The 144,179-nt window shown below is 37.4% G+C and overlaps 1 protein-coding gene across 3 annotated transcripts; it reads right to left on the minus strand.

Moving 5' to 3' along the window:
- Positions 1 to 24,399: 24,399 nt before the first annotated feature.
- On the minus strand, positions 24,400 to 63,233 carry LOC108030944 (uncharacterized). 3 transcript variants are annotated; one of them, XM_017104142.3, is made up of 3 exons: positions 62,946 to 63,233; positions 37,870 to 38,335; positions 24,400 to 30,736 (listed from the first exon to the last, which is right to left on the minus strand). In XM_017104142.3, the coding sequence occupies exons 2-3, from the start codon at positions 38,169 to 38,171 to the stop codon at positions 24,793 to 24,795; spliced, it is 6,246 nt and encodes a 2,081-aa protein (XP_016959631.1). In that variant the 5' UTR covers positions 38,172 to 38,335; positions 62,946 to 63,233; the 3' UTR covers positions 24,400 to 24,792. The 3 variants fall into 3 exon arrangements, with proteins under 3 accessions (XP_016959631.1, XP_050743518.1, XP_050743519.1); XM_050887561.1 differs by lacking the exon at positions 62,946 to 63,233 and adding an exon at positions 62,786 to 62,802; XM_050887562.1 differs by lacking the exon at positions 62,946 to 63,233 and adding an exon at positions 61,114 to 61,130.
- Positions 63,234 to 144,179: the final 80,946 nt, after the last annotated feature.

Here is a 144,179-nt window from a genome sequence, read left to right on the forward strand (position 1 = left end):
TTGATATGATTCGGTAAATTTCGAGTCCGAAGACGATTCTGACCAGTGCGTGACAAGAACTTTGGCTATGGATTCTGGGCTTATAATGATTGTGGGCTAAGTTGTGGGAAATGTTGAGCAGTGTATAACATGTATCTGATTTTTCTGCCACAGAAAGTGTTTATATTTGCCCAGATTTTTCAGGGGCTAAAGTTGGCGTTAATTTCTGCAGTGAACTTTTGCAGTGAGCGGCGTTTTGCTTATTTTTGCTCCCTTCCAAACAGTGCTTTGTTTTTCTTGAACTGTATGATGTTCTCGAATGTTATTGATTGATTTTTATTGGTTTTTAGTTGTTCTAAGGATCTGTTCCACCAAGGGACGGTTTTATTTTTATAAAATATTGGGTTTGATTAAATAGATTACTTTTATAATGTTAGCGGCTTTTTGGTTTGTTTGGCCTTTTCTTGTGAAAAGCTTCTGTGAAGTCAACAAGAACTGCAATATATACTAGTTTAAAACACTTTCTGACAATTTTGATTTTTTTATGCGTATCCATACTTAGTTTTAGAAATTATTTAAATTTATATAAACAGTTCTTTTCTTTATTCTTTATGGGGTCAGAAAAGCTTCCCTACAGTACCATTCAGCACTAAATGAGCACCGAATCACTACAAAGCGCTCAGCACTGAGCGCCTAATCAGTGCTCAATTTGTTTGAAAATGACTGGTTTTATTAACAGATTTGTAACATTATAGTACCTAATATTTTTTACTGACACTTTTTTCCGCCATTGTGTTTTTGGGAATGTTGTATTCCCCTTTATTTAATGTACATTAACTTGTTTTTACTTTCACTGTTTAAAAAAAAATTGGTCTGCTCGAGACTTACCTGGAAATCGTATATATATATTTTTTAAATTACTGGTTTTGTTTATTATTCAATGTTACCGTCGGTAACCCCATCTCCTTCACTACTTCTAGATAACTATAGTAACTTTAAAAGTAATTAAAATTTTCTTCTGATATTTTTGAGACACATTCTTAGATAGCTTTGGTACCCATTTTTGAAAAAAAAAAAAAAAAAGATTTTTTGAATGAGCCTGCCTTCATCTTGTTTAAAAATTATAATAAAGTTGGAATTGTCACGAAACGAATGCTTCGGTATATAACTTAGTGTTTGACATAAACAAGAAAAAATTGTAGTTTGCATCCTGAATATTTTATAAATTTTTTTTTGGCCCATTAAAGGCATCTTGAAATTTAGTGCACTTCATTACTGATTAAACATCAATAAAATGGGGAAAGGTTCTTACTATCGCTTTAGTCGTATTTTTCGTTGTAAACACGGTTGTGGTCTTGTCAATAAGGTAATCAATACATTACCGTTTGAAGCACATATTCCGGGACTCCATATTGATTAATAAAGTCTGGTCGCTTGTTAAGGCAATATATAGAAGACTTGGTAAAAAAGCAGCAGCTACTTTGTTACAAATATATTGAAAGCCAAGAAAAAATTTGGGATGCAATTAAAAAAACGGAAAAGAAGAGGAGGAAAACAATAAGGTAGAATAAAATGAAGAAGACAAATCTTTCAACTGTTATAACTGCCGCTACTGAGACATAAAAAAAAAATAAAAAACGTTAGACATTAGCAGTGAAAGTAATCATATAACGGATTTTGTACGGTGTACTCGCTACGAGACTCGTGCTGCTCGCTCAGTAGATTGTGTGTGTTGGTCCCACCAAATTTATATAAACGTGACCAGCCAGTAGATCAGTGAGAAAGCACAGAATTCTCGGGTTCGTAGTGGTTTTATTGCGGGTACAATTAAAGACGCCTTAGGAACTCGGATGGCCTTAATGTCGCCACTTGTGGCTCTTGGTGTCTCCGACGGTTCCGGTTGCTTCGATGTTCTCCAGCCTCGTTGACTTGGTGCTCTAGTCCTGTAGCTCCCTGCAGATCCTTGCTCGCTGCTCGTCCTTGACGCGATAACTACTGCTTGGCAACGACTCGAAATCGCGAGGGGTCAGCCGAGCGGGCTTAGGAAAGCGTCACCCTTCTCAGACTAGGGTGAAAAAAATGGCGTGCTCTCCATGATAAATCCTCTTGACACACAATCGCCTGGCCTTTGCTGTGTCCCGGATGGTCCGGGGCCTGATCTGTCATAACTGTCGCCATGTAGTGGTTTGCGTTCTGATGGCAATGTCCTGCATACTGCTTTTGGCTGCATAGCTGGACGTAGTGTGGCTTCTTTTACTACGGATCTCGAGCATATGCCGATCCGGGACTTCAAGAGTCAAAACTGTAGGCTCTCCTGGAAAACTCCACTCGAGACCCTACCGATCGACCGCTCTCCCCTCTGGCTTGTTATTCTTGGGGCTCAGACACGCCTCTCCGGGACTTCACAAGTCGGAACTCTAGGCTCTCCTGGAAAACTCCACTAAAGACGGGACTGATTGACCGCTCCCCCTTCTGGCTGACAACGGCAGGATCTGCTCAATTCCACTAGACGTACTGGGCTTACGCCGGGTTACGCCAAAGCGTGGGCTTAGACAGGCTTTTCCCCAAACTCACGATTTTTCGTTGCAACCTTTACTGCTCAAAAGATGACAAGTCTGTCTGTCTGTCTCCAGGCACAAGGATTTCGTTGACAAGAATAAACAGATTGCCTTGATCTAGCCGTGTGATTCCCTCTATACCTCTATCTCAACTCGGAAATTCCTGGTATCCCAATCCCGAATGTCTCGCCGTAGCGCTCTTCTTCCTTGTAGGCTCCCACGCCGCTGCTTCCGACGACTTGACTTTTTGTGACTCCATTGTAGTTTATTTGGTTGTTTGACTGTTCACTTTGATATCTTGACTGACTTGTGATCGAGTGATCCTCTTGCCAACGCCCTGCGGCTTTATAAAGGGCCTCCCTTTTTTCCCTTTTCGCACGGCCCCCCGAATCCGTCTACTCGGGGTTCAAAGTCCGTGGCTCCAGTTTGACTCACGTGTCTTTTTTGCGCAGCCTTCAACCGAAGTCCTACCCAATGATGCCGTCCCGCTGGTTACCGTGATGCATGTCGCACGCCATTGTGCCGCTCCGCTGCCAAGATATGGCACTTTTTCTCCTGGTCGAAAGTTCACGGCAGAGTCCAAAGTCCGGCCGAGTCCCGTTATTCCCTTTTGCACACGGCACTCTCGCGCTGCATTCTGCTATGCTGGGATTTGTGTGGAGTTATTCAATTCCTTATATTCCCCCCTTACTTGGAGCTACATTTAAAAAAAACCTCCCTCCTCTTCTGTGTTTCCTTGCATATCCTGGCCTTTGAGTCTTTGGGATGCTCCTTTATTCCCTCGTTTCTCCCTCGACGCTTTTAACTCCGTTGAGTCTCTTTAACGCTGGTCATCCTCCTTGAAGGAAGTTTAAGTCTCCTGCGCCGATCCTCCATTTGTTCTTGCTGGGCACCGATACCTATCGGCTATCGATAGCCCAGCAGGCCTCTCCCGATGTCGGTACTCAACAGCTACCGATACCGCTGGAGCGGCGTTGCCACTTGATCGCTGCGATTTTCACCATAACCGATATTTCTATTTGCGTGTGTCCATCGAATGCACTATCGTCCAGTGCCAACCGACCGCCTATCGACCCCTTCCCTGCTGCATGGTGATTTTACAAATCTTTCAATTTTCATGGATAATAAGTTTCCAAGTTTCCCAGATCCCTGGTCGATGTCCTTGAAGAGGCTTGGTTTTGCGAGTGTTGACTCTTCACGATCTTGTTGGTTTAATGGCCTTCGGTTGGGGATACGGGAAGGCTGTAAGCCATTTGCCTAGGAGATTTTACGCCCGCATTCCGGTTGGGGCGCGTTGAAGCGATCGCCGCCCATGATAAAGCGGGTGGCCAAGAAAATACCCATCCTCGTTGGATATTGTAGGCATTGTTCGTGCTGGGATCCGCCCCCTCCATCGCCGCGTATCCTTAGCGCTGCATTAGCACAGTTTTTTCTGCTGATGTCTGTTCTCCGATTAGTTCCAACCGAGTCTCTGGACGCCTTAGTTTGTTCCTCCCTAAGCTCTTGTCATTCACCTGTTATTGCCTCATAGTATCCTTGGATTTATCTTATTCGTTTTCTTGAAGCTCTTTTATAGTAGGGAAAATCCCGGGAGTTATCCCTGGAGTTTTTTTGCAGAACCTCTTGATATCCTTGGAGTTATCCTTGGACTCTTCCCGTAGGGCCCTTTGAGAAACTTTGTATTCTTGCACTTTTTCCGAGGTTCTCTGAGAATCCTTGAAACTATTCTCGGACTCTTCGTTCGCTTCGTGAATGATCAACTCTTTTCCCTGAGTTTTCTCCTCTGGGGTCTCAGTTGGTCAACTCCCAAGGCCTCTTTGTCGTATAGGACTGTGAGCTGTTGCTTGGCTCCCATCTTGGCCGGGAAACTCTTGAAGACTCTTCTGTTGAACTGTACACCGTTGTCCGCTATGACCGATTTCGGGACCCCATACCTTGCGATGATACGTTCCCTGAACGCTTTCTTCGCAATGGCACCAACTGAGTCCACTTGGAGACCCGGCTCAGTACCAGAAGCATTTGGTTGCCGTCCTTTAAAAGCGGCAGAGGTCCGACGAAGTCTGCACATATTGTAGCCCATGGGTCCTCTAGCACTTGCGTCAGCATTTTGCCAGCCGACTGCATCTGATTCGGCTTGAATCTCGTGGATGTCACGCACCAGACGTGCTATTGTCCTTCTGCTTCCTACAAGGCCATCTGCCGGTAAATCGTAGTTTTCTTTTAGCACCCGTAGAGCTTTCATGACGCATATCTTCCATGTTTCGACACCCCCGATGCCTGCTCTGTGTGGTATATTCCTATATAGGGTGCCATGTAGTGGCCACTACCGATTGCGGATTCGTTTCTATTCCGTCGCTTGTCACTCGATGACCAAGATACAAAAGCGCCTTCTTGAAAAATTGACATTTTACCGGGTTCAGCCTGAAACTGTCTTCCTTCAGCCGCCGCTTCCTTCACCTTGTGTTCCTCTAGCGTGCTCCCGATCACTATGATATCGTCCTGGTAAGCAAATGAGTGTGGTGACATTTCGGACCGATCACATTTCGGACCGATTAATTCACCCGCTGGAAGGTCCCAGACTCCGAATTAAATCTGAACGGCATTAAGTGTTAACTATAATAGATTTTTTCCCGGCACTGTAAACGCCGTATACTACCCGTTGATTTCTTTCAGCGGGATTTGCCAGTACCCATCCTTTAGTTCCAAGCTGCTTATGCCCGTCTTCTGCTTTATTGGTTTGTCGTCCTTCAATGTGATATGTTGCTCTGCCATGTTCCCGTCATTGTTTTGATAGCTCCGCCTCCAGGAACCTTGCCGTGTCGCCATCTTCGGTTTTCTGTTGTACGACTGCCACTGATAGCTTCTCCTCGAGCCATCTATTGTGTCGTTTCCTGGCTGGTATTATCACGTGTCCAAAACTCTCCGTTCCGACCTGTCTTAGATAGTTCCATCCTGACACCAATGAATCCACTACCTGTGGTAGTATCAGCAGGCTTATGGTCAGCGGCTGGTTCCCAAATGCAATTTCCACCTCCGCCTGTTCATCGATTCTTCTAACTTGCCGTCCTGTCCTCGTAATATTTCCGAGGGCAGCCAGGTTGGCCGCCAGTTCTTTGCTTATAAAGCCGGCTGTTGCCCCTCTCTGCGGCTGGGAACGCTGGGCACACCCAGCAGAACAACAGGCGTTGCTGTCGACATCTCTGCGTTCAGTGTCCATGGCCGCCGCACTTTTGGCAGGCCTCCCGGGTGTCTGAAATGTGTGTCTTTTCCCGTGGCCTCTGTGCTGTGCTTGGTGGTAGTTGTCTGCATCTGTTGCTGTTGTGGTGCTGTCCATTGTCCTCCTCGTGGTGCTCCTGGTACCTGCTGTCGTGGGACTCGTTGTGGCGGTGACCATTGATCATTTCCCCGTTTCTCCGGGTACCTCCTTCTTCGCATCTTCTAAATGCGTTATTCATGGTGACTTGGCATTCGAGAACTTGTGTTTCTGTTGGAACGCTTCCCGTTCCTTTTTTAGGTCTTCGTACTCATCGGCTAATAACATCAGCGTATCAAGGTCCGGCACTTTTTACTCCCTTAGGAAGATCATTAAGCTTGGGGTGTTGTTCTCCTAATATTTAAGGTGTCTTTCGAAGAATAATTGAGTGGCCTTACCATCGTCTGCATGACAATCATGTAATCATTAAACTACTCGCTGAAGCCCTGCTTCCGTTGTGAGACCTAATCCGACAGCCTGGTAAAAAAATCTCTCGGCAGAAAGTATAAATGGAAGCTCTCGGCAGAAAGTATAAATGGAAGCTGTCAAGAACTCTGCCCACGTTTTGCATAGCTTGTTGTTGGCGATGAACCATTTCAAAGCCCTTCCTAAAAGCAAAGACTGGTTCTCGAGGTCAGCGCTGTTGTTTGTCCTGTCTTGGCCTCCCTTTGCAAGTTGTCGACGGTTAGGCTTGCCACCAGGTTGTCCCCATCAGCGCTCATTAGCGTGATGCTTGGGCCGGGTCTGTCATTGTATGTAGCTTCCAGCTCGGTCCAGATGCCGACGAGTTGTGGGTCTTCTAATTTGACGTCCAGGGTGAAAATAAGCCTCTGTGGGACATGGACGAAGTCCTTCTTCTTAAGGCGGTTGATCCACTTCATTCCCATTCTGTTGCTTTCAGTGCTGGGACAATCACGTTTTGGGAGCCAGAAGTAACAAACTGATTTTGTAAGGACTTCTCTCTGCGATATATGTGCGGCTAGCTCAGTAGATTGTGTGTGTTCGTCCCACAAAATTCACATAAACGTGACCGCCCAGTAGATCAGTAAAAAGACACAGAATTCACGGGTTCGTAGAGGGTTAATTCTGTCCTTTTTGCGCAGCCTTCAACCGAAGTCCCAATGATGCCGTTCCTCTGGTTCCCGTGATGCATGCGGCACGCCTGAATGCCGCAGTGCTGCCGATATGTGGCACTTCCTCTCGTGGACCAAAGTTCACGGCAAAGTTCAAAATGCACTATCTCTGAACATCAAGTCTCCACTTTCTCTTTCTCCATCCTTGGTCTTCAACCTCTCGCATTCTCCATCAATTGTATCCAACCTTTCACGTTCTCTATCCTTGGTCTCCAAATTCTCTTCTCCCTTATGGTGTTCAAGCTCTCACGTACTCCATTCTTGCTGTAATTATAATGAAAATATGAGAGAACGCTGTAGTCGAGTGTCTCGACTATTAGATACCAGTTACACAACTTTTTATTGAAAATAATAGCACACGGGCCTAATAGGAGAGTAAATCATAGATTAATGTGAAAACTGCCCATCAATATTACGCGCACGATTTTTCTGTTTTTTTCTTTGCCTTCTAGTGCTGGGTAACCGATCTTCCGCCTCTTTTTTCCCATTAGAATTTTCTACAAGTAAGAATGTTGAGAAGGGTAATGCAAAAACCGAGAACCCCCACTCGCACACCAATCATTGTTTTTCAGCAATTATCAGCTTACGTTAACCTTATCGGAATTTGAATTATGAAATTGCTCTTGTGAAGTATTGGAGAGTTAGAGGGGTGACGAAACAGACAAATCCCTTAAACTATTTGCGGCACAGCTCGGCCTGCCAGTATTAGCACACATACACAGACATGCATAGTATAAATCCCTTTTTCATTGTCTGCAAAGAGTGGGCGTGGCAACCTTTTTTTAAAGCAATCTGTACGTATTGATGAGACAAATACATGTCAGTTAAAATTTTGTTTCTATCCTGAAAACTGTGGCGGATTGAGGGCGTTAAAATTAAAATTTTGTTTCAAACATAAAAATTGTAGGCACCCTGCTGACACAAACTTGCTCTACGCAAGAATTTGAAGAATCTACATGCAAAGTTCCAATTTTCTAGCTCCAAGATCTCAGTGTTCTTAGGACATCAGACGGACATAGCTGGATCGACTCACCTAGTGATCATGATGAAGAATATGTATACTTTAGGAGGTCGGAAGTGCTTCCCTGTACTTCTTATATACTTTTCGACGAATATAGTATACCCTTTTGCTCTTAAAAATGAATGGAATCTTTTTCATATGGAAATGGTATAGAAATGTAACTGGGGAGTGACTACATGAATTTCGAAAATTTTAAATCATTTCCCCAGAAAGGTTGCAAAATATATTAGATTCGCAATGATGGAAAATTAGATTAATTTACAATTAACGGAAACTTTTAAGCCCATTACTGAACCCTTCCGTTAGCTTGTTAAGGAAATGAAAAACAAAAGATATCTAATATTAAAGATATTAAAAAAGTGAAACGTGAATTGAAAAAATGATTATCGTTAAAACTATTAAATCATTATATTATTATTAGGTGGCACTACAACCCGATTCGGGTTTTTGCCGACCTCAGCGTCTCCCTCCACGCGCCTCTGCTCCTCGCGCGCCTTCTCCAATCGGAAATACATACCCAGTGCAGTCAGGTTTTCCTCCACTTAGTCCGACCCTCGCTTCAAACACCTTGTGAGCTGGAGATTCTTCATCCATACGCACAACGTGGCCGAGCCAGCGCAGACGTTGTGATGTGCCGAACTACGTCCACGTCGTCGTACAACTCGTACAGCTCGTGGTTCATCTCAATACGAAAGTCGTCCCCAATCCGAACGGGACCAAAGATGTTGCGAAAAATTTTTCTCTCGAACACTCCAAGCGAGAGAGGTCTCTATTGCACATTTGCTTACTCAGACCAAAGTAGCACCTATTGGCAAGTGTGATTCTTCGCTTGATCTCCAGGCTGACGTCATTTCCGGTGTTAATGGCAGTGCCAAGGTGCGTGAACTCTTTGACTACTTCAAAGGTATAGCCGTCCGCTACCACATGGGAGTCTAGGCGCCGCTCCCTTCTGCTTGTCGACAGCATATACTTCGTCTTGCCCTCGTTTACCGCCAAATTTACTTTTTCGATAGCCGAAAATGCGGCAGTGACATCATGCTTGCTGCAGTCAATGATGTCAATATCATCGGCGTACGCAAGGAGCTAGACACTTTTGTAAAAAATAGTGCTAGATCGATGTACACCGGCTTTCCGCAGAACCCCTTCCATCACGAAATTGAAGAGGTCGCACGACAGGGGGTCGCCTTGTCTAAAACCTCGAACGGTATTAAAAGGTTCGGAGAGGTTCGTTCCTACCTTGACAGAGCTAATGGTGCTGCTCAATGTCATTCTGCAAAGACGTATTAGCTTTGCAGGAATACCGAACTCAGACATGGTGGCATATAGGCGTTCCCTCGTCGGGCTATCGAACGCAGCTTTATAATCGACAAAGAGATGGTGTGTGTCAATGTTATTCTCGTGTGTTTTTTCCAGGATTTGGCGTAATGTGAAGAACTGGTCTATGGGCCGCGTTATAGCGACTCGGACCTCGTCATGGTTAGGTAGTGGTATATCCCCATTGTCGTCGATTGGTGGTATCGGTCTGCTTCCTCCAATGGCGGGATTGGTGCCGTCATCGCCTGCTAGCAGCTTGGAGAAATGCTCCCTCCATCACCTCAGCGTGCACTGCGTATCCGTAACCAGATTCCCATTTTCATCCCGACAGTTAGATGCTCCGGTCTTGAAACCTTGTGTCAGACGGTTGACTTGTTGGTTGAATTTTCGAACATCATTCCTTTCTTGTAACACCTCAAGTTCCTCGCACTCTCGCTTTTCTTGCTTCCGTTTTTCCGTCTGAAAAGTCGCCACTCTTCCTTCCTTTTCTCCCTGTAACGTTCAAATGTAGCTCGCGTTGCGCCAGACTGCAGCGTTTTTCTATGGGCGGCGTTTTTTGCTGCAGCTGCGACGCGACACTCCTCGTCATACCATTGGTTCCATGTGGGTGGGCGCTTGAACCCAATGGTTGTTTCAGCAGCAGCTCGCATGGAGTGGGATATGTGCGCCCAGAGTCCGCCGGCGTCAACAGGGAGAGCGATAGGTTGGTGGAGCAGTTCCGAGAGGTGAGTGGAGTATGCTATTGCTGTCCGTTGTGATCGCAGCCTAGTGACGTCAAGCTTTCGTTGCGTGATGGGGCGTATGTTTTTCGCTCGCCATAGCCGCATGCGATCACAACGTAATCAATCTGGTTGCGCGTGTTTTGATCAGGGGACAGCCTGTGGCCTTGTGGATGTCGAGGTACCGAAATCTGGTGCTACTCACTACCATGTTTCGCGCCGCGGCGAAGTCAATCAGCCTGAGACCGATGTTCGAGGTGGTCTCATGGAGGCTGAATCGACTGACGGTGGGGTCAAAAATGCGTTCGTGGCCGACCTTTGCGTTGAAGTCCCCGAGGATAAGCTTCACGTCGTGGTCTGGGCAGCGGTCGTGTGTGCCCTCGAGTCTCTCGTAGAATGCATCCTAAACAGCATCGTCCTTCTCCTCCGTCGGGGCGTGCGCGCAAATTATACTAAGATTGAAATACCTAGCTTTGACGCGGAATATAGCCAGCCGTTCACTCACTTGGAGACGTGGTGGCGATGTCTCCGGCTTGCTACAAATACGCATCCAAATTCGCTCCTCTCCGCATGGCAGCTGTAGTAGATATCGCAGTTTGCTCGCTTGTAGCAACCTTGTCCTGTCCATCTAATTTCCTGTATGGCGGTAATGTCAGCCCTTAATTTTTCGAGGGCATCTGCCAGTTGGATAGAGGCACCTTCCCAATTAAGGGTTCGGTCATTCCAGGTGCATATCCTTAAATCGTAGTCCTTTTTCGTTTTGCGTCGGTCGTCATCATAAGAGGGGATCCTTTCCGAGGCTTTCGCTTTGGTCTTCACTGGACCGGGTGACTCGCTGCACACATTAGTTCACTATCTAGCGGATGCTAAGATAGCTACCCAGGAGGTGACACGAGGAGGCTGTGTGTCAACTTGCAATCCTTCGAAAACAGGGATCGCACTGGCGGCCACCAAGTTGGCCGCGATCAGAAAACTTTACTCTGTACGAATGAAAGCCATCCCATCTCATTAAATCACTATAACTTATAACAAAAATTTTCAGTCTAATCGAAATATAAATTCATCAAGGTCTTCCGATGAATGTAACTCCTTTAACGATATATTTTCATAAGCAAAACAAGAGAAAAATGCAGAAAAAGAGAAAAAGGTGGCGGAAAAAGGTGAAGAAGAATAGGAAAGTCCGAAAAGAATTGATAGAAGATAAAAACACTAAATTTAATTACGATTTTAGCATCAGTAATTTGATCAGAGGAAATGTGTTGGATAAGAAGTATGGACCTAAAAAAAACTGCAAGCAATTAATTAACATTGGGCAACAAGAAAAAAAATTAAAGTTAAAAAAATATCATTTTCTAGTCTAATGAGTTGTGATCTGAATCTTAGTCTGACCTCTCCAATTAGTCATTTAAACACTGATCTCAGTCCTTCAACGTCTACTCTAATTCGCTCAAAAAAAGGTTTTGGAAATCAAACCCAAACTATGTATACTGGAGCAAGGTTAATAAGTTATTCGAACAATTGGAAATGTCGGTGGTATCAAAGGCAGCGGGTAACACCAGTCACAATAATAAAATTGTTTCCATATTAAAGTAGAAATTGTAATTAAGTTGCACGGACCATTTCGAAAAAACTTTCAACGATGACAAATTATTACAATGATCTGTGGCAAGCAGATTTGATTATAATGGGAGCCTTTTCAAATACTAATGATGGGTACAGGTACTTGTTGACTGTTGTAGACACATTTTCGAAATCATTGTTACATTACCCAACTATACAATTACTTAATCGAATTATCTCCAGCGATATGTTAATAATATACGACGAACATGTTGGTGCACTTTTAATAATTTGTAAGGCAAGAATCATGGCTTATTAAAAACATTAGTTTACTATTACTTTGTTGGTATGAAAAATTAACCAGCCATCGGTGTATTCAAATTCATTTTCAAGCAAATCAATTTTATAAGAGACCAACTACTATCTCTCTCTTGAAATTCAGGGAAAAAAACATTACAAATTATAATCTTTATTTATGATCGACATTTTGCTTTGAAAGCTTTTCATTTCAATCTGTTCAGATTCGTCTTGAAAAAGTATATACTCTGCAAACAGTTGAAAGTTTTCTTTTGCTAAGATGAGGTAGCAACGATAATTAAGATTCTCAAAGTTCTCAAGTAAGATCAAGTCCCAGCCATCATTTTCATACATGTAATGTAATATTCTTCACCTAAATCCTTCAGAAATGTTCTTGAAAAAACAGATTTTGTTACTTAACTTTACTTTTTTTAATTGAAACCACTTCAATACTATTTTCGGAAGATTTATTATTGTCATCGATTATTTAAAGTGTTTGAAGTGGGCTCGATATGATAATAATTAAGATGAAAGTTGTATATTTAATCTTTAATATATTTTTGTATACTCACGAACAATGTTGTAAATTCGGTTACATCGACTATTCATTGGTTGGAAGAGATTTATTATTTGGAAAAGTATTGATTTTGAAAAATATTATTCATTGTTTAAAAGAATTTTTTTGTTTGAAAAAGAATTGATTTTGTAAAATGTTTGAGTGCAATCAATGGGACAGCATATAATCGTTAAAGGAGACATGAAATCATAGAAGAAAGGAAAGTTTTAGTTAACAAATGAGATAACATATGTTCGCAATACCAAAATAAATTTATAAATGTTTTATTATGCCACAAAATAAGTTTCTGACTTTTTATTTGGAGCTAAAATTACAGGTACGGAGAATGGAAAATGGGACCGAGCTAGAGATTGACAGGACGTTGGTCGTGAGGTCATGTTCAATGAGCGTGCGCCTTCAGGCTTGTGCTGGACATACGCACATATGGTCAGGTAATGGAAAGGGGCCCATGTACGGGTAGCTCTAGCTAGAATGACATGTTTATGACTCTTTTTTGGAAAGGAAGCAATCTTTGATTTGCTGCAAATTGTGCCACAATCTGCCTTTTCATACTACTGGAGTGAATATCCACCTTCGCGAACCGTCTGGACTTATTCAAAACATTGCTTAGCCGTCATCTGTGTAAATAGTGCCTTTATTTCCAAGACCTTTTCTATTCGACCATGGTACTAACTTTCTATTTTTAAATCTTCTTCCATATTACATTGGTATTTAGAATTATTATTTTATGTAATCTTGTCTTATTTAGAATCTAGTATTTTGTAGTAATTTTAGTAGTAATTTTGCCGACCTGTTGGGGGTAATGTATTAGCGATGCCCGGCTGTGTTACGGCCCTGCTCGCAGTTTTTGATTGCCGGGCATCGCAAAGAACATAGAAAACAATAATAATACAGTGAAATGATCAAACAACAGATTTAACCTAAAAATGGACAAAATATAAATATATCGTATCATATATCTAAAATATAAAAAATTTTTGAAAACCCATATACCACAAAATGATACTGACCTTCAACAAAAGCAGTTTATAAGCATCACATGCACGCCTAGCTGTTTTCTAGTTTAAAACTTGCAAAGAAGAGATTTAACCAAGATCGTAAGGCTTCGCTTAGGACACACAAAACTGACCCACGAGTACCGATTCTCACAGTCAATAAACAGCGAATGCCAACTCTACACTTCAAATGTCATATCGATCTCACATATTCTTAACGACTGCACCACTTTCCAACCACATAGACCTAGTAATTCAAATATAAAACGATTTGATTTTTTAAATAACCCTCCATTTGAAAATCTTCAGTAAATCCTAAGCCTTATTTAAATTCTTAATCTCTGTCTCATCCTATTCATTTGTAAATATTAGTTATTAAGAAATTTGTAAATTATAATTTAGTGCGGCCGAAAGTCTTAGCAACTATGCCCGATTTCTCCCTGTTCCTTAAGTTTAAACTTTTGGCAAAAGTATACAGTAAAAAAATAAATATATCAAGGTGAAGTAGTAGCTTTAGAAGCGTACTCATGTTCTAAATGACATTTAAATATTAAAATTCTAGCTTTAGCAAAACTTCATTGGTGACTCGGATTATGTAGATAACATGTACAATATTCGACAGAGAGCATCGGATGTAATAACTTACATTTTTATTTTTAACCTGGCGCTGTATTTTGTTTTGGAGCATGAATTAAAAAATTGTGTTTAGTTATTATTAACTTTTTTGCATAATGTTCAGCCTTAGTCATTTTGTGAAAATTTTTTTATTTTTTTAAGAACGCTTAGGGTGTTTAAGAGACATTATTTTTAATTTAATTGAGTAGTTAATTTTTATACCCTTGCAGAGGGTGTGAAGGACCCGTTTCCGACACCATAAAGTATATATATTCTTGATCGGCGTCACTAGACGAGTTGATCTAGCCATGTCCGTCTCTCCGTCTGTCCGTCCGTCTGTCCGTCCATCCGTCCATCTGTCCGTCCGTTTCCACGCAAACTAGTTTCTCACTTGTAAAGCTATCGGGCTGAAACTTTCCCAAAAGCCTTCTTTCTATTGCAGGTAGTATATAAGTCGGAGAAAAAATTGAAAAAAAATTGTATCTTTGGTGTTTATACATTCGAAAAACCATTTTTTAGTAAGTTTTGAATTTCAATTTAAATTTTATCAAAATCGGACGACTATATCATATAGCTGCCCTAGGAACGATCGGAAAATTGGTGGGAATATAATATAAAAGAAATTATATCTTTGGGGCTTTTTGAGATATAATATTGTAATATATAATATTATATTATTGGGAATTATTATAATATTATACTATTGGGAATATAATTTTTTATAATTTTAAGAATTTCGAATTCAATTTAATAAAAATCGGACTATTCTAAGATTTAGATATAAAAAAAATGGTATAAAAAAAGAATGAAATAATTTTTTTAATATCACCTTTTAAGCTTGGAAATAACTTTTTAATTGTTCTGAATTTCAAATAAAATTTTATCAAAATCTGAAGACTATATAATATAGCTGACGTAGGAACGACCGGAAAATTGGTGGGAAAATAATATGAAACAACTATTGCTTTGGGGCTTTTCGACTTATAATCTTATAATATTGGGAATATAATTTTTTGTATTTTTAAGAATTTTGAATTCAATTTAATAAAAATCGGACTACTCTAACATATAGATGTTCTGAAAAAAGAATAAAATAAAATGAAAAATAATTTTCACTGAAGTCAGCAAAAATGTTTAAAAATTTCTAATGGTGTAACTAAAGTTTTTTACTTTTTATAACTGCAAGGGTGTACAAACTTCGCCTTGCCGAAGTTAACTTCCTTTCTTGTTTTAAAATTTGACACTCTCTTGGAAACTTATCGATGAAGCACTTCTCGAAAGGCCTGTGACAGCAAATTAACCTCCAAAAATGAGCGCACTATTGCATGCTCGATTTTGCTCTCCCGTATTGGCGGCTAGGACTTTGGGGAAGAGGAAACGAAACAAAAATTAAAGGAAGGAAATTTAACTTTCGCTTCGAAAAATTCACCCTTTTGAGTGCTATAGTCGAGTGCCTTGACCCTCAGCTTGAGGGAGAAAAATAAATATGGAGATATATAAGCAGCAAAGAAATATTTTAAAGGGCCACCTACCGATTATTATGGTACTCGCTGAAACAAACTTGCGCTGCGCAAAAACCCCAGGAATCTACATGCCAAATCAGACGGTTTTAGTATAGCTTTTATACTTTCCGAGATCTCAGAGTTCATACGGACAGACAGACAGACGGACATGTATAGATCGACTCGGCTAGTGATCCTGATCAAGAATATATATACTTATGGGGTCGGAAACGCTTCCTGTACTTGACGCAGATTAGTTTGTTTTCAATTTGTTCCCTGGTAAAATGAAATTTAATATCTATGTGCTTAGTTCTCTTGTGGCAAGTAGGGTCATTGGCAATACTAATACAACCTTGGTTGTCATCAAAAATATCTATTTGGCCATTTAATTTTAATTTCATTTCATTTATTAATGACTTTAGCCATAATGCTTCTCTAACACCTTCAACTAAGGCCATATATTCGGTTTCGGTAGATGAAGCCGCAACTGATTTTTGTTTCATAGTATTCCAGGAAATTGAACAACTTCCAAACATTTTAAATATATGTATATACTGTAGTACTTCTCCTATCAGTCTCATTTCCAGCCCAATCAGAATCGACATACCCTATATGAATATTATCCACTTTATGATTCCTTTTAATTTAATTGCATTTGTTAATGACTTTAGACATAACGCTTCTCTAACAACTTCAAATAAGGCCATATATTCTGCTTCGGTGGATGGAGCAGCAACTGATTTTTGTTTCATAGTATTCCAGGAAATTGAACAATTTCCAAACATTTGAAATATATATCCTGTAGTACTTCTTCTATCAGTCTTATTTCCAGCCCAATCAGAGTCGGCATACCCCATAAGAATATTATCCACTTTAGGATTTCTATTGAACGTTAATTTTAAGTCAACAGTTCCTTTTAGGTATCTTAAAACTCGTTTAAGACATTGCCATAATTCTTTGTTATTATTACTAGTATACCGGCTTTAGATACTTATTTGTGTACTCAAGTCCGGGCATGTACTCAGCATTATGTACATTAAACATACAATTAAATTCCTACGTGGTGCTTCATATGATTCTTCAGCTTGCCAGTCCTCATAATTTAGTTTGCTTACAAGAGGGGTACTAACTGGATTACAATCTTGCATATTGAATTTCTTTAAAACATTTTTAATATATGCAGATTGACTGAGACAAATTGGATCATCTTTTTGATAGACATACTTTCGGAAAAATGCTGTTTTTACATCCATATGATAAATCACTAAATTATATTGATTAGAAAATGCTAGAAGAAATCTGAAATTAGAAATTCGTGCAACAGATGCAAAGGTCTCATCATAATCCATCATATACTCGTATTCTTGGGTGAAGCCCCTCGCTACCAGTCTTGCCTTCTATTTTAGTAAATTACCATTTTCGTCTTGCTTTAAACTAAAAACCCACTTGCAGTCTACTATGGCTTTGTACTAAGCAACATGTATTATTTACAATATGCGAATTTATTTCACCTTGAATGGCTTCCTCCCACAAGGCTCTGTCATCGCTAAATTTAATTTCCTCATAAGTATTGGAAATATCACATAAACATATTTGGGTATTCATAACACATTTTTCTCAAAATCTATATGATTTTGGTTTATCTTCTTTTTCCTTACTGCATCTGAGTTTCATTTTCTTCTTTAAAAAATCATTATGTTTTACCACAGAGTCATTTTTATTTAAAGTCATAGGTTTTATGCCTTTTTCGTCCACCACTACATCTTTAGCTATCATAAATTTTCTTGATTCCTCATTCCAAAATTTATAGCCATTTGGCTCATACCCGACGAGTATAGTCTTGATAGATTTTCAATCAAATTTACGCACTTTATTTAGTTCGTATACAGTCCATGTAAATACTTTCAAATATTTTAATATTGGCTTCTTTTTAAGCCAGATCTCATATGGTATTTTTCTTATATTTTCCAAAACTCTACTTGGGGACCTAATGAGTAAATAAGTTGCTGTTAAATCAGCTTCACCCCAAAAACTTTTATTAAGTTTAGTACAGTTAATCATAAAGCTAGCTTTTTCGGTGATTGTTCCAATCATCCGCTCTGCAACACCATTCAATTTTGGGGTGAGGAACCGTTAAATGATAGCTGATACATTTTTCAACACAAAATTCACACATTTAGATTTACCATTTTTAAATAAAAATGATCCTCACTTTTCCCCACAAAGTCCTTAAATACAAAAAACACGTCTAATTTCTAAGTTATAAATATGTCACACAGCCAATAATGGGCGGTCAATATTTTCTTTGTTTTTAGATTGTTCAAAATTTTTTAGCCTAGATTGCTTTCCGTTAATACACGCCTCACATATTTCATTTTTATTAAGCTGTACGTTTTTTATAAGTTCAACATCTTCAAAGAAGCTATTTCTAAGAATATAAGAATAACCTTTCGTGCCACAAGCAATATTCTGCATCATTTAAACTTTTGGATGTATATACTTTACTATTTAAATAAAATTTCGGTACATTATACTTACATTTCCCTTTAAATGCCAAGTTCCCTTTTTTGATTACTTTTATACCTTCCTGATTAAGTTGAGTCTGTCTCTTTCTAACAGCTACGTTCGTCATGAATGCAAACGACCGTTCTGGCTGCGTTGCTGTTGCTAACTGAGCCTGTCTCTCTCTGACATTACTCTGGACATGAATATTCTGGTTGCTACCTGCCTGCCTTTTTAAAAAGAAACAGTCTTTCTTTATGTGGCCTAGTTTGCCGCAACGAAAACACTTCAGCTTAGGCTATAACTTATTCTGAAACTGTTTTTTTTTTGTTTTTGTATGTGCTATCCCTAGGTTCTCGATTGCCTATAGCCTGCAACACTTTTGCACTTTTGTCCTTGACAACTCCTTTTAGTTTGATTTCATGATCGAGAAGCCGAGTTTTTACAAAGGGTAATGTTAAATTGTGCTCAGAGATAGTTTCTATCGCTGTTATTACTGCATCATAGCTAGTTGGAAGTCTTAGAAGCAAATGAGACATTTTGTCCATCTATCTTCGCTCCCGCTGCAACTAACTCAGTAACCAAATCTAATGGAAAATACCCAATTTTATAGCCAATAGTTGTTTGCGTAATAAAAGATGAGATGCCAAGCTTTTACGCTCGTCAATAGTATCCAAATTCTCAAAAATCTCCTTAGCCGAGTTGGCAAACACTAGAAAAGAGTCCTCAAATATTCAATTACAAGACTCTTTGCATTTCTCTCTGCTCGCCTCACTTCCTCACTTTCATCATCACTTGGTATCTGATCAATTACTTTTTGCAACTCGTTTTCCTCTAACAAAGCACTGACTCTAAATTTCCATGTGGAATTCTTTTCTCTTTTCTTTTTCCATCTTCCGAGAATAACTGTTCTTCCTTTCGATTACTATGCGCTTTTCAGAATTTTCTGCTTTAACACTCGCACTGAAAATAAAAAAATGTGCGCCAATTTGGTGCGTCGTTATACATATGTATATGTAAATATATGTACGTTGTTCACTTATAAGCACAAATTGCAATAGTTATTATATTGTTTAGACTTCATTTAAGTTTTAATTGTTTCACTTTTTTTTTATTTTACTCATATTATTTGTTCACAATCAAAGCATTTTACTATAGCATTTAGCTGCAAATTGTGACTGGGTCCATAACCTATGAAATTTATATAATGACAGTTTATAAAAACTCCAGAAACACACCAGCCAGATTAGCCAAATAGTTAAAACACTTTAATTGTCGTTTTAATTAATTTTTATTTTCACAACCGCACGCTCTCGTTGTCTGCAGGCAAATAGTAAGGGTACGCAAAGGAAACAAAAACATTCTTCGGCAGAGATGGAGAGAACAAAGAGAGAGCTTTTCCTCTCTCTGAGATCTTCATTGTTCATCCCCTTCCCACACACACACGCAATGTATATGTGTGCAAGTGTGACTTTTGGTATTCTCAACAGTTTGATACTTTTCTCTAAAAAGTCGATAAGTTTTACGAACAAGCTTCTCTTATTTTTGATCACTAGCAATTTTGCAGTCAATATATTTTGAATATTCTTTCACAGATTTGTATTTATTGTCTTTTACTTAAAAAATTTATCTTTTTCACTGTTTTGTTTTCGACACTGTTGTTCTTGGGAAACATGTATTTTTATTAATTTTATTATAAATAAACTTGATGTTAGTTCCACTTTCATAAATAAATGGTGTGACAGACTTACCTGAAGTTGCTAAAAAGCAATTATTATTAATAAAAAATTACTTGTTCAATAAGTTTCGGGCTAACTCCTTCAACTAGGTAAACGCAAGTGAAAAAGACGATTTGGTTAAACCGTCCTTTTTGTGCGTTCTCTCCCGCAAAAGAGCTCGGCTCTCATTTGGCTCTGCCCGAGTCGCTGGCTGCTCTGCCTTCGTCGCAGTCGACTTTGTGCTGATTGAGCGCTTTAGTTGAATTATAGAACTGCAGGGTATTCACCACTTAGTGACATTTTCGCATTCTGACTCAATGGATTTATCATCATCCAAAACTCTTGACCAAAAACTGTTTAGCCAAAAGACAATCATTCAAACAGATTCTCCGCACGAAAATCTCACTAGGTCACCTATTGACAAAAGGGAGATAACGGCTTGTCTTATTGGCGCAAGTCTTTTGCGTGGTATTTGCCAATAATTTTTGTTAACCCATTTTTCCAAATCTTAAACTTTATAATCACCGGTGCTATTTTTGAGTTAAAGCCCTTTGCAAGGTTGTTTTGCTGAAAGTTCCGGCGAATGACCCTTGGTCTGGTCTGTAAGACACAATTCGGCTCCGTTAATCAAGAGCCCTTTCGTTCCTTTGCCTTTGGGCTTCCCTCGAATCATGGGCCGTACTCCTTATTATATCACGCGGGTCCTTACCAAACTGGACATTTTTATCTTCCAGCAATCCTAGTTCCCCAATGAATTTGAAGAACTTGCATCTACTATCTTTTGCTGACCAAAAGGCGTCCTGTACGGGGTTGTTTTTCTGGTTACAATAAATAACCCTATAAGCCCTTTCGAGCTACGTGGATATGGGCTTGTCAAGGGGGAAGAAGAAGAATGTGCAGTGAGTGAAGGTGCTGAATCCAGCACTCCGATGAAAAAAGTCCGCCAACAGCGTCCACCTGCAGCGGCTTCAAGCGGGCGGCCCAGTGACTCACCTGTCTCCGCACATAAAGGCAAATCCACTCTGAGCTCCAAAAGGCACCAGCACTGAAAATGAGATTTCTCGGAAAACAAGTGGCAAGTAAGTGTTTCTAGATGGCGGGTGAAGGTTTTTCTTTCACCTCCTTTTGAGACTCGCTTTGTGCCGCATTATGTTGTGTTTCACACAGTCAGCAAAATCAGGTGTCCTCATGCACGATGAAGTTCACGGGACGCTCCATATGGAAAATTATACGGGATGTCCTTTTTTCCGAGGGGAATATGCAAAGGAAATTTGTTCTAAGTCCACTCGGATTTCCCCTGTTCCTTATACTCAATTGTTGTATGGCCTGTCCCCTGCATGGGAAACGTCCCAGGAAAATCCCTTAGGTAGTTGATTGATTTTGATTTGATGGATTAATTGATTTTTCCATGGTTTTTCACCTGCAATGGACACGTCCCAGGGAAAACCCTTCGAAAATTCGCGATTTTTCCATGGATTGAAATTCCAAATATTGAATTTAAAATACATACATATTAAAGTTTATTTTACTGTATTCTATTTAAATTGTATAATTTAAATTTTCTGTAGAATTACAATTATTATTCGCAAGTCGGTTTTTTTGTTTTAATCCTTTTTTTTAAATAATCTATAACGCTTTTCTTATAGTTTGGTCCGTGTCCTCGGAATCCCTGTCCAACGCTCCTGAAAAAAGAGTATGTGCTTAAAAAATGTGTTTTACTTTTATACTTGTATATTTACTTTTCAAACTGTTAAAAACTCTTAGAGGGATTTTATCACGCCACTTTTGTGTAACTGAACCAGAATTTTCTGGGTTATGTTAGAAAATCTATAAAAAACTCAAAAAGGGACGTTTTTTAAACGTGGATCAATGCACAACAACTTTAACTTAAGAAAGCTCATACCTAATTTGATTTTTTTCAAAAAAATTTCCATTTTTTAAATATAAATTAAAATGTGCCGCAGCACAAAACCGGCCGAAGGTTGCTCTCTATGAGCCGCGGGCAAACAGATTATAAGACACAGAAAGAGAGGGTAATATCCGAAGATCTGCCTCTCTTTTTTGCCGAACTGCTTTCGTCGGAAGTCTTCTACACTGCTCAGAATTCGCTGTTGACTTCGACAGCAGCATACAGTTTTTGGCAAGTGCTAAAGCTTGCTCGAGAACGCAGACGGTGGCGATTAGCAGCCTGGATCCGCTAGTTGTGGGCTGCTCTGAAGGATCAATATGCCGTGAACGCCGAATCCGTTATACTGAGGAGTCTACGTCCATCATAGAGAGTCACACAGACGGCAGTTGTTTACTGCCCAGCAAAGATGGAGAAGCGGTTCTTGGTAAGGGCAAAATAAGGCTAGGATATTCCATCTGCAAAGTGAAGGAGAGGAACTCGCGGCCCAGGTGTTACAAGTGCCTAGTCATTAGGCACATTGCTACAAAGTGTCATAGCAAAGTGGACAGATTGCGGCATTGGACAGTGCGGCAAAACGGGGCACAAAATCGCTCAATATCCCAACGAGAGCGTATGCTTTTTATGCATGCAAAATGAACCGTAGCCAAACCCCGAGAATAGAATTGATCCAGGTAAAACTGAACTACTAACGTGCTGCGGAGAACCTACTCCTGCAGGCTGTCATCAGCGAACCTTACACAGTCAAAGACGACGGTGACTGCGTAATGGACTGGGGAATCTTACTCAGTGCGTTTGCCACACTAGACATTGCGCTGCTTAATGAAGGGACACATCATGCTGGAGCTGGGTGTATCATAGACCTCACAGGGCTTTTGCCAGGAGACGCTGAACGCCGAGGAGTTGAGCAGGTGCATCGCCGACATTCACTTCTTTAGGGCAGGGATGCTGCATCGCACAACGTTCAAATAAGACCACCATCCGATAATCGGTGGAACTCCGAAATAGCGACCCTTAGAGGGACATGCTTCAGAGCCAGAAGAGCTCTTCAACGGTCAAGAAGGACGGACAGGCCGCACACGCCGCCTTCAAGTAAGCCAAAGGGTCCGTGAAGCACGCCGTTCTGAACAGCATACAGGAATGTTTCCTGAAACTATGCGACGCAGCCGAACTGGATCCGTGGGGTGGCGCCAAAGACTCGTGGTAAAGCAAGTTACGGTAGGCAGCCGTTCTCTAACGAACCCTTAAACCCTTAGTGAGATCGCTCGCAAATTTTTTCCTTCGGGTAGCGTTAAGGAGAGTACACAGTAAGAAACGCGGCTACGTGGGAGATCAAGGAAATAGCGGAGGCCGGGGTTGTTAAAGCATGACGCAGCTCGCAGAACAATAAAGCCCCAGGACCCGACACAGTGCCCAACAGAGCAATAATGTTAGCGATTGCGCGAGAGAACATTCCCCCTGGGAAAGGGAAGCCGCCTGGTGAAGCTTTTTCTTCTACAGGCCGATTTGCCTGATTGACACAGTTGGCAAAGGGTTCAAGAAGCTCATCTTGAAACGGCTAATGAGGCCGTGGACGCGACTGGTTGCCTATCCCCCACCCAGTTTGGTTTCCGGAAAGGAATTTCGACAATAGACGCGATCCAAACGGTCACCGGGATAGCTGCGAAAGCCATACGCGGGAAGCGATGGAAAAGCTGTACAAAGATATACTGTCATCTTGTCACGCTCGACATCAAGAATGCGTTCAACATGGCGCACTGGACAATGATTATGCAGGCGCTAAGGCAGCAACGGATCCCAGAGTACCTCATCAAAATAGTCGACAGCTACCTTGGCGAGTGCTGCTATTCGAAAAAAGCGTCGGCCTAAAAGAGTACAACGTTACTTCTGAGGTGCCAAAACGATCGGTCCTGGGCCCCCTCTTGTTCAACGGACTGGTTTCGCGGACGACGTCGCCATTACGACCGTGGCCAACACCACAGCCGAAGTGGAGGACGTGGCCAACACTGCGGTAAGGAAGGCAGAGTTATGGCTGTCACTTGCTGGGCACAAACTCGCGGCACATAAGACAGAAGCTGTTCCTCTAATCAGCCGTCCAAGTTGACGGTTGTAGGGGTCGACATAGTCCGACAGAGCGAGAGAAATTGACACAAGGCGTCCTCCAGATTGCTCCCGCGGATCCTTTTGAAAACGAGGGGCCCAAAGCAGGAACGGAGAAATATCATAGCGAGCATCGTTACGTCCTAAGCGGCGCTAGTCATCGCTGGGTTAGTTTCACTACAAGAGCTAATAAGAGAGGCAGCAGAAGTGGACCCACACTCTCATTCCTGTCTTGAGTCCATGGCTAGAAAGAATGCATGGGCAGGGAGACTTTAACCTGATCTAATAGTTGAGACACTCGACTATAGCGCTCTCTTTTTTTTTTAGCAATGCTGTCAAGTGTCAAAAGTGAATTATAGCGAAAATATTATTTATAAATATAAATGAAATTGTCATCAATCATTGGTATTTTCCATTCGTTCCTATAACGCGAAACCTGTAGACGATTGGAAAACGGATTGCTTAAGACTTTATCTCAAGAGCGCCAAAATATCATTGAAAACTAAATAAATAAATAAATAAATTTTGAGTTTCTGTCTAATTTATAGCTTACTGAAATTTGAAAGCAAAGCATTATGAATAAAAAATGTTGTCTTTATTTTGCATAGGGCAATAATAATAGATCGCACATTTGTTTAGAAGCATGTATTTATTTTTATTTGATTACACTTAAATTTCTTCCAAGCTTACATATTAGCGTATAAAACTTTTATTTTGCCTTTTCAAAATTACATTTCCAAGACAGCATATTTGTTTAACATTTGTTTGCATAACGGTTCATTTCTAGGGATCAAAAAAGTAAATATATTAAAAAAAAACCAATTTAAAACAAATTTTTTATGTGTATAGAATAGTTGCCGATGCCTCTGGCGAATGAAATTTTTTGCTGCGCATCAATTTCGTATCGGCGTAAGGATGCGGAATTAAGGCACAGCAAGCAGCGTTTATTAAGAATTAAGTAAGCATTACAAGTACAAATTCACTAAGATACATTCCAAGAATTAACAAGAAAACAACCCATATTTGCTAGTTTTGCTTCTGCTTCACGGCAGCAGGCGCGGTTGAAAGCGCCCCATGAACAGAATAATGCCGGTTGGGTTGTGGCGCACGAAGTACAGAAAGGGCTTATCGAATCGAAGCCGTGGTGCATCTGGGACGCGGGCCTGCCGTGGGCGGAGTGGCAGCGGCAGTTCCAAGTATTTGGGATCCAGCAGGTCGTCGTAGAAGCCCCGTCCCAGCGTCGACTCCTGCATTGATGAGCCGAAGTCTACGACCGCTTCCGAGGAGTCGAAGGCGTCGTTAATAGCGTCCACATCCTTGTTCTGCTTGCGCAAAGGGGGCGCTGGGTACATTTCTACATGGTGGTGATCAGAAACCTTTTCTTCACCGCAGGTGCTGAACGTGTTGATCTGGATCATGTCGGATAAGAAGATATCGCGGCTTCCTCCAGTCAGACCACGTAGGTCAGCCAAGTCCGACTTGAAGAGGCCGCGCAGGCCCATCTTCTGCAGACCCGCAGATGAGTTAACAAACGAACGGTGTGAGAAACGCGGCAGCTGTACCTCCATTCCCGGCCGATCAATTAAAGAGGTAAGTAGACGGCTCCAGGCCCGCGACTCGCCGAAAGCCTTTTCCACCAGGCTGCGCTCCAGCCGTTCCAGGTTATCCATCGGCGATATAGAGTTCTGATAGCCAGGCATCACGTAGATTGTACTGACCGTATCTTGGATTCGGCCTAATGCAACAACGGTAGCGTCCAGATTATGTTCGTAGCCCGCCAAGAAACCAGATCGATAAAGCACGGCCGGAATGCGAACGAGTCGGCGCTGGCGCACAGTGGGATGCACTTGGAAAAACATCTCTCCGTCGCGATCTGCTGTGGAGCCGTGCACGCAGTCTGTCTGAAAGAGATTGGCTGAGACCGTGGCTATTGGCCCGTTCACCCAGACGCTGTTGGTGCGCAAGTACTCAAGAACCTTCCCCATCGTGTGGCGCTTTATCAACAGGTTAGTGCGTCGTCGCACGATGTCGTTAACCACATGAAAGTTAACTTCCTCGACGTGACCGGCGTATAGCTGCTGAATTTTTTCCCTAAAGAATGGCAGTATTTTCCCGTTGGAACGATCGCTAAAAATCTCGCGTACGAAAGCAGCAGTCGCAATATTGCTGTCCGTAGCCTGTTCCACTGAGTTGGTTATATTCCTTAAGATCAAATGTGGGTTGAAGGTAACCATGTCGTCCAGCTTCAGGATCTCGTTCATCTCCCCGGACGTACTTCCGCGTGCCCCCAGAAAGACCATTGAAAGCATAGAAGTGAGGGCGAACGGGGACATGACCAGACTTCTGGCTGAGCTTATTTTTTCAGAGGTAATGGCGCGCCAGTAGCTGAAAGCCAACTCGTTGCAGAGTTTGGCAAAAGATTGCAGATCCTCATCCAATAACGCGGTTGAGGCCTCAAGACCCTGGGAAGATTCGGAATTAGGAGCAAGTTTAACTGGTGGTCGTGTCGATTGCGTGGAGCTTGCCATAAGGTTGGTCAGCAAAAGGGGTCGCTGGGTTGGCCGTTGATGAGTCATAGTAGATTGAACTTGGCTATGGGCTGGGTCCACCTTGCTGGCATTGTTTGAGAGCTTCTTTAGCGGCTCTAAGTCCTGCTCATTGTATCCAACCAGTAGCGAGGGCTGAACGTAGTATGAAACCGGCTTTAGCGTGTTTATTCTCTTTGTTGTTGGTGGGGAAGTACTGGTAGCCGCAAAAGAAGTTGTCGAAGTTGGTGCTTCCGTAGTGGGCTTTGTAGTAGTAGTTTTTCTTGTTCTGCTGGGCAGAGAGAAAGGAACCTGGGAAATTACTTGATCCTCGTCGTCTTCTTCATCCGCCTGATCTCCTGCCTGCTGGCCGTAGCTAGGTAATGGTAACATGTAGTTATCCTCTTCGGGTTTAGTCACGTTTTTATCCTCACCAACCTCTTCTGAGTTAGTTGTCAGCGGCCTCACCACATTGGCTGTCGTTTCCCCTAGCTTCACGTAGGGGTCTTCATCATCCGGCCGTATTTTTTGAGCACTTGTTACCGCCTCCTCCTCATCAGCGTCATTTTCTTCGGAAATGATGGCAGTCAGCTCGTCGGAAATGTCTTCAATAGACTCGTCGCTCAATTGCAGCGACTTGACTGTGCTCAATTCGATTTTCTTTGTTACCTGTTCGGAGCTCAACGACATGTCCAAATGCGAAGAAGTCAAAAACCTATCATCTGAATTTTCTGTGACGCTCACTTCAAGCTTCTCCGGATCTTCGCTGGTCGACGACATATATTGTGGTAGCACTTGGGCGGCGTTAGTAAAGCTGTCCTCCATAGCGGCTATTTGGCCTTGCTTCACCTTTGTTAAAGATTGATCTTGCTTTTGTGCGTTCAGGTAAACATTTGTCACTAATGTTGTCCCTTTGCTTTCAGGCAGTTGCGCGGTCGATGCTGACTCTTCCAGCGTGATACTTATGGGCTCTGGCTCTTTTTCCGTCATTTGGTGTTCGCTATACCCATTTGTCAGTAACTCCGTCATTTCTTCTTCACTATCGCTGTGGGTGTATCTTTCAGGGATGTTGCTTATGGTTGTTGTTGGCTTCTCGCTGTTGGAACCCTCTTCTTTAGAAGTTGTTACTTCATGGCTGTTTTCTTCCGCCTGCTGTCGCTCGGTGGTGATTACTGGTTTAACGTTATCAGTCTCGGTGGCATCTACAGTGGGTATTGTAGTGAAAGCATTCTCTATGGCCAAACCAGTGCCATATCTAAAGGGTTCTGAAGATGGCTGCTTTTTTAGTTTTTCATTGAAAAAATCTTGATGCTCTTTATCTTCATCTTGCTGTTGCTGCGCATAAATCTGGGAAAGCGATAGGATTGGAATCAGAGAGCTCGTCTCTACAGCAGAGAAAGATTCAGAGTAGGTTGATTCCGTTTTGGAATAGTCTGCGGCGTATGTACTGTGCTGAGACTCTTGCTTGTATGATTCATTGGGCTCTGGTTTTGACTGAAGCAAGAAGGAAGTATTCAGTTTGCCGAAATTATTCAGACGGTGTAAGTCGTACATCGGCAGGTCCTTAAATGTGGAGTTGTTTTGACTTTCCTGAGAAATCAGCTGGATAACATCAGACATTAGGAATTCTAGTTCGTCCTTAGTCTCGCTTAAATTTATAGGGACATCCGAGACTACGGAATTACTGCCATCCACTAATGTGGAGGCGACAGTGGCCGCCTGCGTCTGAAAGTTGGCCATGTATATTCGGTCCGTCGGCCTAAGCATTTCCAAATTGAGTTGGTGGACCAGGTCAGCGATCTTGGGGGTAACTTCAGTACTGTCAAAATCACTAACTGTGCTGCTCTCGGAGACTGGAAGCCTCAGCGTCTCTCCAATGGTTGTTATCGTCAAATTCGCCACCTTCTCAGCCTCCACGGACTGTGGGTTATCATCGCCAATAAGGTTAGGCTCGTTAGCCTGAGCATTGACTGATTCGACTACAGGCTTATCCGTAATAGTATCCAGTTCTTCCAACGGTGACATTGGAGTTGTTACTGTAAATTGTGTCTGTCTGGGCAACTCGGTGGTCTCTAGCTCTTCTGGGGTCTGATTGGTTTTAATGGTCTGCATTGGCTCCGGCTTTCTTGTAAAGTACTGTGGTCTAGCGGTGATTACCACAAAGGGATTTTGCTGCTCGTTATTGTCCTCAAGGCTGCTTAGCGTGGTCTCTGCTATTTGCTGATAGACCTTAGTAGAGTCATTCGATTCGGTTGAATCCTCTACTTCCTCAGAGAGATTCGTGGCCAAAGTGCTGACTCCATACTGGAAAATAAGAGGTTTGCTGCTTGTCAAAATTGTGATGGGTTTGGAGGAGGTAGTTAATACTTCAGTTGCAGTAGCCGTAGTTTTTTCTGGGGTGGTGGAGGCCATCATTGCTACCTTCTCATTACTGAGCATGGCTTCCATCTGCAGTTTGCTCTCCGCACTTTCATGTCTCTGAGGACTTTCAGCAGCATTTTTACCCCCCTTGTCTGTGGTGGAATGGTCCTGGGTCAGCGTCTGCATTATTTTTTCCATTGAGACGATTTGTGCGGGTGAGAGCTGTGGGGCAGAAGACAGTGATCCTGAGTGCAACTGATGTTGTAGCTGTGCCAGTGACGGCAGTGGAGTCTTCTTCAAAGGCGAAAAAAGACCCGTAGCGGCAGAGAACATACTAGTCACATTTTGAGCGACGTTAGAATTGTAATTAGGCAGGGGATAGTATGGCTTATGTGTGGTGCTAGATGAAGAAATTACATTAACCAATCCATAGGAATCGGCTTGTACTCCCCAAGCAATATTACTCAATTCTGTTGTTGTAATATGCGCTGGTTTTGCGTGGTTTTGGTTGTGGTGCTGAGTTAATGGACGGCTATCGGGCCTGTTGTGCAATTTTTGGTGGTGCAACATAGGAGAAATTGTAGTATTTTTAACAGAAGCTATTGTAGTAGCAGTGGTTGTTGTTATTATAGCCTCAATGGGTGTTGTCTGTGCCTCTGTTGATGTAATTGTAGAAGCTTCTGCTGTTATGGGGATTGTTGTTGGGTGTTGTGTTTCTGGTGTAGGTGTGATTGGACTCTCTGCTGTCGGTTCTGTAGTTGGGGCCTCTGGAGAGATGGTCACTGGTTTGATTGCCGTACTTGTAGTGCTGACTTGTGGTAATGGCGTCATGGTAGAAGTTGTAGAAGGCTTGTGCTTTTTTATAGGTCTCTGTGGATTGGACGAATGCTGATTTCCGAATATTTGCGCCTGTGGTGCAGACGTTGGTTTTCGCTTTGTCTTTGATGGCTTAGAGCTGCCTGCAAAAGTTCCTGTACCTGGTGCTCGTGTGGGCTTACGTTTCTTCTTTTTTATGGTTGTCATGCGAGGTGCTTGAGTGGTTTTGGTCGTTTTTTCTTTAGTTACAGGCTCCTTCTGGTTTAGTGGGTCTATTTCGTGCTGTAGGGCTGGTGTGGTTGTCGTTGTTGTTGTGGTGGTTTTCTTCTTCTTGACCTTCTGTTTTTCTCCCGTAGCCTGTGAAGTACTTTCGGCACCACCGTTAGGTTCCTTCTCGTGTTGGGGCTGTATCGGCTTGCGATGAACACCCACCGGATTCTTGGCCAGTTGGCCAATCTCGTTGATTAAGGGTGCGCTGCTCGAGGAGGTGGACGTGTGTATTATCTCCTGGTTGTTAAAGAATACTCGCCGTGTTGTTGATTCCGGCTGCATTTTGAGGGGTTGGAACTCTGGCATATTAGCAGCAGCCTGCTGATATTGCTGGATACCCGTGTATACCGATTCCATTGGATCTAGCTCCTCCTGGACCACCTGAGGTGTTACCTGGGTGGTGCTGGTGGTGGTGGCAGGCTTGCGGTTTGTGGGCGGCTTGCGCTTAGCGGGCTTAGCCTTTTTTGTGGCTACCGTAAGTGGTGATGGCGCTTTGGTGGACGTCTCCAGCAACTCTGACTCGGGAGTCATAATTATGTGCTGCGGTCGCTGTTGTGGAAAAATATCACCCCCCGAATTTCCAAAAATGGCAGGCAGTATTAGGGACCAGGAGGAGGAGACGTCAGGGGTATCCAGAAGAGGAGGAAGAAGCTCCCCAGAGCTGTTTTTTGATGAGCTGGAAGCAGCTTCCTTGTTTAGCACGTTTTGCACGCTGTTTACAATATCTTGAACATTTTTGTCGGGGTTGCTTTCAGCTAGCGCTGGCGGGTTAATGATTGAAGGTCCCTCGCCGTCACCGTTGGCCACAATGCTTTGGATCTCCTGCATAGTCATCAACCGCTTGACTAGTTCTCCGTTTTCGTCAAAAGTGAAGAATTCGTAGCGATCTGGGTTAAGAAGAACGATAGGACTAGCCACTTGCAAGGACGGCTGTGGTTTGGGAACTTTGTGACCGAGAGCATCGGTAAATTTCGGTTCATTTCCATCGAAAACAACTGACACTGCTGGGCTTGCACTAAAAAAGATGGTGGATATTAGAAAGTAGAAAAAAAGTTAAAAATAGTAAAAGTTTATTCGTAAAGTGTAACCTATATATGTGTAGAGAAGTGGTAAGGTATTAACATTTTTTCTTCTAATTGAGTGCATAAATTTGATGAAGCTATGAGTATTTCTATACTATACGGTTTTTCGTTTTATTCTTCTTTTTTTTTAAATACAAACACAACACTTTAAAGCGTTTTTTTAACAACATTTTCAATATGGGTGCCCCTCATCACTTTAAAATACTGCATCGATCCTTTTGAAATATTAAACAGTAATTCTGTACATATTATATAAAGTAACGCTGTCGAGTTTTTTTGCATTCTTAATTTTGGTTTTACAATGACAAGTTAGACGATTTTTTCCCAAAACAAAAGGTGTATTTCACTTCAAAGTCTTCAAAATAATTACAAAATTTGATTTAAAAACAAAGAAAAACGCTTTAGTCGAGTGGCTCGACTATCAGATACACATTACTCAGCTTAAGCAAAACGATATTTTACGGCGCCACCTTGTGGGCGGTAGACAGATTTAAACGTTTTAATCGTTTGTGGGCGTTAGAGTGAGCGTGGCATTTTTCTTTTAGGTAAATGGTATAAAAAAACTTCTCAGTTACCTATTACAAACTATTATCTAACAAATGAAGTTGGATTTGTTAAATTCTAATCCAGCACCGAATTATGGGGGGCATCGCAATTTAACTTTTTTTCGAGACACGACCGGATTATTGCTTTTAATGCCATCTTTTTTAATGCTTCAATGTACCATTCACAAAAAAATGGCTCTTTTCGTATTACTTGACCAACTGGAATCTGAACGATCGTTTCAACTTCAAGAAGACACTAAGTAGTGTCCTTCGCGATAGAAAATGCTTGCTGTGTGCTGCATGTTTCAAGGTGACAGAGCTCATCTATTGATAATGTATTCAGTTAATATCTTTAATCCAATACCTTTAATGATTTTTTGTAACCGTTAATTTCTATGAAGTTATACTAGACTATAGTAATTAGAGCACCGCTTGCGACTGTAAGTTATGTCGCATACTTGGGGGCGCAACGCTGGAATTTAAATGGAAATAGACAATGTTTTTCGGGAAATTTTAAATTGGCGTCTCTGTTTGCGTCTGTACAATATGAGTGTGCAAGGAATTGCGTATGGCATGAGTAAATCATCAACATTATTGCACTTGACTCGAAGCGTTCTTACTTGTATGCAGCCGCCACACTCATTCTATATATAAAAATATATCCGTTTGCTTTATACCAAAGCATGATGCCTCGTCAAAACCATCAGAGCGGTCGATGCACACCCCTTCATGCAAAAACTATGTGCTGAAATGTTTTGCTATGCAAGGAGGCATTTATTACCCTACAGTGTATATACTTGTATGTTCCTGATCCGGATTTCTAGCCATGCCGGTCGAGATCCCTGAAACTATAAAAGCTAGAAAGTTGGCATTTAGCATGCAGATTCTTGGGGTTCAATACATCTCTATGCATATCATCAAATAAAGAAATAGCCGCTAGGTGACGCCGTTGGGGCGTGCTGTTGTGAACAGTCACTTTGGATACATTTGCGGCATGGTCGATGGCATCGACCAAAGTCCATAAAACAATTTATATTATCTTTGTATCGACTATAGCGGTTTCTCTTCTTTTTTTAAAGAATTTCACGGTTTATATATTTCCGGGGTTAGGCTACTTGGTTACTGAATTTCGTACTAACTTATAGAAACACTTTTCTAATAATTTAAAATTTAAAAATGTATACTCGGGATATTTATATTTTAATTATTGTCTTTTTGGGGATTGAAGGGACCATAAGCTGTTTCTGAACTGACTCGGGTTGCCCCTTTTATCGCTAAGTAACGTCAAAAAGGTAAATTGTATACCCTTCAGTGGGTATAAGGATTTCAGTCAGAAGTTTGTGACGCACTGAAGGAGACAATTCTGACCCCATGAAGTATATATATACTCGATCACCATCTCTAGACGAGTAGATCTAGCCATGTCCGTCCGTCCGTATATACGCAAACTAGTCTTTCAGTTTTAAAGGTAGTATATAAATCGGAATCAGCCTATCGGACAACTATGTCTTATAGCTCCCATAGGAATATTCGGAAAAAAATGTACAAATTAATGATATCTTTTCGTATTTTTTTTAACAAATAATCTCCTACTCCTGGAAATACAATTTTTCAATTAGTTTTGAATTTTTAATTAAATTTTTTGTAAATCGTCCGACTATATCATATAGCTGCCATAGGAACAACCGGAAAATTGGTGCAAAAATAATATAAAAGAAGTATATCATTGGTGTTTATACCCGTTATTAGCAGAGTAAAAGGGTATACTAGATACGTCGGAAAATATTTAACAGGTAGAAGGAAGCGTTTCCGACCCCATAAAATATATACTATATATTTTTGATTACACTGGGTACTCGTATATAGTAATCACCCTAGCACACCATTCGGGTCGTTCGAAACTACTTGGACTGTTGTCCACAGTGATTACATTTTTAATCAAATGACGTTATATCAAAAGAGATCAAAAGACTTTTAAAGCATTGATTGGTTTAAATAGGAATCCAAAGGGGATGGCACTAGAATCTTAAAAGCATATTGCAGATGCTGTCAACAGTTACAAGACACTGTGAATTGGGCAAGGAACAGGGATGCCGAAAAGCTGACCGTGATTTCCTTTATGCATTGAAATAATAAGCTATTGTGCCTAAACCAATTTAAAATAGTTGTCTCCTGGCCAGTGGAATGGTCAAAGAGGAAATCAAATGCCAAAATATGCCGCCTTTAGATTTTGATGCGCTTCCTGTTTTTTTTCTGAATGGATTAGATTTTAATCCGTTTTGGCCTTACTTCAAAACCGGGGTGCCCGCATTAATTATTAGTTAATAAGCACTGAACTAGAACGGTATTGTTAGCCTGTTTTTATTGGCATAAATGTGTTTTATTTTATAGAATTTATATCGAAAATAAAAATAAAATAAGCGTTTAAGCCGTTTAGGTCACATAAAAGCCAAATATATTTTAGCAAATAAAATCGGCATGAATGTGTTTTATTTTATAGAATTTAGCAAAAAAAAATTGCTAGCATGACAACTGTGGCCACCATAGTCTATCATAAAAACTGTAGGCGCTACAGATTTTCGCGGATTGTGGACGTTAAAGTGGGCGTGGCACCCCAAACTTGCGCTGCGCAAGTTTCTGAGATCTCAGCGTTCATACGAACAGACAGACATGGCTAGATCGACTCGGCTAGTGATGATGATCAAGAATATCCATACTTTATGCGGTCGAAAACGCTTTTTTCTACCTGTTACATACTTTCAAACTGTAGGCGCTACAGATTTTCGCGGATTGTGGACGTTAAAGTGGGCGTGGCACCCCAAACTTGCGAATATCCATACTTTATGCGGTCGAAAACGCTTTTTTCTACCTGTTACATACTTTCAAACTGTAGGCGCTACAGATTTTCGCGGATTGTGGACGTTAAAGTGGGCGTGGCACCCCAAACTTGCGCTGCGCAAGTTTCTGAGATCTCAGCGTTCATACGAACAGACAGACATGGCTAGATCGACTCGGCTAGTGATGATGATCAAGAATATCCATACTTTATGCGGTCGAAAACGCTTTTTTCTACCTGTTACATACTTTCCGACGAATCTTTACTCTACAAGTAACAAGGGTATAACATTAAAAATAAGAAAATACATTTTTGTAGAGCTAGTGGGGTGTTGAGTGACACGCCCACTTTTCCGAATTTTATCTAAGGATGTTCCTACTACTAGTGTATCAATGATTAAATTACCTCTTATAGTTTAAGACTTATTATTTTATGCCAAAAAAAAAACGGGTCAAAGTCCCCATAGTGCACCTCAATGGGACTGCCATAAATATTTGCAACGCTTTCCTGCCCGCTTTAGAGCACTTTAATTAAAGGCGAGTTCTCAGACTGACCAACCCCCGCTCCACAATCGGAGCGGCGGCTACAAGGAAGCAGGAAATTCTATTCCAATTAGTCGCTAAAATTACAAAAAGCTGTGGAAACAATAGATTTTTCCTACCAACAGCAATAGAAACAGCAAGAAAAGGAAAAGTAAAATTGGACGCGGATACAAGGAACTCAACTTTCTCACGAAAAATATTAAGATTAAAGATAAAATACAAGGAATAAACGCTTTTAAATACCCGTTACTTAGCTTAAAGGAGGCAGGAAATGGACATTTTGATACGGGAGACGGTATTGACGAAACTAATACTTTTAATTTTAAATTAGTTTTCTAGCATATAAACTGTGGGCTCCATAGTTTTAGGCGGTTTTGGGCATTAGAGTGGAAGCTGTAGCTGTGCAGCTAGTTCGTTTTACTCATTTGTCCTAAGGTCTGTCACTCGCAGGTGATACGTCCCACGGGAAATCACTTTTGAAATTCAGGTAATTTCCAATGAGTTTTCACCTATGAAAGTATAGAATCTTAAATACATATATATTTATTTTCACTTCATTTTATTAACATTTTATTTTTTTGGTTTTCTGTTTAAGCACAATTGTTGTTAGTAAGCCTATAAATCTTTTTCGTTAATATACATAACATATGTCCGTCCCATCTGTTTAAAAAAATTTATTTACTTTGTATACCATTGCAGATGGTATAATGATTCCAGTCAAAGTTTGAAAGTTTCTTGATCAGCATCACTGACGAGTCGAAATGGCCATGTCCGTCTGTCCGTCCGTTTCTACGGAAACTAGTCTCTCAGTTTTAAAGCTATCGGACTGGAACTTTTCCAAAAGTTTTATTTATTTGCAGGTAGTATATAAAACAGAACCAGCCGTATTGGTCAACAAAAAAACAAAAAAAAATATTTGGTGTTTTTTAACATATAATCTTCGCTTGAAAATAACATTTTTTAACTTGGTGGGAAATTAATATGAAAAATTATATCTTTGATGTTTTTTAAAATACAACCTCATACGCTTGGAAATAATTTAGTTCTAAATTTCGAATTTAATTTTATCAAAATCGGACGACTATATCATCTAGCTGTCATAGAAAAGATCCGAAAATGGGTGGGAAAATAATATGAAATAAATTATTGTTTCGGTCTTTTTTGACGTATTATTCTATAATATTAAGAATATAATTTTTTATATTTTTAAAAATTTCCAAATTAAAAAAACATCGGACGACTTTAACAAATAGCTGAAAGAGTATGCAACCTTCGGGTTGCCGAAGTTAAATTCCTTTCTTGTTTATTTGTATATTTTCCTTTTCAAACTGAGTAAAACCCTTTGCGGGATCTTATTGCCACAAAACATTTCATCATGTCAACTTCGGGTAACAGACTTAAGCTGTTGTTGAACCTAAATATCTTAAAAATTGACCTACTTTAGATTTATATGAACGCAAAACAAATAGCACATACCTGACATTATTATTTTCAAATAATATCAGTTTTATTTTAATAAATCAAAAAAAATGTAACCAGGTCTTGTTAACCCTTTGTTTTCTCTTCGCTGTTGGCGAGTGCCACTGCACCTACCCTAACCTTTCTTCAGCGAAACAAATACAAGATGACTTTTTATACCCGTTACTCGTAGATTAAAGGGTATACTATATTCGTCGGAAAGTATGTAACAGTTTTTATGATAGAAAGAAAATTTAAACAGAAATGTATTTGTCTCATCAATACCATCGATTGACCCAAAAAATTTGCCACGCCGACTCTAAAGCCCACCAACAGCGCAATTGACCGCGATTGACCCAAAAAATATTTTCCACGCCCACAAGCCACCAAAAACTGTGGTGGCAACAGTTGTCATCCTAGACATTTTTTTTGGTAAACTAAATTGGTCTTATTAAAACCTTTCGATTGGCCTAAAAAAATGTCTGCCACACCCAAGCGCCCCCCAGCTAAAACGCTTAAAACTCAATGCTGCCAACATAACATATACCAAAATAGGTGGCGCTATACAATATTTCTTTGCTGCTTATATATCTCTAGTATCTGCACAGAAAAAATGTGTCAAGATCAATTTTATATGAGCATGGTAAGTTTGTATTTTTTCGACAAATATTAATTTTACTATGAAATAATGTAAAAAATGTAATTTTCTCGAATTCTCTATCTTTTCGAATATTTCTTGACATTGAAAAAGAAAAGATAGAGCAATATGGCGGCGTTAATTACGTGAGTGGAAGCGAAATTGACCTATTCGAAATTCGACTTGGCTTACTTCAAACATGTTGTCTCGCGTGCACTAACATGGTTTCCATGACTTTTGAACTTAACGCCCACCGAAAACGTTGTGCGATAGACCAGCTGGTAAGGTGTCTGCTGAAGGTCCCAGGTTCAAGTACGCTCCAAGGCAGTGTTTAAGAATAATATCTAAAATGCTTTGTCAAAGCTTTTTTCTAGAAAAAAGTGATACCGCTAATGTAAAAATGATATTACCGAAATATCGTTTTTACATTTCGATCATATCAAATTGATATGAGACATATCAGGGCCAAATTGATATTGGATTTCATGAAATTGACCATCATATCATATCAATTTTTTTTTCTGTGTGATAGTCGAGGCACTCGTCTATAGCGTTCTTCCTTCTTTTATTATTGATATTAAAATGTTTTAATTATTTAAATAATTTTTAACCGACCAAATTTCCATAAACTAAAAAATGCATTTAATAACTTAATAAATAAAATGACTTAATAAATAAAACAAAAACTACTTGTTTTATTCAAAATACAATATTCCAATCACATAACGAGCTGGGCCACAAAAATTTTCTGTTAAAATTTTGGTTTTTTAGCTGAACATAACGGAGACGAAAGTAAAAAAGGACGCTCAGAAGGTTGTCTCTCAAAGCACTGTTGGCAGGCAGATTAAAAGACGCAGAAATAGATAGAAATTTCTAAGTCTGCCTTTTTTGTTGAAAAAAAAAAAACAAAAAAGCCGTTTGACATGTATTACATGTTGAATTATTTAAGTTCCAAATCAATTTTTTGAGCCAAAAATATATTAAGCCTTAATTATTTATTTTAGTAATCGTTTCTCAAAATCCACACGAATGCAGTGGAAGAACTCACCTGGAACCGATGACTTTATTTGCCGGCCTAGTCTTTTCGTTCCGGACATCGGATGTTGTTGTGGCCAAGGGATGCACAAAGCTCGAGCCTTCCTCCCTTTCCGGCGGAGGTGAGTCATAGACGAATGCAGGTTTCAGCTGCTGGTTAGCGGACTGGCTCCGTTGACTCGAAGTCATCGAGGTGGTCACATAGGTGACCAGCTGCTGCTGCGGGTAGCTGTTCGGATAGGCCAAAATGCCGGAGCTTGCGAGGGCTAGCCAAGGCCATAGCCAGAGCACTGGGGGTGAGTGCGGTAAACGCATTGTAAATTCCTGAAGTATTTGCGCTTGCTTGCTTAAGTGTGCCTTTGGTTTTTAGTTTAGCCTTGAACTTATCTTAAACTTGCATTCGTCTCCCTTTTGATCACGAAAGGTCAAGACCTTCAGCTCACTATAGCCGAGGATGCGGCATAAACCTCAAGTGAACGCTGCAAAATGGAATACAAAATTAATGCAATGTTAATGGAGGGCGAGCTATTGAACCATTTGCGTAAGCAGGAGTCCTTTAAGTAAATCACGTAACTTTAAGTAGCGCTACAGAACGTGCATTGCCGCAAGGCGCGTGATTTTGGACCACGTCATACCCAGGCACCCTGGCAGGCAAATTACCAATCGCCTGAAACCTGGCCCGCTAATGCACCTAATGCACCTGCAATTATGCTAATAATAACTGGCAGCCACATGAGGCGATTGGGTTAAGTAATGCCATCGCAGTCAGTGTCTTTACAGTAATGCATGCTTATAATGTCTTGGCCTAAGCGCCAGGCAATTTGGTCCTTAGCATGGGATATGAAATGCACAAGCACATCCCAACCCGTGCCAAGAATGGCCGTGTGCCTTACGGAGTGCATAGCTGATCATAGAAATTTTACTGCAAAATTGGCCTTAAAAACAGGGAAAATTGCACTAAAACGGGAGTCAATGGAGATTGGGTAAAGAAATAAGGGTAACATTTTCTAAAAATGAATTAAATTCACGACGATTTTTCCCAAGTCTTTATTTTTCTGTTTTTAAAGGTAAATTACCTTTAACACATGAAAAGGTAAAGCACCTTAAAAAACAATGGCAAATTTGCTCAAATTTACAATAAATTTTTATAAAAAATCGTGTATTGACATATTTTCTGGTGCTCGGGCAAACTTTTTATGCTGTACCTTTCCTGGAGTTTTTGTATTGAAGATATCTAAAATTAAGGTATCTTTTACAACAATTCGAAAGGTTGAGGGCATAAAGGAAAGTAATAACCTTGATTACTCAGCCGCTTAACGCGTTTTGGTAAACTGCTAATTGGCGCCATAGTCATTAAACAGAAAACCTGGGAAATATAAATATGTTAGCAACATATGTATATTTTTTGAGAAAAATCTTCGTGGTTACTGCGAGAATCGAACTCACGATCGCTGGGGTCACAGTCTAGAGCACTACCGCTACACCACAGACACAGCGCGTTGTTCAAAAACGGCTGATATCTCAATTTGTTCGTTTTCGGTATTATTTTAATGTGTAAAAAAATTGGTTTGTTTTGAAACACAAAAAGGATTAAAAATCAAATTTTAACAAGGAAGAACGCTATAGTAGAGTTCCTCGACTATCAGATACCAGTTACTCAGCTCAAGTGAAAATTGGTATATTATATATACATAAGCAACAAAAGAACGTTGTAAAGCGCCACCTACCGGTTGTTTCGGTAAATTTTATGTGGGCGGCACATAGTTTTATGCTTTTTAACCTTGGGGGCGTTAGCAAACATTTGTTTAGGTTAATCGAAAGGTTTTGATGAGACAAATAGATTTTAGTAAAAAAAAATTTCTGGCATGACAACTGCGGCCACCACAGTTTTGGGAGTTGTCAATAGATAGATATTGATAAAACAAATACACAGATTTTCGTAGTTTGTGGGCGTTAGAGTGGGCGTGTCACCACGCTGAAAAAACTTGCGCTGCGCAGGAAGCCCAGGAATCTGCATGCCAAGACTTACTGTCTTATGTCTATAATTTTCCGAGATCTACGCGTTCATACGGACAGACAGATAAGCGGAAAGACGGACATGGCTAGATCGCCTCGACTTGTGATCCTGATCAAGAATATACATACTTTATGGTGTCGGAAACGCTTCCTTCTACCTCTTTCAAACTTTCCGACGAATCTAGTATACCCTTTTACTCAACGAGAAATGGGTATAAAAATGTTGACCATTTTAGATGACTTTTTGTTCTACGAAATATGGTGATTTGCCCCGAATATGAGAAAATATTACTGACTATACGCGGAAAACTTCGACTTAAATATTAGAAAAAATGAGGTATTTGTGAAAATTAATCATAAAACATATTTTCTACGTCTATTTTTTCCTATATTAAAGGCTTTTTTTTTTATGTTAGTGCGAATACATTTTTAATTTTTACCTAAGCTTCCTGCTTGTTTGCCTCTTATGCTGTCGTTGTGTCACTTTTCTTAAGTTCTGCAGTATGCCCGTAGTGACACGTCAGACGGCAAAAAGCATTTTTGTTTGTTTTTTGTGACTAAAACTGATTGTAACAAGTGATATACCATACGAAAAATAACACAAAAACTGAGAAGATTGCATGCCAAAACCTTAAAAATTTTAATTAATTAAAAATTAAAATTTAGAAAATTGGAGCTGCTGGTGTTAGTTGCGATAAACACTCCCGGCTTTTAACAAAGTTTTATTATACCCTTTCAGAGGGTATAATGATTTCAGTTAGAAGTTTGCAACGCAGTGAAGGAGACGTTTCCGACCCTAAAGTATATATATTCTAGATCAGCCTCACAAGACGAGTCGATCTAGCCATGTCCGTCTTTCCGCCCGTCTGTCCGTCCGTTTCTACGCAAACTAATCTCTTTGTTTTGAAGCTATCGGGCTGAAACCAGCCGGATCAGACAAATATATCTTATAGCTCCCCTAGGAACTATCGGGAAAAAAATTTAAAAAAAAATTATATTTTTCGTGTTTTTTAACATATACCTTTCTAAGCTTGAATATACCATTTTTAAATAAGTTCTGAATTTCGAATTAAATTTTACCAAAATCGGACGAATAAATCATATAGCTCCCATAGGAACGATCGAAAAATTAGTAGGAAAACATAAAATAGAAATTATATCTTCGGTGTTTTTTAACATATCACCTTCTAGGCTAGGAAATAACATTTTTTAATTAGTTTTGAATTTCAAACTAAATTTTATCAAAATCGGACGACTATATCATATAGCTGTGATAGGAACGATCGGTTAATTGGTGGGAAATAATGGGAAACAATTTATAGCTTTGGACCTTTTTGACATATCATCTTATAATATTGGGAATATAAATTTTTATATTTTTTAGAATTTCGAATTCAATTTAATGAAATTATTGAATTTTTTTATAACTGCAAGGGTATAAAAACTTCGGCTTGCCGAAGTTAACTTCCTTTCTTGTTTTATTTTGTTTTATTTTTAAGTCCGATGTCCAGTTCTTCTTCCCAAAGCGAAAATTGTTGTATCTTTGTTTGTGTGTTTGTATGCATTCCGTTTTGATTTTACCCTGCAAGCATTTTCTATCGCGGAAGACCCTACTAAGTGACTTCTAGAAGATGAAAACTATCGTTAGCGATATCGCAATCGGATCGCGAAAGTCACTCCTGTCGGGAAGAAGTGTGCCACTTCGACGGCACTTCTCGGAGTCACTTCGGCGACACTTTCAGAGGGCAATATTTTTAAATTTATTTTTATATGGGTTTGAGCGCTTGGAGGAACGGTCCTTGGCATGCTCCATTCACATAAGAAATTTAATAAGAATCATTTCTAAAATAAACAGAAGCAAAATTTCATTTATATTTAAAATAAAAATAAATTTGGAGGAATTACCTTTTATAATCAGGTGGAGAATCTTTGAATGCTTTGAATGCTGATTTCACTGAAATCGAGCCAGGTAATGTGAAGATATCTTGAAGTAAACTTTTAAAAATTCCGAAAATTAAGGCAACACACAAATTTTATACTGATCACTAGAAAATTGAGAAATAAACTGACGCTCGGTCGTAAAACAACAGGTAAAAAGGGAGAGCAATTTTCAGAATAAAAGGGTAACTGCAATTATCGTGTCCTCCTTTTTCCCAGTAACTTTGTTTTTGTATCATCTATCTATCGTCCAGAAGTGTCTCAGAAGATACTTCTTCGAGATCGCGACCCTTTTTGTTGTTGTAAAATGTGTGCTATCGTCTAACTACCGTCCAGAAGTGTCTGAGAAGATACTTCTTCGAGATCGCGACCCTTTTTGTTTTTGTAAAATGTGTGCTATGGTCTATCTATCGTCCAGAAGTGTCTCAGACGTTACTTCTTTGCGATTGAAATGTGTGCTATCGCCTTTCTATCTTCCAGAAGTGACTTCGAAGTTCCTACTACGCGATATACGTATATTTTGTTTTTGTAAAATGGTTACTATCGTCTCTCTGTCTTCCAGAAGTGACTTAGAAGAGACTTCTGGACGATAGGCGACAGAATTATCGCCCTTTTGCTTGCAGGGTAGCGTCTTGGGGACCTTTTGGGGGAATGCCCAAAACTGTGCAACAGTAAATTAGATATTTTTTAATTAAAAGGGAAACACTTATTAGTTTTTCATCGACTAAAACTGTTTAAAAATAAATTATGAAAGGCCATACAATGTTATGTAATGCTATTACCAAATCCTATATACAGGTATTGCAGTAAAAGCAAATGGATGGAAGGAAGGAAACTAGCTTCAGCAAGCCGAAATTTCTATACCCTTGCAGGTCGAGAGTAAGATTCCGTCTCATTTCAAATTACTACCGTATATGTACATATGTTTTCGAAAAACAAACCTAAACGGTATTTACATTTTTTTGACATGAATTATTTCAAAATGTTTATTCAAAAATCTGAAATAATAAAAGAATGATATTTTTCGGAGCTAAATGTTTACTATCAGATTAAGAAATCAAGGCATTTACTTGGCAGGCATTTTGACAGCTTACATGTTTTGCGGTGTGGCGCTTAGCCCCTTGTGCAAAAACACAAATAATTTGTCAATGGCGCTCACCAGGAATACGAGTATATGTAAGCAGTTAATATATAATAAGTACGTTGGCCAACAGCAGCGGCAAAGCCAAAAAATGCAACTGAAAACTGACACTTTCAAAACTAACATACCATCCCTATATAAGTCGTGTCCCTTACACTCCGAAATGTTTTTCCACATCACTTACGCACACCGATGAAACAAGTCATATACAGCAGATAACTAATCGGTGTCACTCACTTCCTGGTTGCTGACGGCATTGGCTTTTCTGAACCTATTTTGGATTCGTCCCTTCGTTTTGGAGGCACTGAGGAACGAGTGGAAGAAGTTAGGTGAATGGGTTATACCAAAACCAATGTAATGAAACGTTAAGGGAAGCCGGAGGAGTGGCTTAACCTTGGAAGGACGAGACAGGCCGGTGAAAAGTGACCGACAAGCACAAAGGGAACACTGCACACAAGCATCAAAGGCTTGCTCAGGATACAATTGGAATGAATGAACTTGACAGCAGTAGAGAAAATCAACCAAATTGAAAAAAAGGAATGCAGCCAGATTTTAGTTTAAATAAATCACTCAAAAATTTACAAATTGTGTACTAGGGAGTGAGATGCCTCCGAAAAAGATAGCACTTGAAAATAGTGTGTGGGAAAGGGCTGGCAATAAGTTGAACGATAAGGGTATACGAATGACATTGGAGGTGTGTGTGGCTTATCTCGGCCAGGGGCTAACTAGAAAAATGTATTTTTGTGAAATGATGTTATCGGATGTCAGACATTAGACTGACTAAAAAATTATCAAAATAGTTATTTCTAATACATATATTTTCTAACTTTCTAGCTGTTATTACTAACTAATACTTGATTTGAATTGAACTTTGCTAAAAGTCGTTACAGCTATGGCATAATATAATAATAATTGTAAAAAGGATTGGGCAGCGTCCACAGCGACCATTAAAATGTCCAATAATCTACATACGCGGCTGTGTGAAATTCAGATTTCAGGGAATAAAGAAACTAGTTTTGTTCTGCTACTCCATACTTCTGTACTGCGCACAAATCGGAACTTTGGAGCAATCAGTTATCGCGTCCCAATTCTTTGTCAAGTTCGTAGTCTCCTCCAAATTTTATAAGTCTGGAAGCGTTCTTCACGGACCCTTGGCTCCTGGCGCAGTGCATCAACAACCTGGCTTCTGACAGCGTGATTTCTGTTTCATTGGTGATTGCAAGTGATGGCTAATATTTACACGCTGCTTCCGGCTGTAGGAGCTTCGCTTTGTTTTCGGCAAGCCAGCTCCAGCTCCCACTTTTGCACTTTACGCTCCCGCTGGTGCCCGCTTCGGATTGCCGTGTGCTACACTAACAGAACTTTATCGCTCCATTACTGTTTCCGCTACGTGGCGGTATTCTCGCAGATTTGTGGAGCGTGGCCTCCCGACGCTCATAAAATGTAATTTAACCGCTGACCCTGCCGTTCGCCCTGCTTGAACTTCATCGTGCGTAGCACATTCGATTTTATTTATTTATTTCGATTTGCGCCTTTCTTTCAAAGGGCGTACACAGAACGCTGGCCTGTTGTTGCTGCGCCCTAGTCGACAAAAGCAATTCCTTCGTTCCGGCCGACAGTGGGCAGACAGTGCTTTGATTCTTTGTCAGTTATTTATCAGCGATGTGAATTTCTGCGGGGCTAATCCCTCTGTTAGCTAGTATCAAGTATAACACTATTGACTGGCTAGCAAAAACTGTAAAAAGAACGCAAGGAAATTGTTCAACTTTAAGTCATAATAAAAAATACCATAAGTATAAGTATTACACACTCGTTGGCTAAACACTTAGGCTCACTGCGGATATTTCCGCATCTATTTCTGCTGCCTTTTCCAGGAACTGCTTCTGGCCTCTGGCCGGCTAATGTGCATTTTATTTTTACGCTCCCAGTACCTCCGAAGGTCAGTTGATTCTTTGGTCTATTACGTACTAGCCGCTCTTAGCCGGCATGTCCATAACCTATATTGTTTTGGAAAAGACTTTGCACGCCGCAGGAGCTCTATATAATGTTCGACATTCCATTCCCATCACGTTTATATTTTGCTATGCCAATCTCCCTTTGGCTATACAAGTTTTGAGTTGCCTTTAGTTTGCCGTCTATTGCCAAACTGTTATTGTTTGGGCGTATCAAATTTTGAGAAGCGTAGCAGGCTGCGCACTAAAGCTTAGGTGACTGTGGCATGTCTGCCACTGACACCACACTTCACCATGAATAAATCCCCTAGCCGGGATAAGAAGCTTCTTTTGGCTTAATAGTGGTCCGTGTTTATGTAAAGGCCTTGACTCGCATAATTTCACTTCGCACGTGCGGCCCATTGAGCTTAAGATCCATCTCCCTTTGTCATCGCCCGAGCTTCTGTGTATTAAATGGTTCTGTCCGGATTCGATTGCAGGCCGCACACGTTTCAGTTGGCGCTGACAGAGTGTCCAGTTGTCTGGCATTCTAGAAGCTCTGCAGATGAATAAATGACCAAAGTTGTGGGGCCGTGGGCGGGATTAGGACACGTGGCGTGGCTCGTGGCCAAACTAACACCGTTTAATATCCAACGCGTTGGGATTAATTATCAGATACTTCCCAAGCTTTGGCGCGACGTATACTTAATTTTAAACGACGAAAATTTCAACCTGCAGTAAGGACAGACAAGCTTCTGATTGCCGCAATTTAACAAACGTCGCGTGGTCGCCGCGCATTGCATTAGCATTTGTCTTGGCTCAAGTCACAGAGAGCACCTGCTAACGACAACCAGGCCTATAAACATATAAATTAATTACGTTAAAGCAAGGCCATAATCAGGAAGAAGAAGAGCGTTAAGGTGTGAGTAAATCGTTTTAAATTAAGTATAACTGCAAACAGTAGCGATGCAGCTACGCCCCTTGCAGCGCATGCGGTTGCATATTTATGTGGACTCGAATTGATAACGCTTAAATTGGAGCGCCGAGGAGGCCGTAAACAAACGACTGGAGAATAAACAACAGGCCTTTCATAATCCTTTATGCAATCACTTCCAATAACACTTTCACCACCATGCTCGATATTCGCAGACCATGAACTATGAATTTTGCTTTAAGGCTGGCGCTGTCATAATTATTCTCACTTTAACATCGCCTTTATAGAAATGCGCTGCTGACTGCCAGGAAATTTGTTTCCTGATGTGGGCCCACGTTTTTGTATTTCACATGTGTATCCCTTTCGCTTGGCCACTCCGTCTCAGGCTGTGACATATGAAAAGGCCTTGGTTCGAGAAACCCAAAAGAAACACATTGATTTCGCCCAATTTTTGCACGACAGCAACTTGCTCAAGGCGTTCCGTTCCACCCCATTTTCTTATTACCTCAAAACCATGGCACATTCAATCATCAAGCATTCAAGCCTTCATTTATTCCTGAAATGTGTAGCCAACAAACTGTATAAAGGGGACCTTGAAAGGTGAACAAAATGCTTTACTCTTCTAATACAAAAAGACGTCCTATCCTTTCATGTCCAGCTGTGTTTTATTTGCTCGGTTTTGGTTGGCACCACGTGCTCTGCACCGTTCATGCTCTGCTGTGTGTGAATGGATAGAGATCCCATGAGTAAGTTTGCGTCGAGAGTTACCCTTTTAAACATATCCCAGATCTCGTTCATCTGTATTTTTTCCGTCTGCTGCGTCATTTTCTAAATTGCGATAAAGCACACATGTGGCACCCTCCATGTTTGCATATCCGTGTCCTTTTGAGTTATGATGCACTTTCCCTCGCCCTGCTTTATCAACCCGCCGTAATTGCAGGTTTTTTGAACCCAACATGGCTGTTAGTGAAACGGCCTGAACTGATTAGTGCCCGCAGTGAGTCAGTTATTATCGGGGCATTAGTCATGTTAACTAAGAGGTATTTTCATAATCTCGTTGCCTTAGGCCGAAGCCCAAGACGAATTAAATTAATTAATTGCATTTTAAGTATACAGACGACCACGGCAAAGCCCCAATCCTTCTGATGAAAGTCGGACCATGTTGGTCATGGGATCTGGCAGTGGTTCCCCGTCCTCAGATAAGATTATTATATTATATTTTTACAGCCACAGCTTCTTCTTCTGTTACCATCGCAGTTTGAGACAGAAAAAGCTGGACTGATACCCAGGGGAACTTTTTCGATTAACTTTACTTTTCCACAGATACGCGAGTAGATGGCCAGAACGAGCAGTCCGCGAAAGTCGTTTCCGAGATCTCAGCGTTCATACGGACAGACAGACAAACGGACATGGCTAGATCGACTCAGCTAATGATCCTGAGCAAGATTTATATTTATAAGGTCGGAAACGCTTCCTTCTACCTGTTACATACTTTCCAACGAATCTAGTATACCCTTTTACTCTACGAGTAACGGGTATAATTAGTCGGATAATATGAAAAAATTATATCTTTTGTGCTTTTTAACAAATAATCTTCTAAGTTTGCAAATAACATTTTTAAATTAGTTCTGAATTTCGAATTAAACGATCTGAAAATTGGTGGGAAAATAATATGAATCAAATTGGAGCTTTGGGGCTTTTTGACATATTATCTTATAATATTGGAAATATAATTTTTTGTATTTTTAAGAATTTCGAATTAAATTTAATAAAAGTCGGACTACTCTAACATATAGATGTCAAAAAAATGATCTGGAACAAGAGGGGAAGTTAACTTTGGCAAGCCGAAGTTTGTATACCCTTGCAGCTATAGAAAACAATCAATAATTTTAGTTTTCGATTGAATTCGAATTGAATTCGAAATTCTTAAAAGTATAAAAATGTATATTCCCAATATTATAAGATAATATGTCCAAAAGCTCCAAAGCTATAATTTGTTTCACGTTATTTCCCAACAGTTATCCAATCGTTGCCATGATAGCTATATGATGTAGTCGTCCGATTTTAATAAAATTAAATTCGAAATTCAGAATGAATTAAAAAAATGTTATTTTCGAGTTTATAAGGTTATATGTTAAAAAACACAACGGATATAATTTTTATTCATGTTTTCCTATTCATTTTCCGATCGCTCCCATGGCAGCTATATGATATAGTCGTCCGATTTTGATAAAATTTAATTCGATATTCAAAGCCAAATAAAAAATGTTATTTCCAAGCGTAGGAGGTTATAAGTTCAAAAACACAGAAGATATAATTTTTCAATATTATTTTTTAGACTAATTTTCCGATTGTTCCTACGGGAGCTATATGATATAGTCATCCGATTTTGGTACAATTTAATTCGAAATTCAGAACTAATTTAAAAGTGGTATATCCAAGCTTAGAAAGGTATATGTTAAGAAACACCCAAGATATAATTTTTTCGCCGATAGTTCCTATGGGAGCTATAAGATATAGTTGTCCGATCCGGCTGGTTCCGATTTATATACTACCTGCAATAGAAAGAAGACTTTTGGGAAAGTTTCATACCGATAGCTTTAAAACTGAGAGACTAGTTTGCGTAGAAACGGACGGACAGACTCGTCTTGTGACCAAGAATATATATACTTTATGGGGTCGGAAACGTCTCCTTCACTGCGTTGCAAACTTCTGACTGAATCATTATACCCTCTGCAAGGGTATAAAAATGAATGAAATATTTTTTTAATATCACTGATGTGAGCAACAATCCTTAAAAATTATGATTATTTCCTATAGCTGCAAGGGTGTACAAACTTCAGCTTGCCGAAGTTAACTTCCTTTCTTGTTTAAAGTTGATATTAAAAGGTTTGGACTGTATGGTCCAGACGATGCACTTCTTTTTTATTTTTTTTTGTATCCCGAGGGTTTTTGTTATGGGGCTTGGCTGCTTCAATTGACTAGAACCTTAAAGTATCCTTTTGTCTCCCACAGCAAACATCCAAAAACTCGAGTTTCAGCGATGTGCTTTGCTTCAAAGTAATAACTTAGTTACTGCAGATGAATTTCAGCAGCCTTGCATTTTGCATTTTGGAAGTCCTTTTTAACTTATAATCGCTTAACGTACACCGTACACCGAGTGGTACACTTGGAAAAAATACCATGCTAAATGCAAGTTCAAGCACTCTTGTTTTCAAAACGATTTCGTGCTTAACGTTGACAAGAACATTTGCATTGATAATTTTAAAAATTCCCTGCTGTTTATTTTGAAAGTGCACAGTATACAAGGCTCACAAAACACACAATGTTTATTTAAGAAAAATATTAAAAAGATTAATGTAATTTAGATATATCTTTATACCCAGGGAGTATAATAATTTCAGTCAGAAGTTTGCAACGCAGTGAAGGAGACGTTTTAGAATCCATAAAGTATATACATATACGAGGTGTGTTCAAAAAGTAAGGTGACTTTTCAAATTTCGCGAGCAACATATTTTCGATTATCGATTTTTTTGTTTTGTTTTTTGGTACACTCTTCCCTAAAATCTGTACCAAGTTTCAATTGAATAGGGGATTCATTTAAGGGGATTTTTGTTAAGTTGTGAGAGGCGTAAAGGTAACAAGTTGTTTTGCGTGCTCAGCGATTTTTTGTTATCGAAAATTATGGATCAAAGGATTTGCATCAAATTTTGTCTAAAAAATAAAATTAAGTGCTCCGAAACACTTGAAAGCTTGACAGTGGCAAACGGTGAAACTGTTCTGAGTAAAAAAAATGTTTACAAGTGGTACAAACTCTTTCAACAAACTCTTCCGAGCCTCGCTCTGGACGCCCAAGCACGTCAACAACTGATGAAAACGTTCAAGCAGTGAAGAAAATTGTTTTGGAAAATCGTCGAATCACTATCAGAGAAGTTGCTAAAGATGTCGGTATATCGCTGGGCTCGTGCCATGAAATTTTTTCAAACGTTTTGGGCATGAGTCGTGTGTCAGCGAAGTTTGTTCCAAAATTGCTGACGACGACCCAGATTTACTCAAAAGGGTCATAACTGGTGACGAATCATGGGTATATGGTTATGATATCGAAACAAAAGCCCAATCGTCACAACGGAAGAGCCCAGGTGAGCCAAGACCGAAAAAAGCACGCCAAGTTCGATCAAATGTCAAAGTTTTGATCACTGTATTCTTCGAATTTGGCCCCATGTGACTTTTTCTTGTTCCCAAAACTAAAGAGACTTATGAAAGGACGGAGATTTGCATCGATTGAAGAGCTAAAGACTGCATTGCTGGAAGAGCTCAAGGCTATACCGAAAAGTGCTTATGGGAAGTGCTTTGAGGATTGGAAAAACCGTTGGCATAAGTGTATTGTATCTCAGGGGGATTACTTTGAAGGGGATAACATTAATATTGATAAAAAAAATAATAGTTTTTCTTGAAAATACAAAGTCACCTTACTTTTTGAACACACCTCGTATTCTTGACCAGCATCACTAGACGTGGCGATCTAGCCATGTCCGTCTGGCCGTTTAGACGTCTGTCCGTAAGTTTCTACGAAAACTAGATCTTATATCTCCCATGGGAACTATTGGGGAAAAAATTATAAAATTACAAGGAAAAACGCTATGGTTGAGTGCCTCGACTATAAGCTTAAGGGAGCAAAAAAATATACTAAAGCACTACCTACAGGCTATTTTGGTATATGTTATACACTCCTGCCCATATTTACACGACACCTCGACAATTTTAGTTTCGACCCTCGTAGGAGAATGGGAAAGCAAAAGAAAGCCAAAATGAGTATGCAGAACGAAAGCTGTATTAATTCTGATTTTATTTCTTGTTGCATCTTGCGTTTTCAAGTAGCGGTAAAAAAACGTTCAAAAAGTCCATTTTTGCTATGCCTGCAATTGTAACAAAATTTTAAGACACTTTTCAATTTTGTTTGATTTAAGTAATGTTTTAATGTTTAAACTGTTGTTTAATAAATAATTTGGCCATCATGAGCCTTTCCTACCTCAAAAAGCCTTTTAGGCATGAAAACAAGGTTTCTGTCCATATTTGTTTCCAAATATGGCAGAAGACGCTCTTCCAATACTTTCTTATAATCTCCACTATTCATCCTGCAGCTTGTGAAGCAGATCAAGCGTTCCCGACGCATTAATGGCTTCCCAAACCATTGCGGATCCGCTTTAAAAATTTCGTTTGGAAAAAATAAGTGGATCCTTTCTCAAATCTCTCCAATAGTGCCGAAAACCATCTGGGCCGTCAAGATTAAATTTTTTCTCATCAGAAAAAATTATCTAAATGAGAGAATATGAACAAATCTGTGCTAAAATTGCATACCGAGGCCCAGTTTCTCTGAATGTTGTTTTCAGCAACATGAAGTCGCGCTGTTTTGTGCCGCGACTTTAAGGACAGGGCCTTTTTCAATATTCCTCTAACAATTACTTCGGATGTTTTCAGCGCCCGCCAAACAGTCATCCTGGACACAGGCTTAGTGCAACCTGCGGCAATGGTGGAGCACGAAGCAAAAGAATTGCTCGCTTCCAAAATTATGCGACGTTTATCGCGGTCATCCAGTTTTGGTTTTCTCCCAGAACTGCGCTTCACACCATATTCTTCCGAATTTCTTAGAAAATTGGTTATAACACAACGTGTTCGGCCAATTTTTCTAGAAATTTCGCTCACATTAAAGCCTGCATCGTTGTAGGCTTTAATTCTACCATTCTTGCCCTCAGACAATAAACGTCCGGCCGGCATTTTATTCAAAATTAATTTAATTGATCTCAGAAATACTATACAAAGTAATTTAAACCAAACTTGTCACTCTAATCAAACAGGCATAGCAAAAATGGAGTTTTTGAGCTTTTGTTACCGCTACTTGAAAACGCAAAGCTTTTGGTAATAATCGTTAAACGACAGTATTTTCACAAATCGTGTTTGGAAATCGAACAAAGTATTTTAAAATACCTTTCTACATGTCACAAGCCTATAGCTTTTGTAGTTTACAAGTAACGGGTGTAGAAAATTGAAATATTTATATATATATTTTCTCGCCAAGCTAGCTAAGTTTTCCAAAGGTGGTAGAAGTAACGTTTTCCCTATTAAGCTATTTAACATCACATTACATTTCTAGGACCTTTAATAAGAGTTTGGATACGCACAAAAAATGTCAATTCTCACGTAGTGTAAGATGTTCTGAACTGGTAAATGTGTCCTTTTTTGTTGATTAATATCTTTGAAACGGGGAATCTCAAGGTCTTACACCTTAACATTTTATTTGAAATCGTTCGATGCATATTTTATGTGAGAATACAACTAGGTGAATAGTCAGGGGTATTTATACCCGGCCCCAACAGGTTAAATTTCGCCGTTCTTTCTCCCAAACCAATTGTTTTTGCAATACCTTTTCAACTATGTTTTACATGTAACAATCGGACGATTACCTTAGATTTTAATTTCTTCGTCACTACGTGGACAGTGATAAAAGCAAAATTTTAAAGAAAACTGCGCAAAAGGGCACTTTTTACAAAATGAGCTTAATGAGATATAAATACTATACAAGATAAAAAATGTTTTATAGGGGAATGAGATGGTATGCCCTTTAGCTTTATATAAAAAACAAGAAAAGAAGTTTGCTTCGGCAAGCCGAAGTTTGTAAACCCTTGCAGTTATAAAAAATAATCAACTTTGGTATGTGAAATTTTTAGGGATTGCTGCTGATTTCAGTAATACTAAAAAAAATTATTTCGATCGTTCCTATAACAGCCATATGATATAGTCGTCCGATTTTGATAAAATTTAATTCAAAACTCAGAACTCATAAAAAAATGTCATTTCCAAGCTTAGAAGGTTATTTGTACAAAAAAAAAAACACCAAACATATAATTGTTCATATTTTCCGATTAATTTTCCGATCGTTTCTATGACAGCTATATGATATAGTCGTCGATTTTGACTAAATTTAATTGGAAATTCAAAACCAAGTAAAAAATGTTATTTCTACGCTTAGGAGATTTTATGATAAAAAAACACCGAAGATATAATTTTGTTATATTATTTTACCACTAATTGTACGATCGTTCCTATGGCAGCTATATAATATAGTCGTCCGTTTTTGATAAAATATAATTCGAAATTAAAAACCAATTAAAAAATGTTAGTTCCAAGCGTTGGAGGTTATATGTTAAAGAACACTAAAGATGTAATTTTTTTAATTTTTTCCTGATGGTTCCTATGGGAGCTTTAAGATATAGTTGTCCGATCCGGCTGGTTCCGACTTTTATACTACCTGCAATAGAAAGAAGACTTTTGGAAAAGTTTCAGTCGAAAATTGAATTCAGTTCACTTCATGCTCTGAAACAATAAAGAACAAAAGTTCTATAGTCTTGAAACACTAAAAACTAAAAACTTAAATTGTCCTACTTGGACATCATCTTAAAAATAAAACATTAAATCATGTTTTAAAGCAATTTTAATTTTAATATTTGTGTGAACTGTAAAGTCCCAACACATATAATTAAATTGGGGCAACTTTAATAAACATCAGGAACCGCTTTTCCTACTTGTAATATGTACCTTCCCCCTAACTTTCATTTCTCATTCATATTTCAAAATTTGGCGCATGCTTAGCTGGCGTTCACAAAAAGGAGCTTTAAATCGTCATTAAAATCCGCTCACATTCAGGAATGGAGCAGAGCTGATAAAAATTTTGGTGGACTGAGGACGGGGATATATGTAAGTTTCCAGAGGATTAGCAGAAAGTAAAGACCAGTTGTTGGCAACATTTTGAGTACTCGAATTAGTTTACGGAAATAGCTGGAAAATATTAAAGAAAAATGGCCTAAAAGCCCAAAAATTGTCCAGAATTTAGGTAAAATTATCCTAAACCCTGAGATAAGTCCATGTTTTCCATAAAATAAAGGATTTCATCACCTAAAATTTTAGGTCACTAATGGCCATAATATGGTTATTTTTGGCCTAGATTTTAGGTAATTGATATCCTTAGATGAGCTTATTTATTTTTTCAATACATTAACATTTTTTAAATTGCTAAGGAAATATGTATTACGTTTATAAAAACTTTTGACTTATTCTCCTCTGGCTCGAGGCAGACGCCTTACCAGCTGTGCCATGGCACCTTTGTATGCGTGAGCGTATAAGTCAATCATACGCAAGGTTTCGAATTGTCTCGCGTAGGACCTCGCTATTAATCATGATATAATTTATAGGTTTTTAGTTGTCAAATATATTTAGCTAAAAGGCTATATTTTAAACCGACGGTGACCTAAAATATAAGGCTGTTCGTGACCTGAAAAGAGTGGAAAATCGTACATACATACAAAAGTAATTCAGTTTTTAAATGTGATCCATCTTTTTTTCTGGTTGAAGAATAAAATAATACCCAAAAACTGGACCTTTTTTTTAAAAGTCGAGAAAGCTTTCCTAGAATCTACAACTTTGTTCTTACATATAAAGCTTAATGTACTGCACTTTTATTTTAAAATTATTATCTTGTCACGTGAGCATTCTACTGTCGACGTCCTCGACTATCAGATACCAGTAACTCAGCTTCGGGGAGGATGAAAGAGATGAAGATATGAAATAAGCAAAGCGACAATAGTGAACATCCCGCACAGAGCCATCTACTGATTTCTTCATTTGATTAAAACTTTTAAATGGATGTTCCCAATCGGACCATTTTTGCCATAACACAGATATTGATAATAACAAGAAAAGAAGTTAACTTCGGCAAGCCGAAGTTTGTATACCTTTGCAGTTATAAAAAATAATCATAATAAAATTGAATTCGAAATTCTAAGAAATATAAAAATTATAAGATAATATGTCAAAAAGCCCCAAAGCTATAATTTGTTTCACATTACTTCCCACCAATTATCCGATCGTTCCTATGACAGCTATATGATATAGTCGTCCGATTTTGATAAAATTTAATTCGAAATTCTAAACCAAATAAAAAATGTTATTTCCAAACGTAGGAGGTTATAAGTTCAAAAACACAGAAGATATAATTTTTCAGTATTATTTTAAGACTAATTTTCCGATTGTTCCTACGGGAGCTATATGATATAGTCGTCCGATTTTGGTACAATTTAATTCGAAATTCAGAACTAATTTAAAAATGGTACATCCAAGCTTAGAAAGGTATATGTTAAAGAACACCCAAGATATAGCACTGTGCTATGTATTACATACTCTTAATCTAATAATACGGCGAAATAGCGCTTTTCGCTTTACCGACCAACTCGGCATCAACTATTAAACACGAACTTGCAAAAATGCCATTTCCATTGTCTGGATAAATAGATAATGGGGAGAACCATATATTTCAGTTAACATTTTTGTCTAGTATGAAAACTATAGGCTGCTGAAACAAACTTGCGTTGCGCAGGAAGCCTTGGAATCCGCATGCCAAGTCTAAATTTTCTGGCTCTTACAGTCTCCGAGATCGTAGCATTTATACGGTCATGGCTATATCGACTCTGCTAGTGATCCTGATCAAGAAGATATATACTTTTTGGAGGCGGAAACGTTTCGTTCTACCTGTCGACCGTCTTCCAATGCTTCCGACGAAGCTAGTATACCCTTTTATCTAAATACAAATATAATTCGACAGCAAAGGCAAGTTTACGACCACTCGTTGCGAAATTTGCGGAACTCAGGAAAAATTTTCAAGATTTTATAAACCACATAACAAAACGAATCTTGGAAAATTTTTCTGAACATGAGATTAAAAATCTTCCCGAACACTTCAATTGATTTTAAAACAAAGCTCTAAGCAAAAATTTGAAGAAAAATAAAAATAATTAAACAAGGATAAGAATAGCATCATTCAAATAAAGGGTTAGGGCGATTAAAAAGTAATAAATTAAACTGTTCTTTGATTATAATTTTAAAAAAAACCAAACATAAAATGGATTTGGAAACAAATATTGACTTTCCTAGTTTGTAAGCATGCTTTTGTAAAGCACACTTCTGTCTTAAACACTTACGTCGGAGACGCTCCCTTTTACCTCTTGAATACTTTTCCCCGACTACAATAAAGGGAATGATCAAAGATATATATTTAAAATATCACTGTGGTATAAATCATATCAACTTGTTATTGATTTATATAATCAATTTTTCTCTGTAATTAAAGTTTCATGAAAAACAATATGAATCCAAATCGAGCCAACTTCCCTATTAGCTCGGCTTGCTATAAGTCCGGATGGAATTAAGCTTAAAAGGCGATCATTTACCTTTTAAGCTCGACTAGACATTTAAGAAACATATAAGTACCCATTACTTGAAGAGTAAGACGGTTACCGGCCCGATCGCATGTACATACTCGAGAGCAGGATCATTCGCAATGCCTTTCATTTGTGCCATTAATATCCACGGGACAGCTTACCGCTTACCCGTTTAAAAGATGTTTACACATTTAGTTTAACTATCTCAATCTGTACTGTCGTATCAAAATTGTATATTTTAGCCCAGAGTTCTGACTTTAGCTTTCTCTTATTAGTACTTAACTTAACAAGCAGACTACCTAGTTAGTATTACGAATTCCGCTCAAGAACCAATGACAAATCGCGAGATGAGCGCATTGCAACCGAACCAGCCGGCTTAAGAATGCTGCTCTTCTCTTGCTTTGCTTCTTCGACACTGTCGTACCCGGCCAAAAGAACTTGCCGATGGCCAAGAGAGTCAACAAGCAAAGGCAAGCAAGCAAGGCAAAACAACAACCGCAACAACCAGGGCATTCTGGAAATGAATGTGTATGTAGGTCACCTGAATTCAAAGCTTTCAATTTTATAACGCTACCGAAAATCGTCTCGAATTGCCGTTCCGCTTCTAAAGCTGGTTTTGAATCTGTAGCTGTACCTCATTTTCCGTCTGCGCTTTTGTCCGAGTACGCACATGTGGCGTACGTTAGATGCTCTCAATTTCCTTTTGAAGCCCTGTGCATTGCAATGTTGTTCTTCAACTTGGATAAAGAAAAGGTATACAAGGACTTGATGCGGACCCTAAGCTATGGCTATTTGAGGCTTCGAGTGCACACTCTCTCAAGACTCTCAAGACTTGTCAGAGTGCGCTCTACAAAAAAAAGACCAAAGACCAAACCTTATAAAGATGGAGAAGCACAAACAATCGAGTTGCGTACGCCGGCTTAAGAACGCTTGATGAATGGGCGAGCAAACAAGAGGCTATGGAAAGACAACGCACACAAATATGCCAATAACCTATTGATGTGTCCGATACGCTTTTTATCGTTTTCATTGTCAATTGATATTCTACAGCGGCAAAAATGAAAGTTGCCCGGCTAAGAAAAGTTCACAAGAGGGTTTGAGACAATTACGTACTATTGTCACGCACGGACAGTAGCGGCCTATATTTGTGTACAATGTACATAAATAACTTATGCTTTTCGGACCACCAAGACCATAATCGAGCTGAGACCGTGAAAAGAAGCTAATGCCAAAAAATGAAATATCATGTTCAGCAGCGCAAGCGTTTTCGCCAAAGTGAGAGCAAAACCGTCATCGGTTGCTGTGCGCCTCTAATGAAGGCGGTCTGTGGACAACCTACTGACACTTTGACCGAATTTTCGCATACTAAATTTAGTAAATTTTGTCATTATGGTTTATTAGCCGACTTTCGCCTGCGCTGGCGCTGCAACAGCTTCCATTCATCGCTGATGATGCTTTAGCTTCCGTCTGCGCTGAGCTTTTCTCTGCCATGTAATGCGATTTATCTGCATTCTTGACTGCGTCTTAGAAGCCGCAACAAGCACTCAACTCCAGAAGCCGACACAAGGCTGTTAACACCTTTGATTGCTTGTGCGAAATGGCCGATCTCCTCGGATGTGTTAATTGAGACAAAACTCAACCAGTGGAGAACTTTGTAAGCCATTCCCGTCGAGCTGCTCTTTTTTCTCTCTATTTCTGTTTTTAAAGAACTCTAGCCGGCACCGAGTTTCCTCTGGAGGAGGTTAAAACTGGTTATTGTGTCAAGTATATGCTAATGACACTTACTTTTCGGTTATCGGTCTCTGGTATTTCGGTCAAAGTTATTAACTAAGACGGTGCTCAGCTGACGCATCATTGACTTTGGAGCTGAGCCCGAGCCCATCTAAAGCATTGTTGTTGCCGCTGCAGCTGCAATCGTCCATCTGGAAGAGGGTGTGTCCAGGTGGAGGGGGTCGCAGTAGCCGGTCGCATTGAAGAAGGGGTCGCAAATGCCGAAAGAAAAAGACGCACATTGACCAAGCTAGTAATTCCGATAATGACCTTAAATGTTATGCTTCTCGGGCTGCCTAAAATAGAGCTACAGCGACAACATCGATGCATCATCGAGGCGTATACTTAATACACCGAGACCAAAAGTTGGCCGCAAATTGGCCACGCTATTACAAGAGTTTTACAGTTGCAATGCTACTTTTATGTTTATGCTTTTTGGGCTGCATTATCCTGCTACCACCTCCTTTCTCTCAGTTCCTGGATCAAGGTCCTAACATCTTTTGAACGGAGAGTACTTTCCATAGAATGCAAATGGGTTACACGAATTTTCCATTCCTCGGACAAAGGGCGATAAATCATAATTTGCTAAGTTTTTAATGGATTGTGGACGTTGGCAGCATCAGCAGCTGTGTTACTGTAGAATCCACTTGAGAGAGCTGTGACTTACCAGCGGCGAGGTTGGGCAGTGTTGTAAATGACCGTTCAATGGGTCCGGAAATTAATTATGCCGGACGAGCTAAGTGCTATCTATAACGTTTATCGTTTCAAGTAAATGACTCAATTAATGCTTTAATTTTGACTGCACTAAACTGAATAGTCATGTTACTCCTATTTATTGTATTTTCAATTATTTTACAAGTGGTTCTCTCTTTTTGTCCTCACAATGCAATGGACCTGGAAATGGCAATTCAATTTGTAATTTGTGAAAGTGATTGCGTAAAACCCGATATAGAAATGGCAAAACTCTAAACAAGTTTATTACGCATTGTGCACATTATTATTGTTAATACAATATTGTAAGGGAATGATGAACACCGCAATGGAAAAAATATGCTATGCTTTTTACCCTAATTTGATACAACTTAAGTGTGATCAGACACCCAGGTCATCAATTGTGCGCACGATGGCCATAAGTTTGTGCTCTTCAATTGAATTAGTCGACTAAATATATATAATAACTAAATTGTCAAAAATAACTATAACCATAACCATAGTCGACCAATTATATATAACAACTTAATTATCAAAAATAACTATAACCATAGGTCGATCAAACGCACATAGCTTAAAGAAAAAGCAAGATAGCTATAGTCGATGTCATCGTCTTTTAAATACCCGGTACATTGCTAGACGGACGGCGATAGGAAACAAGAAATGTTTCAAAACATAATCCTCATAGCAACGCAAGCCTATTTGTAAATGTATTTGTCTCATCAATATCTATCGACTCACCAAAAAGAATGTGCGACGGCCACTCTAACGCTTAAATCTGTCTGCCGCCCACATAACATCTACTGAAAAAGCCAGTAGGTGGCTCCCTAAAATATCGCTTTGCTGCTTGTATATCTTCATTATCCTTTTGCTTTGAGTAACGGGTATCTAATAGTCGAGGCACTTGACTATAGCGTTTTTCCCTGTTTTTTTTTTAAATTACTTTCTCCTCTTGTAAATATCAATCTTTTATTATTTCCGAATTTCGAATAAAAATTTAAAAAAATTAATGTAAAAATAATACAAAGTTTCGTTTTCGACAAACACATACTGTACTAAGTTGATATGGGATGGAATCTTACTATTTCTATTATTAGTTTATAGTTTTCTAAATATCTGAAAGTTTTCGACCTACAATGCTTCCACGGAAACGGTCGGCAATGGTATAATTAAGAAGAAAGAAGTTAATTTCCTTCCTTGTTTTAAAAATCAATTATAAAATGGGATTTCCATTCGTTTTTGCTGTAATACTTATATATGAGGTTTTTTTCTTATTTGCAGTTTTGGGCACTCAAGTAAGCAATGAAAAGCTTTTTATACTGAAGAGAAAGGGGTTGCTATAAGATTTTAAAATACATCTTTAGATTCAATCTTGAGAAAATAATAAAAACAATGGTTTTAATAAAGAACTTATTGTAATAACTCTAAATCTATTATATTCAGATTTAGTCAGTTAAAAAAAAAGAGTTTTAGCAAATTAAATTATCTTTTCAGAGACATTCAGCACGTCTTCGTAGCATTAGTTTTCTTTCTCGGGCTACTTAATACATCCATAGGTTTCTCGAGAATGCAACAAACCCAAAAACTTAAGGACAAAAATTTTGTATTTTGAGAAGAAGAAGAAAAGTTTGTTTTTGGAATTACTGTTGAATGCCACATCGGATTAAAACAAATAATAAATCAACTCGGCAAGTGATTCTGATCAAGAATATATATACTTTATGGGGCCGGAAACGTTTACTACTACCTGTTACATACTTTCCGACGAATCTAGCAACGGTATATTATTTATGGCTACAACTAGGTCTTCATTACAATTTCATGAGTTAAGATTTTACTAATTTACTAAACAATAAAGCAAAGTAAAGAACTTTGCTGCTCAACTTCAAAGGCGCCATTTCTCCTTTTTAATTAAATGCAATTTAACTTATTAGTTCAGCACACACAAACGCCTAGGCAGAGAATGGGGAAGAAATAGAGTTAAAAATACTGCTTGCAGATACACATACAGATGCGAGTCTAAGCCAAACCCATTAAAATGGCTGTGTGCTGGCTCTATAACTTGCGAAAAATATTTAATTTTTATTAAGTGCTGCATCCTGCTTCAGATGCGGAGACTCCCGAAAAACTTTGGCTGGCACTCTGGTCGGCATGGGAGACGATCCCGACTTCGCTCTGACGTTTTGTTTTACTGCATTTATTTGTTTATCTTCGCTTGCGCAAACTATTGCCGTCTCGGCTATTTTACTCGTATATAATTTCAGTAGCAAACTGCCATAATTAGACAGAAATCTAATTTGCAATCCCGGGCCCCACATCAAACAATGAAGATGTACCGCCGCTTTAACAGAAATTTTGGTCTTTGGGCTTATCCCTTCCTTGCCGAGTTGCATGTTATTAGTTTGCTGCGCGAACCGCTCCGTTTATTAACTTCATGAACTGAAATGCAGAAACACTTAATGGCGTTGGCGTGTTTTATCAGCTTATTATCCAACAGCAGAAATCTCAGCTCTTATTCCGGTATCCCAGTTTTTAAATATTAACTTACATTATAAATCCATTGAAGTATTTTCGGTTCTGAATCTGCCGGAGGCAGGCAGCGGCTCTATACTTGGCCCACTTCCAAAAGGGAGTGGGTAGGAAAGCAGCGGACAGTAGAACCGTCTATAATTTCCGATTCTCTGACAGCAGCCGCAATCTCTTGCATTCTAAGCTGAAAGCTAAGCCAGAGCTGGAGAAAAGGCAAAAGCCTAAGCCAAAGAAAAAAGACGAGGCTCCAGCTGAGCAGTGAAACCACGCTGCTTTACTTAAGCGCAACAGTCGCACAAACCGCAAGAACAACGGAAACTGTATATGCAACTGCAGTAACTGCACTAATTTTGGACAGCCAGTGGGCCTAGTACCGACCGGTGGCTGAGCGGGTGATATGTAGAAGTAACTCAAACGCAAACTGTTTTGCGTTTTGCTTGGTGGCGGCTGCCATCTTATGTATCTACTAACCAGACTCAAGCGCAATGAACTGACGATGAAGATAGAGCTGTAGCTGGAGGGGTGGGAACCAGGAACTTAGTCTCGGTATTGGGGCTGGGAATCTGCTAGTGCTTGCGTAAATATGGTACATATTGCGCCATTGTTCGGCCTGCCTTTCTGGGCTCCTAACTGTTGCTGGTTTTGCCGATGATGGTGCTTGTGCCATAATGGAATCGTGGGCCAGATCAGCACCAAGTTAGTTTATGTTTGTTTAAGAGTTTGGCATGCTGAGTGTTTAGTAGTTTATTAAAATCACATCGCTTCGCCTTCACCATCTGTGGTTGGAATTCGGAGTACTTGAACTGGGGATGGGGAAAGAGTTCTGGGCTCTTGACCAAGTACTTTGCCTCATATAAACCTGACCAAATGTAGCCGAAGCAACTCAACGTGTTCGTGCGGCTGCCGAACCTCGGTATGTGTGTGGTACTTGTTATAGCCGTTACTCGTGGAGTAAAAGGATATACTAAATTCGATGGGAAAGATGTAACACGCAGAAAGAAGCGTTTCCGACCCCATAAAGCAAAAGTATTTATATTCTTAATTAGGATCACTAGCCAAGTCGATTTAGCCATATCCGTCTATCCGTCTGTCCGTTCGTCCGCCTGGACAATTTTTTATTATTGCAATTTTTCAGACCTATCAATACCTATTGAGTGACTTAAAAAAAGTTTTCCACACCCACTCGTTGAAGGTGGAGCTATAAAAAAAAGCTATGCTGCTTATTACCCCCATTTCCCTTTTGCTCCCTTAAGCTGAGTAACGGGTATCTGATAGTCGAGGCCCTTGACTATAGCCTTCTACCTTGTTTCTTCTGCACTTGTTATCGTTGACGGTAGATTACTCTTACCTCTGCTGCGGGTAAAATCTTATGCGCCCAAACTTCCTTTTCCCACACGTCGGCATGGCCCTAATGAAACACAACTTTAGTTTCATTTTTCCTAGGCCCCTTTTTCTCACCTTAAGTTTGGCGCTCCTATCCGATGTCATTAATATTGACATGCGGAATAACACTCACACACAAATCACTCTAGCTGGGATAAACAATCTAAGCCGCTTTTTGTCACCACTTGGTGGTCGCAGGTGCAAGAGAAATATCAGCAGCATGAACCCCATACATCCCGATGTCTGCAGCAGTTACAGTTGATTTGACAGTCTAAGCAATGTTAGTCCCGGCTCAGTGCAAGGCTTACCTGTTGACACCGCTGTTACGTGTAGGAAAGAAACTCGCGAAACCTAAATTAAACTAATGCATATACCATTCGACAAGGATAACACATAGGATTTTCGCTTTTACGAACTGCATACACATATGAATACGAATATGGGTCGGAATGCGATTGTGGTCCTTACCCTGATTCTGAACCGTGTAACGTGTGTTTTTTCCCCTCAATTCAACTGTGATGCGTTCTTTATATGGCTTTGTTTTTATTCGTTTATTAACTGTCCAGTTTAATAAAATCGTTCCACACGAATAAGTTTTGCACTATAAGTATGTGCGAGTTTGCTTAGAATTGGATGCTGTGTTGGGACTAAGTCTCTTAGATTGCTTTGTTAGCTTGGGTCTGCGGTGGATTGGTTTATGGATTTTCTGGTTGATTGGCACTTGTTCTTCTGTCGCAACGCACCAGACGCTATAAGCGCTCGCAGTAAACTGAATGTTGGGTTAGCGCTTCCAAATGATTTTTAAACATGTTGCCAAGAAAGTCTAAGAAGTTGGCCCGAAAGAAAAGTAGACGCTTCATACAAAAGAGCTCACACAACTACAAATGGTCAAGATGTCGAAGAAGAGAGTTCCCGAAAGAGAGAACGAGAGCGGGTTTTCCAATGCTGGGTACGCATGCGCTTGAGTTTGTCGCTCTTAGCCAAGAGCATTTGGTTACAGATTGCGCCGGATGAGTGCTGAGTTGTAGCCGAGCAAGCCGACGGAGCAATGTCAGAATTAGCTGCAAGTAGGTACATATTTTGAAGTGACCTAAGATGTTAGCTGGGCTCTTGATGGACCACTGCTAAAAGGAATTGAAGTTAATAAAGATTACAAAAGTCAGAAAGCTTGTGCAACTCCTGCCATGCAGGAGTCAGCCACCTTTGACATCCAGCCACGAGGTTGTGTCCCTCGCAGGCATCTTAAATATCAACAGCATTATCAGTCATTGAGCAATGGGCCGGGCACATAGCTGGCCAATTGCAAAACGACAATACACTCGGTGGCAGCAACATTATTGGACACATGAGAAATTTAGAACCCAGTACCCACTGCAATCCAACCGACCGGAAATTTCTTTGACGTTTTCAATTTAATATTTACTTTAAGAAAAAACTCGCTCTTAGAGTATGCCATGCTTATTGTTATATATGCCGTCATTGTTATTTCCCTATTTATACTGCGACAAAAACCAAGTCCTCGTCTCTTTGGGAAATAGTTATATATGGAAATAGAGATATAAAACAGATATTAAGACACAGATGGAGATGGAGATATAGAGTCCACAACAGAGTCAGACGTATGGTTGGTAAAACAAATGGATCGCTCTTCAAAATAACTATTAACTTAAGTACAAGTGCGGTTAGGTCAATTAAACAATTTCCCGTTTCTGATGATTTTGTTGTGTGAGTGAAAAAAGCTAGATTTAGCAGCTTGCTGCTTCTGATGTTTGGATGTGCACATTTGGCAAATTTATGTGTAAATCCACTGGTCGGCATAGGTATTTCGACGAAACAAAATGTAAAAATACTCACAACTTGAACTCACTTCTTGTAATCTTTGGCATTAATGAAAAGGTAATTTACATGCCGTTTGAATGATAGCATACTTTTCTTACCCCATTCAGTACTTGTTAAAAATTTTAAATTTGCGAAAAATCTACTTCTTAGACCTTTTTTTTTCGTCTTAAAAAATTTTTTCCGATGCAAAAAGTTTTTTCAAACAAAAATAACAGTAAGTGCCAACAGAATTCTTTAAAAATAATTTTGCCAGCATTTTTTTTTTTGAAAACAAAATGGATAGAATTAAGTTAAATTGATAGGCTGACCGCTTTAAAATGGTTCAATTTCAATCATTTTTGGTTTAATTGGTTTTGATAAAAAAAAGCACAATCACAATGCAGAATCTGCAATCCAAATGTCTAGCTTTTATAATTTCAGAGATTTTAACGTTCATACGGACGGACAGACGATGGACAGACGGACATATCTGGATTACCCTGGCGACTAAGACAACGGTGATAATAAAAATGGTCAGATACAGAGGTGACGAAAATTTAAAACGAAAACGTTCCCACAAAAATAATTTCATAAAACTTTATGTTTTCGGTAAATTTCGAATCACTAACGGCACATCGTTTTCACCGTTGCGGGCATTATATTATATGCACATACCCAGAAGCTCAAACACTGTTCGGCATAAGTATTTTGACGAAACAAAACTTAAATATACTCATAATTTCAACATACTTATTGTATACCTTGGCATCAATGGAAAGGTAATTTAAATGAGAGAGAGAGAGCTTAAATACACATTTTTAAACATTTTCAAAAAATCATAAGAAATGCAGACAAAATTATTTTTAAAGAATTCTGTTGGCACTTACTGTTATTTTTGTTCTTTCTTGTTATATTCGTTACTTGTAGAGTAAAAGGGTATACTAGATTCTTCGGAAAGTATGTAGGTAAAAGGAAGAGTTTCCGACCCCACAAAGTATATATAGTCGAGTAGATCTAGCCATGTCCGTCTGTCCGTCCGTTCTTATGAGCGCTGAAATTTCGGAAACTATGTATAAAAGCTAGAACAGTCAGACTTGGCGTGCAGATTCCTGGGCTTCCTGCGCAGCGGAAGTTTGTTTCAACGGGGTGCTCCGCGCACTCTAACGCTCACAATCCGAAAATCTGTAGAGCCTACAGTTTTTATGATTGAAAAAAATGTTTAAGTAAAATGTGTTTGTTTCATCTATACCTATCCACTGACCTAAAAAATGTGCCACGCCCACTCTAACGCCCACAAACAGTTAAAGCGCTTAAATCTGTCTGCCGCTCACATAACATCCATTAAAATAGCCGGTAGGTGGCGCCCTAAAATATCGCTTTGCTGCTTATAAAAATGTGCCACTCCCACTTTAACGCCCCAGACCGGCTAAAACTCTTAAAACTGTCTGCCACATTACATATACCGAAATAGCCGGTAGGTGTCCCTTTAAAATATCACTTTTCTGCTTATATGTAGATGTCCATTTTCATTTTGCTCCCTTAAGCTGAGTAACGGGTATCTGATAGTCAAGGCACACGACTATGGCGTTTTTTCTTGTTTTAAATTAGACCAAGCAGAGTTATGTGTTATAGGCGTTGGTGCACGCGTCACTCCGCTGAAACTAAATAGCTTAAGAAAAAACAGAAAACACTGCTACAAAATTTAAAAAAAAATAGTTTTGGTACACCCGTGTTTTTGATAACGTCTTCAGTTGCGCCTAACAAAAGTGGGTGATGTATGTTTTAGCTTAAAACTATAATATAACCGTTTAGTGATTCGAAATAAATGTATCGGCCACAACTTTACAAATTTTGAAAATACCAGTTGATATCTTCAAAACTGAAAAAAAGCAGACCACTGATCAAGAGGATTACTTCTTTAATGTTAGCACGCATACAAAACCAACATATTTGGACAAACTTCGTGGTAAAAAACCAAAGTTCTTATATCAACTTTTGTGAAGGATATTATTTGATCTACTATATAAGTACACTTGCTACATTTGTTTATATTCGGCGCACTTTACCAAAAGTCAATTTTGAATTCAGCGTGCCTAATTTTAGAAATAGTTTAAAAATTACGGCTGCGCGAAATAGCTACTATATTTATAGCTGGATTGTTGATGACTTCAGTGATATTAAAAAAAAATCAATTCATTTTTTTTTCAGACCGTTTGTCGTATGTCCGTACCGTATGTCAAAAAGCCCAAAAGCTATTATTTGTTTCATATTACTTTCTCACCCATTTTCCAATAGTTCCGATTTTGATAAAATTTAATTCAAAATTCAGAACTAATTAAAAAATTGTATTTCCAAGCTTAGAAAGTAATATGTTAAAAAGCACAAAAGATATAATTTTGTCATATTTTTCGATTGTTTCTATGCCAGATATGATTTAGTCGTCCGATTTTGATAAAATTGAATTTGAAATTCTAAACCAATTAAAAAATGTTTTTTCCAAGCGTAGGAGGTTATATGTAAAAAAAAAACCGAAGATATAATTTTTTCATATTATTTTATTACTAATTTTCCGATAGTTTCTATGGCAGCTATATGATATAGTCATCCGATTTTGATAAAATTTAATTCGAAATTCAAAACTTATTAAAAAATGTTATTTCCAAGCGTAGGAGGTTATAAGCCACTGAGTTAAAAAACACCAAAGATATTTTTTTTTAAATTTTTTTTCCCGATAGTTCCTATGGGAGCTATAAGATATAGTTTTCCGATCCGGCTGGTTCCGACTAAACTGCAATAGTAGGAAGACTTTTGGGAAAGTTTTAGCCCGATAGCTTTTAAGATGAGAGACTAGTTTGCCTAGAAACGGACAGACAGACGGACGGACGACTCGACTCGTCTAGTGACGCTGATGAAGAATATATATAAAACTTCTGACTGAAATCATTTTAATCATTAAAGTGAGCGTGGCAAACTTTTTTGAGGTCAATCGATACGTATTAATGTGCTTAATTCATGTGAATTAAAATTTCTCCTAGAATAAAATCTTTTCCAGTATAGTTTTGGGCGATTTGTGGGCGTAAGGGTGGGCGTGCCAACTTTTTGCAATCAACAAATAGGTATTGATGAGACCAACACATAACCACAGTTTTAGGCGGTTTGTGGACGATAAAGTGGTTGTGGCACCCTTTGAAACAAGCTTGCCCTGTGCAACAAGCTCAGGAATCTACGGTTACACTAACACGCCACCTAGCGTTCATTTCTCCCCATATACTTGATTAACGTGTACCTAATAGCCGAGGCCATCGACAATAGCGTTTTCTTTTATCTGTTTGCCAGGACGGACTTTTACCTCTCGACACTCCAGCTGGGTTTGTGATTTCAAATTTTTTATGTTCGCTCGCTGTTTGCACCCTTTTGTTGGTGCGGTTTCTGTACCTTCGTTGCTGCTGTAGCTGTAGGAAAATGTTAGTTGGATTTCTATGCAAAGAGTCGTCAAGTGAATCAGTGTTCATTGGTTTGGAATATTGGTTTGGTTTGATTATAGGCAGTTTGGCAACTCAAGCAATGTTGCACCCTTGTACAAATGGTCACTGAGTGACGAATCCATTACATACATCTTGAAGATCCGTTAGGTCTGTGCCCAACAAAGCCTGAACGGTGTCATGGCATAAGAGGTCTTTGAAATTTCTCAAGCAGTCAAGTCTAGCTAGGTCATTGCTCTGAAACGTCCCGTGCTATTGCCATGCAATCCACAGAGGAGTACACAAAGGGACTTCTAGAACCAGTTGAAGCTGCAACATCGGCGTGCAACTCCATCATCGGCGTTCAATGGATTTAATTGCCTGCATGATTACGACGCTACACTTCATCCCATGGATACGCACAACTCAGGCTCATTCCAAGTGCAGACAAATGGAGATGCTGACAGCAAGAACTTATTAAAAAAAAAAACCTTTAAGACCCGTTTCTGAGAAATTTGAAGCTATTGTTTTATTTAACGTGATAATAATGATAATCGTTGAATACACCTTAGCGATCGGACCGCTATTAATACACTGAAAGTACTACCCTCGTTGAGTAAACGTCTTTATGAACGCTGAGATTAAACTTATATTTAAAATGTAGATTCTTAAAGTTCTGGGACAGTGCAAGTTTATTTCAAAAGGGTGCTACGACCACTCTAACGCCTACACGCCCACTCTAAATCAAATATAAATCCGTAACGGCTCTTAAAATTAATTCAAAAACAGTAAAAGAAGTTAAATTCGGCAAGCCGAAGTTTGTTTACCCTTGCAGTTAAAAGAAATAATCAACGTTAGTAACACCATGTTACATTTTTAGGTTGCTAGCTTCAGTGATATTGAAAAAAAAAAACAGGAAGAACGCTATAGTCGAGTGCCTCGACTAAGGGAGCAAAAGGGAAATGGAGATATATAAGCAGCAAAGCGTTCTTTTGGGGCGCCACCTACCGGCTATTTCAGTAGATGTTATGTGGGCGGCAGACAGATTTAAGCGCTTATAGTGGGCGAAGCACAGTCAGTCGATTGGTATTAATGAAACAAACACATTTCAGTTAAAATTTTGTTTCTATCATACAAACTGTAGGTGTATCATAAAAACTGTAGAAGCCCAGGAATCTGCGTGCCAAGCCTGCCTGTTCTAGCTCTTAAAGTTTCCGAGATCTCAGCGTCAGACAGACGGACAGACGGATATGGCTAGATCGACTCGGTTAGTGATCCTGATCAAGAATATGTGTTCTTTATGGTACAATTCAAGCACAATGTTCCTGGTTTTTTCTCTCTGTGTAGTGGTAGTAACATCCTTAAATTCTAATTTATTTTTATTATTTTATTTTTATTTTCCAATAAAATTTTATAAAATAAGTCAAAATCATCTACTTCCTTGGAAATTTTTTCTTCAGGTTTACGACTTAGTTTTGAAAAAATAACGCGCTTTTGTTTTTGATTACCAACTTTTAAAGATAAAATGTTGGAGTCCGAAATCCAATATTCAATATTGGCTCCTCAAAAAGATAGATAACCTCTGCTGGAAGACGCTTTTTTTTGTTTTGTCCATTGGTGATGCGGAGATTAGAGAGTAAAGGATCATATTGTCAATGCGGCTAGATTTTCTTGCGTAATGCTTTCTGTCAGCTTTTAATAATTTACGCCTTGCTTCCGATGCGCCTTCTCCCAAAAAGCAAACTGGAACGATTGATCCTTGTATGATTTTATATCCGTGTACTTAAATTTTGTGTCGCAGACATGGCGTACCAAGGATAGCTCGACATATATGTGATGCAAATTTCAAAACAAAATAATTTGAATTTTTCAGAATTTATGGGAGAATTACAATTTATAGCAATAAAAGTAATGTTAAGGCGATGAATCAAATGGTGGTCTACTCCTAAAATCGAAGGCAATTGTTTTGAATTAGGGAATGCTCTTCTCGCCGTGTTTCCGCCATTATTGTTGCCCATACCATTTTGCCTCGGCTTGTCTACATGAAGTCCCATATCTTTTCAAAACGAATTTTGAATTTGCTGTTTCTGTGCCGCCAGTTTGTCTTTGTCTATACCTTTGACTTGACACTTTTTTTAGGTCGATTCTATATGATAATTTAAGTAAAAATTCAAAGCAAAAATTCATTCAAATCCACGCATGAAGGGGCTTATTCCATATTGATCCGTATTTGGCTTCATATCAAATGTTTTGAAAGAAAAATCGTTTATTTCAAGAATTTGTGTTGGCTTTGCTCCACACATTGGACATGACTGACAAGATTTCGTTCCTGTTAATATATTTAAAATCTTGCCGTCTATTAGGGTTAGGTGACCATCAAATTTCACTGATATTTCGCTGTTCTTATAAGAGTGCATGTAGACATTCAGATTTTTTCATTCAGTTTTCTTTTTCGTTTATTATGAGAGATGTTGATTCTTTAATATACGAAATTTTCAGAGGACGTCTAAATCTTGTGGATTGCGGAGATTTATTCAGCCAAATAACTGTTTCTGCTTGATCCACCATTTTAATGGGTATTATTGAGATCACATCTAAAGTTGGAGATTCAGTTATGTTCAATTTTTGTTTGTATAAGCTATGACCTGTAGAACCATCAAAAACGTAGCTGAAAGTAAGTAAGCACTGAGTTATATCCGTAAGCGTTTCACAGACTTCCTCTTGCATGATTAGTATGTGGGAAGCGGCATGGTTCAACAAGTCTTGTAAGGAGGATTGAGCTTCATTTTCGCTGCAAGCTATTCCATCAGGCCTACATTTTAATTTGTCCTCCACTATTTTCAAATATGGTGGGTGTAGATATTGCAGCCCTGTTGTTTATTTAGTTTTTTAATATTTTGATATTGCTGTTTAGTTCAATTATTTTCCATAAAAAAGGATAGGGCTTTTTCAGAAGATATGGGACTGGAATAAGTTTCGCTAATTTTCTCTTTTAACTGACCAACAGATTCTGTTGAAGCCGCTTTTAAAACAAAATGCGTGTTATTTTCATTAGATTTTCTTGCCGAAATGGTGGCAGCGTGGAATAAAAGAGAACTTGAATTGTTACTTTCTTCTGCAAGTTCAGATGCTAATTTTTTTTCGACCTCGTTTATTCGATGACATATTTTGAGCACAAACGTTTAAACTGATATTGCTGGCTAGCCACAAAGAGTGTTTTTTCTTAAATTGGTCCATTATACGGTAGCATTTTGGCAAATGTTATTTAATATAACCAATGAAACATTTAATTTTGGTTGATATTTGCTGATTTAAAGTTTCATCAAATTTCTCGCCGTAAAGTTGGGTCTTGTATGTAGCTTCATAGAGCATCTTCCGAGTGCCTGTTTTTCTCCCAAACTTTGATAAGTGCAGCGTGTGGAAGCTCATAAGTTGCTGTACATAAGTCATTTTGTTGAAGCAACGTGCAAAAAGTTGCAAAAATTATTAGTTTTGCGATATTAAGAATACATTTGGTAATAACTTTGCGTTTTTACCTTTTTGCAACGTTGTGCCATTTATAAGTTATACACCACGGAACACAAACAAACTTGTTCATTTTAAGCTAAAACAAGATAGAAAGTTGGCAAGCCGAAGTTTGTATACCCTTGCAGTTATCATTTTATTAAATAGAATTCGAAGTTCTTAAAAATATAAAAATATTAATATATATATATTAATATATATATTAATATATATATTAATATATATATTACAAATGCACAGGAAGTAAAATAAGAAAATAAAAAGGGGAAAAAAAAACACGAAGGGAGCGGAAAACCAAAATTGCTAAACTGAAACTTTGCTGCAGGCACGACACAAAAAAAAAACAAGAAAGGAAGTTAACTTCGGCAAGCCGAAGTTTGTATACCCTTGCAGTAAAAAGTAATCAATAATTTTATGAAATTGAATTCCTAAAAATATAAAAATTTATATTCGCAATATAATAAGATAGTATGTCAAAAAGCCCCAAAGCTATAATTTGTTTCACATTATTTCCCACCAATTATCCGATCTTTCCTATGACAGCTATATGACATAGTCGTCCGATTTTAATAAAATTTAATTCCAAATTTAGAACTAATTAAAAAATGTTATTTTCAAGCTTATAAGGTTATATGTTAAAAAACACAACGGATATAATTTTTATTTCATGTTTTCCTACTAATTTTTCGTTCCTATGACAGCTTAATGATATAATCGTCCGATTTTGATAAAATTTTATTCGAAAGTCAAAACCAAATAAAAAATGTTATTTCCAAGCGTAGGAGGTTATAAGTTAAAAAACACAGAAGATATAATTTTTCAATATTATTTTACCACTAATTTTCCGATTGTTCCTATGGGAGCTGTATGATATAGTCGTCCGATTTGATAAAATTTAATTCGAAATTCAGTACTAATTTAAAAATGTTTTATCCAAGCTTATAAATGTATATGTCAAAAAACACGAAAGATATAATTAAAATTTTTTCCCCGATAGTTCCTATGGGAGCTATAAGATATAGTTGTCCGATCCGGCTGGTTCCGACTTATATACTACCTGCAATAGAAATAAGACTTTTGGGAAAGTCCGATAGCTTTAAAACTGAGAGACTAGTTTGCGTAGAAACTTAGACGGACACACGGACGGATAGACGGACATGGCTAGATCGACTCGTCTTGTGACGCTGATCAAGAATATATATACTTTATGGGGTAGGAAACGTCTCCTTCACTACGTTGCAAACTTCTGACTTCTGAACTTCTGAAATTATTATACCCTCTGCAAGGGTAAAAAAAAAAAGATACACATATAAAGCAGTTCACAGTTGGACAACAAGTCATAATAATCAAAGCATGTAATCTAAGATACATTTATAAATATCTTTGCTACGATTTGCCATAATCAGAAATAATAAATTAATTTGTTGCTCCACAAAATAACAGTGAAAGTTTGCAAAGATTTTTCACTAATTTAAGCACACAACAAAGTCAATCAAACAACTGACTTTGTTCGTTTATCAACACTATAGTGTTGTTAGAAAAACATCTTAGATAACGGTTCTTGGTTATTTAGGGTATGTAAATTAAAAAAATATATTTTATCTTTAAAAATAATTTGTAAAAAAATTTGATTTTATGCCAAAAAAAATTGACTTTTTTCCTGCATCGGTAACCATCGGTTTGTGTTTTGTTTTTTTACGTGCCCAGTAAAAAAGTCGTTTTGCGTAAAAAAGATAAGACCCAGAACTATTTGTTTCGGAATACCCCAGCAAGCATTTTCTATCGCGGAAGGCACTTTAAAGTGGCTTCTAGTCCGCGACATCGCATTCGGATCTTTTTATATATCTATTCTACGCGATATATGTATATTTATACCCTTGCAGAGGGTATAATGATTTCAGTCAGAAGTTTTCAACGCAGAGAAGGAAACGTTTCCGACCCTATAAAGTATATATATTCTTGATCAGCATCTCTAGCCAAGTCGATTTAGCTATGTCCATCTGTCCGTCCGTCCGATTCTACGCAAACTAGTCTCTCGGTTTTAAGTTTTCTTTTTATTTGCAGGTAGTATATAACTCAAAACCAGCCGGATCGGACAATTATATTTTATAGCTTCCATAGGAATAACCGGAAAAAAGTAAAAAAAAGTTATTTTTTTAACATATACTCTTGGAAGTAACATTTTTTAACTATATTATATAGCTGTCATAAAAAAGATCGGAAAATGGGTGGGAAAATAATATGAAACACATTATAGCTTGCGGGTTTTTTGACTTAATATCTTATAATATTGGGAATATCATTTTTATATTAACAATAGTACTATCGTCTTTCTATCTACCAGAAGTGACTAGAAGTGCCTTTTGGACGATAGGCGATAGAATTATAGCCCTTTTTCTTGCAGGGACGTTCCCTAATTCCCGTTTGGGCATGCTTCTGTAGGCACTATTTTGAAACACATTTAAAAGGCAACGAAATAGAATGCACCTAACACTCATATTTTCCATGGTAATTTTGCACACGTGCTGCATTGCATAAAAAAGATACTACCCAGAAATATGTTTTTTAAATCACGTTCCCGATTTTACGACTGGGAAGCCAAGCTTGCGATGTGTGTTTCGACCGCTGTTGTATACAATAGTCATTTAACTTGCATATCTTATTCGCATTTACTTAGGTGGTTATTGGGTATACGATAGTCAGTCGTCATCTTAAGCGCTCTCTCTTGTTTTATTCCCAAGCCGACTGAACTCCTACTGAGGATCATAGCAGGACACACATGCGCCTCACGAGGCCAGCTAACTTTTTCCTGACTTATGTAAAAGTTTTGCCCCTTTTTGGTGCATAAATACTATAGCTTTTAACAAATAAGGCTAGATTCTACACTGGGAAACTCGGCCTTGTTCGTCGACAAGTGGTGTGGTGTTCTTGTTCCTTTTCCGTAGAGGTACCTTTTGCCATCGAACTTATACTAAACGTGCTGCGACTTGAGCTACGAAGGGAATGACTTTGTCAATACAGTACACAAGACTCAGCAGAGGCTCTCTCTTTGTTTCCCTAAACCAACAAGAAATACCCTCTGATGACGATGAGGATATAGGTCTGCCCCCCTACTTACGGCCAAATAATTTCCGATTAGGAGAAAAACCATATTTTTTATTGGCCCCTAAAAAAAGAAGGCAAGGCTGATTACTGCGGCGGCATACTGGCGGAGGCAATAACGACACTAGTTTAACGAATTATAAATTTAATCTTACCATCTAACAAATATTTCTTAAAACTAGGGACATAATAAAAACTAAACAAGGTAAAATGTATAAACATAGAAACGTGAATAGGAATGGACTTTTAAATACGTATACAAATTTTAAAGTCCTGAGTTCTACTTGGGACGAAAGGGTAAAAGATTGGCTATTAAACGAGGTTTAAATCTTCCAATTAAGACGGATTAAATGAAAAGCGCAGTCATTTTCATATTTATTTATTATACTTTACTCAACTTTTCCCGCGTTTACATCACACTTATCACTAATACAAAAAAAAACATGAATCCCGATCATTCTCGATAAAATTCAAGTCTCCAACGACCATTGGCCAGCCAGATCGTCATCTCCTCAACAAAACACAAAAAACGCTTTTCTAAGCCCTTACAAAAAGTACTTAAGAAGCGGCAAGCCTGGTAAAAAAACTGTCTCCATCGCTTACAAAAAAATATGCTTTTAGCTAAACCGTGTGATGGCGGTAGCAAAGAATCTAAACCCTTTAAATTGCACCGAGCGCTACAAGCTATACGCTTCTCTCTAAAATCTGTGTTCTGAATGAGTCGGATTTTATTAGAAAATCGCTTTCCTGACAATTTATCGGCTGTGCAGCTTGTCGTGTCCCACATAGCCCGCTGGCATTGTTCTTCTATTTTTAATTATAGTGCTAAAGGATATAGTTTATGCAATTTTCGGGAAGAGACAAGTTTTCACAGTAACGGACAAAATTTGATTTAAATTTCTTCTGCCTTATTCTTGTCAGTACCTATCAATTGTTGCCACGCCCACAAACTTAAAAAGTAGTAAGTTTGAACGTGATGTCTCGGGAACTATCAAAGTTACAGAGCAGGGACTTCCAGTTCATAATTTAAATCACTTGTAGACGGAGCTTTACAATCTCGCTTGGCTGCTTGTCTATCTCCCTCTCTCTCTTTGTTCCCTTTAGCTGATTATCGAGTATCTGATACTCGTGACACTCGACTTTAGCTATTTTTCCTGTAATATTCTGTGGGAGGAGCTGCTCCTACGGGAACCTGAGTCACCCCTAATGGCTGCCGCTCTGGGGCAATATTGGTATTTACAAGTGGCATTTGCCAGCGTAGTTCCTAACACTTCCTCCCCGTCTATAATTTGTTTATCTTATAATATCTACATCTGCGGCGACTGCGTCTGCCACACCCATAATGGGGCAACTTAAACTAGTACGTCGCAGCATTAGAAAAAACATAACAACTACTTGACTAATTATGTTAATATCAAACTTGTTCCCCTCCCCTTGTAGACGCCATTGAAGTTCGTTTTCTTCTCATCGAGGTTTTGCTGGTGTAGAGGAAAGTGAAATTTATGTTGAGTACGCGTAAATCATATTAATTAGGTAGGGCTTAGTCATTGTTTCACCGTATACTTATTTATTTTTGAATGGAACGTGATTCTCTTTCAATTTAAATAAATTAGCTCACAGCTGATGGAGTATCTCCTAATCCTTAGCCTTGTGTAGACTTATTTGCTCATACATCCCGATTTAGGTTAGGACCCCACTCGATTATTTAACTCAAAAGTAACTGAAAGTATAATCTATTTTTGGAAATACGCAGCACCAAAATTGCTCATATAAAATAGTTTCACGTAGTTTAGTTAAAGCAACGACAAAAATAGAAACCAAAACGAAAGAGAAACGAAAGCCCGGCCTGACAATAATAATGCGGGGAAACTTGATGCAAATGGCCCTTCTTCACGCCTTCTGGCACTGGCAATTGCATGAGAAATTTGTGAAACAGAAGTTGGACGATTTAGACTGGGTAATAAAATCCGAAAGCCCGTAATAAATATGTATACTTGGTCATTTCTGGCTAATAACGAATGCCAATCAGATAAAGCAATGGCAACACAATAAAATATAAAACATGAGAGAACGCTATAGACGAGTTCTTCGACTTATTAAGCTAAACAACTTTAAAACAAGTTAAGAGTGCGACGGCTAAAGTATATATATGGATCAATAGCCGAGTCGATCTAGCCATTTCCGTCCGTGGACAGTACTCAATTTTTCTACTCATCAGTATATCCCGTTACTCAAGGAGATATATAACCCATAGAGCGATGGCTAGATCGACTGGGCTAGTGATCCTGATCAAGAATATATGTACTTTATAGGTTGGAAACGCTTCCTTCTACCAGTTACATACTTTTCGACGAATCTAGTGTACCTTTTCACTCTACAGGTAACGGACTTAAAAATCGTGATGGATTTGCATGAATTTGCCTCTTCGGAGCTCATTGTTGTTCTTAATTTTTTTTTAACTTTCTAAGGGAATCACTTTTGTAGTCAGGATAATCTAAAGTAATGGTTGATTGACTGTTTTTATATCCCAGCGGTTTTTGTTAACAGATAACCTCCAACGCTTGAAAATAACACTTTTTAATTGGTTTTGAATTTCGAATTACATTTTTTTAAATCGGACGCCTATATCATATAGATGTCATAGGAACGATCGGAAAAATGGTAGGAAAATAATATAAAACAAATTATAGATTTGGGGCTTTTTGACATATTATCTTATAATATTGGGAATATCATTTTTTATATTTTTAAGAATTTTGAATTCAATTTATTAAAAATCGGACTACTCTAACAGATAGATGTAAAAAAATGGTCTAAAATAGGGAATAAAAGAATTTATTTTTTTTATATCACTGAAGTCAGCAAGAATTCTTAAAAATTTCACATGGTTTTACTGAAGTTGATTATTTTTTGTAATTGCAAGCGTATATAAACTTCGGCTTACCGAAGTTAACTTCCTTTCTTGTTAAACATGTAAAGTCTTACGCTTGGAAATAATATTTTTAAATTTTTTAAGAATTTCGAATTCAATTAAATAAAATTCTGACTACTCTAGCAAATAGATGTCAAAAAAATGGTCTAAAAAAAGATCAATTAATTTTTTTTTTCATATCACTGAAGTAAGCAACAATCCTTAAAAATTTCACACGGTGTTACTGAAGGTGATTATTTCTTATAACTTCAAAGGTATAGGCTTGACGAAGTTAACTTCCTTTCTTTTTTTATTTTGTTGTTGCATTTTTTAAATGCTTAAAGAAACCAAAGATACAATTTTTTTTCCCCGATATTTTCCATGGGAGCTATAAGATATAGTTTTCCGATCCGGCTGGTTCCGACTTATAAACTACCTGCAATAGAAAGAAGACATTTGGGAAACTAGTTTGCGTAGAAACGTATGGACGGACAGACGGACAGACGGACAAACGGACGGACAAACGGATGGACAGACGGGCATGGCTAGATCGACTCGTCTTGTGATGCTGATCAAGAAAATATATACCTAATGGAGTCGGAAATATCTCCTTCACGGTGCAAACTTCTGACTGAAATCATTAAACCCTCTGCAAGGGTATTAGAGTAAATATGTCATGGGGAGGACTCGAACTACTAAGCCTCAAGCATGTGTATACAAAACGAAACTCTAACCCTCTGAAAATGCAAAATGCTCCATTGTGACAAAAAAAGCTTTGACAAAAAGTTTATAGATGATGATTTTTTTTGGGCTCAAAATGTTTTTTTTATTCCAAATTTAGATCAAATTAGTTCCAAAATGTTACCATATTGATTCAAATATGTTCTTATATTAAATACAAAATCAGCTGAAAATAAGAACATTTGTGCTTTCACGGTTTTTAAGAACGAATTTTCTCAATTCAAGCACAATGTTCTTGGGTTTTTCTCCCTGTGTAGGGATAGTGTCGCGATTGCCAATTTTCGCCAAATTCGTTTGGTGGTCCAGCTCCTAGAGTGTTCTCCTTTGATTCATAGAAGCACAGGTTCGATTCTGCGAGAAGGCGGTTGTAAATTGTTGGTTTTATTAAAATATAATTTCAAATAACAGAAAAAAATAAATCAAATTAATAACTTGTCTACCATATATAATAACAAGCCATACGTAGAATTATTTAAAAAAAAAAAGGAAGTCTTAATTACATCCGACCCTATTTTAATTTATCCCGACTTTAACAAACCATTTCCTTTGACAACGGACGCAAGTAACATGGCGATAGGATCAGTACTATCACAGAATCATAAACCAGTTTGTTATGCCAGCAGAACCCTTAACGAACACGAGATAAATTATGCTACAATCAGACACTAGCCGATATTTTTATGTAGGTTACGACACATAAATGAAAAAAGTAACAGAATTGAAAAATTAAATGAAAAACGTCATGACTATGAGATAGACCTAAAATATAAACATGCACCATTAGTGAAGTCTAAGACTACAAACCCATTTTAAAAAACAGGTACTTTGAAGAAAGTTGACGAAAAACATTTTGAAGAAACTAACAGGGGAAGAAAAATAGTACATTATAAAACAAAATTTAAAAAGAAAAAGAAAATTAATAAAAGCAAATATGATTTTAATTCCAGGCCAACGGAAGGAAACGAACAGACCAATAATTTTCTCTATTATATTAGCAACTGTAATTCAATTGACAATTGACAAAGTATTGAGATAAATCCTATAAAAGCTCAGAATGGATACCTCATATTTAAAACAGGATCAGTAGAAATCCCAACTAATTACGAATATCATTATTTAAGCGTAAATATAATGAAAACCGAACAAATATTTGAAAACTTTTTGAAACAAGCCGAAGAATTCAATGATGTCATTCAAATCCGATATTTAGTAGAAAAACTTAGAAGAGAAATTAATGGAATTACAATAGCTAAATGCAGTAAAAGAAGTTTATTTAACATTGTAGGATCTGTTTACAAATATCTGTTCGGAACTTTAGATCAAGACGATAAGGATGAAATGGAACAGAAAATTAATAATTTAATAGACAGTAGTGCTCAGAATACTTATTTAAATATGATCATAGATGTTATAAACAATGGAATTGAAATAAATAACAACCTTAAGGAAAAAGGAGAAAGAGATCAAGAGGTCAGCGTGTTAATATTCAATTTACAACATTTCACCGAATATGTAGAATACATAGAACTAGGAATGCAAAGGACAATGTTAGGGTTATTCAATCCAAAATTGCTAAAACATGATTATTTGATTATTTCCCATATCCCTTCAGAGATAACCAAATCTCCTGTTTTTGAAATTATTCCTTATCCCGACGAAAATAATAATATTCTAACAGAAAATATAATTGAAAAAAATTTTCTTTATGAATACAAAGTATTTAATAAAGAAACAAAGAAAATAGGAATTGACGAATGCATAAACGGAATAATTAGACAAGAAAATACCGAATGCAAATTCACTAAAACTTGTAAAAATTTCCTAATTAATTATGTTGAACTCAATATTTTATTGACATGGAACATCCCTAAAACATTGCTAAATCAAAATTGCATTAATAAAGAAATTTCTATTGTCGGAAGTAATATCGTTAAAATCCTTAGTTGTTCAATACAACTAGATGAATACACTCTTTCAAACTCAATGTTAGACTACACACAGAGCGTTTATATAAGTAATAATATAACAAAATTGGAACCATTGTCATATATCCAAACAAAAGAAATAATTGAATCACATACAAGATATTATAATGTATTTCAAACAATCACTTTAAAAACTTTTGTAATTATTATTATAAGCATTTTATTGTATTTATGGTATAAATTTAAGAACATACCAAGAAAACTTATTGTAAAATTTGTAAACCCAAAAGAAGAACCACCACAGAATATAGAAGTAAAACGATCTACCTATTAAAATTAACGTAGAAGAAAACATTATGATATACCCAAGATTATTCACCTGAGGACAGGCTAAATTCAACGGATGGGGGAGTGACATATCCATAGTTCAACGTACTCCTATGCACATGTCTACACACCCACAGATTTGTCAATAGCAAGTCGGTGTTCTTCAAATATAAAAATTGCAACCAGTTTAAGAATAAAAAATTAAATAAAGTTATTTTTTTCAACTTAAACTTATGTTGCAAGAATTTAATTATATATATTAACCCCCACACAAATTATTTAAGTTATTTTGTACTTACATTTACCAAAAATTTTTGTTTATTTAAAATGCAAGGGTTTACAAAAGTCTAGTCACTTTAATTGCTCGACCTAGTTGCCTTCATCCGCATTTTTTAGGGAAGACATGTCGTGAGAGGTAAAAATTCCTTTTTGTGCTTTTTCTTCCGCGAAAGAGCGCGGCTCTCAGGGTCCGAGACGTTCAAGCAATTAAAAAGTCACAAATGAAATTCTTTGCTTGAATTTCAAAAAACCGCAACACACGCTGCTTCTGATTAATAATAATAACAAGCCTTATTATGCACTGACTGACAGTGCATATGAGAGTACTATTATACAGAATGCTGTACAAAGCTCTCAAGCTATTAACAATAAAAAATTATACTAAGATTAGTGGAGTTTCCTCAATAAAAAAGCATATCAAAGCATAAAATAAAACTGAACTGAAAAATGAGTTAGTAGTGGAAGCAATTGTCCTCTAAAAATTAATGAAAGCGTTAAAAATGCGCTTATTAAATATTGAAAAAAAGAGATGGCAAAACTACCCGTTAGCCGATTCCGAATTTAACAAGCGACGCCGAGTGAACTTAATAATAAGAGCCGATTTATATGCTTAAATTCTTCAGAAAGGAGTAATACTCGTATACTTAGATAGACAGTCTTCTTGGTCAAAACCCAGACTTTGCTTGGGTAGTGTATGGTTGGACCAAATTAAAAGGAAGTTACACGGTAGTTGCGACCACGATAGAGTGCATGGATTTGTAAAGATTTTGGGAATTAAAAGTAGAAAGTAAGAAGGATATGTTGTTAAAATGTCTAAATCTGAAGGCCATGCCATAACAAGATTTTTAAATTTGCAAAAAAATTATTTAAAAATGAAATCCAAAGAACAATACCGCAAGTTTATGACAGAATACATGTCTTTGGGGCTTAGTTCTGAAATTCGAATTAAATTTTATCAAAGTCGCAAGACTATATCATATTTCCCATTGGAACAAACGAAAAATTAGTGGTAAAATAATATTGAAAAATTATATCTTCGGTGTTTTTGAACTTATAACCTTCTACGCTTGGAAATAATATTTTTTATTTGGTTTTGAATTTCGAATTACATTTTATCAAAATCGGCCGACTACATCATATAGCTGTTATAGGAACGATCGGAAAATTGGTAGCAAAACATGAAATAAAAATGATTTCCGTTGTGTTTTTTAACATATAACCTTATAAGCTTGAAAATAACAGTTTTTAATTAGTTCTGAATTTTGAAGAAAATTTTATTAAAATCGGACGACTATAGCATATAGCTGTCATAGGAACGATCGGACAATTGGTGGGAAATAATGTGAAACAAATTATAGCTTTGGGGATTTTGGATATATTATCTTATAATATTGGGAATATAAATTTTTATATTTTTAAGAATTTCGAATTCAATTTAATAAAATTATTGATTGTTTTTTATAACTGCAAGGGTATACTTCCTTTCTTGTTTCCGATTAAAATAGATTTTAAACTTTTGCTCCACTTGTAGAAAGGACACATTGTCCGGAAATGGGAATATTTTAAGGAAAAGATATGTCTTTTATATAAATCAAACATTCATAGCCCTAGCTGCAGGGAACTGATAAAAACTTTGACCAATGCGGAGAATATTGGTAATTTTATATCTCTAATTTTCTTTTTATCTTGTTATTTATTTCACAGATTTGTCAGATTTTATTTTGACTATTCTGTTACCGTCGGTGCTACCATTGAATACCTGGGTTTCATCAAAAACATCAAGTACCAGGACAAAATACACATTTCTCGACTCCCAGGAAAGTTTAGTCCTCCGCGTTTTCTCTATCGTAGACTATCAGAAAAGAGTGTCTGGCATAATAAGTAAAAACTATTCGAATTTGGAAACGGTTCAACCGTTTGTGTTCGTAAAGGGCCAGAATGCAATTTCTTTAAAATCTTTCTTTTCTAAAAAATTAAGTTTTAAATGGCGTAAATGATAAAAAATATTTTGTATACAGAAATCTGCAAAAAAAAATATAAGTATTACTGTATTATATGTATCTTCCAGCAAACCGTTATGAAAAATAAATGTTTAAATAAAATCGAAAAATCAAAAATAAATTTTTTAGTGTACCAAGTCTAGTATAAAATCTTAATATGACTTATATTGAACATTTCGGTTATTCATTTCACAATTTGATATGGTTTCTGTTTATAGTAAACACGTGTACTATTTAAAATCAAATTTTTAAAAATTGAAATCAAATAGTCATTGTATTAATTAAAAATATACATTGTATTTACTTAAATATTTAAAATACTGAAATCTATTCTGAAAATATTAAATTTAATATGAAAAAAAATAATAAGCGCATATTTAAAGTTAATAAAAGCAGCAATGGGTAAAAATCAAAGCGAAAAATATTGGTGTTGAATATGAAATATTTGGATTTTTTTATCAGTGTACGAGCAACCGGTTTAAAAAAATTACGCCGACCACCGATGCTTCGGACGTCGCAATGGGTGCAATATTATTTCAAGAAGGTAAACCCTTTTTTTTTTCGAAAACGTTGACTAAAACAGAACATTAAAAGGAAATTTTAGACATAGTATGGGCTCTAAAAACCTAAGAAATTACTTATACGGAGTGATTGGAATTGAAATTTAAATCAATCATCATAAAAATCCTAATATTGAAATGAAACACTTTTATAACAGGTACAACTGATGTAGTTGCAGAGGGCTTATCAAGGATTCAAAACAACAACTGACAATAACGAATCGGTATCAGAACAAAACACTTAGCATTGTAATTTTAAAATTTTTATTTTTGCACTTTCACTACTCTTCCTTCCAAACCAATTCTTAAGGTCTTTTCCTTCAACAACAAATTTAATTTGCATATGTAAGCCTGTGTATGTGAAGCGGCTATGCAAGCTGTCGTAAAAAACAATTAAGAATGTAATTTTAAAATACTTTGAGACCTTAGTTAAAGTCATTTTTTGCCTCTTAGAAAATGTAAATTAACAAATGTAAATTAAATTTACTTCATTAAGCTGAGTATCTGGTATCTGATGGTCGAGGCACTCGCCTATAGCATTCTTTACTGCTTAATTTCAACTTTTATAGCCCTTGAGATTCCTTTTTTTATATATAAAAAACTTTTTGCCTTAATAATTAGATAGTAAGATAGGAAATATTTATAAATGTTGGAATGAGCAAGAGAAATAAGTATTCTCAATATAGATTTATAAGTCGAAAAATTTATGATTTTAGGGTCCTTTAGTGGCAATAATAGGGGTTTTTTTTTTTAATAATCAAGTAAAAAACATAGAATTCAAGTTCTTTATGTGGAACTGTTAATAACAATTTAAATGATTCTGATGCCCTAAAATGAATGGATGCTACTGCTGGACTACTGGCACATTTGGCCATTTATGTTGAATATAAATTTTAAAACGTGACTTCATAGAACAATATTTTGCATGTAAAACATTATGGAACGTCAATGGTTATTCAAACGATGGTATTAAAACAAATCATGTTAGGAAGGCGTACAAAAGTAGTAGTTTTAGTAGTTCGAAAGATAATCCAAACTAGCGATTTTTTTTGTGGTAGAACTAAAGTTTCTTATATTTAGCTGTTTATGCTTTTCAATTAGTATTTTTAGCATAGAACTGTATACGCCACAGTAAGGGTGGTTGTGGCACCCTGCGGATACAGACTTGCGCTGCGCAGGAAGGTCAGGAATCCATATGCCAAATCAAGAGTATACATACTTTACGGGGTCGGAAACTTACTTCTTCCTGTAACATGCTTTTTCCCGAATACAATATTTCCTTGCAACCTGCGAGTAACGGGTATAAAAAGAAGTTGAAGGGCAGAAACTGTTATTGAAGAGTGGGATTGGGATTGGGTGATGGGTTGAAGCTATATGTAGATTGAGTTCAAGCTTGCAATCTACGGTAGATGCAAAAACCATTCCTACGAACATATTGCTTTAATTCACCAACGACAAATTACCACTTGGCATCTTTGTTCCCATGGGCCATATGAGAGAAGAAACCATTACGAAAATGAACTCTTTAAATTTGAAAAAATAAATCACAGAAAAAGGTAGCGTTTACTCGATACAGAACATAATCATGAACTCGAGCCCCTTCTTTCAGACACAATAGCCAGTTGAACAGCTGCCAGAAATAGAACTGAGAGTTGGGGCTTGCTTAGCATGTACGTCAACCGTTATATTCAAGATGCTTACAGAGAGTCAGAGGGAGTTTGCCATGATTTTACTTTTTGCCACCCGTTTTCAGATCTATCTATCTATTTAAGATGAATTTAAACTGGGATTTGGGGACTGGGCAAAAGTAGCTCAGAAAATTTTCCAGATAGTTTGTCTCTGAGCTGATGTTGTGTCGGTGACCAGGCCAACTGAATCTCAATGCACGACTTGAACCCAGAGAAGTCCAAATGTTGGCTAAGTTGTAATGTCGAAAGTCACCAGAAAGCGTTCATATTAAAGTGCCCTAATACACTATTCCTGGTCAATGTTTACCAATGAATGATGAGTCCGGATTTTCAATTAAACTTGATCAAAATCGGTCGACTATATCATTTAGCGTCATAGAAACGATCGGAAAACTGGTAGGCAAATAATATAAAAACATAAAAGGCAGTTAACTTCGGCAAGCCGAAATTTGTATACCCATGCAGTTATAAGAAATAATCAACTTTTGTAACACCATGTGAAAATTTTAAGGATTGTTGCTGACTTCAGTGAACATTATTTTTTAAATTATTTCATTCTTTTTTCAGACCTTTTTTTTGACATATATATATTAGAGAAGTACGATTTTTATTAAATTGAATTCGAAATTCTTAAAATATAAAAAATTATATATATATATTATATATATATGTATATATATATATTATCCCAATATTATAAGATAATATGTCAAAAAGCACCAAAGCTATAATTTTTATACCCTTACAGAGGGTATAATAATTTCAGTCAGAAGTTTGCAACGCAGTAACGGAGACGTTTCCGACCGCATAAAGTATATATATTCTTGATCAGCGTCACAAAACGAGTCGATCTAGCCATGTCCGTCTGTCCGTCCGTCTGTCCGTCGGTCCGTCTGTTCGTCCGTCTGTCCGTCCGTTTCTACGCAAACTAGTCTCTCAGTTTTGAAGCTATCGGGCTGAAACTTTCCCAAAAGTCTTCTTTCTATTGCAGGTAGTATATAAGTCGGAACCAGCCGGATGGGACAATTATATCTTATAGCTCCCATGGGAACTATCGGGGAAAACATTTTTAAAAAATTATATCTCTCGTGTTTTTTAATATATAGCATTCTAAGCTTAGATATAAAATTTTTAAATTAGTTCTGAATTTCGAATTAAATTTTATCAAAGTCGCAAGACTATATCATATTTCCCATAGGAACAAACGAAAAATTAGTGGTAAAATAATATTGAAAAATTATATCTTCGGTGTTTTTGAACTTATAACCTTCTACGCTTGGAAATAATATTTTTTATTTGGATTTGAATTTCGAATTAAATTTTATCAAAATCGGCCGACTACATCATATAGCTGTCATAGGAACGATCGGACAATTGGTGGGAAATAATGTGAAACAAATTATAGCTTTGGGGACTTTGGATATATTATCTTATAATATTGGGAATATACATTTTTATATTTTTAAGAATTTCGAATTCAATTTAATAAAATTATTGATTGTTTTTTATAACTGCAAGGATATACTTCCTTTCTTGTTTCCGATTAAAATAGATTTTAAACTTTTGCTCCACTTGTAGAAAGGACACATTGTCCGGAAATGGGAATATTTTAAGGAAAAGATATGTCTTTTATATAAATCAAACATTCATAGCCCTAGCTGCAGGGAACTGATAAAAACTTTGACCAATGCGGAGAATATTGGTAATTTTATATCTCTAATTTTCTTTTTATCTTGTTATTTATTTCACAGTTTTGTCAGATTTTATTTTGACTATTCTGTTACCGTCGGTGCTACCATTGAATACCTGGGTTTCATCAAAAACATCAAGTACCAGGACAAAATACACATTGCTCGACTCCCAGGAAAGTTTAGTCCTCCGCGTTTTCTCTATCGTAGACTATCAGTAAAGAGTGTCTGGCATAATAAGTAAAAACTATTCGAATTTGGAAACGGTTCAACCGTTTGTGTTCGTAAAGGGCCAGAATGCAATTTCTTTAAAATCTTTCTTTTCTAAAAAATTAAGTTTTAAATGACGTAAATGATAAAAAATATTTTGTATACAGAAATCTGCAAAAAAAATATAAGTATTACTGTATTATATGTATCTTCCAGCAAACCGTTATGAAAAATAAATGTTTAAATAAAATCGAAAAATCAAAAATAAATTTTTTAGTGTTCCAAGTCTAGTATAAAATCTTAATATGACTTATATGAACATTTCGGTTATTCATTTCACAATTTGATATGGTTTCTGTTTATAGTAAACACGTGTACTATTTAAAATCAAATTTTTAAAAATTGAAATCAAATAGTCATTGTATTAATTAAAAATATACATTGTATTTACTTAAATATTTAAAATACTGAAATCTATTCTGAAAATATTAAATTTAATATGAAAAAAAATAATAAGCGCATATTTAAAGTTAATAAAAGCAGCAATGGGTAAAAATCAAAGCGAAAAATATTGGTGTTGAATATGAAATATTTGGATTTTTTTATCAGTGTACGAGCAACCGGTTTAAAAAAATTACGCCGACCACCGATGCTTCGGACGTCGCAATGGGTGCAATATTATTTCAAGAAGGTAAACCCTTTTTTTTTTTTTCGAAAACGTTGACTAAAACAGAACATTAAAAGGAAATTTTAGACATAGTATGGGCTCTAAAAACCTAAGAAATTACTTATACGGAGTGATTGGAATTGAAATTTAAATCAATCATCATAAAAATCCTAATATTGAAATGAAACACTTTTATAACAGGTACAACTGATGTAGTTGCAGAGGGCTTATCAAGGATTCAGATCAACAACTGACAATAACGAATCGGTATCAGAACAAAACACTTAACATTGTAATTTTAAAATTTTTACTTTTGCACTTTCACTGCTCTTCCTCCCAAACCAATTCTTAAAGTCTTTTCTTCCAACAACAAATTTAATTTGCATATGTGAGCCTGTGTAGGCGAAGCGGCTAAGCAAGCTAGCGTAAAAAACAATTAAAAATGTAATTTTACAATATTTCGAGTCTTTAGTTAAAGTCAGCTTTTTGCCTTTTTGTAAATTAACATTAAACTTGATCAAAATCGGACGACTATATCATATAGCTGTCAAAGGAAAGATCGGAATATTGGTGGGAAAATAATATGAAACGAAAACTAGCTTTGGTGCGTTTTGACATAATATCTTTTAATATTGGGAATAACTTTTTTATATTTTTAAGAATTTCGAATTCAATTTTAAATAAATCGGACTACTCTAACATAGATGTAAAAAAAATGGTCTAAAAAAAAGAATGAAATCATTTTTTTATACCCTTGCAGAGGGTGAAGGAGACGTTTCCGACCACATAAAGTGTAAAGTGAGTCGATCTAGCCATGTCGTCTGGCCGTCTGTCTGCCCGTTTTTACGCAAACTAGTCTCTCAGTTTTGAAGCTATCGGGCTGAAACTTTCCCGAAAGTCTTCTTTCTATTGCAGGTAGTATATAAGACGGAACCAGTCGAAATGGTATATCTTATAGCTCCCATAGGAATTATCGGGGAAAATATGTAAAAAAATTATAACTTCAGTGCTTTTTAACATAGAACCTTCTAACTTGGAAATAACGTTTCTTAATTAGTTTTTAATTTAGAATTAAATTTTATCAAAATCGGATGACTATATCATAAAGCTGCCATATGAACGATCGGAAAATTACTGGTAAAATAATACGATACAATTTTATCTTCCTTGTTTTTTAGCATATAAGGTCCTACGCTTGGAATTTTTTAATTGGTTTTGAATTTCGAATTAAATTTTATTGAAATCGGACGACAATATCATATAGCTGCCATAGAAACAATCGCAAAGTTAGTTAAAAAATATAAAAAAAATTATATCTTTGGTGCTTTTTAGCATATAACCTTCTAAGCTTGGAAATAATATTTTTAAAATTTTTAAGAATTTCGAATTCAATTAAATAAAAATCGGACTACTCTAACATATAGATGTCAAAAAATGGTCTAAGAAAGAATGAAATAATTTATTTTTAATATCTCTGAACTCAGCAACAATCCTTAAAAACTGTACATGGTGTTACTAAAGTTGATTATTTCTTATAACTGCAAGGCTTTCCAAAGTTAACATCCTTTCTTGTTTAATATTAATAAAGTCGTCCACATTCCTTAAAAATTTCACATGGTGTTACAAAAGTTGATTATTTCTTATAACAGCAATGGTATACAAACTTCAACTAGCCGGAGCTAAATTTCTTTCTTTGGAAATTAAATTTTTTAGTTAGTTCTAAATTTTGAATTAAATTTTATCAAAATCGGACGACTGTATCATATATTAGCTAAACAAAGAATTGGAAAATTGGTGGGAAAATAATATGAAACAAGGTAGAACGCTATAGGCCTCGACTATCGGATACCCGTTCCTCGGTTTGAGGGAGCAATATGAAAATGGAGCATCAAAAAAATATCGTAAATCGCCATCTAACGGATATTTCTGTCGTTTTAATCGTTTTAGCCGATTGTAGGCATTAAAATGGGCGTGTAAAACATTTTTTAAGTCAATTGAATGGTTTTAATGAGACAAATACATTCAAGCAAAAAAAAACTTCTATCATTACAATTGTGGGCACCACAGTTTTAGGCCACACTAACAGTGGGAGTAGCAAATTTTTTTTTTTGATCTTTCGATGGGTTGTAATGAGACAAATACAATTCAGTGAAATTTTTCCTTATATCATAAAAGCTGTTGGCGCTACAAATTTTTGAGGATTTTGGGTGTTAAAGAGGGCGTGGCACCCCGCTGAAACAAACTTGCGCTGCGTAGGAAGTCTAAGAATCTTCATGCCAACAATAAATATCCCAGCTCTTACAGTTTCCGAGATATCAGCGAACGGACAGATGGACAGACGGAAAGATGGACATGGCTACAAATTTAGTTCGTTGAAATTTAACTAAATAATTAAAGCTATTTAATATAAATTTTTTAAAACAAAATACTCAAGGAGTACAAGTTATATAGTCGAAGATATTTCGCTTAAGAAAAGGTATAGGTACGGTGGCCAGAAAAAGAATTTCTGGTACATTCAGCTTGATACAAGTTATGTACGAGGTGTGTTCAAAAAGTAAGGTGACTTTGTATTTTCAAGTAAAACTATTAATTTATTTACCAATATTAATGTTATCCCCTTCAAAGTAATCCCCCTCATATACAATACACTTATGCCAACGGTTTTTCCAATCCTCAAAGCACTTCCCATAAGCACTTTTCGGTATAGCCTTGAGCTCTTCCAGCGATGCAGTCTTTATCTCTTCAATCGTTGCAAATCTCCGTCCTTTTATAGGTCTCTTTAGTTTTGGGAACAAGAAAAAGTCACATGCGGCCAAATCCGGTGAATATGGTGGCTGAGGCATTATTGTGGTGTTGTTTTTGGCCAAAAAATCTCTCACAAGCAAAGATGAGTGAGCAGGGGCATTATCGTGATGCAAAAGCCATGAATTGTTTTTCCACAGTTCTGGACGTTTCTTTCGTATTGCTTCTCGCAAATGGCGCATAACTTCCAGATAATACTGTTTATTGACCGTACGACCATATGGTAAGAACTCCTGATGCACCACGCCATGGTAATCGAAGAATACAGTGATCAAAACTTTGACATTTGATCGAACTTGGTGTGCTTTTTTCGGTCTTGGCTCACCTGGGCTCTTCCATTGTGACGATTGGGCTTTTGTTTCGATATCATAACCATATACCCATGATTCGTCACCAGTTATGACCCTTTTGAGTAAATCTGGCTCGTCGTCAGCAATTTTGGAACAAACTTCGCTGACACACGACTCATGCCCAAAACGTTTGAAAAAATTTCATGGCACGAGCCCAGCGATATACCGACATCTTCAGCAACTTCTCTGATAGTGATTCGACGATTTTCCAAAACAATTTTCTTCACTGCTTGAACGTTTTCATCAGTTGTTGACGTGCTTGGGCGTCCAGAGCGAGGCTCGGAAGAGTTTGTTGAAAGAGTTTGTACCACTTGTAAACATTTTTTTTACTCAGAACAGTTTCACCGTATGCCACTGTCAAGCTTTCAAGTGTTTTGGAGCACTTAATTTTATTTTTTACACAAAATTTGATGCAAATCCTTTGATCCATAATTTTCGATAACAAAAAATCGCTGAGCACGCAAAACAACTTGTTACCTTTACGCCTCTCACAACTAAACAAAAAAGGGGATTCAATTGAAACTTGGTAAAGATGTTAGGGAAGAGTGTACCAACATAACAAAACAATAATCGAAAATATGTTGCCAGCGAAATTTGCAAAGTCACCTTACTTTTTGAACACACCTCGTATTTTCAAAATAATAAAGACTTTAAATTTGGACTCCGTTACCCGAAAGTGGCATGATAAAATGTTTTGTGCCAATAAAAATCCCACAAAGGTTTTTACAAAGTTCAAAAAGGTAAATATCACTGTGAAGCGCACCAGGAGGTATAATTCAAAAGGTATTGCAAAAAGTAAAATAATTGCATACTTAGACTTTAAGAAAATTAATTGTTTTGTGAGAAAGAAAGGTGAAAGTTTAAAAGTAAAAATTTGAAAAATTAGATCTGTTGGGGCCGTTGGGGATTATTATCCTAAAAACCTTGTTTTATTGTTACTGAGAATGTGCAAATGTCCTAGGATTTTATTTTAGAAAGTGTTTTTATTTTTTCGAGTGTAAAATTATTTTTTGTCACAAATTATGATATCAGAACATTTTTATGTTAAAGGGGCTGCCGTAACTATTTTTTTTACCTCGTTATGAGGTGTTTTTACTTAACACAAATATACAAGTAAAACACTTTTTTTAAGCATATGCCCTTATTCTTTCGGAAGCGTTGGGCATGTTCTCAGAGGACCCGGACAAAAGTTAAAGGAATGCGATGTCTAATGAAAAATCAAATAAGGAAGACGGAAAACTATGCTAACTAACAATAATTGTCATTCAACAGAAAACCTAAATAAAACAATTTAATTAAAATAAAGTAAAAAGTAAAAAAAAATGTAAGTATGATTAAACTCAATTTTTTCATAGGTGTTACCAATTGGAAATATTTTGATTATTTCACTTGCAGGGGATTTCCTATTTGAAAACTCATTTGAAATATTCTGCATTTCATAAGTGATTTTACCCAGGATGCCATCCGACCCAGGATGCCATCCATGAGTATAAAGAACAAGTGATGGCTTCCAACAATTTTCATTTGAATTATCACCAGTGTAAAAGCGGACATCTTTTACAATTGCCTATATGGAGAGTCACTTGTTCTTCACTGGTGGATGTTGACATGCCACGCGTTATTCACAGGGTGATTTACAAGTGAAACTTTATTTACGAAATTGAAGGGCAGAGATCATATACATTCGAACTCCAAACATAAACATAAACTTTCATAATTTCACAGACAGACAAGGCTGGATTATAATTTATAGGGTCACGTCCTCCATCTGTTACATACCTTTTTACTCTACAAATAACGGCTACAATAAAGAAAATTGTTTTTAAATTAAAAATCTTTGGTCAAAAAATATTTTAGGGAAAATCCTAATGAAGTACAATTGGTATTGCTATACCCTTGCAGAGAACCTCATGATTTATGTCAGAAGCTTGCAATGCAGTAAAGAAGAAGATTTCTACCCGAGCTAAAATATTGTGGACCAGCAGCACAATGCGAGTAAAAATAGTCATATCCGTCTCTTTCTCTCTCTCTTAAATTGTTAATTATTTTATAGAATAAGTCACTCTGCCCCCTTTTAGCCCCGGCAGTCCTTTTAGCTTTGCCGCGCACCTCGGCCTGCAAGTACCCTTCAGTTCCGTAAAAAATGGTATTCCGGGCGGACTTGTCCTTTAGTTCCGCAAACCGGTCGCCGGGACATGTCCGTCATTTTTTGTTTTTTTCTGCTTAAAACTGTATGCTTCTGTCGATATCAGCAGAGAATTCGGAGAGGCGTAGAAGAGCCGATCTTCGGATATTACCCACTCTTTCTGTGTCTTATAATCTGCCTGTCCAGTGCTTTCACCTGCGGCCGGTCCTTTTGTTTTGCGTTTCAGAAAAGAAACAAATAAAAGAAGAAGACCTGATGCATTCTGTTTGAGTTATGAAAAGAGGAGCAGCGGCTGTTTAAATTGTGCACTGCGACACATTTTAATTTAATTATAAAAGGTAAATTTTGTGGAAAAAATAAATCAGGTATGTACTTTCGTAAGTTGTAGTGTTTTGCGTTGATCCACGTTTAAAAAACTTTCCTTTTCTAGATTTTTATTGGATTTCCAACATAACCAGAATATTCTGATTCCGTTACCCGAGGTGAGATCCCTCAAAGGGTTAAAGTTTAATTTACAAATTAAGAAATTCCGAGGGGATTTCCCTGGGACGTTTCCATTTTAGGGACATACCATACAACAAATGAGTATAAGGAACAAGGGAAATAGGGTACTTTGAAAAGGTTTCCTTTGCATTTTCAATTGTAAAAAAGCGTACAATTTTCTATATGTAATCACGTACAATTTTCTATATGTGACGTCTCGTATACAGTTCAGGAATCTACATGAATATTCCAAATATTTAGCTTTGGTAGTTTCCGAGATCTTATCATTAGATCTTATCGGAGTAGAATATATATACTTTATGGGGTCGAAAGGTTTCTTCTACCTGTTACATAAATTCCGACGAATCTAGTATTCCTTTTTTACTCTTATAAGTAACGAGTTTAATATAGTATGCATCTACTATATCGAATATCAAACACCCAGATCAGCTCGAGGTTGCGAGAGATATATTATTATTAATATTTACCCAACTTAGCAACTTTGAAGTGAGAACGTTTTTTTAAATAACTCTGACAGATCCGAGATACATCCGTGGTCAGCTATATCTGTCAACAATAATAAGCAGTCCGGCGACAGTAAACATCCAAGCCAGTATTGTTAACGTTGGAACCCCAGAGCGAGCCCTGAAGTCCGCTAGCGTAAACAAAAAACGCTCCAAAGCTACTGTGTAAACGGCAATTTCCGGCCGAATTTATATTTCAAATTTAATTGGCAAATTGCATCATCATATATTTAACATAAATCTTTTAAGCCGATGTTTGATTATTGATCATTGAACTTATTATTATACATATTTGTATTTAAGAAATTTGTAAAGAAGGAAATACATATAAAAAAACAAAAGAAGTAGTTTCTGATTTCGGAAAACCTTCAACCGGTCTCGCTTGAGAAAATAAAAGACTTCGCATGATTCTGCCTCAAGAACATACCCTGCAAGCAAAAAGGCGATAATTCTATCGCCTATCGTCCAGAAGTCACTTCTGGAAGATAGAAAGGCGATAGCACACATTTCGATCGCAAAGAAGTAACTTCTGAGACACTTCTGGACGATAGTTATAAGATAGCACACATTTTACAAAAACAAAAGGGGTCGCGATCACGAAGAAGTATCTTCTGAGACACTTCTGGACGATAGTAAGACGATACAAAAACAAAGTTACTGGGAAAAAGGAGGACACGATAAGTGCCGTTACCCTTTATTTCTGAAAATTCCTCTCCCTTTTTACCTACTCTGTTGATTTTTGACCGAGCGTCAGTTTATTGCGCAATTTGCTTGTGATCAGTCCAGTTTTGTATAAAATTTGTGTGTTGCTTTGTTTTTCGTAATTTTTAAAATTGTATAAAACATTAAAATGTCCAACTCAACGAAGAGTGAAGATGTACGATTACTTCAAGATATTTTTACATTACCTGGCTCGATTGCAGTGAAATAAGCATTCAACGATTTTCCACCTAATTATAAAAGGTAATTCCTCCAAATTTTTTTATGTTTTAAATATAAAAAAAATTTGCTATGTTTATTTTAGAAATGGTTATTATTAAATTTTTTATGTGAACGGAGCTGGACATAAATAAAATTATAAAACAGCAATTCCGATATGCCAAGGACCGTGTTTACAAGTGCTCAAAGACCTTATGGAAAAAATAAATGCAAAATATTGCCTAACATGCAAGAACAAGTTTTTTTTTCAAGATTTCCAATGGGGAAAGGCTCTTCTGGTACCTTCTACAAGCGTCTGTTAAGTCACTTCTAAGTAACTTCCAGAAGTAACTTCGGCGATATCGCATTCGGACCGCGGAAGTCACTCCCGTCGGCGACGTGAAAAGGTGAAAAAGATAAATATGTAAACTGAAAAGGATCAGATGAAATAGTCATTGGGCAATATGACAAAGGCAGTGAATGATTTTATTCAGCCATATCTATATTAAGAAACAAAATAACAGGAATGGCAAACGATGCCTTACTACATAATGGTACGTTGTTAAATTTCGATATCATAATGGGCAGACTAGACTTTGTTTTTAGCGACAAACGTCGAATTCATATTATTGAACAGGAAATAATTGTATTGATTCAGGGAAAACTATCCATAATTGTTTATGGTAGATTTAATAGAAAATTAACTGTACTAATTAATAAAACTATTTAAGATATGGTAGAAATAAACGAATAATAGCATACATGTTTTTATTACCTGCCTTAACGGCGAAATTTCAGATACTTTCTGTTTGTGTCTAATTGGAGGTGGATAGAGGACTGTTGAAGCTCTCCGTGGAACAAGGGGATGTAGTGAGCACCTTGTCGGTGGCACTGGATGCAGGGTATGTTTGGTAGTTTACCGGGGGGTAGACGACGGTTGAGTGACTCCGCGCAACAATTGGGAGGGTAGTGATGGCACGAAGACGGTATTGTATGACAGGTCGATCCCGTCGCAGCTCGAGTAATTATGGGAATTACGGTGCCGTATTACAGGCGGGATCAGAACTGTGTTCTTGTTGGTAACGAGGGTTAATCGTTATTAGAAATTGTGAGTCGATTGAGCTTGAGTTCGTAACTGACCTTATTGTTTGTTGATTAAAGCTTAAATACTAATTAGCCCAACGTTGGTATATAAGATATCTTTTATGTACATTGTTTATATCGGGGGCAGCTCAGCTACTTAGGTTGACTGAACCCACTTCGCTTGCATTGACTTAGTTTCTATTTGATGACTGCTGACAGCGCGCTGGTGTTTCTGTTCGCGTGTTAGATGAATGCTGCCCGTCTGTATTTTCTTTGATTGATTAATTTCGTCTGGCGTGACCTACGTTTCCCAGCTGGCCGTGCCGTCCAACCTTATCCCAAGATCTTCCTTTAATTTGTTGATGGGGACCGTTTTTGCTTCTTGACGTGCTGTCCGAGCCCTGCACCGCACCACCAGCTCTATTTTACGTTCCAATTTGTCATCTTGGGACGATGATTCAGATACCGGTGTTGAATGTGGGTTTGAATTCGATACTTACATAACACTTAATAAATTTACTAGGTCACTACGAACTGGTTCTGGATATCGACGGTTCAATGAGTTCTACCAGTGTCTTCAATTGTTGGTTACTGGCTAATATGCCTGGGTTTCATGAAAGACCAATATAATCACTAAGATACGTAACGGACATACAGTGGTTTTGCTACATATATGCAGCTACATTTTTGGTGGCTCCGAAATTTAACCTTTTTTTGGCCGCTCAACGCTGCACTATGGAAAATTTTACCAGCTTTTTTTTGGCAAAAACCCCTTTTTCAAAAGTGGTTTGAAATTGATGTTGACTATCAGAATGGATTAAGATCAATATCCAATGTTACTAACAGAAAAGTTTAACAGACCACTGTTAAGTTATCCTCTGTTAAAGTCGGTTGTTATTTCAACACCTCGTTGCCACCTGGCAGCTCTAGTAAATCACCAATTATTCTTAAAAGTTAAAATTGTTAAAAAGTGTAAAACTAAGCAAAGAACTGCTGTTTTTGAAGTGTCATTTAATCAGACAGGCTTGTAACTTGTGCATTTGACCTTGATATTGTATTTATCGATTGTGGTGCTCGTATAATCGTGTGTAAGTTCTAACCTAAAAAAAAACGAAATCTTTAAATTAATTTTTATTTTTAAATAAAGCTACAAAGTGAGTCCAGCTCTCTCCATCTCTAAAACCTTTTTTATCTTGTAGAGCATTTAATTCTCATTAGGCTCAGTTAGTATAAAAGTGTACTTTTGCTCACTTTCTCTGGCTTTTAAGAGCCCTACCTAATACTGTATATTTCCGCATTTTTCTCCGGTAACTTTCACATCCAACGTTAGCTTAAAAAAACAGTACGCAACTTTCTTTGTTATTAAATATTAATTATTTTAAAAATATTTTACAACATCATTCCACTTACTTAACGTAGATATAAAGGATTTTAGTATTTTTTAAGAATTATAATGGTAATTAAAAGTAAATTGCGATTTTTTTCTAAAAATGGGCGAAAAGAATACCAATATATATTTTTTTTATTTAAGGTTCGGTCTTTTTATAAAAAAAAAACAATAAAAGAAAATTTTTTTTATTTTAAAATTAAATTAAAAATTAAAAATTAAATTATTAAATTTCTTTTAAATTTTATATACTTAATTAGAAAAACAAAACGTTTAAATATTGCTTTAATTTTAAGTTATTAATAAATGCCACAAAAAGTGGTCAAATTTTCCAAAGTGCATTGGTTGGTTGTCCCTATGTGTGTACAAGAGAGCGGCTGGCTCTAGAACGCTTTCTCTCGCTGACTCTAGAACAAAATTTCAAGAGAGCCTGAAACCAGCTCTAGAGTTAAGTCTAAAGTGTTCGGTTTTATATATGCCTTCACAACCTTACAGTCTTCCTTCGTACTCCATGTGGACCTATTATAGATGGCCTGCGTTATCCTTCCAATCGGCCTGTGATGGTTCACCCTGGCTCGCTCGTCCTTTTTTATCAGGATCGTATTTCTGTTGTCCGGTTGGCTGTGCTTGCTGTTACCCTGAGTTGTCGTCCAGTGTCTATTGCTGATCCGGTGGATATGTATTACGATTCTAATAGTGTCTAGGGTCATGAGTAACGACTACGTCCCCTCCTTTTTTATGTATTATCCTACTTGAACCAAATATATTCCTAACCCATCTCCCTTTTTTTTTTAAGTTTTTCTTGGTCTGTGTTTACTAATGTTTTTGCTTAAGTCATCAGCATTAGAGTACCGATGATCTCCTCCGCGGTGTCCTCCTGGCGGAACATTCTTGTACCCGTAGATTTCTTGATAAGTACAAACATCGCTGCGCCAACTGTTGGTTCTGTTGGTTCTATACCGCCTCTCTCTTGCTGCCTTTGAAGTTGATGGATATAGTTGTCTTAGCTGGTCCGACGTCTTGTTGTGCGTAATAGTGCCCTAGCGAATCACTGGCCATCATTTCGGAAAGCCTGCCAGTGGGTTTTGTATACCTTCTCCAATTCAGTAACCCAGCCCTATTCTTCTTACCATAGTCTTTTCATAAATATTTTCACGATCGTTTTTGCCAACTCCGAACAGACTACTTGTTTTGTGACCGTTCCTTTTTCGTAAGGTGTCTTGTGTGCGTTCTTGGAGTTTATTCTCCTTCGAGTTTCCTGATATCTTTATTGTTGCATCCGAAAACTTGCTGAAATCGAGATCCGATGCCTTGTTACTCCTCGAAATATCCTTGAGCAGGTCTGGATGGTTTAAACACAATTTTCTTAACCACAGCTTTGCTAAAACTAGGATTCTTCAAACCTATCTCGTTGCCTTATTGCCTCTTCCAATGAATCGGCTCCGGATAAACAATCGTCGACATAAAAGTTCTGTATTATGGCGCGCCCTTCTAATTGCTGTCTTGCTGGTGCTGCCTGTGACAAATGCTGTTAACATTGGTTGCTAAGTAAGGTGCTGTCCGTGCTGACCGTGTTTAGTTAAAAATACTGTCATTTGTCTAATGGGATTTTCCGAATGAGTTGATAGTTTCTGTCTTGAAGTTGATCCCAGATCTAGTGAACGTCCGCTGTAAATAGGAACCGGACCGTTCGGATCCGTAAAAAGATCAATAGCAGCTATAAACTGTACTCCTACTCGCTCCTCGCTTGTACCCAAATCGATAGTTCGGGTTTTGAGCAATCGTGCGTACACCTTGACACCCAGTAGTAAATCAATGCGTCTGGGTTGGCCAAACTTTGAGTCTGCCATACTAAACTGCTCGAAATATTATGTTCGTCATCTGTGTATTCAGATACTTCTGAAGCTTTGACGGCAAGGACGACACCAACGCATGTGCTTTTGATGAGGATCCTTGCACCTGTTTTTGAACTCCTTGAATACCTTGGGATGCTCTGGTGGCGGCAAGCGTAAGTCGATCTGCCATTCTTCTGGTCATGAAATTCAGACGAGACCAAGACAGTTATCCCGTTTTGCGATTTGTCCTTGTACTGCCACCATGGCTGTTGGAAGTAACACGTTCTTCTTCTCCGGTCCGTAGCCTCCACCGCTTGCAATGTTGTCCTTAAGTAGCGATAGTTACAACTTGCGTAGTAGATTCAGTGTTTTGTAGGGTTCTTATCGAGTTTTTTTTTACAGTGACATGTAATGCTCGTAGTTGGCGAGAGGAGCCGTCTAGAGGCTTTAAGTAAACTATTTTTGCTATGGCGGCGAATACTATTATTTCCCTGATTTTATACCTGGCCTTCAAGCGTACCCAGGTGTCGTAATAGCCACCCTGCGAGAAGGCTGTATCTGTCTGAACGTACCTCGCTTCACTACGAAGTGAACTCTGTAGGTTATGTAGTTTTTGACCGACCGAATAAAATATATTTTGAACCCATTCCACAAAAAGATCATGGAATAGTGGCCGTCTAGATACCCGCCATAGAACTCTGGGATGCTAATTGGTGGTAGTGATAATTTATTTAATTTTCTCGCAGCAGGTTCATTTTGAATTTTTTCTATAATGCGCGGAATTGGTTTAGCTCTGCTTCTGCAAGAGCTGCTGGCTGAGGTTAATAATAACTCAAACTTGTTGCATCTTCTGTGAAACTATCGGATAACATTGTCAATCGTGGCGTCTCTTTTGGCTCAATCTCCTGTTTTAATCTTTATGTTAGCAGAAGTTCGCCTGGGGGCCCTTTGAGGCACGCTTCCTATCGGAATGTTATCCAGGAATATCTTTCGAAATTTTCAACCAGCTCCATAAGAGCCACAAGTCTCGAAGCGTATTCACTTTCATTGGGTAATGATCATCAAGATTGCAAAGTTTATTCTAAAGATTTCTTAATTGTCCAAGTCTGTCGGCATAGTCGCCTTCTTAATGGCTTTTTTTTGGCAGAATCCTTGTCGTAATTCTTAATGAGCTGTTGGATCTGCCCTTGTAGCTCTTTTTGGTCATCTAACAGCCGTTTGTGTAAATCGATTTTGCTTTGGTTTTTTTGCTCTATGACTGAGGTTGACATGGCTGACTTTGTGACATTATATGACTGTGGTTCTTAGGCAAGACTTGACCGATGGATGCATATTTTACCTTATTAATACGGCCTGTGGTGCCTAAGTAAAAGATCTGTATTGCTAAAGAGTGATCTCTTGGTGATTGAAAATTATCGGGGTCGACCTTGTTGGTGCTATTCCTGGATATGGGTTCACAACTGCTGAGCCTCTCGCGGAAAAAGAGGTGTAGTGAGCACCTTGCAGCTGGCACGAGGGAACAATTTTATACCCCTATATCCCGCCAGAAAAGGGACCACCCTTCAGACCATCTATCGGTCTCTTTTGTGGAGAAAAGTGGTATAAAATGGGGTTTGTGTTTTGTTACCAAAAAGCTGAATGCTATGAAACTTCCCAAGAAAAAAAACTTTTTTGTTGTTAAAAAAATTTTTTTTATTATAGGTAGATAATTTATTGAACAGCTACCTCAGTTAAATCTTCTCCTGACACATTTTTTGTAATTTGATCATTGTTATTGTTATATGTTTTTGTTTTGGTTTTCAAAAAAACTTGAACTGCGAAGATTCGCTAAAATTTAAATTGAAAGGTATTATAACAAACAGACAGGCGGATATGGCTTTATAAGTTCGGAAAGGTCTCATTTACTGCGTTACAAACTTCTAGCCAAAATGATAATACCCTCTGCAATGCACACTGGGCCAGAAAATTAATATTTGGCCAAAAATCTTTAATTTCTTTCCTGGTAAGTTAGAAGGATGGAGTTTTTTTCATTTTTCTCTTAAAAGATTGAACTCTTTAACGAACTAAAAGTAAAATTTATTAAAATTTTATATGGTATAGATAATCCAAATACTTTTCGGTTTTTTATTTTTTAAAAAATTCTAGTGCGTCTTAATCCATTTCCATACACGATTAAGTATGAGAGAAAACAAATTAAAAATAGTAAACACCACTTTAAAATATTATGTCGTATTAGATTTATGAGCCGTTAAAAATTGCTACTTTCGGGGGCTACCACTTAAACGTTTTGAATAATGGACCTTACAAAATGTTATATTTATACCCTTGCAGAGGGCCGTTCAATCGTTTTGATCAAAATCGGACGACTATATCATATAGCTGCCATAAAAACGATCAGAAAATTAGTCGGAAAATATGAAAAAATTGTATACTTTGTTGTTTTTTAACATATAACCTTCTTAGCTTGGAAATAACATTTTTTAATTAGTTCTGAATTTCGAATTAAATTTTATCAAAATCGGAAAACTATATCATATATGTAGCTGACATAGGAACGATCGGAAAATTGGTGGGAAAAAAATATATAAAAAATTATAGCTTTGGTGCTTTTTGACATATAACAGTGCAAGCATTTTCTATCGCGGGAGACACTTCTAAGTGACTTCTAGAAGAAAAAACTATAGGACTGACTTCTTCATTTGTTAATCTGATCCAATGAACCTCGGCCAGGAGCTTTTCTTTTTGAACTTTAGGTCTTTAATTTATGTTTATATTAAAATTTAAGATGCAACTGTAGCAATTGAATGGGGATCGAAGAAAAGCTGATGTTTACTTTAATTACCCGTTACTTGTAAAGTAAAAGGGTATATAAAAAAACTATCCAGAAGTGACTTCTGGAAGTGTCGCCGAAGTAACTTCTGGACGTGTCGCCGAAGTGACTTCGAGAAGTGCCGCCGAAGTGGCACATTTCTTTCCGACGGGAGTGACTTCCGCGATCCGAATGCGATATTGCCGAAGTTACTTCTGAAAGTTACTCAGAAGTGACTTAACAGACGCTTGTAGAAGATACCAGAAGGGCCTTAAAAATTCCAAAAAAACAAAGCAACACACAAATTTTATAAAAAACTTGACTGATCACAAGCAAATTGCGCAATAAACTGACGCTCGGTCGAAAAACAACAGAGTAGGTAAAAAGGGAGAGGAATTTTCAGAAATAAAGGGTAACGGCACTTATCGTCTTACTATCGTCCAGAAGTGTCTCAGAAGTTACTTCTTCGCGATCGCGACCCTTTTTGTTATTATAAAATGTGCGCTATCGCCTTTCTATCTTCCAGAAGTGACTTAGAAGTTACTTCTACGCGGTATATGTATATTTTGTTTTTGTAAAATGTATACTATCGTCTTTCTATCTTCCAGAAGTGACTTCTGGACGATAGGCAATAGAATTATCACCCTTTTGCTTGCAGGGAATCTTCTTAGCTTGGAAATAACATTTTTTAATTAGTTATAAATTTCGAATTAAATTTTAATAAGATCGGACGACTATATTATATAGCTGCCATAGGAACGATCGGGAAACAATTTATTTACAAAAGTTGATTATTTATTATAACTGAAAGGTATACAAACTTCGGCTTGCCGAAGTTAACTTCCTTTCTTGTTTTTACTTCTTGTTATCTGCTTAGATTCTTTTAATCAAATTATTAGAAAAAAATTGTTTGTAAAATATTGTTTTTTTAATTGTTTAATGTTAATTTGAATTTTTCTGAAGTCATTACAAAAGTATGCTTAATTTATTTATTAATTTAAGATTATAGTAAAATTTGCAAAACTATTACTAACATAGAAGGTGTACTGCTAGCAACCTGGCCTACGTCTACGCTTCATTTATATTTCTATAATGTATCATCAAAATGTTTCGAAATGTTTCAAATTAGGTCATCAATTAAAACAAAAATTACTGAAAACTAATTCAAAGCCGCATGGAGCCGGCGAGCGTTTTTAGTAAATTAATAAAAGAATTTATTTTTGATGTAATGAATTTATTCGGGGATAGCACTCAAAAGCACTCGAAAAGCAAATTCTCATTTGCTAAAAAAAAAAACAGTAAAAATCAACGAAAAAGTTTCTTTTAGGAAACAAGTAAGACTTACGAGCTATTTGATATGCTTTACTTGTTGAACATAATGACTTCTTCAAGTTTTGTGAAGAAGTCAAACAGCTACATCAGCATCTTTACTTCTAGATTTCTTTTAATTTTCATCAAAAACAGCTACATCAGCATCTTTACTTCTAGATTTCTTTTAATTTTCATCAATACTTAATGAATTTATTAATTTAAAAATACGGTAAAAGAAAACTACGTGCCTAAATTCTTTGAAACTTTGGCATAAATTAGTTTAATATATTATGAAAAGGGCTCCCATACTTGGTCTGGTCATTTTATTGAAAACAACGTATTTGTGGAAAAAAATCGGATCGGCTGGCCCAGTGTGCAGTGTAACGGGCTTTCTTTCCAGAAAGGCTTTTAACATTAAATCCGACAGCAAACTCATCTGTGCGAACCCTCCGCAAGTTTTTTACAACCTCTTCTGGCACCAACAACGATCGCATGTCTGTAATATAAACGTAAAAGACACTAAAATGTCTGTATCAAATAAAACAAGAAAGAAAGTAAACTTTGGCAAGCCGAAGTTTGTATACCCTTTCAGTTATAAGAAATAATCAACTTAAGTATCACAAAGTTAAATTTTAAATGATTGTTGCTAGCTTCAGTGATATTAAAAAAAAATTATTTCACTATTTCTATCACCATTTCCTTAACAACTATATGTTAGAGTCATCCTATTTTTAACTCGAAATTAAAAAAAATATAACAAATGATACTAACAATATAATAAGATATTATGTCAAAAAACACCGAAGCTATAATTTCCAATTTTCCGATCGTTTCTATGGCAGCTATATAATATAGTCGTCTGATTTTGATAAAATTCAGAAATAATTAAAAAATGTTATTTCCAATTTTAGATGGTTATATGATAAACAAGAAAGAAAATTAATTTCGGCAACACGAAGTTTGTATACCCTTGCAGTTATAAAAAATATTCAATAATTTTATTAAATTGAATTCGAAATTCTTAAAAATATAAAAATTTGTATTCCCAATGTTATAAGATAATATGTTAAAAAGGGCCCAAAGCTATAATTCGTTTCATATCAGTTCGCAACAATTATCCGATCGTTCCTATGTCAGCTATATGATATAGTCGTCCGATTTTAATAAAATTTTATTAGAAATTCAGAACTAATTAAAAAATGTTATTTTCAAGCTTATAAGATTATATGTTAAAAAACACAAAGGATATAATTTTTATTTCATGTTTTCCTACAAATTTTCCGATCGTTCCTATGGCAGCTATATGATGTAGTCGTCCGATTTTGTTAAAATTTAATTCGAAATTCATAACCAAATAAGAAATGTTATTTCCAAGCGTAGGAGGTTATATGTTAAAAAAAACACCGAAGAAATAATTTTTCAATATTATTTTACCACTAATATTCCGATTGTTCCTATGGGAGCTGTATGATTTAGTCGTCCGATTTTGATAAAATTTAATTCAAAATTTAGAACTAATTTAAAAATGTTATATCCAAGCTTAGAAAGTAATATGTTCAAAAACACGAAAGATATAATTTTTTTTCCGATTGTTCCTATGGCAGCTATATGATATAGTCGTCCGATTTTGATAAAATTTAATTCGAAACTCAGAACTAATTTAAAAATGTTATATTTAAGCTTAGAAAGGTATATATTAAAAAACACGAAAAATATAATTTTTTTTTAATTTTTTCCCCGATTGTTCCTATGGGAGCTATAAGATATAGTTGTCCGATCCGACTTATATACTACCTGCAACAGAAAGAAAACTTTTGCGAAAGTTTTAGCCCGATAGCTTTAAAACTGAGAGACTAGTTTGCGTAGAAACGGACGGACGGACAGACGGACATGGCTAGATCGACTCGTCTAGTGACGCTGATCAAGAATATATATTTTTTATCGAAAAAAACATATTCAGGAAAAGTTTTGTAATGTAATACACGGTAATACAGCAAGAAGATCTTTTGCAAAATGTGAACAACTATCATCCATAACCGGCTTTGACGAAACCCTTTTAAAAAAGCTTCACGTTATATTAGTAGCAATTTCCTGTAACCACTACATAAACTCTGAAAACTTTCGAACGCACGGAATAAAATCTACAAAAAAGACAGACTCTCACGCGCAAGGAAAAATAGTCGAATCAATACTATGACTGACTTTATCCACAGGGCGATAGATTCCTCGGATCCTTTACTATCTAGAATTTGTTTAAAGGAAAGAGAAAGGAAAAGCATTAAAAAATCTCTTCCCAAAGAAGTAAAAAGTATTCTGGAGATGACGACTGCCGAAAACAAAACACAAATGAAAAAGAATTGGGTGTGCAATTTGATTTTGATTCTGATGAGGACCTAAACGAAGGATGCTTTATAGAACTAGAAAAAGCAGAAGAAAAAGAAGACGATGTTTAAATCAAAAACCAATTTTTGTAACGAACTTATCAGCATTTTAATTTTTATGAATAATACTAGGAATTATTTAGTATGGGAGGCAAAAGAAGGCGTAGTCGCATAGACTCACAATTTTCTTTGCATACTCTTCAGAAAAAAATATAGTGTGCAAAGTTTGAGGTCTGTAAGTCAATTTTCAGAGTTTATGCCAAAAAAAACTACTTTTGGACCATAGTGCAATGCAAGTGCCATCCGCAGCAGCGTTACGTGATCTCATCGACGCCTTAATTGGTATGTTTCTTCTCTCGCTCGCTCGCACACTTAGCGGCTAAGGAATCCACGAAAGACAGAAGAGCTCCCAAACTGGGGCAGCTAGGAAAAAAGCTTAATAGTAAAACGGCACTAGCAGTATCCCGACCTGCCGAAGAACTCAAATCTAAAAGCCACTTGTTCAAGCCAGAACATTTTATATAAAGTTGTACTTCCTTCGCAAAAATCTCGAAAGAAGGTCGCTTCCAGTTCTCAAAATGCAACCCCTAGCAATTTATCGCCGTATTCTTTTCACAATCACATAACCCAACTGTCACTTAGTGCCTAAAAAATACTATCTTTGGCTAGATAGCGTAAAGATTGTAAAGAAAAGGCCGAATGGGCCTTTGCATAATTAGCGTTTATGATCTGGTAAGCCTCTACTATTCCTAAGGCTTCCTTTTCTAAGCATTATAACAGGTTACTGAACTTTTCGACATTTCATAGAGATTCGTCATTGTGAACTAAGCTGTTAAATGTATATTAAATACGCCTCCCAAATCTACTTCTTAGGTGCAGGAAGGTAAACCATTCATTGTATAAAGCATCCTGAAAATAGGACACCCATATCATATTCCCGTATCAATGTGTTCTCCGATCAGAAACACCTTTAAATATATTTGCACTCGACGCGTCATGCAGAGTCCCTTTCAAAATCTCATTAAATCATGTTCAATTGGTAGGGCCAACTATAAAGCCTAGCCTGTACGGCACGTTTCCAAAATTTATGCTCTAAAAGCTCGCTAAGTCGGCAGACTGTAATAAATCTTATAAACATGTAGTATTAAATAGGGCACAGAAAAAATCAGTTGATTATATGGCGTGAAACCCCTCAAGCCCCTCTACAAATTTATTATCAAGCCACCGTTCCGTATAATACGGTCAAAAGTCCCAATTTGTTGCCTTGAATCAGAGGCCTTCATTTTTGTCTATGGACTTGACCCACCAGCTATTTAATCAGCTTTTGCCTGCAATGTTCCTAAACACTCAACTCAAAATAAATTCGCCAACAATCAATGCTGCTGTTTGTATACCCTTCCAGAGGGTATAATGATTTCAGTCAGAAGCTTGCAACGCAGTGAAGGAGACGTTTTTGACCCCATAAAGTATATATATATTCTTGATCAGCGTCACTAGACGAGTCGATCTAACAATGTCCGTCTGTTCGTCTGTCCGTCCATCTGTCCGTCCGTCTGTCCGTCCGTTTCTACGCAAAATAGTCTCTCACTTTTAAAGCTATCGGGCTGAAACTTTTGCAAGAGTCTTCTTTCTATTGCAGGTACAACTATATTTTATAGCTACCATAGGAACAATAACGAAAAAATTAAAAAAAAAGATTTCTTTGGTGATTTTTGACATATAACCTTCTATGCTTGGAAATACAAATTTTTTATTGGTTCTGAACTTTGAATTGAATTTGATCAAAATCGGAGGACCTGTCATAGGAACGATCGGAAAATTGGTGGGAAAATAATATGAAAGAATTTATAGCTTTAGGGTTTTTTTGACGTATTATCTTATAATATTGGGATTACAATTTTTTATATTGTTAAGAATTTTGAATTCAATTATTAAAAATTGGACTACTGTAACATATAGATTTAAAAAAAATGGTCTGAAAAAAGAATGAAATAATTTTTTTTTAATATTACTGAAGTCGACAAAGTTGATTATTTCTTATAACTGCAAAGGTATACAAACTTCGGCTTGCCGAAGTTAACTTCCTTTCTTGTTTATCATCCATTCTTACAATTATTCGAAAATTCTTATTATTCTTATTATTTATTTCGCATACGGCATGATTTAAAAACTGTGAACGATCACGTTTTGTCAGCTGCAGAACTCGGGCTTTCCATTTCTATAGCCGCACAGCCTGTTTAATTTCCCACACTCAGTTTTTACCAAAGGCTCCGCCCACATATTAGCAATACAAATTTTGAAATTTTACATCGAATACCAAAACTACGCTTATTGCTACACAGACCCACGCGCGCAACTCGTCCTGCTTCGTCGTCAAAATCGGACGACTATATCATATAACGCTTGGAAATAACATTTTTTATAATTTTAAGAATTTCGAATTTAATTTAATAAAAATCGGACTACTCTAACTAATATAGATGTCAAAAAAATAATCTAAAAACAAGAAAGGAAGTTAACTTCGGCAAGCCGATGTTTGTATACCCTTGGTGTATTAAGAAATAATCAACTTTACTAACAATCAACTTTACTAAAAAAGTTTTTCATTCTGTTTTAAGACATTTTTTTTTACATTTATATGTCAGAATGGTCCAATTTTTATTAAATTTAATTCAAAATTCTTAAAAATATAAGAAATTATATTCCCACTATTATAAGATAATATGCCAAAAAGCCCCAAAGTTATAATTTGTTTTTCATTATTTTCCCACCAATTTTTTGATCGTTCCTACGACAGCTAAATCATATAGTCCTTTCATGTTTTTTTGCTTTCCTCAGTAATACTTAGCTAGCACTTTGGCGTTAACATTTTTGCGGAGCAGCGACATGTAAATGCCCTAATATAATATTGTATTTAAAACAACGAAGAATGCTTTAGTCGAGAACATGGACTATCATTTAACCGGTACTCATATTAAGGGAGCAAAAGAGGAATGGAGATATATAAGCAGCAAAGCGTTATTTTAGGGGCGCCACCTATCGGCTATTTCGGTAGATGTTATGTGGGCGGCAGACAGATTTAAGCGTGCAAACCGTATGTGGGCGTTAGAGTGGGCGCGGCACGTTTTTGTAGGACAGTCGTTAGGTATTGATGAGACAAACACATTTTATTTAAAATTTTGTTTCTATCATAAAAAGTGTGGTCCTTACAGATTGTGTGCGCTGCGCAGGAAATCTGCATGCCAAGTCTGAATGTTCAAGCTCTTATAGTTGCCGAGATCTCAGCGGTCAAACGGACAGACGAATATGGCTTTATCGACTCGTCCAGTGATCCTGTTCAAATATATATATTTTATGGGGTCGGAAACGCTTCCTTCTACCTTTTAAATTCTTTCTGACGATTGTAGTATACCCTTTTACTCTACGAGTACGATTTGTAAAAGTAAATTTTTGAAATCATCGTAAAATTAATTTCATTGAATTTACTTATAAAGTCATGTTTACGTATCTTACATTACGTATCATTCAACTTTAAAAATAGTTTAGTTTATTTATATAAATTAAGTCCGTTAGACTTTATTTAATTATTTAAAACGTTTTAATATCAATATTTTAAAAGAATTTTAATTGGTCTCCAAACTCCCACGTTCTCCATGCTTGAACTCCAAACACTCACGTTCTCCATCCTTGGTCTCCAAACTCTCTCCCTTTCCAACTTGTTCTTACTACGCGAGTTCGCCGCGTACCTGGTAAGCGACCGGCTATCTGCTGATCAAGAATATATATACATTATGGGGTCGGAGACGTCTCCTTCACTGCGTTGCAAACTTCTGACTGAAATTATTATAACCTCTGCATGGGTATAAAATTAAATTAAACAAATCATATGTAATACTACAAAATTTCTTCCTTATTCATCCAGCTAATCTTTAAAAACTTCAGCGACTTAACTAAAATTTTATTTCCTTTTCGCCTTACAACTTTTTCAACTAGGTATGCATGGGAAATCGTGTTTTTTTTCAGTTCTTCTTTATAGAATCTGCCCTGAATCTTGCTAACATCTAAATCTTCAAGTAAGAATGTTTTAGGGTATGTATTGTTTACTTTTCTAATTTTAAAGATTTCAGTTGTATTTTTTGATGAATACCCTTTCTCAAAAACGTGTTTATATGTACTAATACGAACGTGTTCCCGCTTACGAAATTTATGTGGTACAAATTTGGTTTTTCATTGAAAAAATTTACATTACTTGGACTCAATTTAATTGTTCTATGCACTCTATTATTGTATGTATTTTTGAATTGCTTATAGATATTTATCCACTTATATTTTCCATTGAAACTAAATTCACTCCACATTAGTTCATTACTTTTACGAATATCAACCATCTGATTGATGATCCTGAAGAGAGTTGTTTCTTTCCGGCATGAAGAGGATGTGTTCCTTCAACTTGAGAGCAATAGATTCTGCAACCTTTGTTTTTTGCGCTCCGCCTTGAGGATCGGGAATCAATGTTCAGGCATCCTGGTCTCTGATATCAGCTTTTAATTACATTTAGTAAGCTCTTTGATTAAAATGTTTATCTCGTTTTCCTGTTTCATGATGTTGATTGAGCTTTTTGGACTTGATACAGTTGTTACCTGTTGTCACCTGGATGGTTTAGTCTTGGCTTTGGACGGTAATTAGCTGTACAGGCCTGTACTGTACCGGTACTGTTTATCTTCTATTTGTTTACAGTTTGTGTACTTTACTGGACTGTTTAGTTGGTAACTAACTGTTACCAGATGTTCTAGTCTATTGTTAAAAATGATCAAAGTTCTTGTTCACTAGACGATGTTCGATGCGAAGTTAAGACTTAGACTACAAATTTCAACGCGTGCTGGTCCACTTTTATACCATATAGAGCTCACACATACTCGTACCTATACATTGGTTTTCAAGCCCCAAATGTAAATAAACCAATTAAAAATAAAAAAATTGGAAAAGCGAGACACAGCTGCCCACAGTTGTACGTATCAAAGTCTTGAACTCTACTGTAATTGTATTGTATTCTATATCCCAAGTATTTCACAACCTCTGTAGGTGCCTGTAGATTTCCAAAGCTATCGAACTATGCTATATGCAACCCGATGTGTACACAAGGTTTACTATACCACATTTCCGAGATTTTGGTATTTCTGGGAGTAGATCTCTCAAAAATCGCCTTTAAAATGAGGGATATATTCCTTAGCAAAAAGAATATTGTCGATATTTGATAGTGGTCTACTAGATAGCGGAGAAATTAATTTTTTCACTTTTTAATTCCATTCCTCTTACTATAGGGCTTAAGAAAGAAACCATACTTCTTTCTAAGCAACACCTTCAATTTTTCTGTTCTGACGTTTCCTTTCCCCCATATCTTTTCAGCCATTCTTGCATTATTAATTGTCTTTGCAATTGCTGCACTACCACTTGGTAAACTACCAAGAGCGCTGCGGGCTTTAAGATCGGCGCGATTGGTAGAAAACCTCAAATTTTGGTTACACTAATTACACGAGGTATTTAACTTTGGTTTACGTGCAACTTTATTTGCACTCATAAAACCCAATAGTTTGTTTTCTTCATTGTATTCTTCTTTATCGTTTTTCTCCCCTTCTTTTCCTTTTTATTTAATCCCATTCCAAATTTTTTCTTGGCTTTCATTATATTTGTAACAAAGTATGCTGCTGCTTTTTCACCAAGAGTGCTTTCTGGTTCCTTAATACGCGACCAGGCTTTGTCAATCAAAATGAAGTCGACTCTATGTCGTTCACTCAATACCTTGTTTTGAGAATGTGCCATATAGTGGTCTTTGCAGGCTTCATCCAATGGGTTTATTCCCTGATCACCGTGTTCCAAACTTTTCTGTAACTTTGTACCCGGTCCACGAAAATTATATTCCGAAATACGGGCTTCAAACGATAATGTATTGATAAGATTATCGACAAGACCACCGCAGTGTTTACAATTAAAACTGCGACTGAAGCGCTTATAAAAACATTTACCCGTTTTATTGATGTCTGATCTTCAAAGATTTCTCATTTAACGAAGTACATGAGATTGAAAGATGCGTTTAAAAGCCAAAAACAAAAAATTGAGAACTTTAATTAATAGGCCTTCCAATTGTGGTAAGACTTGGTGCTTAGGTTAATAAAAGTCCCAATGGACTAAAATTTCAAAATATATTTTAAAAAAGTTTATACCAACCTAAATATGAGTACTTGGAGAAATTAATCAAACCGATAAGAGGAATGGGATATCATACATTCTCCCATAATGACGGTGTACTAAACCCCATTGAAACCAAAAATAAATCCATTATGATATTTAATGACGTAGCTTGTTAAAACACAAGACAACATAATGTCCTATTTTTCTATAGATAGAAATATGGATATAGAAATATAGACTCTTTTTAATTATGTCAAACATATAGTCATAAACCGAAACATTTGATTCGTGACTATGCCAACTTTATTATAATGTTTAAGCAACATGATTTAAAAATGCGTCTTTTATATCGGGAACATATTAACACTGATATACATTTGTAAAAATTTGTCAAAAGTGTTGGCTAGCAAGGATGATGAAATGTATAATGGAGGGTACAGAAAAGGATTTGATATTATGATTTAAGGAGTGATATCAATAAAAGCTGGGTTAGATTCCAACAATAGATTTCAATATGTGTAGATCACTTATATTATCTTTGAATGGAAATAGTTCCATTATAAATACAAACTTTTTTCCACCTATCGAATTGAATGGGCAATATGAATGCGCTCTAATTGACTTTAATATGTATAATTCAATTCCAAATATTGACGAAAAAAATAATTTATTTCACATCGGTGACAATGTTATTACGATTCCGACTGGATCATACGAATTGAATGACATCACCAATTTCATTTACAATAAACTTAAAGACTATAACCTTAAAAAACATTTAAAATCCAAAGTAATAATAATACACTTCAAGTTGAAATAACTACCTTACGAGAGGCAGTTTGGCTTCCATCAAAAAGTACTAGAACCGCATCCTACAAAAACCTATCGATCAAATCAGAACATATTAAAAATGAATAAAATTCGTTTGGAATGTTATATAATCAGCGGTTCATATGTTGATAACATACCGAATCTTACGTTACATGAGTTTGGCATTAATGTTCAGACTAGGTATAAAAAGACAGTGACACCACATAACCTAATTTATTTACCAATCAACTGTGCATTGTTGACCAAAACGTGATTTGTTGAATTTACGTGGTGAAAACGTTTCGATTCCCATGCACATTCGGCTGATAGAATATTTATTTACAATAAAAGACGTAGCCTAAATCTCCAGTCAAGAGTTACTAGAAAAGAAGCTCATTTACTTTGGCTTAAAATAAACTATTTTAAAAGTCTTTACGATTTAAGCTTCGTGTATAATATAAAATATGGAAAGGAAAACAATGAACGCAATTTTAAATGTTTGAGAAAAGGTTCACTCAGATGAGAGTATTTCGAAGGAAGAGTTTTATACTTATTCATCGTATAATCAAATATTTAAGGCAAACGTTTAAGTTCGAATTACTATTAAAAAAAAAGACTTCTACGTGCTTCCTCACGAAAGTCACCTTAATTTTCAAGGAATTATTCATCGATTGGACCTACAACTGATAATGCCACCACTATTTTTAAACATAATTGTATGGCTTACTTTTTGGATGAAATTAAGAACGAAATAAATGAAGTGTGATTATAGAACAGGATTTGTCGGTATGACTACAACCCTAAAAAATCGTATATCTCTGGATATGATGAACCAACCGCATTTCAGAGTTGGGATTTATATGTTAACCCAAAATTGGGGCACGGCAGCCAACACATCTGGAATGTGAAATTGTCATCATAATTGGATTTACATTTATCACAAATAATTTAGCAAACTTTAAAGTTCACTTGAATTCTGACTCATATCCATATGATAATCTGAATGTCGATTGTAGTAAGTATCAGTATGCCCACCTGTATGAAATGTATTCAAGATATCAATATAGTTACTTTAATCGAGAATCACAACCATTATTGACCCCAAATGAATTTAAATTGAAGGCCCCCATAGTTGCGGTTGATCTTTCATATCAAAACGAATCAGTAAACACTTGTCCTATTGACGTGAGAATTTCAATAGAATTCAGGACACCAAGTCATGAAAATATCCAAGCTTACTGTCTCCTTATACATGATTGTTTAGTTGAATATAACCCATTAAAAGGACTAGTACAACGAGTTGTTTAAAGTTAAGAAAATGAAGAAAGAAACTGTTTCGGTTGATGTTCAATGTTTCTTTGATAATAACAATACATTTATTCTAAAGGAAATGGAATTGTAATCGAAAAAGATCTTAGTTTGAATAATAGTTTTTTAATAGAACCACCATATGATTTTACTTTGCTAAAAATCTAGAAAGACTGCAATTTGGTTAACCAATAAACATCACAACATTTTTAGAACGATGGAGAAAATAGTATTCCACAAACTCGAAGATTTTTGAGGACAATTACAAACGGAAAACTAATCATTTGTAAGGGTACTGAAAAGAAGCGATTTCTAAAGAATTTTTTTGGGAATCGTCAGCTTGTCCATATCAAGGAAGTGGGCTGTCCTTCATTAAAATGGTTTAAAGAAAACAGGTTTCCATATTGTCAAACACATCTTAAGGGCGGGGTTTGTGCTCTAAACAATGCATACAATATTTTGATATTTTTTAAATGTAGCATCAAAACAAGAAAATAATTGTATAAATAAATATACGTATACATCATTTTAAAGTTGAGGCTAGATGTGTAAAGAAGTACACGAAAACAAGATTGATAAAATGAAATTTATCGAGCAATTTAAAGGACATATAATTGGTGCTAAACATTGGCTTCTCAAAACAAAAACATTAAAAACAATAAAGGTGTACGTGATCTGAAAATTACAAACTATGCTCAACACTTTACATTTTGTAATCCTTATTTAACATCGGAAACGTTCGCATGCGTCTTCTATGCAAAGCGCCGAAATGGAGCCCGAAAATTAAGTTCTTTACATAAAAAATCATGTTCACAATACAAAAAAATGTAAATAAATGAATTATTATGCTACAAAATAAACTTCTGACTTTATTTCGAGTTTAAATTACAGGTTATCAGTGAGTAGACCCTTTTATTGCGGTCCAGTGATTTTCTCAATGAACGTGGGCCTCGGACTTGTGCGTGTGTCCCTTTTATTGCGGTCAGGTAATAGACAAGGGCCCATGTTCGGGTCTCTGGCTCTGTTTAATATCTTTTTGACCCTTTTGTGGAAAGGAGAGATTTATATTAATTGCTCATAATGAGGAGGAGGATACATGATACATATTGTCACATGGGGATGTGGGGGCGATGGGGGCAATCAAGTGTACTCTTTATGGACATGATCGAGACCAGAACTCGATAATGCAAATTATAGGGGGGCGGGATGACAGGGGCCATTAATATGCTATTTGTGCCAGAAGGCACATTTTCTAACTACGAATAAAAAGGAATTCTTGTTGCCTATTATTTTAGTACTTTGTATTTTGTGATGGCTTCATTAGTATCGAGAAGTTTCCTTCCTCGAGTATTGTATTAAGCTTTCCATGATCAAAAATTTTGGTCATTGTGCTAATAAATTCTTTGGTGCTGAATTTATCAAAATGTTTTGCAGGAAGACTTTTGAGACCTTCCAAGAACTTACGTAAATTGTCAATTTCCGTAGTGATTTTTCGGCAGTTCTTAATTTTTGTGTGGTTCTAGCTCCTTATTTCCTTACTACGTCGGATGTTTTACCAACTGTAGTATCTTAAAATTTTTTATAATATTATACTCTTGCAGAGGGTATATTGATTTCAGTCAGAAGTTTGAAACGCAGTAAAGGAGACGTTTCCGACCCCGTAAAGTATCTGACCATGTCCGTCCGTCCGTCCGTCCGTTTCTACGCAAACAAGTCTTTCAGTTTTAAAGCTATCGGGCTAAAACTTTCCCAAAAGTCTTCTTTCTTTGCAGGTAGTATATAAATCGGAACTAGCCAGATCGGACAACTATATCTTAAAGCTCCCATAGGAACTATCGGGCAAAAAATATAAAAAAAAATGATATCCTTATCATTATTTGATTATAGTCAAAAGTTTGCAAAGCAGTGGAGGAAACGTTTCTGACCCCATAAAGAATATATATTCTTGATCAGCATCACTAAACGAGTCGATCTAGCCATGTCCGTCTGTGCGACTGTCCGTCCATCTGTCTGTCCGTCCGTCTGTCCGTCCATCTGTCCGTCCGTCTGTCCGTCCGTTTCTACGCAAACTAGTCTCTCAGTTTTAAAGCTATCGGTCTGAAACTTTCCCAAAAGTCTTGTTTCTGTTGCTGGTAGTATATAAGTCGGAACCAGCCGGATCGGACAACTATATCTTAAAGCTCCCATAGGAAATATCGGGGACAAAATTTTAAAAAAAAGTATATCTTCGGTGTTTTTTAACATATCACCTTCTAAGCTTGGAAATAACATTTTTTAATCAGTTCTGAATTTCGAATTTAATTTTATAAAAATCGGACGACTATATCATATAGCTGCCAAAGAAACTTAATGGAAAAATATCAAAATAATAATATGAAAAAAAATTTTATCTCCGGTGTTTTTAAACATAAAACTTCCTTCGCTTGAAAATAACATTTTCTGAATTTCGAATTAAATTTGATCAAAATCGGAGGACTTTATTATATAGCTGCCATAGAAACGATCGGAAAATTAGTCGGAAAATATGAAAAAACAAGAAAGGAAGTTAACTTCGACAAGCCGAAGTTTGTATACCCTTGCAGTTATGAAAAATAATCAATATTTTTATTAAATTGATTTCGGAATTCTTAAAAATATAAAAATATATATTCCCAATATTATAAGATTATATGTAAAGCCCAATTATCCGATCGTTCCTATGGCAGCTATATGATATAGTCGTCCGATTTTGATCAAATTTAATTCAAAATTCAGAACTGTTTAAAAATGTTATTTTCAAGCTTATAAAGATATATGTTTGAAAACACCAAATATATAATTTTTATTTCACATTTTCCGACTAATTTTCCGAACGTTACTATGGCAGCTATATGATATAGTCGCCCGATTTCGATAAAATTGAATTCGAAATTTAAAACCAATTAAAAATGCTATTTCCAAGCGTAGGAGTTTATATGTTAAAGAACACCGAAGATACAATTTTGTTCATATTATGTTACCATTAATTTCCCGATCGTTCATATGGCAGCTATATGATATAGACGTCCGATTTTGATAAAATTTAATTCGAAGCTTAGAACTAATTTACAAATGTTATTTTCAAGCTTAGAAAATTATATGTTAAAAAACTCAGAAAATATAATTTTTTTAAATTTTTTTCCCCGATAGTTCCTATGGGAGCTATAAGATATAGTTGTCTGATCCGGCTGGTTCCGCCTTACATACTTCCTGCAATAGAAAGAAGTTTTTTTTGGAAAGTTTCAGCTCGATAGCTGGGAGACTAGTTTGCATAGAAACGGACGGAAAAACAGACGGACAGACGGACATGGCTAGATCGCTGATCAAGAATATATATACTTTATGGGGTCGGAAACGTCTCCTTCACTGCGTTGCAAACTTCTGACTGAAATTATTATACCCTCTGCAAGGGTATAATATATACTTTGGTGTTTTTTAACATATAACCTTCAAAGTTTGAAAATAACATTTTTTAATTAGTTCTGAATGTTGAATTAAATTTTATTAAAATCGGACGACTTTATCATATAGCTGTCATAGGAACGATGGGAAAATTGGTGGGAAAATAATATGAAAAAATATAAAATAATAATAATAATATAGCTTTGGGGCTTTTTGACATATTATCTTATAATATTGGGAATATAATTTTGTATATTTTTAAGAATTTCATATAAATGTCAAAAATTAATCTAAAAAACAAGAAAAATATTTTTTTAATATCACAGAATTCAGCAACAACCCTTAAAAATTCCTCACGGTTTTACTAAAATTAGTTATCTCTTATAACTGCAAGGGTATACAAACTTCGGCTTGCCGAAATAAACTTAATTTCTTGTTTTTTTTTCATGTTGTACCTTTTATAATGAAGATCCTATTATTTTTGATTTTATAGCTTGAACAGCTTTCGAATGCCCCCTTTGTCAAGCCAAAGCTGTTACGAATATTTGAAGGTTTAGCCTTTGTCCGTTAAATTCGGAAATGGCATTCGAAATGTCTTTAATGAATGCCCTTTGGGCAGCTCCACTGACGAGCAAAACAGTAGAACGAGTTCAATGTTTTAACTTCAAAGGTCTGTATTTATTTTAAACAAATAAACTTTAACGGTTAATAAATCTTTAGAACTAAAAAGCAAAGCTTATCCTTTGTGAGTGCAATACTGTAACATTTGACTTTTTTTTAATGTTTTACTAAATTGTAGTAAATGATATAACTTAAAAACAAGATCTTCAAAATGCGTGCATTAGAAAAAAAGTTACTAACTTTTGAAGTTGAAACATTTAACTCGTGTTACAGTTCTGCTCGTCAGTGTCAGTCGTCTGGCATTATGTTAGCTTTTGTGTCTAAAACACTTCTGTCTAAAAAAATTCGAGTTCTCTTTCCGGTAATTTATTTTTCATATTCCAAGGTACCAACGTCCCGATTATCGGCACAGTGTAGTGCTAGGACTCGCTTGACTTCTGGCCGCACATTGTAAGTGTTGAGCGTTGTCTAACTTCATTCTTGATTCGTGTTGCATTACTGGTAGCGGTATTTTCGGTACAGGCTTGCGTTGTTATACCATTGCAGAAGGTATTATGAATTCAGTCAGAAGTTTGCAAAGCAGTGAAGCAGACGTTTCCGACCCCATAAAGTACATATATTTTTGATCAGCATCACTAGATGAGTCGATCTAGCCGTGTCCGTCTTTCCGTCCGTTCCTACGCAAACTAGTCTTTCAGTTTTAAAGCTATTACTGAAACTAGCAATAATCCTTACTAATTTAAAATGGATGCTAACCTCCTTTCTTGTTCATTCTTAGTTTCAAATAAAGAAATTTATTTTCCTAGACTTCTAACTTTATCTTCGTATCGTTTAAGTAGACGATCAGTCGCCTATTCTTCGCAATTTATTGCTTACATTTTGATTCTGTCAAACTTGGGTAACGTTAGGGCAAGTAACTCTTTACTTAATCTCTTTACTCAAAATCAAGGTGAAAGCTTACTAAAAGGTTTTCTTCTTGTTGACACAGGGAAGTGCCAACAAATCCTTTCATTCATCTTTTTTACCTCTGCTCCTTTTTGAATATCGCGATGATGGAAGTTGGCGTTTATTGCACGATAATGCTCCGTCTCATCGATCGACGCTTGTGTTCGACTATTTGACCAAAAATCACATTTTAACCATCAACCACTCCCCGTATTCACCTGATATGGCACTGTACGACTTCTACCTTTTGAAAAAATGCATTTGCCGATGAAAGGAAAGCGTTATGCAGACGTAGAGGCCATTCAAAAGGCTTGCACCGGTATACTTGCGGCCATAACGGGCAACGAGCTATAACACTGGTTCGACATGCTTTTGGACCGTGCAAAACGCTGTATTAATGCAGAAGAAGACTATTTTAAATAAAATAAATTGATTTTGCCGAAAAAAACTATTTGTTCTGTGTTTCTTTAAAGTCCTGTTTACTTTGGAACTTACCTTTTATATATACTTTATGGGGTCGGAAACGCTTCCTTCTACCTGTACATACCCTTTTTCATACATACCCTTTTTCTATGACTAGATTACCAATTAAGACCCCTAATAAAATAAATCTCACAAATTGATGATTCTCAGATGTGGGAAATATTTTCAAACCCGTTTCCCCCCTAGAACGTTTTTCTGGTAAATTGTCAAAGATTCTCTTCTTTCCACAAAAGGTTCACAAAAATATTGCCAACATGATTTTTTATATTATTTTCTATTTTTCATTCTTTTTCCAGATTATAATATTTTTCATAATATTGAGTGCTTCATTATTGTAATCCGAAATTCGATAGCTTACACAAGTATCGACTCCCTTGGTGGCTGCATCATTGCTCCACACAGGTGTCTAAATGATTTCTTTCAATAGATGTTTCATCACTGCAACTTCTTACAAAACCCAAAAAAAATATTTGGAACAATCTTCGCCCATCATCCACACGATTCTGTCGTCCTATAAGACTTTAATTTAATAAAGAATCCGCTGATGTCTCAATGAAGGAATATGAATATTTCAAAGCTAAAATACTTAACCTATTACCAACCCAATATAAATTAAATGATATGGTTATTAATGTAACTCATTTTCTGCAGCTGACTATGGTCGATGGTAAACTTTGTAAGGCACTTTCCCAATCGTCCGTTGTGAGCCAAATGTTTTTTATGTAATGCCAAGCCAACCGAAATGAATATCATAAAAATCTGTTTAGAAAGAACAGTTCATAAAGATCAACGAAAATTAAAAAACTGTAACGAACTGATTTCTTTGGTTTCTGCTCGCTACGGTATTTGTGCGGATAGCTCAATAGACTATGTGTGTTCGTCCCACCAAATTAATATAAACATGACCGCCCAGTAGTTCATTGAAAAAGCACAGAATTCTCGGGTTCGGAGGTATAACTGCAGTCGGCTTTATAATTTGCTTGTCTCGGTGTCTCCGACGGTGTGGGTTGTCTCGTGCTCGGCCACGATTCAGACTCGCTATGGGGTCAGCCGTGCGGACTTCGGGAAGCGTCACCGTTCTCAGACAAGGGTGAACAGACTGACGAGCTCTCCAGGATTACTCCTCTCGATACCCGACCGCCTGTCCCTTGCTCTGTCTCGGATGGTCCCACGGGCTTCCGCTCAGATCGTGCGGACAGTCAAGGCGGAACGCCAGGATGCTGCCTCGCTCTTCACTTTGCTTCTGTGCCTCGTGTAAACGAACGTTCCACCCTAGACTCACCCTTTCGCGTACTGTCCGTGCCGTTCCTGCGGGCTCGATCCTCCTTGCGTGGCCGTTGCGGTGTGGTGTCCTGCTTGCTGGTGGCGATGTCCTGCGAACTGCTCCTGACATTGCGGCTGTACGTCTTGACTTCTGTGCTGGGTTCGTGGGCACACACCGATCCGGGACTTCTCTCCCTTCTGGCTCGTGACTCTCGGGGTTCTGTTGCGCCGCTCCGGGACTTCTCTCCCTTCTGGGTCGCTACTCTCGGGGTTCTGTTGCGCCGCTCCGGGACTTCTCTCCCTTCTGGCTGATCACGCCAGGACCTGCTCAACTCCACTTGGCGCACTGGGCACACGCCGGGATACGTCCGCGTGGTGCTTGGGCGAGGTACACTGGGGCTCGACAGGCTTACCCCCGAGCTCACGATTTCAAATCGCCGGCTTTCACTGTTCTAAGTCTAGTAGACCCTCCAGGCGTAACGCCAGGACTTCGTTTGCAGGAAAGAACAGAACTTAGCCGTGTGGTGCCTCCTTAGACCTCAGCCACCTGTGTCTCAGTTCGGAGATTCCTAGTAATCCCAATCCCGAACGTTTCGCCGTGACAATCTTGCTCCTTGTAGGCTCCCACGGCGCTGCTTCCGACGACTCGCCCTGGTGTGGCTCCCTCGTAGTTTGCTTGGCTGGTGCTCGTTCGACTGCTTGTCTCAACTCTTGATGATCGTACTCGACTGATGCTCTCGACTGACTGCTCGCTCTTGACTGACTGACTGATCTCGACTGAATGATCCCGACTGAATGATCCTGCGCCCTGCGGGCTTATATAGGGCCTCTGGAAACCGTCATTTCCCTTTTGCACACGGCCCGCCAAAACTCTCCACACCGGGTCCAAAGTCCATGGCTCCTGTTTGACCCTCTTGTCCTTGACGCACTGCTTCCCGCTGATCCCGGAGACGCATGCGGCATGTTTGTGTGCCGCACCGCTGGTGAGATGTGGCACCTTCTTTCTCGGTCCAAAGTTCACGGCCGCGTCCAAAGTCCGGCGGCTTCCCGTTACTCCTTTTTGCACACGGCACTCTCGCTCCGCCCGCCAAGTCTCCGCTCTGTCCTTCTCCATTGTTGGTCTCCAAACTCTCTTGGTCTCCGAGCCCTTTTGCTCTCCAAACTCTCTCGCTCTCCAAATTCCCTTGTCTCCAAACTCTCATGTTCTCCAAACTCTCACTTTTTCCAAACTCTCACGTTCTCCGTCCTCGATCTCCAAACTCTTTCGTTCTCCGTCCTCGATCTCCAAGCTCTCCCGTTCTCCGTCCTCAATCTCCAAACTCTCTCGTTCTCCGTCCTCGCTCTTCGCCGCGCTGCCACTACGCGAATTCGCCGCGTACCTAGTGAGCGGCCGGCCATCTGCTCCTCACAAAACAAAAAATCGATTTTGGACGCATCAGTTTTCAGTTCGCATTAACATGTTATTTTTACACTTAAAACTATTGAATTTGTCTTTTTTTTTAATATACCTTGTTAATTGTTTAATTAAAATGAAGTATTTAATAAATTCATCTCGGCTAAAACTCAAAAAAAAGTGTTGCATTCCTTTAGGGGTCCGCTTTGATATAATTTTTAATATTGGCGAAGAAATCGAGGATATATACGGTCCAATACTTTTAATATAACATTAATTATTAATCTTATATTTAAAACAAAAACAAAACTACAAAAAAAAAATGCAAGCCGATATCTCTACTGGAAGTATTTTTGGCCGCGTTTTTCATACACGACCGTCCACTGTGCGATGGCTGGTTTATGTTTTATATCGCTACCTCGTTTCCTTTTAACGAAAAAGGCACTAGTCAACTTATGTAACGAAAATTATCAATATTTTTAAACAAGAAAGGAAGTTAACTTCCGCAAGCTGAAGTTTGCATACCCCTGCAGTTATAAAAAATAATCAAAGTTAGTAACACCATCTGAAATTTGTAAGGATTGCCGGCTTCAGTGATATTAAAAAAAAACAAGTTATAAGTAATTAAAGTAAATAAATTGTTTCGTTCCGATCGTTCCTATGACAGCTAAATGATATACTCATCCGATTTTATTAAAATTTAATTCGATATTCAGAACTAATTAAAAAATGTTATTTCCAAGCGTAGGAGGTCATATGTTAAAAAACACCGAAGATACAATTTTGTTCATATTATGTTACCATTAATTTTCCGATTGTTCATATGGCAGCTTGATAAAATTTAATTCGAAATTCTGAACTGATTAAAAATGTTATTTCCAAGCTTATAAGGTTATATGTTAAAAAACACCGAAGATATAATTCTTTTTTTAAATTTTTGGTCCCAAAATTTCCTATGGGAGCTATAAGATATAGTTGTCCGATCCGACTGGTTCCGACCTATATACTACCTGCAAAAGAAAGACGACTTTTGGGAATGTTTCAGAGCGATAGCTTTTTCCTTCACTGCGTTACAAACTTCTGACTGAAATCATTATATCCTCTGCAAGGGTATATCAAGGAAGAACGCTATTAGAGTGGGCGTGGCAGACATTTTTTTAGGCCAATCGAAAGGTTTTAATGAGACAAATTTAGTTTACCAAAAAAAATAATGTCTAGGATGCCAACTGTGGGCACCATAGTTTTAGGCGGTTTGTGGGCGTTAGAGCGGACGTTGCAATTATTTTTAGGTCAAGCGATAGGTATTGATGAGACAAATACATTTCAGTTAAAATTTTGTTTCTATCATAAAAACTGTAGGCGTTACAGATTTTCGCGGATTGTCGGCGTTAGAGTGGGCCGCGCGCTGAAACATATTTGCGCTGCTTAGGAAGCCTAGGAATCTGGAAGGATAGACGGACAGACGGACACGGCTAGATTGATTCGGCTAGTGATACTAATCAAGAATATATTAACTTTTCTTCTACCTGTTACATACTTTCCGACGAATATTGTATACCCTTTTACTCTACGAGTAACTGGTATAAATATTTCATTATGTCTCTGACCGTTTTTTTGACAGCTGTATGTTATAGTCGTCCCATTTTTATTAATTTTAATTCGAAATTCTTATAAACATATAGAATTATATTCCCACTATTATAGCATAATATGTCAAAAAACACCGAATCTATAATTTGCTTTATATTATTTTTCCACCCATTTTCGGATCTTTCCTAAGACAGCTGGATGATAGAATTAATTAAAAAATGTTATGTCCAAACATAGGATGTTATGTGTTAAAAAACAGAAAGGATATACATTATTTAAAGTTTTTTCTCAATATCCGATCCGACTTATATACTACCGCAATAGAAAGAAGACTTTTGGGAACGTTGGGGTCGGAAACGTCTCCTTCACTGCGTGGCAAACTTCTGACTGAAATCATTATACCCTCTGCAAGGGTATAAAAAGAATACTCAAATGAGCTTAAACGTTTTCGGATATAATGAATTTACAAAGAAAAACAAATTGAAAGAAATTGGAGCATTTTCAAAGAATTCTGGAAAAAAAGAATCTTGAAGTGAGTCCCAAATTATGTAATATTAATGAACAAATTCCAATATTACGCGCTTATTATACAAGCTGTGCTTTTGATTCTAAACTAGATAAATTTGTTTTAGAAACAGAAATAAATTTAGGAACCATTAAGAAATACTTACATAAAATAGTTCCTATCGGAATGTCTTTAAATGAGCAACTGATATTTGATAACTCGTTAAATTGTTAGAGATCCCTGTCATTTCACAGGTAGCTCACTCTAAACGTAACTTGGATTATAAAGTAAACAAATTTATACCAGTATTTTTTTAATAGTTCTTTAAGTACGACTATCCTTTATTCTAGAATAAGGAAAAATTCCCGGTAAAATTTTGTTATACCAATTCATAAGGAAAACTATTTTTCTGTTTAAAAAAAATAAAAAGTTTCAGTGGAAATAGTTTTGAAATTCGTTTTCTCGATACATAAAGGTTCATGCCCTGAAGTTTGGATACCCTAGCTTCTAATTTAATTTACAATGAAATGAATACTGTCAAATAATTTTTCAGTAATGATAAAGAATTTTTCTATGAATATTTAGATTCCGTTAATAGGCTCGAAGAAATTTCCCTTCCACCAAGGGATTTCATGAGGGAGTCTTCATTTTTAATGCATGTGGATGCGAATAACTTGTATGCTCGGGAAATTTCACAAACTTAAACATATAAAGACTTTAAGTGGATGTCTACCACAGGCATAGAAAATTTTGATATTCATATTAATCCAATTAATGGTAAATATGGTTATTTTTTGGATGTGGACCTAATATTTCCGTACCGTTTACATGATCTTCATAATGATTTGCCATTTTGACCGTCAAATTGTCTGGCCTCAAAAAGGATAAGGTAAAAAATTAATTGCTTACCTGGGAAATAAGAAAAATTATGTAATACATTATCGGAATTTGCAACAGTGTATACAGAATGGGGTAGTAGTGAAAAAGATCCATAAAGGAGTCCGATTCTTACAAAAGCCTTGGTAGAAAAAATTATATTGATCTACGTACCTTCTATAGGCAAAATGCGAAAATAACTTGGAAAAAGATTTTTTAAGTTGATAAATAACTCTGTTTTCGGAAAAACAATGGAGGACCCCGAGCCCAGAGTCGATATAAAGCTTGTTAGTACTTGGGAAGCTTCGGATAGCAACAAGACTGGACGAAAAGCGCAATGTGCCAAAACTTTAATTTCAAAAATTCAATTCTCATAGTGCAACTAAAATTAATGAAAATTTCAATGCAATTCAATTGAAAAGATTGTCCGTTCCTCTTAATATGCCCATGTATTTAGGATTTGCAGTATAAGACTTATCGAAATGGAAAATATATGATTTTCATTATCAATATATGAAGCCAAAGTTTCAGGAAAAGTTACTCTTGAATTATATAGATACTGATTCATTTATCTATACAATAAAAACTGAGGATTTTTTTAATTATATTCGTAATAATATTAAGGCCAAAATTAATTAATCGGACTATTCAGACAAACAGATTAAACTTTACAACTCTAAAAGAAGTTAAGGTTCTTTTAAAATGAGCTTAACGGACAGAATTTGTAGGTCTATGTTTATGGTTTATTCTTATAGAATAGATCAAGTTGAATCTTCATACAATAAAACAAAGGGAGTGACTTTACGAAATCTTATAATTGAACACTATAAAACTCACTCTTGATGGCAATAGAACAACGTAAAGATCATAGGCGCACAAAATAACTACAGTAAAAGTTAATAAAAATGTTCTATGCGCCATAGATAACAAAAGAAAACGTAATTTTAAAAAACACAATTTTAAGAGTTATGTAATAAAGATCATTGAATGACTTCAATAAAACATCAGAGACTAATTGAAAAAAATATTTTAAAACATTTTGAATATTTAGAAGTAAATTAATTAGCTTAGGTAGATTATACATATTATTATTATAAATACGATGAGGAATCATTAGATAACCTTAAGTTGCAAAAAGAACACATTGAAAAGGAACTTTTTTATAATTCAGTTGAGCTGGAAATATTTTATTATGGTGAAAGTTTTAAAACATACAAATACAAAAATATTTTTAGTTTGTGAAAAGTAGGTTTATTTTTTAAAAATTGTATTTAAGCAAAAATTGTTCAAAAATATTATTATTAAACTAAATATAAAAAAAATCTTAAGATATAAAAAAAATAAATTTAAAAATAAAATTTGTCATACTACAAAATTTCTTCTTTATTAATCCATACCCCATTTATTTATACCCCAGAGACTTGACTAAAACTTTATTTCCTTTTCGATATACAACTTTTTAAACTAGGTATGTATGGGGAAATCATGTTTTTTTGAGTTCTTCTTTATAGTCTATAGTTCTTCTTTATAGAATCTGTCCTGAATGGGCCTACCATCTAAATCTTCAAAAAAGTATGTTTTAGAGTATGTATTGTTTACTTTTCTAATTTTAAAGATTTCAGTTGTATTTTTTTATGAATACCCTTTCTCAAAAACATGTTTATATGTACTAATACGAACGTATTCCCGCTTACGAAATTTACGTGGAACAAATTTTGTTTTTCATTGAAAGAATTGACATTACTTGGACTCAATTTAATTGTTCTATGCACTCTATTATTATATGTATTTTTGAATTGCTTATAGATATTTATCCACTTATATTTTCCATTGAAACTAAATTCACGCCACATTAGTTCATTACTTTTACGAATATCAACCATCTGATTGATGATGTCATCCTGAAGAGAGTTTTATCTTTCCGGCATGAAGAGGATATGGTCCTCCAACTCGAGAGCAATATATTCTGCCGCCTTTTTTTTTTTCGCTCCGCCTTGAGGATCGGGTATCCATGTTCAGGCATCCTTTTCTTTGATATCAGCTTTTTATTAAATTTTAGTAAACTCTTTGATTACAATGTTTATCTCGTTTTCCTGTTTCATGATGGTGATTGAGCTTTTTGGACTTGGAACAGTTTTTACCCGTTGTCACCTTGATGATTTAGTCTTGCCTTTGGACGGTAATTAGCTGTACAGGCCTGAACTGTACCGGTACTGTTTATCTTCTGTTTGTGTACTTTACTGTACTGTTTCGTTGGTAACTAACTGTTGCCAGCTGTTCTAGTCTATTGTTAAAAATGATTAAAGTTCTTGTTCACTAGACGATGCTCGATGCGAAGTTAAGACTTAGACTACGAATTTCAACGCGTGCTGGTCCACTTTTATACCATATAGAGCTCACACATACTCGTACCCATACATTGGTTTTCAACCCCCAAATGTGAATAAACCAATTAAATATACCGGTTATGACTCCACATTTTCTAAGAAAGAAATTGGAAAAGCAGGAACAACTGTCCACAGTTGTAAGTATCAAAGTCTTGAACTCTACTGTAATTGTATTATATTCTATATCCCAAGTATTTCTCAACTTCTCTAGGTGGCTGTAGATTTCCAAAGCTATCCGTTTCTTTGTATTATATGCATCCCAATGTGTGCCACTTGATTGTGATTAATCTAGGTTTACTATACCACATTTTATACATTTATCTATACCGAGATTTTTGTGTTTCTGGGAGTCGATCTCTCAAAAGTACACCACTAAAATGAGGGATATATTCTTAAGCAAAACGAATATTGTCCTTGTTTGATAGTGGTCTACTAGAAAGGGGAGAAATTTATTTTTCGCTTCTTAATTCCTTTCCCCTTGATGTAGGCCTTAAGAAAGAAACTGTTACGTGGGCGTATTAGTGCCGGAGTCCTAAAAAGGACTCGGGCCGAGGGAGAGGCGTACGATGTTCAGGCACCATTTTTTTTGCCGGCAAAAGCTACGTCGTATTCGGGTCGTGGGATCTTGGTAAGCCTCTCTCCTCTCCAACATAACAAGAAAAAATATTTAAAGAGCCTGGAAAAATATTATTAAAGCGTAGAGTTCGTCAGTCGTCAGTCCACACTGCCCCACAAGCCTAGCTGTCGCTTAACCGCAATACGATCGGGCTGTGTTTCGGCCATATTCCCTCCACTTCACACATTCGTGTGCCAATGGATCGTCGCGAGCCGCGCAATGCGATCCCTTATTGTCAAGGTTGTCCGTCGAAAGTTATGTCATTGTTCTTGACCTACTCCACTTCTTACTCCATGTTAAAATTCTAGTTCACCATGGTTTTAAATTCGTTTTCACATTATAAGTTTATTGATTAATATATGCATGTCGGCATATGCCGTGGATAAGCAAAATAAAGTTGGCTAATGCATTTGTAATAATTCTACTTTACAATTATTTTTATTAGCGGAGAGTATCGAGTTTACCACCGGTGAGGTGCGCGCATCAGCAAAGCGCTGATCATTCACGACTACAAACGTCGCTCAGAGGGCTCTTGTAATTGTACATACAACTACAAGGCTGATACTTGCCGCTGAATCATTAATAACAGCTTATAAAAACAAAAAAAATGTTTGGACTACACGGATATTTATATATGTATGCTTTAAGAAAGGAATCGGGTTCCGACAAACTAACCCCCTTTTAAAGATCTCGACGCTCTGGATCCTGGGATTTACAAAATAATATATTGGATATATATGTTAATATACGTGCACTAAAAGACTGCTGCTCTTAAGAATACCAATTCACTTAAACACAAAAAGTATATATATGCCTGAGGCACACGTCTTCCGTAACGCTGGTGGTGAGACATATATACATCAGCACACCCCTCATGTTAAAATTCTAGTTCACGATGGTTTCAAATTCGTTTTCACATTATAAGTTTATTGATTAATATATGCATGTCGGCATATGCCGTGGATAAGCAATATAAAGTTGGCTAATGCATATGTAATAATTCTACTTGACAATTATTTTTATAAGCGGAGAGTATCGAGTTTACCACCGGTGAGGTGCGCACAGCAGAGCAACAGCAAGAGCAGAGATACAGAAACCAAGGATACCCGCATCAAGGTGGAAGCAACGGAGAAGCCAGCACGAAGAAATGTACACATCAAGACGAGATCAGAAGAGATGCAGAAACCAAGGATACCCGCATCAAGGCGGAAGCAACAGAGAATCATACACGAAGAAAAGTACGCATTCAGACGAGAACAGTAGAGATACAGAAACCAAGGATATCCGCATCAAGACGGAAGCATCGGAGAAGCCAGCACGAAGAAATGTACACATCAAGACGAGAGCAGCAGAGAAGCATTCAAGGATACCCACAGACGGCGGAAGCATACACGAAGATAGTAGCGCAGCAGCAGCTCCAGAATTCGGTACGAAGTCGGCACAATAGCAACGGACTTGCTACAAACAAGCCGGCGAGTGACTCTCGATCTGGCCAAGGCGAGAGCCAACCAAGAACACTGCGACAGAAGCCAATGTGTGAGTCAGTGGGGCCACATCGCCAGCCCCACTGGGGTAAGCTTAACCAATAATTGTAAGATGTGTAGTTATATTAGTACACAAGAATTATCTTAGCTAAGCTTTCCCCCTCCGTTCTCGCATCAGCAGTAGCCACACACACACGAGCAACGAAATATTCACCACGAAAAGTACAGCGCCACACAGGAGCAAGCGAGAGAGGACATGCGATCGAGGAGGAAAACAACCCCCGAAAATTGGCACGCGCCAAGGGAAGAGCGAGAGAAAAGGAGTACCGAAACTTCGACAAGTGGACAAGCCTTCGGAGTGCGAAAAGTGGTGCAAGCGAGTGACTGGTGCCTAGTGACCCAGGAAGGAGTTTACCTAGACGACCTCGAGGAGAGTGTGCTGGCCCAGGACCAGCGGCGGAGCACCCGGAGTCAAGCGTGTGTGTGTGTGCGTGAGAGCGAGACTGGTGAGTGATTGGAGTGAACCGCATTTTGGCCAGCGAGAGTCCCGTGTAATGAGAAATTTCTCGAAGGCCTCGATGCGGCTTCGCCCAGAGTAGGCTAGAATTTATAAACCATGACCTAACCTAACCCGTTAGCCTGCGACCAGTGAGAAAACATGAACAAAGAAATAAAAATGCTCTAATAAATCGCCTGATTTTAATACAACTCGAAGGAAAAAAATACAATCAAGCTGGCCACGCATAAATATAGATATTATAGGACAAATGCATAGATTTTAGGCCATATATTCTGCCCTAGGGAAAAGTTTGTCTCCATAATCGATCCCCTCTCTCTCTCGGCCTTCTCGTAGCGAATGATATGAACCAGGCCCAATAGCGCGTTACTGCTGACCCTTTTCACTCTGCTACAGACACCGAATAAACTATTTCTCTCACTCCATACCCCGGTGGCTGGCACTCTACATCCCACGCCAGCAAACCTATTTTCGTCCTACACCTTTTTGTCCCACATCTTAACAAATTTTCGGTAAAGAGATCCTGGCGGGACTGAGTATATCCCAGCATACGAGACTTCTTTACAGAATGGCGCCCGAACAGAGACATGGGGCTTACGAAATTGTAGACGACCAAATATGGCCTTGAGACCCATCTGGGTACATGGAGTTTGAAAATTTTCGGTTCAGTCACTTAGAGGCTAAATTTTTAAGACGGAACGTAGGGAGAGTCATATATTGAGGGACACAACAAATTCTATGGCAAAAAACAGGGAAATATATATATATATTTAAAAATTTACCAACGCATCGAACATAACTTCAGGCGAAAAAAAAACTTAGAGTTTAAGCAGAGCACATGGTACATTCGGGAGAACTTATACAAAAGTATACCCACACACAGCGAGAAATTTCAAACGCCCGCAGACACATGCATTTATTTCTAAGAGCAAAGTACATAACCTAAAATCAGAGATTATTTCACGTGAGGAAGAAACACATACAGGCAGATAATCGGAGAGAGAGAGACGAGAGCCCTCTAGGTTAGCCGAATCAGTTCACAAGAGTTTCGAAAGCACGAGGTAGGGAAAAGCTAACGTATACTCCCCACAGTTTTTCGTTTTCACTCTCATCCTCGTCTCTCTCACAGCAGGAGTCGATCAAGTACAGGCAACGGGATCACATCGGTTGGGGGCTTCTCATCTAACCATCACCAAGTCAACACGTGCATCGGCAGCTCTCTAGAACATCGTCGTGGAAAAATGTAAAACTACCTCGTCGTCGAACAAAATTTAATCACCGTCGAGAAAATTCAGGAAATTAATCGTCGATTTACATCGGATTGTGGTCACCATCGTTACACCTGGGAATTCAGTAAATTCTTGGTGACAAATAAAATAAAATTTTCGATGAAGGATTTTAACCAGTTCGAACCTCGTTTGACCCTCGTCCAAGAATTTCTCTCGTCCTATCGAAATTTTTCCTGTCGTTTGCCAGTTAACTATTATTTCACAGCAATATGGGTGCGCGTTGGATTTCGTATCTCCGGAAGCGAGAATTGGAGGCGATTCTGAAGGAGTTTTCCTTGGAAGCAGTTGAGGAAATGAGGAGCCGGCTGGCTGCTTTTAATAATCGGGACGACCACGTGCTGGAGATAGCCGAGCGGCTACAGGAACGCGAGGCGGAAATAGGAAGAAGCGTTCACCGACTCCGAGCCCACACCCCCCGGGTCCAACGCAGCTTCAGTGCCAGCACTGGAAGGCAGAGGTGCCGCCGATGTAGTCGGAGACACGGAGATCATCCATCCGGTCAAGCGGGATATTTTTCCCAGGAAATCAGAGATGTCCGCAGCCACGCTAGCGGAGAAGCTGAAGAATTGGGGAATCACTTTTGACGGAACCACGGACCCCTTCACTTTCATCCAACACCTCGAGGAACGAGCCACCGCATACGAAGTTGACGTGGAGAAGATGCCGCAGGCCATCCCTGGTCTTTTGACGGATACAGCTAAGCACTGGTTTCGGACAAGCCAGCTGCTAGGAAAATCTTGAACGAACTTCAAGAAGGCGTTTCTTGACTTCTTTCTGCCGCCCAGGTACTTTCAGCGACTCGAGGATGAGATCCGCACCAGAGATCAGCGACGAGGAGAAACTTTCAAACAATACCTAGTTAACATCAGACTCATGATGCACAGAGCGGGGTATAATGCCGAGCAGGAGTTGGAACGTATCTATGAAAATCTCCAACCGGAGTATCAGATGTCACGGAGTATCAGAGGAGTACGCACTCTCGAGTGTTGCCGTCGTACCCAGCCGGGAAGCGGACGGAGACTGCCTACAGGAATCCCCAGAATTAGGAGAAATCGTACAGCTTCAGTCGAGCAGAATTACCGCGCAGGTGCAAATCGAGAGTCAGGAGTTTAACGCTACTATAGACACCGGAGCTAGCAGAAGCTTCGTAAGCCAACGAGTTGTTAAACGCGTAGGGACGCCACACAACGTACGGTCGGTACACACTCATGTCAGCCTGGCGGAAGGCTCACGCAAGGAGATAACCAAGTCTCTGGTAGCCAAAGTCCGGTTGGACCAACATTGGGTCACCTTTCCACTGCTAGTTTTCGCTTCGATCATGGAAGACGTGCTATTGGGCATGGACTTCCTCTGTGGCGTGTCTGCCACTCTCCAATGCGGCCACGCTTCGCTGCAGTTGAACCCTCTCCTAATAAGCAGCCCCACAAACGACATAGCTATGCCTTCTCTCTTGACAAACGCGTTCACTCCAGCAAACAACGATCCAGATAACGAGGTGCAAGACACCCCGACCAGCAGTATTTTAGGGCCTCGAGACGACAACGCCGTGCAAAATAGTCCATTTCGACGGAATCATGCTACTGTTTCAGCGGAACCAGTAGAGGAAGGGCGAGCGCCTTCCCCAGCCAGACCAGGGTACACACCTGACACTGGAGTAATCACAGCAAACACCGAGCAAGAAAAATAAGAACCCTGGGTAAACAAATTCCTACCAACTTTGCCAGCGTAGTGCAGCCCATGTCTTTGCTACTCCAGAAAGGAAAAAAATGGCAATGGGAGCAGGAGCAGCAAGATGCGTTCGAGGAACTCAAAAGAAAACTCACGGAGGCGCCGGTTCTCGCCTGCCCCGAATTCAACGGGAAGTTTGTGTTGCAAACAGACGCCAGCGACATCGGCCTAGGAGCAGTTTTAACGCAGAAATTCCAGAGAGAAGAACGAGTCATTGCATTCGCCAGCAGACGCCTCATCGCCGCCGAGGAGAACTACTCCGCCACACAAAAGGAGTGTCTGGCTATCATATGAGCGATCAGGAAACTCAGATGCTCTTTGGAAGGTTATCGATTTGAGGTGATAACGGATAATCCCACTGCAGCAGTACCAGTTTGACGTCACCTATCGACGCGGGAGCCAGAATATTGTTGCAGATGCAATTTCTCGATATCCTTTGAAAGTACTTCAGATGATCCAGGAGGATAAGCCGGGTTGCACATGGTACCAGCGGGTGCTGAAATTTGTTTAGGACAGGCCTGAAGATTACCCGGACTACGCGTACGAGAACCAACAGCTATATCGGTATATCGGATCCCGACCTGACGACGAAGACTCCGTGCCCTGAAAACTGTGCGTAGCCAAGGAACACCGACAGCGAGTACTGTCGGAATGTCATGACCAGCCCACGGCAGGACATCTCGGAATCAGGAATACAACCACCCGGATCGCCCAGAGATATTACTGGCCGGTTCCTTTCTGCGATATTGCCAGGTATGTCCGCAAGTGTGACACTTGCCAACGGTTCAAAGTCAGCCAAACCAAACCGGCGGGTAAAATGTTCACCAGACAGATTAACGAGCCGTTCGATACTGTCTGCGCCGATTTTATTGGGCCCCTCCCGCGATCTAAGAGTGGGAATACGATGCTGCTCGTATTCGTCGACGCCTTTTTGAAATGGGTTGAGCTGGTCCCCTTGAGAAAAGCTACTTAAGCGCATCTCGAAAAATCCTTTCGGGAGAAGATTTTGAATCACTTTGGTATCCCCCGAACATTCGTCTGCGATAATGGGACACAGTTTACGAGTCGTTCATTCAAAGCCTTCTGCAAGCAGGCGGGAATGGAGATCCAACATACAGCACCTTATACTCCGCAGCAGAACTCGGCAGAAAGGGCCAATCGCACCATAAAAACGATGGTCGGCCAGTATATCGAGGACAAGCAGACGACGTGGGACGAGGGCGGAGAAGCCAGCACGAAAACATGTACACATCAAGACGAGAGCAGCAGAGAAGCATCCAAGGATACCCGCAGACGGCGGAAGCATACTCGAAGATAGTAGCGTAGCAGCAGCAGCGCCAGAAGTCCGTACGAAGACGGCACAATAGCAACGGACTTGCCACAAACAAGCCGGCGTGTGACGCTCGATCTGGCCGAGGCGAGAGCCAACCAGGAACACTGCGAAAGGAGCCAATGTTTGAGTCAGTGGCCACTTGCTGGAGGGTGCGCCTTCCCAACGTTCCACTTCCCTAGTGGGAACTCAACGCTCCCAGTGTCACTGCAGCGAACTTTTTTTCCTCATGGTTACTAACTAAACAAACAAAGCACTATTAACCTTTTGTTCTCCCCTACAGACAGTTGGACAACCCGTCCACCTGTGGCGCATGACAACACGCAAGCCACGGCCACCTTAGAAGAAGCTGGCCCGAACTCCGTTCGTCATTGACTATCCGGCAGAGGAATTCCGGGTACACATCACAAAAAAAAACCGACCGGATCACCATTTCTCAACGCCCCTCGAAGTAGGAGGGGGATGTGAGGAGTCGTTTGACCCCTCACAAATAGCGCCCACAGCATCGACAAACAGCGCCGAGAACATCGGCCGTCAGCGCCAACAACAGCAGCCAGCGCCAACAACATCGGCCGCCAGCGCCAACAACATCGGTCGCCAGCGACAACAACTTCGGCAGCCAGCGACAACAACAGCAGCCAGCGGCAATGGCAATAGCAATAGCAACAGCAGCCACCGGCAATAGCAACAGCAGCCAGCGCCATCAACAACAGCAGCTAACAACAAAAACAAAACCCTCGCGCATAACTTTGTAAAAACTTTGTTCAGTTCACTTAATATGTAAGGTTAACCAATAATTGTAAGATTTGTAGTTATATTAGTACCCAAGAAATATCTTAAGCTAAACTTTTCCCCTCCGCCCTGCAAGCATTTTCTATCGCGGAAGACACTTCTAAGTGACTTTTAAAAGATGAAAACTATCGTCCGCGATATCGCATTCGGATCGCGGAAGTCAGTCCCGTCGGGAAGAAATGTGCCACTTCGGCGACACTTCGGGAAGTCACTTCGGCGACTCTTCTTGAAGTGTCGCCAAAGTAACTTCTGGACGAGTCGCCGAAGTGACTCCGAAAAGTGCCGCCGAAGTGGCACATTCTTCCCGACGGGAGTGACTTCCGCGATCCGAATGAGATATCGCCGAAGTCACTTCTGGAAGTTACTTAAAAGTGACTTAACAGACGCTTGTAGAATATACCAGAAGGGCCTTTTCTTATTGGGAAGTTTGGAAATCTTGAATAAAAAAACTTGTTTTTATATGTTAGGCAACATTTTGCATTTTTTTTTCGATAAGGTCTTTGAACACTTGTAGACACGGTTCTTATCATATGGGAAATGCTGCTTAATAATATTATTTATGCCCAGCTCCGTTCACATGGGAAATTTAATAATAACCATTTCTAAAATAAACAAAACCAAAATTATTTTTATATTTAAAATAAAAATACATTTGGAGGAATTACCTTTTATAATTAGGTGGATAATCTTTGAATGCTTATTTCTCTGCAATCGAGCCAGGTAATCTAAAAATTTCTTGAAGTAATTGTTCAGCTTCACGTAAATTCGCACTCTTCGTTGAGTTGGACATTTTAATGTGTTACACAATTTTAAAAATTCCGAAAAACAAAGCAACATAACGATTTTATAAAAAAAACTGGACTGATCACAAGCAAATTGCGCAAAAAACTGACGCTCAGTCGAAAAACAACAGCGTAGGTAAAAAGGGAATGGAATTTTCTGAAATAAAGGGCACTTATCGTGTCCTACTTTTTCCCAGTAACTTTGTTTTTGTATCGTCTAACTATCGTCCAGAAGTGTCTCAGAAGTTACTTCTTCGCGACCGCGACCCTGTTTGTTTTTGTAAAATGTGCGCTATCGCCTTTCTATCTTCCAGAAGTGACTTAGTAGTGACTTCTGGACGATAGGCGATAGAATTATCGCCTTTTTGCTTGCAGGGCGCTCTCGCATCAGCAGTAGCTAACAACACACACACACCAGAAGAGCAACGAAATATTCACCACGAAAAGTGCAGCGCCGCACAGGAGCAAGCGAGAGAGGACATGCGATCGAGGAGGAAAACAACTTACGAAAATTGGCACGCGCCAAGGGAAGAGCGAGAGAAAAGGAGTACCGAAACTTCGACAAGTGGAAAAAAACCCAGAGCAGCCGAAAACTTGAACAAAACGCGGCGGCAAAGCTTAACTCTGTATTTTGAAATACTTTGTACACTAATTTAATATGATTTGTCTAATTACAACCGTTTAAAAATTATGGGCAAACATTAGAGTCTTGGAATCATTTAAATTTTTCTTAACAGTTCCGCATTAACAACTTAAATTCTAAGAATTTTGCTAAGGTATATGGATTAAATAATTTAAGTTTTAAACATAAACTTCTGATATCAAACAAAAAAATCTCTTAATGAGGTAAAAATATAGTGACGATAGCACCTTCAACAAACAAAACTTGTGATATCAATTTTATTGACAAAAATATAATATACGATCTACTACGTTGTAACATTTGAAACGCTTCCATTTTTGTAAATGGACAAAATACTGAAATTGACACTAATTTTAAAGGGTCATTTCTAATATATTTTTATGACACCTCTTAAATTAATAAGTGCCACACCAATGTAGACAGTATGATATTGAAATATATCACCGCTCGAAAAAATACAACATTTTTCGTGTACGAATATATTGTATCAAATGATTCGGTACTCTTATTCGATAATATAAACATACAAAATCCTTTCATTCAGATCAAACAAACACAAATACCAGTTACGTTAATATTAATCTTATTTAAATACCCAATTTTCAAAAAACTTTGAGCCGAAAGATAATTTCCAAATAACTCTGACAGACCCAAGATAAATCCGTGGTCATCTACTTTTGTCAACTACGCTTGCAAATTGTTCCAACCCAGATCTGTTTCATGAATGCCGCATCAGACGGAGTCTGGAAACATCCAAGCCAATGTTGTAATCATCGAGTACTGAAGCACACTAGTGCAAACCACAATTTTCCTCAGAATTTGGATTTCACATTTAATCGGCAAATTTCATCATTATATTTTCCGATTCTCTAAAGTCATTCTCTTTATACATTTTTGGGAAAAATCTCTTGAGCCGAGGTTTAATTATTGATCATTCAACTCGAGAAAATTCAGTATGTTTTTTAGAACCGAATCTGCTTACCCTTGCAGTTATAAGAAATTATCAACTTTAGTAAGATCATGTGCAATTTTTAATGACTTCAGTGATACAAAAAAATATATATTTTTTACTTTTTTTCAAACCATTTTTTTACATCTTTATGTTAAAGTAGTACGATTTTTATTAAATTCCTATTATTTTCACACCAATTTTCGGATCGTTCATATGACAGCTATATGATACAGTCATCCGATTTTATTAAAATTTAATTAAAAATTCAAAAATAATTAAAAAAAAGTTATTTCCAAGCTTAGAAAGAAATATGTTAAAAAACACCAAAGATATAATTTTTTCATATTTTCCGACTAATTTTCCGATTGTTTCTATGGCAGCTATGTGATATAGTCATCCGATTTTGATAAATTTTAATTCGAAATTAAAAACTAATTAAAATCTGTTATTTCCAAGCGTATGAGGTTATATACTAAAAAACACCGAAGATATAATCTTTTCATATTATCTTCCCACCAATTTTCGATCGTTCACATGACGGCTATATGATATAGTCGTCCGATTTTAATAAAATTTAATTTAAAATTCAGAAATAATTATAAATATTATCGATAATGCCGTTCCCTAAACAGTATTTGATTAGTAACTGAGAAGTGACTACCTGAATTTCGACAAATTTAAATTCTTTCCGTATAAAGTTTGTAAAATGTACTTCGGTGAATATTTTGTCTTATTTAACCATAGATAGGTTCGCATTAAACTTAAAATTCTATAATCTCAAACAAGTAAAAAATCAGACGAATTTACAATTGTAGGTAGCTTTTAAGCCCATTTCCGAACCCGAAATAAAAACGTCTTATGTAAAACAGTATAAAGGAATGCGTGAAATGAATAAAATTACAAAATACGACGATGATGAGAAAAAGTTGGAAGATTTATACTTTACAACTTATAAGAAAGACCTCCAATCTAATCGAAATATAAATTCACGAAGGTCTTCCGATGAAAGTAGTTCCTTTAGCGAATTCTCACAGACGAATATAGAGGAAGATGTAAGAAAAAGATAAAAAGGAGACGGAAAAGGGTGAAGAAAAAGGGGCACTACCTTCTCCAATGTATACAGAAGAGGTCAATATGTGTGTGGACGCAGAGCTAAAAGCTAAAACAAAAAATGTGTTGGATAAAGGTTATTGACCTTAACAAACTGCAATCAATTAATTAAGATTGGGGAATAAAGAACCAACAAGAAAGAACGCTATAGTCCAGTGCCTCGACTATCACATACCTGCTATTCAGCTTAAGGGAGAAAAAGGTAAATGAAGAAGCATCAAACGAAATCACTACGCCGTTTGTAGGCGTTAGAGTCGGTCGATAGGTGATGATGAGACAAATACATTTCAGTTAAATTAAATTCATAAAAACTGTAGGCGCTACAGATTTTTGCGGATTGTGGGCGTTAGATTGGGCATGCCAAGTTTGACTGTTTTAGCTCTTATAGTTTCCGAGATCTTAGCATTCATACGGACAAAAAGTTAGACAGACAGATGGACATGCTTACCTAATACATATTTTAGACGAATGTACTATAACCTTTTAATATACGAGTAACTGGTGTAAAAATTAGAGATAAATTTAAAGCTACCTTAAAGTTACCTTATTCGAAATTTAAAATATTTATTAAAAGTTATAGGATAAATCATTATTCAACCTTCAGTACTCTAAAGGCATCTATAGTTGAACGATTCAATATAACTCTTAAAGAACTAATGTGGCTTGAATTTTGTTTCAATGGAAAATTCAAGATGATAGATATGTATAAGCAATTAAAAAAAATATATAATAATAGAGTGCATAGAACTATAAAATGAAGTCCAATTAATGTCAATTCTTTCAATTAAAAACAAAATTTGTTCCGTGTAAATTTCGTAAGCGGGACCACGTTCGTAATAGTAAATATAAACATGTTTTTGAGAAAGGGTATACATCAAACTATACAACTGAAAGCAAAAATACATACCCTAAAACATACTTACTTGAAGATTTAGATGTTAGCCCGATTCAGGGCAGATTCTATAAAGAAGAACTGAAAAAAACACGATTTCCCATGCATACCTAGTTGAAAAAGTTGTAAGGCGAAAAGGAAATAAAGTTTTAGTTAAGTCAGTGAAGATTTTAAAGATTTGCTTGATGAATAATGAAGAAATTTTGTGGTATAACAAATGATTTATTTAATTTATTTTTATACCCTTGTAGAGGCTATAATCATTTTAGTCAGAAGTTTGCAACGCAGTGAAGGAGACGTTTCCGACCCCATAACGTATATATATTCTTGATCAGCGTCACTAGACGAATCGATCTAGCCATGTCCGTCTGTCCGACCGTCTGTCCGTCTCTCCGTCCGTTTCTACGCAAACTAGTCTCTCCGTTTTGAAGCTATCGGGCTGAAACTTTCCCAAAAAGTCTTCTTTCTATTGCAGGTAGTATATAAGTCAGAACCAGCCGGATCGGACGACTATATCTTATAGCTTCCATAGGAACTATCGGGCAAAAAATTAAAAAAAAAATTATATCTTCGGTGTTTTTATCTTATAACTTTCTAAGCTTGGAAATATCTTTTTTTATTTAGTTCTGAATTTCGAACCAAATTTTATCAAATTGGACGACTATATCATATAGCTTCCATAGGAACAATCCGAAAATTAGTGGTCAAATAATATTGAAAAATTACCCTTGGTTGATCAAACTATGATCGATGATGCAACTCCCAGTTTGAATATTTTTTGCGGTTTAAAGTCGGGGGTCATTAAATGTAGGAATCCTACCGAAATCTGCTTTCGCTGAAAAGTTTTTTTTTGCGTTCCAGCGGCAATAGTCGCTGCAATAAGTACAGAACAAATTGGGCTGCTGAGAAGTGAATACGCCAAGATTTATTTTCGTACTGATTTTATTGAGCATGGATCCGGGCTTATATGCATGATTTATGGTATCAAGGATATTTAAAAAAAGCTTTGAGTATCAAATTCACAAGTGTGGTTGAAAATGGCACTATACCTAGGACAAATTTTTTGGGATCGTTTTGATCCTAAATAATGTAAAATGTATAATACATTGCATGAAAAATCCTGCGAAGCCGAATAAAGCTTTTTTCGATTCTGTCAAACCTGGCTCAAGTATCGGTTTTCATGGCACTAGAACATAACGCCCGCGAATAACGATGTGCGGTCCCTGGTTCAAGTACGAGCCGAGGCAGGGTACGGTTTAAGTAATTAATATTTCCCTATTATTGTCTAATCAAAAGCTTTTTCTTGAAAAGATCCTTCATTTGGATAAATTTCATGTCTTTCGTATCAACGATTTTTTGTCACCCAATAGTATCAATTTGGCACCCAAATAATGGCATATTGATGACATACAAATGAACAACATGGTTTATTATTATATTACAGAAAAATAGCCATAATAAGCAAATACTTCTAACCCAGTTATTATTTGCAGCTGTGCGCAGACCAAGATATCAGCTACCTATTTATTTTGGTCAATGTAGCTATCAGCAACGAACGAATTTCTGCTCAAAATCGACAAGATAACATATACTGAAATAACCGGTAGGTGGCACACTAAAATAGCGCTTTTCTGCTTATATATGTAACTGCATTTCCCTTTTGCTGCCTTAAGCTGAGTAACGGGTATCTGATAGTCGAGGCACTAGACTATATCGTGCTTCAATGTTTTTGTTGTAAACACGGTACTGGTCTTGTCGATAAGCTAATCAATGAATTACCGTTTGAAGCCCATATTTCGGGATACAATTTTCGTGGACCGGGTACAAAGTCACGGAAACGTTTGGAACACGGTGATCAAGGAATAAACCCATAGGATAAAGCCTGCAAATAGCACGATATTGCATATTCTCAAGCAAAGGTATTGAGAGAACGACATAGAATTGACTCCATTTTGATTGACAAAGCCTAATCGCGTGCCAGAAAGCACGCTTGGTGAAAAAGCAGCAGCATACTTTGTAACAAATATAATGAAAGCCAAGAAAAAATTTGGAATGGGATTAAATAAAACAGAAAAGAAGGGGAGGAAAATTGGAGGTTTTCTACCAATCGCGCAGATCTTAAAGTCCGCAGCGATCTTGATAGTTGACCATGTGGTAGAGCAGCAATTACAAAGACAATTAATAATGCAAGAATAACTAAAGAAGATATTGGGGAGAAGAAACCTCACAACAACATTGAAGGTGTTGCTTTAGGGGAAGGATTTTATCTCAAACCCTATAGAAAGGGTTTTGTTACGTTCGTCCTCCATATAGAAAGATTCATCGACGAATCTTATGTCGGAGGGAGGGGTGCATTTGACTAACCACACTTAGGCCAATAAGGTCAAAAGAAATTGCAATTCAGGAAATTACTGATATCGATAGCTTAGTCCGATAGCTTTAAAAATCTACAGCCACCTAGAGAAGTTGTGAAATTCTTGGGATATAGAATACAATACAATTACGATAGAGTTCAAGACTTTGATACTTACAACTGTGGACAGCTGTTCCCTGCTATTCCAATTTCTTTCTTAGAAAATGTGGAGTCATAACCGGTATATTTAATTGGTTTATTTACATCTGGGGGTTGAAAATCAATGTATGGGTACGAGTATGTGTGAGCTCCATATGGATTAAAAGTGGACCCGCACGCGTTGAAATGCGTAGTCTAAGTCTTAACTTCGCATCGAACATCGTCTTGTGAACAAGAACTTTGATCATTTTTAACAATAGACTAGAACAGCTGGTAACACCTAGTTACAGTACACAAACAGAAGATAAATAGTACCGGTACAGTACAGGCCTGTACAGCTAATTACCGTCCAAAGACAAGACTAAACCACCGAGGTGACAACGGGTAACAACTGTACCAAGTCCAAAAAACTCAATCACCCTCATGAAACAGGAAAACGAGATAAACATTGTAATCAAAGAGCTTAATAAATTTAATAAAAAGACGCTAATATTAAAGACAATGATGCCCGAAAATATAATATTCCCGATCCTCAAGGCGGAGCGCAAAACAACAAACGTTGCAGAGTCTATTGCACTCGAGTAGGAGGAACACATCCTCTACATGCCGGAAACGTATACCTCTCTTTAGGATAATATCATCAATCAGATGGTTATTGTTAAATGTAATATTCTTTAAAATAAAGTCAATTTTTGTTTAGAAAAAACATATAATCTAAATATATTATATTTTTCTAAATATTAAAATATATATATATACTCGTATATCAAATCTTTATACCCTAGCAGAGAGTATAATTATTTCAGTCAGAAGTTTGCAACGCATTAAAGGAAATGTTTCCGATCCCATAAAGTATATATTTTTGACCAGCATCACGAGTCGATGTACCCATGTCCGTCTGTCCGTCCATCCGGCAGTCCGTTACGAAAACTAATCTCTCAGTATTAAACCGGAAAATCATATGAAAGAATTAAATCTTTGGTGTTTTTAACATACAGTCTCATACCCTTGGAAATAACATTTTTTATTTAGTTCTATCATCTAGCTGTCATAGGAAAGATTCGAATATGGGTGGGGAAATAATATGAAACAAATTATAATATTGGGAGTATAATTTTTTTATATTTTTAAGAATTCTGTGTTTAAATTAGTACAAATCGGACGCGTCTAATATATAGCTGTCAAGGAAACGGTCGGAGAAATAATGAAATAATTTTTTTTTTACATCACTGAGGCCAGCAACAATCCTTAAAAATTTCACATTGTGCTACCAACGTTGATTATTTCTTATAGCTGCAAGGGTTATCTTCCTTTCTTGTTTTTGTATATTTTTTTTAGCTTCAGGCCATTATAAATGGTTGTTTACGTATACTTAATGTGAAAGACGTCTTCTTGGTTTGTATGGGGTCCCTAATTTTGCATTTTGTTCAATTTCATCTTTCCAGTCATTGACGGCTCGAATTTCATAAGGTCTGGTTGCCATTCCTGCTTTAAAAGCTTCTCTAGCTTTATTTGCTTTCTCCGTTAGGTCTTTCTCAAGAGGTATTACTTTACCACCACTATGGCAGTCGGATACTGATCCTCTGTTTTCTATCGCTTCCTGGATTGATTGTAGCCCAACGCAATCCACTGCTGCAGCTTCTCTTTAATGTGACCGAGTGTTTTTTCAGTGACATACTCCACATTAAATCCTTTCGGGCTTTCTGAGACCCTCCTACTCCATATCGTCTTGTGTTTTAAAGCAGCTTCCTTAGTTTCGGAGAAATTTAAATACACATTGAAGAAAAATTTCGCCGTCTTCTGATTTCCACTTTGTGCAGTCATTAGTCTTTAAAATAAAAGATGTTTAAATTATTTAATTGTTAAGAATATTTTTATTGAAATAAATTTAATGTATAATTTTTTTGCATATAATTTTAAATTATATGTATGAAATTGAAATCTTGAAATTCTTGAGTTTTTAGCTAAATTTTAATTATGACAATTAAATCGTTGTAATGTTGTTCAGTTGTTTTTGAAAATATAATAATGTCATCCAAATAAGCATGACATGTTTCACCAACTTGTTTTCTTAAAATATCATCTATCGCTCGTTGAAAATTCTAGGAGCGTTTGTCAAACCGAAAGGCATTCTTAGAATCCTTTCCAAATGTCCGCTTGATTCATGAGAATCTGATAAAATCCAGGTTTCAAGTATTTCAAAGCTCTTGGCTTTTCCTAGATTTGACAAAATTTAAACTGAAGGGCCCTGCATTGGATATGTATTAGGTACACTATTTTCATTAAGTTATAAAAAATCAATTACGAGTCTGAGCCTTGGAGTTCCATCTTCAT

This window comes from Drosophila biarmipes, chromosome 2R, assembly GCF_025231255.1.
Source record: "Drosophila biarmipes strain raj3 chromosome 2R, RU_DBia_V1.1, whole genome shotgun sequence".
NCBI lineage: Eukaryota > Metazoa > Arthropoda > Insecta > Diptera > Drosophilidae > Drosophila > Drosophila biarmipes.

Bases quoted from the DNA above. Each gene is read 5' to 3' on its own strand.
- LOC108030944 (XM_017104142.3), bottom strand. From the start codon at position 38,171: ATGCGTTTACCGCACTCACCCCCAGTGCTCTGGCTATGGCCTTGGCTA. The intron at 30,737-37,869 runs GTGAGTTCTTCC...CATCTTTTTTAG, and splicing joins AATAAAGTCATCGGTTCCAG to TGCAAGCCCAGCAGTGTCAG.